Source organism: Pantherophis guttatus, chromosome 4 (assembly GCF_059756535.1).
Source record: "Pantherophis guttatus breed Tessera chromosome 4, ASM5975653v1, whole genome shotgun sequence".
NCBI classification, from domain to species: domain Eukaryota; kingdom Metazoa; phylum Chordata; class Lepidosauria; order Squamata; family Colubridae; genus Pantherophis; species Pantherophis guttatus.
In genome coordinates this window covers 82,410,361-82,554,539 of record NC_142066.1, presented here as the reverse complement: position 1 = coordinate 82,554,539, position 144,179 = coordinate 82,410,361, and the positions used below count along the sequence as shown (strand labels likewise).

Genomic DNA, 144,179 nt, shown 5'->3' with positions numbered 1-144,179 from the left:
AAATAAAAACGGAGGAATTTGCGATGGGGTGGAAAAATGGGGACGTGCAAATAGGCCTCGGTTAAGTCAACCGAGGCAAGGAAGTCACTCTGACGAATGCACTCCAAAATGGTTTGCAGGGAGTGCATCTTGAACCTGCGGTAGGTTATGAAGCGGTTCAATGACTTCAGGTCCAAAATGGCACGCCAGCCCTCAGAGGACTTGGCGACCAGAAATAGACGGGAGTAGAAACCGGACCTGCGCTCCGAAGGAGGAACAGGCTCGATGGCCTTGATCTGAAGAAGATGGGCAACAGCAAAGGCCATACGGGCACGGGAAGAAGGGTCCTGAGATACCGAACAAGGGACAAAAACTCTAGGAGGGAAACAACTAAATTCCAAACGAAGACCCTCCCTAATGGTAGAACGAACCCAAACATCAGAGGTAGTGGCATCCCAGGCATTGGAGAAAAGGGAAAGATGGCCACCCACCAGGGAGTCTGGAGGCCGATCAACGAGGCTTGCGGAAGGGGCGACCTCTGCCGCCATGGAATGGCCTTCTAGGAGGAAATCTAGAACTGGATCTGACCTGAAAGTCTTGATTTTGCAAACCCCTGGAGGAGAAGTTGCGAGAGGAGCGGTTGAAGGAGGAGCCACTGTCAGAGGGACGAAAGGACTGGTTCCGGTAGGTTGGTTGACGAAAGTCCGACCTGCGAGACAAGACTGGAAAAACCTTCTTGTGATCTCTGGTTTCAACCAATAAAGGATCGAGAGAAGAACCAAAAAGACTATTAGTCTCATAAGGGGCAGCTGCTAGGCGCCATTTATTCCTGGCATCGGCTTGCCAGTGGCGGAGCCAGAAGAGCCTCCTGGAGGAGACAGAAGATCCAATAGCCTTGGCTGCGAAACGGGCCGTGTTCAGGGTAGCATCGGCCGAGAATTCGACCGCAGCAAGAATTTTATTAATGTCTTGGTGAGAATGTGTGTCAGAAGCTGGAATGCGATCCTGCAGCTGCTTCAGCCACAGAATGGAGGCCCTGTTGAAGAAAGAAGCCGCCGAGGCGGTCCTTACCGCCCATGCAGAAGCTTGATGTCCTTTAATTAGGGTTCGCTCAGCTCGTTTGTCCTCAGGGCGCAGGGCTTCCTCAGGAGGACCAGCAAGGTGGGTAGAAGAGGCTAAGGCTACAACTGGTGCATCCACTACTGGCACCTGTAACAAGTCAGAGAATTCATTAGTAATAGCATAAAGCTTCTTATCCTGAGAATTGGGCAAGGGGCCAGTGCCCGGGGAAGCCCATTGCCTCTTCACCACATCGAAGAAAAGTTTTGGTGCTGGTAAGGTGTCCACTCTGGCAGGCTGTTCTGCAAAAAGAGAAGCAGATGGATCATCAGAGGCTGAAGTAGTAGCCTGGGAAGCAGAAGCTGGTAACATTTTAGTAACAGAGAGAGCCTTGAAGAGTAGAGAGCGAAAAAGGTGGGGTTTGAAAAGGCCAATGAAAGCTGGCTGGTCAGGCTCAAGGCCCTCATCATCAGACCACTCCTGGTCTAGGGCAAGGTCTTCAGCAGAAAGAGAGACCTGGCTAGCAGGGTTGGAGAGGAAGGTCTATCCAGATGGGGCGAATCCTCACTCCTGTGCGACAAATGGCTGACATGACTGGCACAATCCGACACCACCGACTCTGCACGCTGGTTGAGGCCTTCCGATATCCCCTGGCGAATCGCTGTTGCAATGAGGGAAGCCAGGGCAGGTGAAATTGTGGCTAGCAGAGAATCAGAACTAGCAGAGGGGGGAGGGGGGAGGAGGAGGAGGAGGAGGGGGGAGAGGGTGGGGGAGGGGGAGAAGAAGGGGGTTGACAGTCAGATTGAACTGAATCCCCTCATGCCTGTGAGACGGTGGCCATCTTGGGGCAGCATGGCAAACAAAATGGCTGCTGTGCTGGAAGAGGGAGAAGCCCTCGAGTCAATTCGATCCGGAGAAAGTGATTCCCTGTGGGAGGCCTGGGGCTGGGCATGGCAGTGAGAGGCCTCAGAAACAGGCTCCTGAAGGGATGCCTGAGGAGGAGGAGGAGCCATGGCCTCCTTGGAGGCCTGAAGCTGTGCCTTGTGGACGGCCCTTTCTAAGGCCCTATGCCTGCGTTGCTCATCTTTTGAGGCCTGCGCTGCTTTAGGTTGAGGGACAGAGGCCACCTTGGTCTTTTTGTGGCTGCGCTGCTGCCCTGAAGTCCCCTCCCCAGGATCGCTATTGTGGTGTTTCCTGGAATTTTGGGAAGCAGCCCCACGCCCAGCTTTGGAGGAACGAGAATCCGCCATCTTGGCAATCAGGCTTTTGGGATAGAATGGAGGTAGGCCCCGTAGTACTCACTGTGCTCCTCGCACCAGGAGAAGAATTCGAACCAGCAGAATGAGCAGATCAAGGCCAGCAAAGGATCTGCGAAGAGCTGCTAAGCAAAGGCTTTTAGATTGCAGCCAAGCCTCGCCCGAAGCAGCAACGGGGCAAGCGCGGTGCAGGACAGGGCTACGGAGCGAACTCGTGGGCCCAGCCTGATGGACTGCTCGCCCGCAGTCAGAAGCCTCGTTCGGCCGTCTGGAAGGCCGGAAGAATCCTCCCAGCCGAGAGGCTCAGCCTGATTGCCCTGTTAGTTCTTAAAAAAACTGTTGGTGTAAAAGGATTTTTTTTTTTTTTGCAAGAAAAGGCAGGAGACTAAACTGTCCAAGTCGACTGAGTCGATAAACTGGAGAGAGCAGCAGGAAGGGCGGGGCTAAGCTTCATTGCAGACCCGGTCCTGATTGGTCTACTAACTGAGCCTACCCAGCGCTGCCTGCCTTCCCAACCAGGGAGGAGAATTATATATTCACTGTAGGAATTTCCTCATTTTTCCAGTGTTATGCAAATACAATTCTCACTACTGTCAAAACATGTAATATTAAATATACATTCTGTTTGTCATGTTTTTCTGGCAATATACCTAATAAAAATATTTCTGTCTTTAAATCTATGTGTTGCTTTATCATTTTCTTTAATCATGTATGTATTTTTGTCCAAAAAATGTTTGCCTTTGGACATGTCCACCACATATGGTAATACAAGCCTGGTATCTGATTGCATTTCCAACATTTGGCGGACATGTTTTTAAACCTCTTTGCAAGCCTTGCCGGAAAGGAGAATTGGGACTTCTTGATGATGCTATCCATTCAATCATGTCTTATTCTCAGCAATTCTATGGGCCAACTCTTTCTACATTTTCCAATCTTCTACATCCTCTTTCAGTTGTTTTATATTGTAACTTTTGTCAGCTTCAATGGTGTGTAGCCACTAGGTATTTTGACAGTCTCATTAACCATGGGTAATTTTTTAATCAGAGAATTTAGGGATAGAGAAAAACAATGGGTTTCTTCAAAAGGAAAAGTGATATATCAACTACCTCAATCAGTTTTTTAAAAATAACTCGGTGGCTATCGGTTTGCACAGGACCAATTGAAATAAATGATTCTGAACATTGAGAAATACCATATATATGCAACAGCATAAAATATGGATACTTTTAAAACCCTCAGACCTGTATTTGTAAAATCCCAAACATAGTTCTAGTGGAAACTGAAGCTATAGAGAATGGATTGGTAAAGCTCAGGAACCAGAAAGTAGGCAGACTACAATTTTATGAAGCCTATAGCGGAAAACCAAATCAAGTATTTAGTTGAAAGTTAAACACACCACCGTGGTGCAAGTGATGAGAAGGAAAACAAGTTAGTAGAATAAAAAAATTGGATTTTCAAGGTCTGGGAAGGAGAGGGTATGAAAATAGCAATTGAAAAAGAAGGTTCTGGGACTTCTGGCAGTGACGTGGAGCCAAGGCGGCATGGGAATAATCGCTCCGTTCCCAGTGCCAATTTTCCAGTGTTTTTGGAGCTCTTTAAGGGCGAAGATCGGTCCTGGTGGGACTGGCGAGAAAGAGGGAAATCTTTGGAGGAGGCGTGGAGAGGTGCGGTCTCCCGCCACACCAAGAAGGACCCTCAATCCAGACGTGGAAGAAGACAGCCGGAATGGCTGACCCAAAGGCTTGATGCCCCGATCAAGAACAACGGGAAGCAGAGAGTGAGCATGGTGCGAGAACTGGTGGTGAGAGCAGAAATACGAAGGCTTTAAAAAAAATTTTTGTTTGAAAATTGGAGGAGAAGAAGAACTTGGATTTCGGAGGGGCAGCGGGCTGGAAAGAGAGACTCAGAGCTTGAACGAGCGACAAACAAAGAGGAGAATAAAAGTGAGGAGGACGAATTTCAGACCAGCAGAAAAACACCAGAGGAGTCAAACAGAGATCGTGGAAAGTGGGTGTTCTAAAAAGCTGGGAAAGAGAAGTGAACTGGATATAAGGTTCTATTTCTATCCCCATTTTAGCTGCCCTAACGGAAGGAGAAAGGTGGATTGGCAAAAAGTATAAGACGCATAGGAGTGACAGAGCTGATTAGAGATCACCATATTGGATTATTTCCTTTTCTTTTTGACCGGAAGCTGAAAGTGAAAGTGTGAGAGGAAAAAAGACTATATTTGAATTACATCTGACTTTTTAAATCATACAAAATTTGGAAACATAGTGAATTCTTGGCTGCATAACTTATTTACTGATATATTTGTTTATTTACTGTTAGAGAAACTTGTATTTTGGTATTTATAATTAATTAGTAGTAAATTTATTTATATATATCTATATATTCCTTTATATCTACATTTACTTACATATTGATAGATTTAAGTACTGATAGATAGAGAAATTTTGTAAAATTAATTACTAGCAAAATACCATTAATTGTTTTTTAAGTACTGATCAACTCTTCATTGTTGTGATATTCTTTTTTTTCTTTTCCCTCTTCTTGTTTTCTCTCCTTTCGCTCCTTTTCTCTTTTTATATCTTTTTTTTTTATTATCTATTAATGATTTAAAGTAAATAGTAAAAGTGGATTAATTCCTTTTAATTAATTCATTGATTAATTGGTAATTGGTAATAATATAGGAATTTTAGTAATTAGAGTATTTAGCAAGATTTTAATGATTTTTTTCTTAATAGAATTTTAGTAATTAAGCAATTAAGTTAGTATTGTATTATATTAAGACGATAGAGGATAGAGAGAAGGGAGGAAAGAAAAAGAAGTTGTATAATAAAGTGGATGGTGATTTGGGAGAAGATAGATAAAATTTTTGGAGAACAGTATAAAATATTAAAAAAGATGACTAGCACTTGAAAACAGGAAAGAAAAACACTTCAACATTGATTGTATCATCGGCCTCCCCTACGGCACAGAGGACAATAGAAGGAATGTTCCCATCAGAGAAACAACCTCCCACTTTAAGCATGCCAACTATGCAGGCTACACTTATAACAATACAAGAGACTATGATTAAAATGCAGGAATGCATGACCAAGAACCATGAAGAAACAAGGAGGGATATAGATGAGGTCAAAAGAGAAGTAAAAAGTGATATTCAGAAGATAGATGAAAAGATGGACTCAATACAAGAAATTATACAAAAAAATAATCAACGAATAATAGCCATAGAAAAGAAAACAGAGCAGACAGAAGAAAGACTGGAGTTTTTGGATCAAAAAATGATAGGACTTAATAAAGAATTATAAAATACCGTGGCACATTTGGAGATGGAGAGGGCTGCATTTTACTTGCGCTTTCAAAACGTAGTTGAAGATAGGAGGATTTAACAATAGTAATGGCGGAAGTGATTGCGGAGGCCCTCCAAAGAGATAAAGATGAAATAATAAATGAATTGGACGAAGTTTACAGAGTCCATACAAATTACGCCAGACAAAACAAATTGCCAAGGGAGGTCCATGTAAGATTTGTGAGGCAGAAAGTAAGAGATATTGTCTATAAAATAACAAAAAATGACCCCACGTTTTATAGAAGTAAAGAAATAACAATGTTGAAGCAAGTCCCAAAGAGAATAAGGGAGTTGAGAAAAGAATATTGGTCCCTTGCCACACTATTAAATAAGCGGCATATACTGTTTAGATGGATAACACCAGAAGGAATGTTGGTGACATGGCAGGGGAAAAAAATAAAAGTGGACTCACAAAATAAAGCACAGAATTTGCATGATCAAGTGATAGGTATAGAAGGAGCAAACAGTAGCAGGGAGGAGTCGGAACAGAGAACCAAAGAAAAACAGAGACAAGAGGAACAGGGAAAAGTACTAGAAGAGGGAGAAAAGGAAGAAGAAGGAGAAATCCAAGAAGAAGAAGGAGTGAGAACAAGAGCCAAGAGAAAGGACAAGAAGTAACAGGAAGAAAACACAGGATAATCATCAAAAAATGGAACAAAATCTAAAAATGTTATCAGTGAATGTAAACGGTCTTAACTCTCCAGGCAAAAGACATCAATTTTTTTAAAAAGCTGTGAAACAAAGAATGGATATTGTGTGCCTCCAAGAGGTACACATAGGAAAACAAGATGAGAAATATTTACAGTACAAAAAATTAGGTAAATCATTTGTGACTTTAGCAGACGAAAAGAAGAGAAGAATAGTGGTGTATGTTAAAGAAGGAATAGAAAGTAATTTGATATATGCAGACGCAATAGGAAGAATATTGATGATAGAGGTAAAATTTGAATACAGAAGTATATTATTGGTGGTTATATATGCTCCAAATAGTGAATTAACAGAATTTTACAAAAAAATACACGAAAAAATAATAGAACAAAAAATGGAGAATGTATACTTGATTGGCAATTTCAACGCAATTGTAGATGTAAGAAAGGATTATAAAAGTGATCAGAAAAATAAAAAAAAGAAAAAAGTATTGCTGAAAACTTTTATAGATTTAGTAGAAGAATTAAATTTGGTTGATAGCTGGAGATTTTACAACCCAGAGATAAAGAACTTTACGTACTATTCTAATCCTCATAAATCCTGATGTAGATATAGCATGGGTATCCGAAATATTGATACAAGAAGTACAAAAAGTAGACTTAAAGTCAAATAATTGGGTGTACCACAACCCAGTACTGTTGACATGAAAAGGACACCAGAGGAAAAAAGGTAGATGGATGATGAACTCACAGATATTGAAAGAAAAGCAATATACAGATCAAATAGAAAAGGAATTAAAATTGTTTTTAAAGATAATACAAAACATCACACCTCCCTCCAGAATCTATGGGACACAACAAAGGCTTACGTAAGAGGACTAACGATAGCTTACAATGCAAAAAGAAAAAAGGAGAGGGGAAAAAATATAATAAGGTCAAGAAGAGATTTAAAAATGGGAGGAAAAATTACAAGAAAAACCTGGGGATGAGCAAATTAGAAGTAATTGGATAGCAGCTAAACATAATTTGAACATATTAGAACAGGGAAAATATGTAATGGCATTGAAATACATAAAACAGAATTATTTTGAGCATGCGAACAAACCAGGGAGGTGGTTGGCTTACAGATTGAGAAAAGAAAGGGAGAAAAGAATAATTCAACAATTGCAGGACAGAAAGGGTAAATTGCAACAGAGCTCAGAAAAGAAAAAAGAAATAGTAACCCAATTTTTTCAAGAACTGTACAAGCAAGACAAAGTAACAGCTGAAGAAATAAAACAATATCTGAACGGGGAGGGAATGCCAGTATTAAGGGAAGATGAAAAAGAGACATTAAATAGGGACATTACCATGAGGAGCTAAAAGAAGCAATGAGGAAGCAAAAAAATAACAAAACCCCGGGGACTGATGGTATACCAATTGAATTCTATAAAGGATTGGGAGATACATTGAACTGGATTTTGTTAGAAACATTTAATGAGGCACAGACAGAGGCAAAGCTACCAGACTCATGGAGGGAAGCATACATCTCGCTGATACCAAAGGAGGGAGTAGATATAACTCAAATAAAAAATTATAGACTGATCTCCTTATTAAACACTGATTATAAAATCTCCATGAATATAATGGCAAACAGGATGAAAAAAATATTGAATAGTAGAATACACTCAGATCAAAATGGGTTTTTACCCACGAGACAAATTAAAAATAATATAAGAACAGTAATCAGTATAATGGAATATTATGAGGTGCATCCAGAGAAGCAGGTGGCACTGGTATTTCTGGATGCACAAAAAGCATTTGATCAGGTTAATTTGCAATTTATGATTCATCAAATTAAAAAATATGAAATTTGGAGAGAAATTTGAAAAAATGATAACCTCTATTTATACGAGACAGAAAGCAAATATATTAGTAAACAGAGATTCTACTAAATATTTTGAAATAAATAACGGAGTACGGCAGGGATGTCCACTTTCACCGTTACTCTTTATTTTAACACTGGAAAATTTGCTCATAAGAATTAGGTCAAATAAAGAAATAAAAGGATTAAATGTTAAAAGAGAAGAATACAAGGTCCAAGCATTTGCGGATGACCTTGTATTCTTCATAGAGGATCCATTAAAAACACCACCAATATTAATAAAAGAGATAGAGGAATTCGGAAAAGTGGCGGGTTTAAAAATTAACAAGAAAAGACCAAAATGATAACGAAAAATATGACAGTAAAACAAGTAGAAGAATTAGCGAATGAATCAGGACTACAGGCAGTAAAAAAGGTGACGTATTTAGGGATAAATCTGACAGCGAGAAGCGCAACTATAAAAGACAATAACTATGGAACTTTAGTCCAAATAAAAGAGGACTTAGAAAAATGGGGGAAATTGAAATTATCACTATTAAGGAATATCAATCAATATAGACTGGTGGCCCTACTTACAAATAAAATTAAGATATAAAAAAGATCAAGAGGAAGGAGGAATACACCCAAAACCGAATCGATTAGATAAATTATTAGAAACTAAGGAAGAAAAATTAATTTAAAAATTTATAAATATTTATTAGAATTCGATCTAGCAGAAGAACTGGTTAAAGGACAAATGAGAGCATGGGCGAGAAACATTGGACATAGTATACAATTAGAAGAATGGGAAAGGGTATGGGAAACCAATTATATCATGACAAAATCAGTAGCTTATAGGGAGAATCAGTATAAAATGTGGTATAGATGGTATCTGGCCCCTTCGAGATTAGTGAAGATGTATCCAAATTTAAACCCAACCTGCTGGAAATGTAAGCAGGCACAGGGTTCTTTTTTCCACATCTGGTGGCTTTGCCCAAAAATCAGGAAATACTGGGAAAAAATAAAAATTTAGTTAACAGAAATAACAGAAGAGGAAATAGAGTTTAAACCAGAAATCTTTTTATTAGGCATGATTAATGAAAACATTAGGAGAGAAATAAAATACTTAATCTTACACATAATAACGGCAGCTAGATTGGCTCTAGCGCAACTTTGGAAAACAGATCAATTGCCAACGGATCAATTAGTAATCCAGAAAATATACAATTGCATGGAAATGGACAAATTAAGTTTCGAGTTAAAAGATAAGGTAAACTCAAAGTACTATTTGGTATGGAACAGATGGTATGACTGGATAAGTAAAAAAAAAAGAGCAAATGTAAAAGCTCATGAAAATAAAATTAACAAACAGGCACCATCAACAAGACAAATGATATAATAAGCTACTTTGTATATAAATATACAAAGTACATATTCTGTATATACAAATATACAGAATATGAACAGATGAGACGATGCCTCTAGGTTATCAAATATTTGGGGACCTGCACTGACAGAAACTCGAGTGTTAACATCAGAAGAGAGGCAGAGATTCCAACAAGCAACCAGTGGTGTTGTAAGGCCTGCCAGAATTCTTCCTTCTTTGCAGAGGGTGGCTAACAATAGGGAGAGAGAGAGGATCAAGCCAGAAGATAGGCTGAGATCTCAACTAACAATCAAGGGTGCTGTGATGCCTACCAGAATCCTTTCCCCTCTACAGCAGACAGATAATAATAGAGAATCTGAGAAAGCTGGGCCTGTAACACGAAGCCAAGCAGCTAGGAGGAGGAAGCAGGAAGAAAAACTGTTGTCCTCCAATCGGAACACAGAGTTGCAGGCTAGCCAGCATACGTCAGCAGCAGCAAATATAGATAAGCGACAGCTCCGGCCTCGCAACAGAGAACCCATAGCTTCTACATGAAACAGAGCCTGAAGATGACAGGGTTGTGAGCCTGTCGAAATGTTGCTTTAAGAAAAACTTTTAAAGTCACTGGTAGGATTTTAGCTGAGGTTTTAAGGGACCTTGCAGAGTGCTCTGTAAGGATTTTTAGAAGATTTTAAGCTGGGATTTTAACCAGGATTTTAAATATTTTAACCAACTTATTTATAATGACGCGGGAAAACACCCGAGATTTTAATTTTTTGTATGTGCACACCCGCGAAAACTTAAGAAGACAAATATATATAGTTATATATATTTAATCTGTTCGTTTGGTTTTGTATTTTTTTTACTGTTTTATTGTTTTGTATATAAATGTATGTTGTATGATTTTATCTTTTTATGTTTAATAAAGTTTGTTTTAATAAGAAAAAAAAAGAAAAAGAAGGTTCTGAAAGCTCCCTCTCCTCCTTTCTCCCCCATATCCAAAATTTTTCATTACTAATCTCTTGCCACTTTGAATTACTGTCTACACAATGATGAACTTTCTATTTGCTATGCACTGCACTCATGACTATTTTGGCTGCAACTGTAGGGAAGCACAAAAAGCTGCTGTTGCAAAGATATCTGCCTGCATAATGACTTTCATTATGAAATAATGAAATATGATTTCAAAACGCTTGTCAAATCTCACATTGGCTGCTTAGTTAGATAGTTTAGCATCTTTTTAACCAGACTTCTCTTTAAGACAGATTTACAGAGTTCTAGTTTGTGTTGCACTAAAGGTCAATTTTAAACTGAAGAAGAGAACCAGGCTGGGGGAACCTTTCATATCTTTAAACGATTGCTAAGTGACCAGTCTTAAGTCAAGGAGATTGGATGTGACCATAATTTTCTTGCTTTTATTTGGTGTGAAAATGGCTTATTCTGATTATGGTATGAATTATAACTACTTGCTACCATCACTGTCATTCTCTTGCAGCAATATTTGAGATTGGAATATGCTCAGTATCAGTTGCTACGTCCTATTTCATTTTGAAACTTTCCTTCATATCTGTGATCTGTCAGCTAGGTGATTTTTGATATTTCAAAAGAGTGATGAACCTTTGTTCAGAAATAATTTGATCCAAAGGTCACAGGTCTGGAGATTTTTCAGTTAAACAATTTCATTTGGCTAAGCTGGGTGCCGGCAACCCACAGCTCCAGAAGCACATGTGGATCTTTGGGCCCTCAGCTGCGGCTCCCTGTCCCATCACTGGCTGGCCCCGCCCCTCAGCCTCCCCTCACAGTCACTCCTCGCCTGGCCTGAGAAGGTAAGGGCGACGGTGGGAGATGGAGAAGCGCCGGGATTGACTCTCCAGCACCTCACTCTTGCTGGAGCTTCTTCTGGCCCTTTTGGTGCTGGGCATGCCTCAGTCGCTTGGGGAGATGCGTAACCTGCTCTCCGCCATGAGACACTGGCACGACCCAGCCATGACCGATGCCGGCCTCGGTAACACAAGGGCTGGTGGGGTGGGAATGGGATCTGGGAAGCGGGGATGACGGAAAGTAGGATGGGCCTGCAGTGCACAGCAGCGGCTTTAAGAAACTCAGAGTAGCAGGAAAAGGGCTGGCTCTGCCAAACCTCGCATGCCCAGCCTGGGGTCAGGCTTGGAGAAAGCTGGAGGACCCTCGCCAAAGATGCTCACCCGTTACCCAGTCTCCCCCTCTCTCTGTATCTCTCTGTGTGTGTCATGCGCACCCTCCTGGCCCTGCAACAGGTAACCAGGGAGTTGCAAGAGGTGGAGGGTCGCTGGAGACTTAGTGCAGGAAGGAAGTGGTCCTGTAATTGCCTTCATGCCACATTTGTGCTCAAGGCAGCTCTCTGCTCCCTCCACTTCAGGCTGGAGCTCATGGCCACAGCGCTCAACCGAAAAGATGTGGGGGGGTGGGGGTCGACATGGCAAGGAGCCTTAGTGCAGGAGTGAAGCGCTCCTGTGCTTGCCTTTCTGCTACATTTGTGCTCAAGGCAGCCCTCGCCTCCTGCCACTTTGTTATGAAGTGGGGTTGAGGGGTACCCCGGACCGTGAACCAGCTCATGAGCAAACACACTAGGACTGAAATAAATCTGACAGAGGCGTCTAGTGTAAAAATATAATTTACTTTAAAACATTTAAAAAGCACTATGTCTTTAAAAAAGCACATTAGTAACAACATCTTATCTTGGTTATGTGAAGCCAAGCTATCTCCCTAGATTCCTCTCCACAATACCGAAACAGTTCACAAGAGAAAAAGGTTAACATGACAATAAGCAGCTTCGGTGTCGATACATCATCGAGGTAGTAGAAGGGCGGCAGCATAAACTTCACAGCTAAAAAAGTCACCTGAAGAAAAAACAATTTCAATCAGCAAACATAGCTTGAAGCTTGTGGGAGGAAGAATGTCTAGCAGCAGCAGTTCTGATGATGGCTTGCGTGCTTCAAAACAGCAAAAGGCAAGCATCTGTAGGAGTATCTCTGCAACAGCGTCTGGAGTCCTTTTCTGTGTTCTCCTCCCTTCTGTAACGTTGCACTGAGCTCTCCATCCAGCTTCCAGCAGGAGCTCTGCATCTAGGCCTAAACAGCGTTTAGGCCCAAGTAGCAAGCGAAAAGGTCCTGATGTCAGCGTTCCAAGTTAGGCTCTCTTCCAACGCTGACATGAATGAAATGAAACAGAGCGCAGAAGTGGTGATTTATTGCTGAGATGAACTTTTACCTAGTTTTCTGCATGCAACAGATAGTGTTACCTGGGTGACAGAGGGTGGGGGCAAATTCCTGTGAAAAGAATGTGCCGAGACGGAGAGATGGATCTGCATGATGCCCAATGGGATATTGGGGTTGGAGAGCGGAAGGGGAGGTTGTTGGAAGGAGGGGCCAGTTTGGCTGCAACCAGAGTTTAGGCATGTCGTGTTTTTCTATTCTTAAATAAAAGAATTTCATTAGAGACTTTGCATTTGAGAATGAAGTTTATTTAAGATAGCACCGAAGCCTGACAGACAGCCAAACTGCCTCAAAGCCAGGCTGGCTGAGTTTAAATCATCCCGTTCCCTCCCAGACGTATAGTTGGACTGGAGGTTGTCCCCCGATGTTATGGCTGAAGCGAAGCTCTCGGAGGAAAGCCTGCTTCAAGCAACGAGTGGAGGAGAAACGGTCGTGATCCCAGCCAGTTTGGAAAGTATGAAGGCTCAACTCTCCCCGCCTTCTCCCTCGGCAAAACTTCAAACAACGAAGCATGAGCCAGATAAGTACCCGGGGACTGTGCCAAAAGTCTCCGAGGCTGAATTTCCCTTTCTGAACGTAAAAGACAAGGGAAAACCCCTAAGTGAATTGGGCAGGGCATCCTGGCTATGGGAATGGGAACAAGCCAGAAAACAAACTAAGTGCCAAGAAATTCTAAGGAAGCCACTCGAAAGCCCCATAGATGAGTTGAAAGAGGAATTTGACCATGCCACCCTTCAGGGGGAGGGGCCATCTTGCAGACCAAAGAAAAGAGAGAACCAGTCTGGGCAGTTGACCCGAGAGGCCGTAGGCCAAGGCTCAGCCTTTCCCCCCTCCACAGCAGGAGAAGGAGGAGCCCAACGATGCATCCATGGGTCCCCCCCTCCCAGCAAGCAGCAAAACCTAGATAAGGCAGCACCGCCCTACCCCAGGATGAGAGACGAGGCAGAGGACTATCAACACCAAGATCTTGCAGAGGTATTCAGCGAAGCCGAGTGTGACATTCTGCACCCCCCCCCACCGCGAGACCGATTGTGCCATCGAGATTATCCCGGGAGCTAAACTACCCAAACCTAAAATGTATGCCATGACGCCCCGGGAAATGCAGGAAATGTGGGACTACATAGACAAAAACTTACAAAGGGGATTTATTGAGCCAGTAAAACCAAGGGTAGCGGTGCCGATCATGTTTAAAGAGAAAAAGGACGGCTCCATGAGACTAGTGGTCGACTTTCGAAGTATCAACGCTGTTTGCGTACACAACTTGTACCCCCTCCCCCTCATGAAAGACATGCCAGCCCACCTAGCTAAAGGGAAGATTTTCACCAAACTAGACCTTCAAGAAGCTTATTACCGAGTTCGCATAAAGGCAGGAGATGAATGGAAAACAGCATTCAACTGCCCCCTCGGTAGTTTCCAGTTTAAAGTAATGCCCTTTGGATTGCAAGGAGCCCCAGCAGTGTTCATGCAGTTAATAAATGAAGTCTTACATGAACACCTTTACAAAGGGGTCCTCGTCTACCTGGACGATATTCTTATCTATACGGAGACCATAGATGAACATATACCCCTCGTCCGCCAAGTACTGAAAAAACTGCTAAGCGCAAACCTATATGTCAAACTGTCAAAATGCGATTTCCACCAACCACGGCTAGACTACCTGGACTACCGAGTATCAAACGAGGGGATAGAGATGGACCCAGCCAAGGTCCAATCAGTTCTACAATGGCAGCCCCCTCGCACCCGCAGACAACTGCAAAGTTTTCTAGGCTTTGCGAACTACAGACAATTCATACCCGCGTTCGCGAAGATTACCAAACCTTTGACGGACCTCCTAAAGACAGGAAGCCCAGCGATGAAACCTCGCCCGGGACAACCCCTACAGTGGGACCTGACCTGCTAACAGGCATTCGAGACGCTGAAAGGGATGTTTGCGAAAGAACCCGTCTTAAAACACCCGGATCCGGAACAGCCTTTTGTCATCCAAGCAGACGCAAGTGATGTGGCAGTAGGAGCCGTGTTACTCCAAAAGAACAACCAAGGTGATCTACAACCTTGCACCTACACCTCCCGCAAACTCACTGATACAGAAAGGCGATGGGCGGCGTGGGAGAAGGAAGCGTTCGCAGTAAGATGGGCCTTGTTGACCTGGTGGCACCTACTAGAGGGAGGACAGAAACCATTTGAAGTCTGGACTGATCATAAAAACCTAGAGGCCCTAAAAACCCCACGGAAACTGTTGCCCAGGCAAATACGGTGGGCACAATACTTCAATCGTTTCAACTTTGAGCTTAAGCACATCCCAGGAGGGAGAAATTTCCTGGCTGACGCCCTCTCCCGGATGCCCCAATACAACAGTGAGTGGGAGCAGGTAGTGAATGCCATCATCCCCTCCACCCAAGCTGTGGCTCAAGTGATCACCAGACAGCAACAACATGACCAGCAAGGCTGACTTGCAAGTGACTTAACTGCAAAATTAAAAAATGAAACGCTGACAGACCCCTGGTATCGGGACAATCAACATCTCTTGACAAAAAGAGATGACCTAGCATGGAAGGGGACAAAGCTCTATGTCCCACAGACTTTACGCATCCTGATTCTCAAAAGGAGCCACGACGTTAAACCAGCGGGACACTTCGGGTTCCTAAAGACTCTGCACCTAGTACGAAGGCAGTTCTGGTGGCCCCACATGAGAAAGGACGTAGACAATTATGTAAAAAGCTGCACTATTTGTGCCACGATGAAGACAAGACCAGGGTGCCCACCTGGACTGTTGCAACCAGTAGCTGAGCCAACAAGACCATGGGAGGAGATTGCAATGGACTTCATAGTAGACCTACCGAGGAGCAGTGGAAATACAGTGATCTGGACTGTAATAGACTTATTCTCCAAACAGGCACACTTCATTCCTTGTAGTGGACTGCCTTCAGCCCGCCAGTTATCCAAACTGTTCCTGAAACACATCTACCGCCTACATGGAGTCCCCAGGAGAATCATCTCCGACCGAGGGGTCCAGTTCACAGCAAAGTTCTGGAGGGAGTTTCTACGATCCATAGGGTCATCCCAAGGCCTCAGCTCAGCATTTCACCCAAGCACCAATGGGGGGGCAGAAAACTGAACGCTATGATAGAACAGAACTTAAGATGCTACGTCGACTACCCGCAGTCCAATTGGGCAGATCTCCTATCTTTTGCAGAGGTTGCATATAATAATGCTGTCCATAGCAGCACGGGACTAACCCCGTTCAAAGTAGTGAGTGGCATGGATTTTGTCCCCATGCCAGAGTATCCGAGGGAGCCCCCTTCCTCAGTCAGTTTGACCGACTGGATGGCAATGTTGAGAAAAACTTGGGAGAATGTTAAGAGGGCGCTGGCAAAGGCGGCTCAATCTTATAAGGAACAAGCAGACAAGCACCGAACTCCCCAAAGACCATTTCAGTTGGGAGAGAAAGTTTACCTTTCCACCAAGTACTTGAGACTTAGACTCCCGAGCAAGAAATTGGGCCCAAAATTTATAGGACCATTTCCTATAATAAAAATAATCAACCCCATTACAGTGCAATTGCAGTTGCCACAGCTTTTGGGAAAAATTCACCCCGTTTTTCACAGTAGCCTTCTAAAACCTGTAGTGGGGTCTACTTTAAGGCCGACGCCACGTGAACCCCCTGGGTCCCTGGTTGTGGGGGCCAAACACACTATGAAGTGCAGTGAATTCTTGATTCAATATGGCACAGGGGCGCCTCCAGTACTTAATTAAATGGAAGGGCTACCCATTGTCAGAGGCTTCCTGGGTGAAGAGCACAAACATCCAAGCTGACCGCCTTATAGCAAAATTCCACGCAGACCACCCGGGAAAGCCGGGAGGGGGGGTGCGCAGCCAAGGAGGGGCTAATGATACTTATCTTGTTGTGCTTTTCTCTATGGGGTAGGTTATGTCGCAGAAGTGAAGGGAGAGGGGCCGGATGTCAGTGTTCCAAGTTAGGCTCTCTTCCAACGCTGACATGAATGAAATGAAACAGAGAGCAGAAGCGGTGATTTATTGCTGAGATGAACTTTTACCTAGTTTTCTGCATGCAACAGATAGTGTTATCTGGGTGACAGAGGGTGGGGGCAAATTCCTGTGAAAAGAATGTGCCGAGACGGAGAGATGGATCTGCATGATGCCCAATGGGACATTGGGGTTGGAGAGCGGAAGGGGAGGTTGTTGGAAGGAGGGGCCAGTTTGGCTGCAACCAGAGTTTAGGCATGTCGTGTTTTTCTATTCTTAAATAAAAGAATTTCATTAGAGACTTTGCGTTTGAGAATGAAGTTTATTTAAGATAGCACCGAAGCCTGACATCTTGCTTATATGGGGAGTCAACCTGCAATTAACTAGGGCGGGGAAGGCTTGCAGGTAGTTGCAAACAGGAGATGGCTTGATTGAAACCATACTGTTTGTGACTGATCAAGTAGCCACAGCAATCCTGCTGCATCATATGATGATGCAGCAGCTTTAACTTTAACAAGTGATTGGTTTGGAAGTAAAAAGGCTGGAATATTGAATGCAGAAAGTTTTGATCTTGAATTTGGATGGCATGCTTATCTATTTTATGATGACAAAGTTGATAAAGTATTTAAAAGTCATATACTTAGAGACTCTTTGATGAGAGTTTGGAAGAAGCACCGACTCAAATGGGATTATAAAATACCGCTATGGCTGGATCTTGGTCATACCTTGTGGAATACAAATATAATGTCACTCGGGGGGTTTTTATACAAAGAGGTTCTTTTTACAGATGCGGGCAGATGGCAGCTGAAGACATTGCAGACACTGTTGGACGAAGGGATTAATTTAACCTGGTTACAATATAATCAATTACAATTGAGATGGAAAGAGGACCAAAAAACTGGTATTATGTTGCATGAGGAAGAATTGGTTAGACATATAAGAGAGAAAGGTCCAATGCATATTAAAAGGCTTTATAATGTTTTGCTAGAAAGGGATTCAGAAACGGAATTAGTTAAAGATTGCATGATTAAGTGGGCACAAAATTTTGAAGAACCAGTGATGTTGGAAACATGGGAAAAAATTTGGGTTCAGAATGTTAAATTTACACAGTCGCAGAATTTGAGGGAAAATTTTTATAAAATGTTTTATAGATGGCATTTAGATCCTAAAAAGTTGTCATGTATGTACCCTAATGTTCAGCCAAAATGTTGGAGATGCGAATGTTTGGATGCTACGTATTATCATGTTTGGTGGACCTGTAGGAAAGTTAAGGCTTTTTGGATAAAAATATGGTGGGTCATGCAGAATGTTTTGAAGAAAAAAATTCAATTTTCTCCACAATTGTTTTTATTGGGTATAGTTAAGGGTTTCACACGGGGTGAAACAAAATTAATATTGCATATGATAACAGCAGCAAGATTGTTGATAGGTAAATATTGGAAGAATGAAGCTTTGCCTACAATCGAGGAATGGACTTTGAAGATGGCCAGTTTTGCAGAGATGGCGAAGATTTCAGCATATTTAAAAGATTGTTCACAAGAGACTTATGAATGGGAATGGAAAAGGTGGATAGAATATGTTCAGAACAAATACCAAACTAGAAAGTACCAAATAGCTTTTATTTGAAAACAATGTATTAGAAATATCTTAATGTGAAGAGATAAAGAGGGAAAATTATATAGGGGGAGGGATGGGTTCAGGTATATATATCAGTGTTATTAGTTATGAGTACATAATAGGGAAGTCTGGGGGGGAGGGTTAGGGAGGGTTAGGGAGGACGGGAAGTTTGGGGAGGGAGGTGGGGGGGTGAAAAAAGGGGTGAAAATGTAATTGTAAAACTTTTGCAATAAAAAAAAAAAAAAAAAAGTAGCCACAGCAATCCTGAAAACACTCGTGACAATCCCCTTCTCTGCGGCTATTTGATTTGTTAACAAAACATACATTCATCATTGGGTACATGTACACATCAATGGTAAGTACATTCACATAGCCATCGATATTTTACCCAGGAAATAGTGGTGTTGGTCACGGGGCAGCGGTTTGGTAAACACATCCGCTACCTGTTTCTTAGTTTCACAATATACAGTTTTAATGAAACCTGTTTTCACCAAGTGCCTCACATGTTTGTTTTTGATATCAATATGACGTGATTTCTGGCCTACAGCATCGGCTTCCGATATGTTAATGGCAGCCATGTTGTCATCATAGATATTTATAGGATGCATGGGCTGCCTCCATACGCTTACCAAAAGATCGTCAAACCAAACTAGGTTATTGGAAGCTTTGGACAAACTCACATACTCAGCTTCCGCTGTGGAAGTTGCAATTAGCTTCTGCTTCCCAGTATACCAATACACGGCGCTACCATTCAGGTATACGATGTACCCCGAGGTACTTTTTCTAGATCTAACATCCCCTGCCCAATCGGCATCCGAAAAATAACTCAATCTTAGTTCTCTAGTTGTTTCTGGTTCCAACAACAATGAATAGTTCACAGTACCCTTTAAGTATCTCAGGAGTCATTTGATTCCACTCCAATGGTACTGTGTGGGATGTTCTGAATGTCTAGATAACACATTTACACTTAGACTGATATCCGGTCTAGTCCAATTTGCAATGTACAACAGTGACCCAATCACGGACTTGTAAAGGGTCTTATCCTCAAACTCCGTGCTCTCAGTGTACATATTCTTAAGGAAGTCTGTTGCTATAGGGGTATCACATGGTTTCGCCTCTACCATGTTACATTTTTTAAGCAATTCCAGAATCTTATCTTCCTGAGAGAGGCTTCAAGGCTTCCTCTGTTGAAAGTCTTGATCCTCATCATCTAGTTCTAACTGTGATTCATTGTTACTACCAGATGAGATAGTATAATTGCTAGCACTAAATGTCTCAGCATTCGTATTGGGGAAATAATAAGGCAAACCACCTATCTTCAAAACCTCCCCAATCACACATTCGTTATTTTTGATCACAGCTGTTCCTCCTGAGAACAGAATCTCCATTCTGGAGTTCTCACATATCCTCATTAAGCTTAGCAAATTATGATCTATCTCAGGTACATACAATGCTCCATTAATCTCTCCTATCCCAGGGATATAAACATCTCCAATGCCAACAACATTCACCTTTTTACCGTTTGCAACTTTGACCATGGATTGATGCCTTCTCATATTAACAAACAAACTTCGGTCACTGACAACATGGTTACTGGCCCCACTATCCATTAACCATAGTTGGTCTCACTGTTCCTTCATAAGCTCTGACCCAGTAGTTTCCGCTATGCCTACAGAATCATCATTAAACTTAAGATTGTTCCCTTTGTTGCCTCTATTTGGCTTTTTACCCCTTCTGTGGTTAGGAACATCTCCACTTGGCTTTCTACCTTGGGGGAATGACCTCCTTTTACATTTACTATCAGAAGGTATCTTTAAACTTGCCCTAGCGTTCATGTTTTGTGGGCAATCCCTTCAATAATGTTCTCTTGAACCACAATTGAAGCATTCTCCGATAGTATATGCTCTATCTGAACTCTCGGGCCTTCTTAAAGGTTTTTCCTTTTTGTGGAAAGCCGCCCTGCATTTTCGCAAGTTATCTTCTGCTATTAATTTGCCAGATAACACTTCTAAAGATAAGTTATTACAATCAACATTATCCAGTCGCGATACAAAATTATCCCAGCTAGAATCAAGGGAATTGAGTATAACAGTAATGAGGGTTTGTTCAGACACTGTTTCCCCCCTCAACATCACTTCCTGCCTTAACCTTAACTTATGTGTTTAACTCACATAAGTGTTCATTAATATCTACTCCCGCCTTCAACCTTGCGGAATAGAACTCCCTATAAACTCTGTTTGTAGCATGGGAGCTTTTAGAATAAAATAGCTTATGCAGTTTTACCCAGACTTCCGTTACGGTCAGGTTACCAGGTATACTGGGATATAGTGCAGGGTTAATGGACATCAATAAGATACAAAAGGCCTTATGATGTAAAAGGTCAACTTCCAAAGACCATGGTCTAGGTCGGGGTTTTAACAACAACGATAAAACGTTCTCTTTCATTAAAATTACTTGAATACTCTTAACCCATTCCTTAAAATTTCCTCCACTCACACTTAAACTTTTAAAATTAGGAGGAAGAACCTGTACATTATTAAACATGGAAACAGACATTAATTGATGTTCAGGGTGTGGTCCGTCCTGGAACGGGCAATAAGGCATTGGAATGGAAGCACACAACACAGTGTCTTCCATCTGGCATTCTGATGGTTGTTCCTCCCCAATGGGAGGGATTAAAACCTCACGTTGTGCAGATGCAAAGCTTGTCCTGGTTTGACTACAAGAGTTCGAGGGTCCTCTCTGGTGCACATCTCTAGGAATTTTCGGACGCTCTCCTAAATTCCTATCTTCAGTTGAGGCAGCCTCTGGAACTGCCCTGGATGTCAATATAGTCACGGATGGATATGTCCCACTCGTGGCGTGCGCTGAATTAATCGCAGACATCAGGGGTACTTTGATATGTGCAGCTACTATTCGTTGAGCCGATGGCGCCTGCAAACCATCATCCAAAATGGTTCCTAAAGTTTCTATCACATTTGCAACCTTACACTCAACATAAGAATTTCTTAAGTTTTTAGCAGAAGTCATTGACGTCATCAAGGGAGCTAAAGTTTTTATGGCCTGATCTATAATGGCTTCGACAGCAGGTGGTGCAGTATCAACTTGGCCATGTTGGTTTAACAAAGAAGCAGGAACATTCGAATCAGACAGTCTATTATCCCCCATTCTCCACATATCATCTGAAATAGGGGTTTTAGGAAAGGATTGAAAGTCTCTTACCGATCAAGTGTTTTCTAAGGCTTCGATCTTCTTTCCTTTAGCTGTCGTTATGACTGGATTCTTTAATGATTCGCTAAAGTTGGCAATCGGATTCTGACTTGTTATGGGCAATCCTAAAAATTGAAGGATTGCCTTCCTAAATTCATCATCCACCTCTAATTTTGTTTTCGAGACCCGAAGTGGCGTTCTTCCAGTCTCTACTTCTTTTGGTGATGATGGTTTACTCACTGCCTTAGGCACTTCAGAAGTTAAAGCTTCTGCTTCAAAACCTACAGCTCCACTACACTCTAAATCGATTAAGATTTGGGGTTTTTCAGCCAAAGCATTTTTGGCCTGAGCCTCAGATAGTCCAGTTTGTGGCTTCATGCTTTTTGCTGCTGCTGCCCTAGTCAACATCTATTCAACTGCAGACATTTCAGTCTAGCGCATTACCACGAGTGTAGGTTCGTTAAACCATCCTCTGCTACCAACTATTATGAAGTGGGGTTGAGGGGTACCCCGGACCGTGAACCAGCTCATGAGCAAATGGGAATGGGATCTGGGAAGCGGGGACGACGGAAAGTAGGATGGGCCTGCAGTGCACAGCAGCGGCTTTAAGAAACTCAGAGTAGCAGGAAAAGGGCTGGCTCTGCCGAACCTCGCATGCCCAGCCTGGGGTCAGGCTTGGAGAAAGCTGGAGGACCCTCACCAAAGACGCTCACCCGTTACCCAGTCTCCCCCTCTCTCTGTATCTCTGTGTGTGTGTCATGCGCACCCTCCTGGCCCTGCAACAGGTAACCAGGGAGTTGCAAGAGGTGGAGGGTCGCTGGAGACTTAGTGCAGGAAGGAAGTGGCCCTGTAATTGCCTTCGTGCCACATTTGTGCTCAAGGCAGCTCTCTGCTCCCACAGCCACAGCGCTCAATCGAAAAGATGTGGGGGGGTGGGGGTCGACATGGCAAGGAGCCTTGTGCAGGAGTGAAGCGCTCCTGTGCTTGCCTTTCTGCTACATTTGTGCTCAAGGCAGCCCTCGCCTCCTGCCACTTTGTTATGAAGTGGGGTTGAGGGGTACCCCGGATCGTGAACCAGCTCATGAGCAAACACACTAGGACTGAAATAAATCTGACAGAGGCGTCTAATGTAAAAATATAATTTACTTTAAAACACTTAAAAAGCACTATATCTTTAAAAAAGCACATTAGTAACAACATCTTATCTTGGTTATGTGAAGCCAAGCTATCTCCCTAGATTCCTCTCCACAATACCGAAACAGTTCACAAGAGAAAAAGGTTAACATGACAATAAGCAGCTTCGGTGTCGATACATCATCGAGGTAGTAGAAGGGCGGCAGCATAAACTTCACAGCTAAAAAAGTCACCAGAAGAAAAAACAATTTCAATCAGCAAACGTAGCTTGAAGCTTGTGGGAGGAAGAATGTCTAGCAGCAGCAGTTCTGATGATGGCTTGCGTGCTTCAAAACAGCAAAAGGCAAGCATCCATAGGAGTATCTCTGCAACAGCATCTGGAGTCCTTATCTGTGTTCTCCTCCCTTCTGTAACGTTGCACTGAGCTCTGCATCCAGCTTCCAGCAGGAGCTCTGCATCTAGGCCTAAACAGCGTTTAGGCCCAAGTAGCAAGCGAAAAGGTCCTTGCTTATATGGGGAGTCAACCTGCAATTAACTAGGGCGGGGAAGGCTTGCAGGTAATTGCAAACAGGAGATGGCTTGATTGAAACCATACTGTTTGTGACTGATCAAGTAGCCACAGCAATCCTGAAAACACTCATGACACACTTCAGGCTCGGAGCTGTAAGCCATGTCCTGTTGCTAGGGGTGAGTGGAGCATTGTGGCTCCCCATCATAATGGGTTCCAGGAAGAAGAGGAAGGACCCCATTTCCCCCATTGTGAAGTGCCCTGAAGTTCATTGTGCTGCGCAAGGCACTGCGAAATGGCCTCATGGCCAGCCTGACACCTCATCAGAGAGAGATAGACACAGAGATACAGAGAGGGAGGGGGGAGATAGGAGGAGAGAGATGGAGGAAGGGGGGAGAGAGATGTCAAAAGGGTTTTGTAGCTCCTGGTATTTTTTAATAAGGGTTTTCTACCCTAATGTCCGGCTGGGTAGGTATGGCTAGGGGGTGTCATGTGGCTGAGTGGGAGTCAGTGACGTTGAGTTGACTATCACCCAGGTTTTGTGGCTCCTGGTATTTAAGGTTGCAGACCCCAGGGCTAAGCCAATCATTCTAAGCACCTGCCCACAGATGCTAACCTCACTTCACAAATTAAAAATAGTGGTGATAGTCATTTATCTTGCTCATAGGCAATATTCAAGAAGGGGAAGAAGTAAAATCAGAGGAATCTACCAATAGTTTTCTGTAATTTGAGCCGATTTAAGGAGAGCACCGCCTCTGACCTCATTAATGAAACAGAAAAGGAAATCAGCAATAAAGGCAGCACACTTTATGCTAACGTATTTTTGTGCAGTTTCATGGACTGGATGATAACATTTTGATGCAACTATCAAGTTATAGCCACTGGTGAAAGATAATGAGTATTATGTAAGACCTGTAGAAGCCTAGTTTTGTTTCACTTACCTACGTATTTCCTTAGGTTCATCACTATATAGACATAGAATTCTGAATTAGCAAAACTTTTGTTATGATTCAAGATAGCCACTGTACCTTTGCATTTTATTGAATGTCCTTTCATTTTAATAAAGTTGCTTATATTAAGTGGTTGAAGTCTATACCCTCAAATTCAGCTACACGATTTCAGTGGAATAGCAATGCCACCTTGTGGCTAATTTTAATAAAAGCTGCTGATTGAAGAGCAACAGTAAAATAATTTTGTTTTCATCTTTAAAAGCTAAATAAAATGCATGACTGAGAGCACATTTCAATTAAGAGCTTTAAAAAAAGCATTAATTTTGCTTGCCAGTATTTTTGAACAGTTTCATACACACATACATACATACATACATACATACACACATACACACATACATCTTTAAACCCTCTAAATCCCCCACACATATGCTACATATTGATATTGGTTAGTATCAGTTTTGATGGTTGTGGGTTTATGTACAAAACATTTTTCTTGTCTCCACCGAAAATTATTGACCAATTTTTTTATAAATCAAATATTTCTTAACTTTCTTATGTGCATTGCCTGTTAACAAGTCATATCTTGTTTTATGTTTTTCAAATAATGAAATACCTTTTATTTATTGGGAGGAACATTTGCCCCATTTTTATTCCATGTTATGCATTTAAAATCCATGTTTATGCTGTGAATTTAGTAAAGTCTATAGTTGTAATACCCAATGTAGTAGTCTCTTCCTCATCGCTGCACTTGCTGCATGTAGATTAACATGCATCTCCTTTGATGCCTCTTTAAATCTTTCAAAGAAGTTCTTTTCCTTTTGGATTGAATTAAGTCAGAACTTCTGTTGTTCAAAAGTTAAAATGTCTCCTTTCATCAGTTAAACAAGGACCTCAGTGACCATGACTTCTGATTTCCTGCCAGCTTCTCCATTGACTTTGCTTTGGAAAGCCAGCAGGGAACATTGGAATTCTGCACATCTTAATGTTGCTGAAGTTCAGAATACTGCTGTAAGGAATGTTAATGAAATTGTGGAATTTATGAATGATTTTACCCATTGACCTTTCTTGAATTCTCTATTTAAATAGCTTTAAAAGAAAATTATAAATATCAATGAATCACGATACTACCTCATGAAACAACTCTTGTTTTTTAAAAAAATAAAATAAAATGGAGGAGGAAACAGTAAAAGAGACAATAACCTGGGCCAAAAATTTCAGATATAATATTGATTTGGAACATTGGGAAAAAATATGGGAGAAAAACTAAACGATGTCGGCATCATATAAGGAAAACATCTATAAAATGTTTTATCGTTGGCATTTACCACCGGCAAGGCTGGCCAAAATATAGCCCAATAGATTGCCCAATTGTTGGAGATGCAACCACGAGCAAGGAACATTCTATCACATGTGGTGCACTTGCCCGAAAGTCCAGAACTATTAGATGAAAATCAAAAAATGATTAGAAGAAATTACAGAACAAAAAATTGAGATGAAGCCAGATTTGTTTTTATTGGGTATTATAAAAGGAAATATAAGTAAAAAGATTCAATATATTATACTTCATATTACAATAGCAGCAAGAATTACATTTGCCCAGAATTGGAAACAGGAAAACATGCCATCAAACACAATGATAATAAAAAAGGTGCTCAATTGTGCAGAAATGGATAAATTAACTATGAAGTTAAAAGATAAAGAGGAAACAGGTATTACAAAAGTTGGAATATGTCGTATTACTGGCTAGAAACTAGATGTAAAATTAATGCATAAAGACTATATAGAAAGTATGTTAAATTGAAAATTCTATATATTTATGAATATGATAAAACATGTTAAAGGGTAAAAGGAATATGTAAGTACACACACACACACACACACACACACATATATATATGTCTTCTTAAGTTTTTGCATTATTTTTTGCATATATATATATATAACTAAATTGATGTTAAAGAAGAACAAATGTAGAGCATAGTAAAAGATAAGTATTTAAAGGTGGATATAATGTATAGAATTATAGGCCATAACTTGGAATTATGAAATTTGAATTGATACCGATAATTGAAAACTGTACAAATGGAAATGTACTTTTAAAACTAAAAAAGACTATTTTAAAACTTAAAGACTATTTTAAAAAAAGAAAAGAAACAACTCTTACTTCCTTATTCCAATGGGGTTTTTTTTCCATCCTGTAGAATGTGGGCACTATAAAATGTGCAGTAAACCATTTATAAGCATTTTTAATTATAGCTGTCCTCACCAAAAACAATGCACCATAGACATCAAATATTCATGGGTATACAGAAGGTGTGAATATTCAGGAATATGAAGAATAAGCTCACTAGCTAAACAGCGAAGTCAAAAACTGCATTTTTAGTAGCCTGCAGGGCCTCAGCTTGTAGTAGTAATAATGTAAAGTTCCTGGAAATGCTTTTGAAGGTTTAGAGGCAAATTAAATTAAATATGTATTTAAATCTGTTTGGATTCAACTATTTTTTCTTACTTACAGAAATACAAAAAATAATAACTTCTAGGGAAGCACTGGGAGGGAGTGACGAAGGAGAAGTACAAGCAGGGGTGAAATCCATCAGGTTCTAACAGGTTCTGGAGAACTGGTAGTGGAAATTTTGAGTAGTTTGGGGAACCAGCAAATACTCTCTCTGGCTGGCCCCAGAGAGGGGTGGGAATGGAGATTTTGCAATATCCTTCCCTCAGGAGGGGAGGGAATGGAGATTTTGCAGTATCCTTCACCCTGGAGTGGGGTGGGAATGGAGATTTTGCAATATCCTTCCCCTGCCACGCCCACCAAGCCACGTGCTCAGAACCAGTAGGGAAAAATTTTGGATTTCACCCCTGGGTACAAGTCTTATATCTTGCAAATAATTTAAACCCTAATCATGAAGTGCAAAGTTTAAATAAAATATACATATGTAGGAAGTTAAAACCCACCGCTCTCCTAGAAAATGAAATATTTTAGGAAATATTAAAAGGGTAGAATATTTCCCCTAAAAGGGAGGCAGAAATTCAGCTCCCCTCCTTTGTCAATGGGCCATTAAGGCCTGAGCCAGCTCATCTGCCACACAAAAGGCCAGGACATAATAGAACCCATCTAGCAACAAACTCACCACATGGTACCTGGGAAGACTACATCATCCAGCAAACCTACAAAGTTAGCTAAGACCCCCGCCCCCTGGGAGTCTGACAGCCAATGGGATACATTTCTTGTACAGGAACAGGAAACTCTAAGGTGGGGCCCAACAGAGGGCATAAAACCAGGGCACTCTCAGCATCTCTGCCCTTTTCTTTCTTTACCCAACAACAAGGCATGTGATCCTGTCCACCATTAAAACCATCTTTCCGAACAGCCACCATGTTTCCAGTGTCTTTTCCCCCACTTGGACCCGAACCCAGAAGGATATTTCTTCCAACACATATTATACTTTAAAATCCCAATGTTTTAATGAAAGAAAATGAATATCCACACATTCACACATATACAATTTTATGATATATAATTATTTTAAGATGTTTATAAATTGTTTTAAGGTGTTTACAAATCACTTTAGTAATTCAAATAACAGATAGTGTTGACATATTTTGACAGAAATAAATATATTGCACTTAAAAATAAATGTTTTTGTTGGGTGTTGCTTTCTAATTTACATATTTGACTCCTTTTTCATAAAACAATTGCTATTACCTTCAATATACATATGGACACACATCATTATATGGTGAATGTGCTCACATATGGTGAATGTTAATTAAAACAATTTAACACAGCAATCAATAATACATTCTGCTAAGATAGACCATCTCCAGTTTCCATACACAAAGTCTTTTCTCATATTTCTGGTGCTATAATAAGAAACTAGATGATAATTTAAAATATGACAGAGATAAAATACAATGATCTGTATTTTGTGTCTAAATTCCTTTAAATGAAGTTATGAATAAACACATTTATTGATTTCACTCATTGCTTAATATAAAAAAGCCAAACCCTGACAATTTTAACCAAACCTGAAAATAATTTTATTACTATTAAAATACATATAATCCCCATTAAGACATGGGAAAATATCAAAATTATATTTCCTGCTACAAATGAGTAACAAAAACCAAAGAATTTGATTTCACTATAAAAGCACACTGAAATAATTTAAACAAAACTGTTTTTAAACCTATTAATCCAACATTTTCAGTGCCTATACAGATCCTGGTTCAGCAATGGATTCTAACTGGGATTAATTTGGGAAAATATTCAGCTCACAGAGTATGAGGAAAACATAGATCATCAGGTAACAAAAAGGCAGTTCATCTCTACATTCCAAAACTGCAAAATTGCTTAAAATAAATTTGAACAATATTTATTTTTTTATCTAGCTTAAAATTAGCATAAATTAAGTACAATACCATTTCCACAGATTTCCAAACACCTCAAACACCGCAATGTTCAATCCACAGCAAAACCATTTAATTCACCACTTTTACAGCAGCCAGAGAGCAATAGTTGGACAAAAACTTTGTAAGAATGGAGTCAATCTATGAGATGCTGATCTTAATCAGTCAAAACTCAAACCTTTTTAAAATTATTTATTCTTCCAAAGATAAGGGGGAAAGCATTTTTAAAATTATTAGTGTAATTAGAATTGAAACTTATTCGAAAGCCAGTAACTCCTCATGGACAAGATGGCTAAAAGTCATAAGGTGCATAAGATATCACTGAAGAGATGAGAAAAATTTTAGACGACTTTTGTTATTTTGAAGAAGTTTAATTAAATAGGGAGAAGTTAAATCTAACATAATGTACATATTTTTCAATTTTTGTCACCAGACAATTGTGCTGGCATGAATCAGTGTTTTGCATGTGAATTTCAGAGACATTATCTTTGCACTCTCAAAATGGAGCTTGGAAGTATAGGCTGCCCATTCTTCCTATATTAAAGATTTCAGAAAAAAATATAATAGAAGTATGAGTCAGGAATTCCATTCCTATCAGTTTGAGTTCCCACCAAAACTGCTTTTTGGGCTAGAAGATTGGCGGGGGAAAAATGGAACATCAAACGCCTGATGGGAAGAAAGCTTTTATTTAAGAGACTGTTGACCTTCGATACTCTTCAATTTAAAACTTTAAAATTCTGATATAAAGGAATATAAAGGAAAGCTAACACAATGATCTCAATTTCGTGCTTCTATAAAACCATTTTCTAGAAATATCTAGCAGTGAGAAAGAGACCTACTATTCTATTAAATTGGGAATAATGGGTCTAATTGGGGATAATCTCTTGTGAGTTTTTTTTTTAAGAAAAACAAAAAAAAATCTTTGTTTTTCTATTTGATAGGGCTCTTTCATTCTTACCTTAATATTCTTGTTTGCATTTTAAACAGATCCAGAATTGCAGTTGGATGCTAGCAATCTTTTTTCAGAATATAACATCAAAATGAGCAGGTGACTTCTCACTTAAAATAAGAACTGGCCTCAAAGGGTGCTTCAAAATTTCTGTCTAAATTTGTGGGCAAGGAAATTGGGCGGACAATTTATTCAGCAGAAGGAGAAATGTTTGAACCACTTTCTCCAATCATTATCATCCCTAAGTTGTATATTTGTTACATTTCAAACTTGTTGGGTGGATAGCTGACATCAAAAGAGAACAAACATGTCTTCTGATTTTGCCAGACACTTCTACAGGATTAGTTTATAATTTGTCTGTTGAGAGAGGCACGGTGGTAAGTCAGGCTTCTAGCCAAAACAAAAGAAATGAAACAAAAATGAAAAAGAATGTTCCTCACAAAATGAACAGAAAATTTCTTTCAAAGTACTTGAAGTTTGGGCTGTTTGCTGTGAGTTGTTTCCAGATAGTAGGCAATGACATCAGGTGCAGGCTATTTTGCACCAGAAACAGAATAGCCCCCATGTATAATAGCCCTCAGGAGCACCCCTGTTGCAAAAGCTCAATGGGAAGAATTATTCCTAAAGGCTTCCTTTATGCTTTAATTAAAGACTGAGAAGTGAAGAAGACTGCAGACCATCAAAAAGATAATTTTGATTTTATCAGGTTCGCCTGATCCGCCAGTTGCAGCTCTTTCTTGATCGGGATTCCTTGTGCACAGTCACTCATGCCCTCGTAACCTCTCACCTTGATTACTGCAATGCTCTCTACATGGGGCTCCCCTTGAAGAGCACCCGGAGGCTCCAACTGGTCCAGAACACAGCAGCGCGGGTAGTGACGGGAGCAGCGTGGCGCTCCCATGTAACACCGCTCCTGCGTGAACTGCACTGGCTCCCGGTGGTCTTCCGGGTGCGCTTCAAGGTGTTGGTTATCACCTTTAAAGCGCTCCATGGCATAGGGCCTAGCTATCTTCGAGACCGCCTACTGCCACCGACGACCTCCCACCGACCCGTGCGCTCCCACAGAGAGGGCCTCCTCGGGGTGCCATCAGCCAAACAATGCAGGCTGGTGACCCCCAGGGGGAGGGCCTTCTCTGTGGGGGCACCCACCCTCTGGAATCAGTTGCCCCCTGAGATAAGGAGAATCCATGACCTCAGTGCCTTCCGCCGTGCCCTTAAAACTTTCTTTTTTCAACAAGCCAGGCTGGCTTAATTTCTTTTTAAGGGTTTTTTAATTGTTTTGTTTTGTTTATCGTTTTAATTAATGGGGCCAAATCTATATATATTTTTTAAATGCGTTTTAATATTTGTATTTGATGTTTTTATTTGGCTGTTCACCCCCTGAGTCCTCAGGGAGAAGGGCGGTATACAAATTCAAAAATAAAATAAAATAAAATAATACAGTATGAAGTCAAGATATTCATACATTTTCCATTTGTTTATAACTAAGAGCAATTCTCAAGTTGCTGGTATCTGATTGATTGCAATGAATTGGTAATGGGGCCTAGCTAGTGTTCACCTGGACTATGATCACCACTAACATCTGATTATTTGTTCCCCTGCTTTCCATCATTAAAAGGACACCAAGTTTGCAGAGACTGGGCTATGAATGTCTGCTTTTTATCCCCTCTTTACTAATTTTTGTGCCATTATTTTCCTCTCCAGATATTTATACACATGAATGTTTTCATTTCCACTTCCAACATCATCTCTTGTTTGATATTGAATTTTCTCTTTTTTCCCCTTTTCCCTTGTTTTATTTTAATCTGATACTACAATAATCAAAGCAATAGGAACAAGATTTTCTTTTGTTCATACACTCCTCTGTAGGTCAATGGAAACTTTGCTAATTGTTCATTTTACAAAAAAAAAAAGATTCTTATATTGCAACTTTAAGATGTTAAAAAATAAGCAAGGGAAAACTTTGCAAGGATTGTAAAGCAAGGAGAACAGAAATCAAAAGGGCACCTACCTGATAAGGATTGAATGGAACATGACTAAGATTCAGAATGGTTCATGGCTTTATCAGGCCATTATTGGATTAATTGCAAGATTATTTTTTTAAAAGTCGAGAACATAACAGCCCAGCAGAAAACTGCTGCCCAGGTAAGTGACTAGATACTGAAGAGGAGGGAACATGCCAGGCACTGCATCCAATTGAAGTTGGGTCTGCTACTAGAATGGAATAAAGCATTAAAGACCATGCTTCTAAAGAGCTTAAGTCAAGTCAGAAAAGTTTTAATCAAAGCTGGAAAAGTTTGGTGCAGAGTATATTTATAATAGGTTGGGAATGGAAATACTATCTATTCCTGCACTCAGAAAGCAATGATTGCCCAAACTGTTGATGACAAGTGCACATCTACTCTAAGTAACTACAAGAACTACCCATGAACGTTTCAGTGTATTTTTATTCTTTGAAAGAAACTTTGGGGAGTTCATTGAACTGAATGAGTGCAGTATAGGTAAAAAAAAAATCAGAACTGTAAGATTAATCTTGTCTATACCAGTTAAAATATTGTTAGAAGTCTTGCTTCTAGATTTGCCTATCCCATTTTACAATTTCTTTGCACTGCTATAATTTTTTGATTAAAAATTTAACAGTATGTAATGTTTTGATTTGCTAGATAAGTGAAAAAATTCAGGGTAAGATACAAAGTTATTTTATGTTCACATTTTATTTAAGAGATTTAAATCTTGTTCCATTCCCAGAAGTCAATGTTTAGATTGCTTCATTCCAAGATTTCCTAATGAATGTTTCTCAGCTAAGTATTTTATGTACATATGTATGTACAATATTTATGTTGATACACTTCAGCAATGCTGAATTTGAACTAAAATAATATTTAACTTTGTGATTTTTTGTTTTAGCTTTGTCACTGAATTATATTTAGTGTCTGGAGCACTGATCGGGCATAATCCACTGGAGAAAAATTCTGTACAAATCTTTCAATTTTAAAAAGATTAATACATGCATGCATGCTCTACTTTCACAAGTGTGTGTGCTGACTTGCACAACTTTCATTCACTGCACTCAATAAAACAGAGAGAGAAGGAATTCCAGTGATTTGTGGTTCCCATCTAATTAGGGATTGATATTTTAAGGAATTAAAAGGAAGGGAGAGGATAATGTTGAATAACATTTCCTTCTATTTTTTTCTAGGCAGAACTGCAATGGCTAAATATGTTCATTCCCCCCAATGAAATCACTACACCAATATTGCCTCTTTTGCTTTTGTTGAGAAGGAAATCTAGAAACAGCACTGCTATATACCATTGCATGAACATAGTCTTTTATCTAGTGGTTATGATGCACCTTCGCATAATCTGACAATTAATTGGAAACCTTGCTACATTCAGAACCCATTTGGCAACATTAGGTTTAGATTTCCCAGCCACAATGATTAGTACATTTTTCATGTAACTTTGATTCCTTCACCATCTCATGCAAGCTAGTTTTCCTCTTCAATTCTTACAATGTTTCTTCTCAGCTCTTTACAATATGTCCATCATTCTTTCTGTGCCTAACTTTGCCTTTCCTTGACTTTGGGTCAGTTATACAAAAGGTGTCATCACTGTAGAAGAATGGCGTAGTCCCTGAATTGCTGCATAAGGCCCTTGCTGAAAATAATGGTGATATCTCGGCATATGGAAAGATGGGAATGTGGGGCCACTTCCCTGAATTGAACTAGCAATGGCAGAAGGTGTCAAAGGCATTCCCAGGCGGCTAAATGGAGGCAGTGATCCTTGAATTGGATGAGGAATTGGAGTGGCTATTGAGGCACTGTTGGAACCAAGAGTAGTCAAGGACTGTGGATGTTGAAATCCAGGAAAATTTGAAGAGGATGAGACCCAGGAACTGAGGGATAAATTATCAGATGTAAAAGCTGATCCTGCAAACAAGAAGAAGCAATATACATCTTTAGGGAATTCAAAGAAGTTGTGTGATGTTTATAACACAGCTATGATAGCAATTCTAAGTAAGTTTTGAGAACAAATTGCCAGATGACAGCATACAGAGCTGAAGTAGCCACTGCATATCAGGAAGATCACAAAAGATAACGTTAATATAATAGCATAATCAGTAACCCCAGGAGATTAATTCACAGGTCTATTCTTAACTATACAGAATCAAAGCCAGTGCAATTACTCTAGACAACACTCATTTGAACAGGTACCAAAGAATCTGTTTAATATTACCAATAGCCACATTTAAAAGTGTTTAGAAATATAAATTATCTGATTTTTGAGAGGGGGGAGTGTCATCTGAGAATTCTAGGTACTGTTGTGTCCTTGTGCACCTTTATATAACAGCACCCGAAGATTTATCTGCAACACATACCGTACATCCCAGTAGAGTATGTGTAGAAAACAGAAAATACAATGCTGCTATGTTAGAAGAGGCTTTAATCATGAAATATGCATAAATATATGACAGTTTCGAACCCATATTGCCCCCTGCAATTCTAGAGTCATATAGGTCATTTTTCCCAGAATGCTTTCAGACATAAGTGAAAATAAGACTTGATTATGCTGGAGAATCAGGGTTATATTTAGGAAAACATATGGAAATCCAAAAAGGAAACAAATAGACTTGCGGATAAGTTCAGACAAAGAGATCTGTTTCCTCTGCATCTAGAAATCAAAATATATTTTCACAGATCATCATTTTCTGCAACCTTCAACGAAGCTAGCAAATATTCTGGCTTTCTAATAACTATTTTGGGCTTGCTTACCAAGCAAATATGTTCACTAACAATATAATGGATTAACCAAAAACAAATTAAGAGGAGGGAGGGAGGGAGGGAGGGAGGGAGGGAGGGAGGAAGGAAGGAAGGAAGGAAGGAAGGAAGGAAGGAAGGAAGGAAGGAAGGAAGGAAGGAAGGAAGGAAAGAAAGAAAGGTTAAAAAGACAATTAACATTCACAGCACATTGCTAAATATAGTCAATAATACGACAGGCAGTTAAAGTTACCAAGGGAAAAAAATAATCAGCTATTCTACAAGCTACTTTGGAAAAGTCAAGCACTTCAAACATTGCTGCTGATTCATAGAGAGAAAAATGGACATAAATTTATCTAGTCTACAAATACAAATTTAATAAAAATTAAATAAATAAATAAATAAATAAATAAATAAATAAATTTAGTCATCCATGGAAAAATTTTAAGGAGAAAAACTATTGTATTTTTTGGAGTATAAGACACACCTTTTCCCCCCAAAAAAGAGTGTGAAAATCTGGGTGGGTCTTATACTCCCAATGTAGCCCCTCCCAGCTTCTCAAACAGGTTTCAGAGGCTGAAAAAAGCATCAGAGGCTGAAAAAAGCATCAGAAATGAAGCTTCAAAAAAAAAAGCCTCCAAATAGAGGTTCAGAAAAAAAGCCTCAGAAACAGAGCTTCAGAGGCTTTTTTCTAAAGCTCTGTTCCGGAGGCTTTCAGAGGCAGTAAAAAAAAGTTTTTGCTGAAACTGAGTTTCAGAAGTTTCAGAGGCAGAAAAAAAAGCAAGGCACAGAGCTCACAACCAACGAACCTGTTGCTAAAATACACCTCTGGGAACAGCTGATTGGGGGTATTCGGGGAGGCTAAACTACCCGCCAATCAGCTTTTTTTCTTATTTTCCTCCCCAAAAACTAAGGTGCGTTTTATACTCCGGTGGTCTTATACTCCGAAAAATACGGTATTAACCAGATACAAGATTCTCTGCAAAATCAGAGAGAACAGATTCTCCTAGAATAAGGAATCTTTCTGAATCTACCATTGATCTGCAGATGGTAGAATGCAGGGGTGAAATCTAAAATTTTTCTCTACCGGTTCTGTGGGTGTGGCTTGGTAGGGGGGTGTCCTGTGACTGAGTGGGTGTGGCCAACTCGATGTCACTCACAGCCACGCCCACTCAGTCACAAGACCCCCTTCCACCAAGCCACGCCCACAGAACCCAGTAGGAAAACTTTTTAAATTTCTTTCTCCTGCGGCTCTGCCCATTCGCCCCATTCCCCGGACTCCTATTGCTCACCTTTCTCCTGCAGCTGGCTGTCAGGGAAGGCAAGCGCCCAAAAGGTACCAGAGTTGCTCACTCTCCTTCTTGAATGAGCCGCTCTGGTCCACGCGCCGGCTGCACAAGTGCACATCGTTTATTTAATTCAGTGGCAGTTTGGGTGTGCACTTGTGTAGCCGGCGCGTGGACCAGAGCGGCTCATTCAAGAAGGAGAGTGAGTGACTCCGCTACCTTTCGGGTGCTTGGCTTCCCTGACAGCCAGCCACGGGAGAAAGGTGAGCAGTAGGAGTCAGAGAATGCACCATTCCTCAACTCTGGCCTTGCCGCAGAGCCGCTGCCTGCTCGCCCTTTGCCACGCGGCTCCGCCCACCTGCTCCATTCCCCGGAGTCGGGGAATGCCCCATTCCTGGACTCCTACTGCTCACCTTTCTCCCACGGCTGGCTGTCAGGGAAGGCAAGCGCCCGAAAGGTAGCGGAGTTGCTCACTCTCCTTCTTGAATGAGCCGCTCTGGTCCACGCACCGGCTGCACAAGTGCACACCCAAACTGCCACTGAATTAAATAAACGATGTGCACTTGCGCAGCCAGCGGCTTATTCAAGAAGGAGAGTGAGTGACTCTGGTACCTTTCGGGCACTTGCCTTCCCTAACAGCCAGCCACGGGAGAAAGGTGAGCAGTAGGAGTCCGGGAATGGGGCATTCCCCGAGTCCGGGGAATGGGGCGGGTGGGCGAAGCCTCCAGCTGCCATTGCTACCGGTTCTCGAACCACCGGCCATCATCGCTATTTACTCGCCCAAGCCAGTCTGAACCGGGAGCATTTCAGCCCTGGTAGAATGCCATAGATATAGTATTACAGAGTATAGAATGCCATAGGCAAAATATTACAAAGATTCTGCAGTATTGTAAGTACAATCAGATGGGAAATTATCTTTATTGCAGAAGCTTATAGTGCAATTCCTCATATCAAAGAAGATTAAGGTTAGACCCTACCTTTTGAACTAAATTGTAAATTTTAAGTAAGTATTAAAATGGTAATCTGTTTCCCTTGGTTGGGACAAGACACACCATTTGAAATAGCTTTCTCTAAAATGCATATTTAAGAATGTTAAATATATAGCTGTATAAAAAGTTAAGGCTTTTTGGATAAAAATTTGGTGGGTCATGCAGAATGTGTTGAAGAAAAAAATTCAATTCTCTCCACAATTGTTTTTATTGGGTATAGTTAAGGGTTTTACATCGGGTGAAACAAAACTGATACTGTATATGATAACAGCAGCAAGATTGTTGATAGGTAAATACTGGAAAAATGAAGCTTTGCCCACTATTGAGGAATGGACTTTGAAGATGGCCAGTTTTGCAGAGATGGCGAAGATTTCAGCATACTTAAAAGATTGTTCACAAGAGACTTATGAATGGGAATGGAAAAGATGGATAGAATATGTTCAGAACAAATATCAAACTAGAAAGTATCAAATAGCCTTTACTTGAAAATAATGTTTTAGAAATATTTTAATGTAATGAGGTAAAAAGAAAAATCATACAGGGGAGGGAGGGGTTCAAGTTTATACATAAGTGTCATATTAAGGGTTTTTTTTTTTACGAGTTATGAGTATATTATAGGGAAGTCTGGGGGGAGGGGAGGGTTAGGGAGGGTTAGGGAGGTTGGGAAGTTTGGGGGTGGTGGTGGTGGGGGGAAAAGGGGTGAAAATGTAATTGTAAAACTTTTGCAATTAAAAAAAAAAAAGAATGTTAAATATATAAAATTCAATGCCCAAGCTTAATTGAACCTTTCTGAGGCACTGTACTTTTGAGCGCTTGTCTCAAACAGCTTAATAGCTGCTGGAACATATTTACATCCTCTTAACTGAACAAAGACAGTTAACCAATATGCTCCTTACAGTTTGGGGGAAGCATAAGATGAAAAGGGAAATATTTATTTAAATATTTAAAACACATCATCTGTTGATATTTGAAAAACAGTGTTGATGTGTTTCAAATAGCTGCACATATCTCATATCTATGAACCAATCTTGCATTTTTTTTTACTTTTGTGCAAACATAAGTATGAATATTCATTTTATTGAAGTTAAGGTGCAGTAATAAAGGCTTACAAAAGGCTCTCATCATCTTCATCTTCTAAATTGTGTCATCTGCCTATATGAGAATTGATGCTGAGCTTGTTGATTGAAAGGTCGGCAGTTCAGCGGTTCGAATCCCTAGTGCCATGTAATGGGGTGAACTCCCATTACTTGTCCCAGCTTCTGCCAACCTAGCAGTTCGAAGGCACGTAAAAAATGCAAGTAGAAAAATAGGGGCCACCTTTGGTGGGAAGATAACAGTGTTCCGTGTTCCTTTGGCATTTAGTCATGCCAGCCACATGACCACGGAGACGTTTTCGGACAGCGCTGGCTCTTCAGCTTTGAAACAGAGATGAGCACCGCCACTAGAGTCGGGAACAACTAGCACATATGTGCAAGGGGAAGCTTTACCTTTACCTTTATGCGTTATTTGATAGCTTATAGGTATAATGTTTGACTCTGTCTAAATAGTAGACTATTGAATTGATATAAAAATTAGATAGTGGTAGGACATGAATGCAAATAAATGACTAAGTTACATTACATTTAAAGAGATTCTAAAGATAAAGGTTCCTGACGGAGCTTGGGCCGTTTCCTGAGACTCTGACACACGACTCGACTGAAGAGCTGGTGGCCGCCTGGGAGAGTGCGGCCGCCGGAGCTTTGGATCGTGTCATGCCTTTGCGGCCTCTGACCCGATGCCGATCTCAATTGGCTCCTTGGTTCTCTGAGGAGCTGAGAGAGATGAAGCGTCGGAAAAGACGCCTAGAGAGTATTTGGAGGACTAGTCATTCTGATTCCGACCGGACACAGGTGACGTCTTATATCAAGACCTACCTAGTGGCGATAAAAGCGGCAAAATCTAACCATTTTTCCGCTCTTATCGCATCTGCAGAGAACCGCCCAGCCGCCCTGTTTAGGGTGACCCACTCCCTTCTTCGGGGGGGAGTGCGGGAGGATCCCTTGCAGGGTCGAGCTGAGGATTTTGTGCAATTCCTGCACGATAAAGTCGCTCGGATTCGGGAAGGCTTGGACTCCAACTGGGTGAGTCCGGGGGAGGAGACGAGGGTAGGTCTTGAGAATATTATCTGGGAGGAGTTTGATCCTGTGGCTCCCGAGGATGTGGACAGGGTTCTGGGTAGGATTAGTGCCACCACATGTTTATTGGACCCGTGTCCCTCCTGGTTGGTACTGGCCTCCCGGGAAGTTACACGAGGCTGGCTCCAGGGGATTATAACTGCTTCTCTGAGTGAGGGTGCCTTTCCCGCCGCCTTGAAAGAGGCGGTGGTGAGGCCCCTCCTCAAGAAGCCTTCCCTGGACCCGGCTGAATTAGTTAACTATCGTCCGGTCTCCAACCTTCATTTTGTGGCGAAGGTTGTTGAGAGTGTGGTGGCACGACAACTGCCCAGGCACCTGGATGAAGCTATCTATCTAGACCCGTACCAGTTGGGCTTCAGGCAGGGGCACAGCACAGAAACGGCATTGGTCGCGTTGGTGGATGATCTCTGGAGGGCCCGGGACAGGGGTTGCTCCTCTGTCCTAGTCCTATTAGATCTCTAAGCGGCTTTTGATACCATCGACCATGGTATCATGCTGCAGCGGTTGAGGGGGTTAGGAGTAGGGGGCACCGTTTTGCGGTGGTTCTCTTCCTTCCTCTCCGGCCACTCGCAGTTCGTGTTGGCAGGGGGGCAGAGGTCGACCTCGAGGCATCTCGCATGGGGAGTGCCACAAGGGTCGGTCCTCTCGCCTCTTCTGTTCAACATTTATGTGAAGCCGCTGGGTGAGATCATCCGTGGTTTTGGGGTGAAGTGTCACCTGTACGCTGATGATACTCAGCTGTACATCTCCACCCCAGACCACCCCAACGATGCCCTTGATGTGATGTCTCGCTGCCTGGAGGCCGTGCGGGTCTGGATGGGGAGGAACAGGCTCAGACTCAACCCTTCCAAGACCGAGTGGCTGTGGCTTCCGGCGCCCCGATATAGTCAGCAGGTGCCATCGCTGACTATTGGGGGTGAATCTTTGCCCCCCACAGAGAGGGCTCGCAATCTGGGTGTCCTCCTGGATGCACGGCTGTCTTTAGAAGAGCATATGACGGCCGTGGCCAGGGGGGCCTTTTATCAGGTTCACCTGATCAGCCAGTTGCAGCCCTTTCTGGACCAGGACGCCTTGCGCACGGTCACTCATGCCCTTGTCACCTCCCGGCTGGACTACTGCAATGCTCTCTACATGGGGCTCCCCTTGAAGAGCACTCGGAGGCTCCAGCTGGTCCAGAATGTGGCCGCGTGGGTGGTTATGGGTGCACCTCGTTGTGCCCGCGTGACACCCCTCCTGCGCGAGCTGCACTGGCTCCCAGTGGTCTTCTGGGTGCGATTCAAGGTGTTGGTTACCACCTTTAAAGCGCTCCATGGCACAGGACCCGGATACCTTCGAGACCGTCTTCTGCCACCAAGAGCCTCCCACCAACCAGTCCGTTCCCACAGAGAGGGTCTCCTCAGGGTGCCATCAGCCAAGTTATGTCGGCTGGCGACACCCAGGGGGAGGGCCTTCTCTGTGGGAGCCCCAACCCTGTGGAATGAACTGCCCCCGGAAATACGTAAGATCTCCGACCTCCGGGTGTTCCGCTGCGCACTGAAGACCCTGTTGTTCTGCCAGGCAGGGCTGTCAATATAATAATTTTAAATTGGGGTATTTTAATTTTTAGGGTTTTAAATCGGCCAAATCTATTTAATTATTTTAATTTTTAATTATTGTTGTGTCTTGTGTTTTTAAATTGGCTGTACACCGCCCTGAGTCCTTCGGGAGAAGGGCGGTATAGAAATAAAATTATTATTATTATTATTATTATTATTATTATTATTATTATTATTATTATTATTATTATTATTATATACAATATTACCACGTGGAGGTGGAGGTGGAGATGTGCCTCTATTTTCCAAATGCAATTTCTTCACATTCTGAATTAGCCTATCTCAGACTGAGTCCCATAGATCAAGGGTCACCAACCTTTCAGACCTCAGAGACCACTAAATTCATAATTTTAAATCCTGTGGACCACTAATATGATCTGCCTAATGACCGGCTGGGTGGGCGTGGCTGGGTGGGCATGTTACTGGGTGGGCATGGCCAACTCGATGTCAATCACATCGAGGGGCACCTCACCAGCCTCTACTCGCCACTCCCCTCCCAGCCACTCCTTGCCTGCCCACCCGGGCTCCTTAGGGCCCCAACAGGAAGCAGTTATTGGAGCTAAGCAGCCACCAAGAGAAAGAGCTGGCAAAACAGCTGGCTCAATTCAAATTGGATCTGGCCGAGAAGGAGTCTCAGCAGAAGCATCTCACTGAGGACTACAAGCATAGGGAAGATCTGCAGGAGTGCAAGGCCAGGAACCTGCAGATTCAGCGGGCTGAGATGGTCAGCCAGTTCTAGGCCATGAGACAGTCCCACTGGAACAAGGCCATCCAGCTCTTCACCACCAGCAGTGTTTCCCTCCAGCCTTCGCCCAAAGCCCTGCACCAGAAGGCTGAAGCAGACCCCAAGTCAGGATTTCTGCTCCCCTCTGTCCCACACAAAAAGACTCTGAAAGGGGAAATTCTCTGCAGCAACACAAACATTCATTGCACGTATCCGGCCCAGAGCCTGTAGTTTGAGCATCCCTGATTTAGTGCAATATAAAAAATGCAAATAATTTTTCTGCGGACCACCAAAATTTTCTCGCAGACCACTAGTGGTCCACGGACCACCAATTGGTGACTGCTGCTATAGACTGCCTTTCTTTGAAGAGTACTTCAGGCTTACTTCCTCTTACCTCGGCTTTGTGTTGTTTGGTTATCATCTCCCAGAATTTCATCTTCTCCTCCATAGGTTCTGATGGGGGATCGAGCATAGGAATGCTTTTGTATAAGACTCTCTACACTTTCTCTGTAAAAAACAAAACACCATGCTATACACCAACTGAAAATTTATCTTTGCACTTAACCAGTTACATGCTCAAATAATCATGTTATTGGAATCCAGCTGTGTATTGCATGTATGTAATTAACATGACAATAAAATTAAAGAATATTATTCTATACTCCTATTAAGGGCACTTTTAAAATATCTTTCTGAATTTACTATTTTATCATTTCACCAACCTCTACTAAAATGTTCATAATAGCTATTCTTCTGATCTAGGAAAACAATGAAGTTTGTACATGTGATCAGTGTCTCAAAGCAAAGATCATATTTTGCTGAAGTTGTCTGGGCCTGCTAGTCAAAAGTTTTCTTTTCACTATTTTTTAAAATATTAGTCATTGTGGTTGCAAAACAAAAATATGTGCATTGTAGAACAAACACCAGTCTTCTGGCTGGAACTAAATTTAAACCTAACTACTGCCACAAATCACTAATCAACCATTGGCAATTCCTCTTTGTCTCTATCTCTATGTGTCTCTCTCATTCTTTTTACCTCAGTTATTCTATCTAATACAGGATTATAATGATGACATACAGTATCCTCTGATTTATTATGTGAAACTCTCTGAATGCCTGACAGTTCTACTTGTTGTTGTGGTTAGTTACAAAGTCGTGTCTGACCCATCACCACCCCATGGACAACGTTCCTCCAGGCCTTCCTGTCCTGTACCATCCTCTGGAGTTCATTTAAGCTCACGCCTACTGCTTCAGTGACTCCATTCAGCCACCTCATTCTCTGTCGTCCCTTTCTTTTGCCCTCAATCTTTCCCAGCATTAGGCTTTTCTCCAATGAGTCCTTCCTTCTCATTAGGTGGCCAATCAGGGGTGGGTTCTAAAATTTTTTACTACTGGTTCTGTGGGCGTGGCTTATTTTGTGGGCGTGGCTTGATGGTCATGTGACAATTATTTAGGATTTAGCAGAAGTACTGGTCTACCAGGCTTTTAACTGCTTGCAGAGCTGTACCAATCTACCCATTTATTTTTGCAGGCACTGGTTTATCCATTTATTTTTGCAGGCACTGGTCTACTCATTTGTTTTCTTTTAACACTGATCAGCTGTAAGGCAGCCCTTTGAAGCCCCGTGGCAAGAGTTTAAACAGTTTTTTCCCCTCTAGCCATCAGCTAGAATCAGGAGGCAACAATAGATTGGGGGTGGGGCCAAATAAAAGGTAAGAATAACGCAGGGGGTAGGGGGAGGCAGAACCGGTTCGGTGACGTCATATTGTCACCGCTATCGGCTCGGCGGAATCAGGTGGAACTGGGAGGAACCCACCACTGTGGCCAATGTATTTAAGTTTCATCTTCAGGATCTGGCCTTCTAAAGAGGTTGATCTCCTCTAGGACTGACCGGTTTGATCGTCTTGCAGTCCAAGGGACTCGCAGGAGTCTTCTCCAGCACCATAGTTCAAAGGCCTCAATTCTTTGGCGCTCAGCCTTCCTTATGTTCCAACTTTCACAGCCATACATTGCAACTGGGAAAATGAAAGCCTTGACTATATGCACTTTTGTTGGCAGGGTGATGTCTCTGCTTTTTAGTATGCTGTCTAGATTTGCCATAGCTTTCCTCCCCAGGAGCAAGCGGCTTTTAATTTCTTGGCTGCGGTGATCTTGGAGCTCAGGAAAATAAAATCTGTCACTACCTCCATTTCTTCTCCATCTATTTTCCAGGAATTGAGAGGGGCTGGATGCCATGATCTTAGTTTTCTTAATATTGAGTTTTAAGCCAACCTTTGCACTCTCCTTTTTTATTCGCATCAAGAGGCTTTTTAGTTCCTCTTCACTTTCTGCCATTAGAGTGCTATCATTTGCACATCTGAGGTTGTTGATATTTCTCCTGGCAATCTTAATTCCAATTTTTGATTCATCTAGCCCCGCCTTTCTCATGATGTGCTCTGCATATAAGTTAAATTGGCAGGGCAACAGTATACAGCCTTGCCGGATTCCTTTCCTAGTTTTGTTCTAGTACAACTACAAAATATTATAATTGCTTTATTTCTCTGCTTTATTTCTCTGCTTTGTTAAGATAAGATCATCAACTATACTGTTGGTTCATAAATTTTGCATTCATTATATGATTTTATTCATTAATTCACTATATGATTTTATGTTGAGTATTCACTCATCAAAAAGCTTTTCTTTTTTAAAATGATTATTTAAAGAAAGTCTTTATTAAAACACACAGATGCTTTATTTAAACTAAATTTGTATATCATCGATTGCATGATCTCTTTGTATGCCATATGCTAAATAAAATAGCTCAGAAAACAGCATCATATGAATCAATAACTTAATGTTCCAGTTTATGCATTAAGTTCACATTAACATGTGATACTAAATCTTCCTGAAAAAGCTATCAGATCTGTGCTATATAAAACCAGACAGCTAGCTACTAGATGACAGCAAGAAATACAATATGAAGATTTACATCATCAAATACTTTGAAAAGTTTACATCTAAACTTTCATCAGGGAATGGCAGCAAAATGTTAGTTATCTAATACATTATTAGTATCAACTTTCTATGAGGAGGAATAGTAAAGGGATTTTACTGTTTAATTGATTTATAAAAGACATTTCTAGGAATTACTGACTCCAAAATAAATATGGGTGGCCTACAGTGAGACAGATATACATCTAAAAAGACCATACTGACCTAGAGGAACAACAAAAACCATCTTTCCAATCCTATGTCTAATTTAAAAGGCCCAGTAATTATCTTGGCGCAGCATCTGGGAGGAACACCATGTTTTTGGTGGCAGGCAGAGTTAGAACAGTTCAAATCTCCACAGAGATGATGTTCTACAGTGCTGCCGTAGAGAAGGCATACTTCCAAGACCTTAGTAGGTGACCTATTTAATTGATGAGATCCACAGTATAGCAATTTTGTCAGATTGTATAAGCTGGACAAAAACCAATGGAAGTGGACAATTACAGATGCAACTAGACTATATGGCCTCTAGGGCTTTATAAGTGCTAAGCAGCACTTTGAATTTGTTCCTGGAAACCTCAAGATGATCACAGCAGTTTATAGAGCAGGGGGCTATTACATAAGCATATATAATAATATATGCTTATGTGATATATATAAACATGCTCATAATTACATGTGTTTTTGGTACTTGGTACCACTGTTTTATTGGACTTGGATAACTGCAAATTGAATTAGACCTGAAAGTATTGTATTTTGCTTTGCCTTAGATATGAAAACTCTCATAATTTAGTTGTAACTAGGTACTGCTGAACTCAAATGCCTGCATAATGCTGCAGCCTTGTGGCATAAGGCAGGCCTTGAGATGCATATTTACTTAAGAGTAAGAATTATATGAGGAAGAACTTAGTCCTGATAAATATGGGAGAATTAACTTCTGAATAAATATGCCTAAAGAAGCCCTATTTGTACATCAATCATGAAGTGAGTTTTTGCTGTAGTGCAGGGGTGAAATGCTACCGGTTCAGCCGAACCAGTAGCAATGGCAGCAGATGGTTCGGAGAACCGGTAGTGATGGTAGTGCAAGGCTCCGCCCACCCATCCAGTCGTTGTTACTTCCTGGTTTTAACTAGAAAGTAACCTGTTTTTTATCCTCTGTGGATGCACAGAAAGGTTTGCGCATGCACAGAGGGTCTGCATGTGCATGTGTGGTGCATGCACTTCCGAACCGGTAGGGAAGGTAAGTAGATTTCACCCCTGCTGTAGTGCCTCTCATCCTTGCATTTGCAGGCTGCTGAGATTTGAGGTGCAACAGCTAAAAGATCACAGATTTCTGTCCATCTTGAATTAGACTAAAGTGGTGCTTCCTATTATTTGGAAGTACATTTATTTAAAATCTGATTATTTTCATATAAACCTGAGTAGCAATAACAAACATTTCAACCTCAAGCCTCTAAAATATGAAATGTGGAGCCCAGGTCTTCAACAATTTTATAAAAAGACAACTCAAAGGAAAATAAATGCCATGGGAAACAAATTAATTTTGAATTCCTTCAAGAATCCCTTTCTTCAAGGATTGGCTTCAATAGTCAGTACCTTGAAAAAACAAAGTTTGCAGGAAAGGCTTTCACCCCTTTATAGTCTGCATTCTGATGCCTTTAGTCATTCAAAAGACTAAACATAAATTATAAATACATTAAAAAAATAAATTTAATTCTAAATAACCAAAACTAGCACTTATCTGGATTTCGAGGACAGTAACAAAGCTACCAGAATAGGCATGCAAAAATTGGAATAACCACTAGATAGCAGCAAAGACAGAAAACTAGCTGAAAATTTTTCAATCCTAGGTCAAATTGCTATAAATTCTACACTTCCTGTAATGTTAAACTCTCATAATTTAAATGTTCCTTGATTTCAGGTAAGTTCAATATAATGTAAATATACTGCTTAAGGTGACTTTTCGTTCACCAGATAATTAGTGTTACTAAACAGGTTCTAATGGTCAAAAGTATTTCTGAAACTATTAATAACTGAGAGTCAAGGAAATAAATCCAACAGGATGAGTCTCCTCTTAAGGCTGGGAGGAAAAACGGTACTTATAATGACAAGTTTTAAGAAGCAGGAAGAAGAAGCAACTCATTATTTAGAGAATTGATCTGTTTATGAACAAAACTACTTTAGCTAGCAAGATTCCCCAAAGATAAACTGAGCTGATGCACAATTAATGAAATAGTTTCCTCTATTTATATCTATTTTTTGTATCCAATCCATGTTTATACTTATTACCTAATACGTTCATGACAAATAAATAAATATATATAAATATTATAGATAGATAGATAGATAGATAGATAGATAGATAGATAGATAGATAGATATATGATCTATTTGTGCCATCCTAGATAATCCAAATAACCAATGCTATTTAAACCTGATGTTCAGCAGATATCTCAAATGCTCATTCCCATTGATAACTCAGTATGGCACAAAAATAGTGTATTCAGTATTATGTTCAGCATAAAAAAAGAAGTACAATATATCATTACAATGATACCCCCCCTCTGTTCCTAATTAAAGCACAAAATTGTTTTGTCCTTGCAATATTGCTAATATTTTATGTGCAGCCTCTGTAGAAAAAATGTGAGTAAAGAATGGAGGGAGAATCTTATTGAAGTAATTTATTTGCAGGGACTGGAACTGAACACAAAGGCAATGGCAGTTGCTATTCAGAGGATACTATAATTGAATTATTGCCTTTTTAAGTGATTAAAGACAGTGGCTGTATTGGAGTTATCTCCAGAAGATCTTATTGTAGAAAGAAAAAAAAGAAAAACTGCATTGGTTACATCATGGGTATGAATTATTGTTTCTATTGTGTCTAGTAAAAGGAGACAAGTAAAAGGAACAAGAGAAGAAGCAGCTTTAGAAAATGAATTATTAAACTTACGTTGACCAAGAATTTACAGTTCATGAATTTTAGCAGTTTACAGTCCTCACTTTAGATACATTGGCTGCTTTCATGCATCATTCTCAACATAATTATTATATTTTTCACCAACTAAGCAATTGAATTTGATTCATATCTTCTTCCAACCCATGAAGCACTGGACAAATGTTAATACTAACCATGGATATTGACAACTGCTGCTGCTAAAACTTTGCATCACATAGTTACACATGTCATATGAACAGTACCCTGTCACTAAGTCAAATACCAAGCTATCATAGAATTATATCAAGTATTTTATCAACAATTTATAACCCACCTCCTTGAGTAAGATGGTATGAGCAATGAATAAGCTTTGGGACAGTAGGATAAAAACATGAATATACATGCATAATGAATTAATATACATTATATACTTGTAGAAATATAAACACTTTGTTTTAAATATACTCTTTAAATAATATATTTAAATACAGTATCTCAATGCCCAACTTTAATATCAATTATTTGCAAATGGAAACCAAATCCCTATATAGGACTTAAATTACACAATCCTGCTGTAACAGGCACTACTACAATGGTATTTTTTATAAATAAATACAGAAAAAGTATAAATCACAATAATGTAAATATGTCTGCTGTTATAATTCTATGCCCTAAAATATGTCAATGGCACATTCTTCAAAGAGGATGCATACTGAGTCATTCTCATCATTAATGATTATACAATACTACTTCAACCTCAGAAAATCATTAATCTTCAGAATAAAGATACAATGTGTACCTAATTCTGATTTCACTCCCTGCCAGCTTTCACATGATTCCTTGGCTGGGTTTGGCTTGGAAGAAGAAACCGAGTTATTTTTTTCTTTCTTTTGATATGAGTTTCGGGGCCAGACTAGAAATGGGTGCAGTTTATAAAGCTGCTCTGAGCTTTCCAGGTATCATTGCAGCAAAAAAAATTAATTGGAACTTAATTTTATAATCACAGATATGGAAAATCAGAAATTAACATCTTTATTTCAGATTAGCAATAATAAAGTGACAAAAGATAATTTTGTCAAGACAAGAACATCTTTATTCTGAAAATCATGAATTGGTGAATCAAACTGGTCCATTCCTAGCCTAATGGACCTCTTTAACTCAGTTCTGATTATCAGTGTAAGATAAATAAATATAGAAAATTATTATACTGAACAAATGCTGCTTTTCAAAAGGCATCTGGACTTTGTTTTTTCCTTGAAAACATTTTGCTTCTCATCAAAAAAGCTTCTTCAATTCTGACTTCAAAGATGCTTTTGAAAAGCAACTTTGGGATAAACATGGCCTGGATGACTGAGAATTTCCATAGACGTACTGACCAAAAGTTTTTCTACCTGCTATATGTATTTTCACACTAATTTGAATATTTTGAACATAATTCTCCAACTTGAAAAACTATTTCAACTATGAGGGTCCTGAGCTACAAATATTCTCCTTTATATTTCAACTATGTCTCTTTAGTTTAAATATCTATAAATCGTTCTATTTGGTAAACTCTATCTGAAAGATGTGTTAAAGGCATATCAATTTAATCCAATTTTTAATGTATCTATGATTATGAGGATAAATAATTTGAATTCTTATCCCTATACAGGAGTAAAACCAGGCCATCCTATAATATCCTTTATCCTTTATCATTTATTCTGACTATGGAATTTTGTAGTGGTGAAATGTAAAATTTGTTACTACCGGTTCTGTGGGCATAGCTTGGTGGGGTGATGGTGGTAATGTGACTGGGTGGGCGTGGCCAACTTTTTTTTAAAAAAAGTTTTAAAACCATTTTTTCTACAACCTCTTCAGTGGAAGAGGTTATAAAAAATGCTTTTAAAAGCCTCTGACGATCAGGCAACTCAGTTGGGATCGTCAGAGCCTTTTAAAAGCATTTTTTCTACAACCTCTTTGGCTGAAGAGGTTGTAAAAAAAATGCCTTTAAAAGCCTCTGACGATCAGGCAATTCAGCTAGGATCGTCGGAGCCTTTTAAAAGCATTTTTTTCTACAACCTCTTCAGCTGAAGAGGTTGTAGAAACAATGTTTTTAAAAGCCTCTGATGACCTCAGCTGAGCCGCGGGATCATCAGAGGCTTTTTTTTTTTACTTTTAAAAGCATTTTTTCGGCCGAAGAGGTTATAGAAAAATGCTTTTTTTAAAAAAAAAAGCGTCTGATGATTGTGCGGCTCAGCTGGGCATGGGGGGGGCAGGGATGTTTGCTACCGATTCTCCAAACCACCCACTGCCATCGCTACCAAATCAGGCTATCCGATTCGAACCGGGAGCATTTCACCCCTGGAACTTTGGGTGCAGATCATGGATTAAATAAAAGAATAAGGAGGAGAAGGCTGTTGTTTCAAGCTAAAGAAACTTGGTTGAATTTATATTGTGAATAATATGATGTTTATTTACTATCAAATCCATTGAAAACAGAATCCTGAAAATATATATTATGTTTACTGAGAATGGAATATATAGTATTACAGAAGTTATAAAAAATAGAAGTAATAAATAATGTTTCTCGCCCTTTGTTTCTTTGCTTTGCTTGTTATTTACTATTGTGAGTTTTTATTTTGGATCAAATTCATAAATTAAATAATTTCTTTAAATAAAGTTTGCAGTTATTATCAAGTACTTTTTAAGCATTCTCATGAAGTAGTTCTGCTGAAAGCCCACTGAGACAAGAACCACCTGAACTAGGCAAAATGCTACCTAGCACTGAATAGAAATCTGTATTTTATCTGACTTTCCAATTAAAACAAAAATTCTATATTGTATATTGTGAGCAGATCCCCTTTGTTACCAATCCTATAGGAGCTTATCTTAATCTGTTAAATATATCATATTAAGTAATAAAGAGGAAGGTTTCTGGGGATATTGAAGAGCACTTTCTTTTTTTATCATTATTTGAAGCAGTCCATAATTAAGCTCTGATATTGACAATATGGCTCAAAAATTCCAAAGTGGAGCCTTACTTTAAATTAAGTTCTTAATGAGACTGTACATTTGAAACGAGACAGTTGAAATTGTTAAAGTCATGTATTTATAAAACCATATTCAATTAAGCTGGAAAAGTACAATGTCTGTCATCATGTCATAAAAAGATGTGTTTTTTTCTCAGATTTGTTGTAAGGAAGTCCAGCCTATATTGCTGCAGATGGAAGCTGTTTTCAATCAGTTACAAGGAGCAATCCAATTACTAGATGGTTTAGTGCAGTAACCGACTCCAGCCTAATTTAATTTCTTTGGGTCTCTAAAGATCAATTGATCTGATTTGCTTCCCTCCCTAAAGGCTAGTTAGGGGGGGAAAAGCAGACTTAAATATCTGGAAATGAAATACGAAGCTTTGTCCCACGTTCACACAATTTATGTCAACCCAAAGTCTTAGTACACATGATGAATGAGAGTTCTGCAGAATGTTTTGCATAGCAAAGAAAACAAGCTAATGTCGCCCCAAAATGATAATATAAAAAGGTGTTTGCCTTAGGAAACCTATTCATGAGTTTTTTTAAAAATTACAAAGGTAACATAAACATCTACTTTTCAAGGTGAAAAGTGAAAAATCAATCTACTAACAATCCTTGCCAAATCATATAAATGAAATTGATAATATTGCTTGTTTCCAAAAATAGCATTTGAGACCATATTAACTCTGCAAGTTGTCCTCAAGGTCCATCATTCAAAGAATGTATTGAAGTTGTAATCCATTGCTTTTACTGCATATAATATATGCATAGAAAAGACCTTTCCTACTGTGCCCTAATAGTTAATTTTATGGATCATTTTTCAGTAAAATCTACTTTAGCTGAATTTTAAAATTAAGTATGATGAACTCCACTCATAACAGGGAGATTGAAGTATTAAATAATCAATACCTAGGTATTTTGAAGCCAATAGCATTTTTTATTTATAGCTTTAGCTTATAGAATTTGATACTTTCAGTGAAAATTTAACTTTATAAGGTTTCTTCCTTTTACTTATCTACTGTACGGGTATTAATGGCAAGCAGTATTTTTAATTCTGTGACTTGGACTGCAAATAAATTAAATAAACTATGTTAGATTTATTTCAAAGTAGTTACTGGGAATTTATTTATTTGTGGTCTGCATTTAAAAAAATTCTTATGCTACTGCTGCCTCTAAAATTATATACTCATTGAAGATTTTGGAAAAGTTTGCAAAGGCTTCTAAGTTAGTAGTTTATCATTAGAAGGTAAAGGAGGTAGGTGAAATCAGTTCTATTTGTGTAGTTACTGAAATAAGGATCTTGGCTGTTCTATTTCTGTAAAGCAGTAACAAGTGTTTGAAACAATCTGAAACTACTATCTGATGATCCAAAAATGTGGTTAATAAAAAGATTATATTTTAAATATAGATTTTATAGAATGTTCCTATACGATTCTCTAATACCTTTGGATGCAACTGAGAATATTACCTTATAAGATTTGGATTTGTCATGTTTTAGTCTAAAATCTATACAATAAAAAGGACAACCACTGCTTTTTAGCTAATTCTGGAATCAATTAAGACATCAAGAATTATGAACTTTTTATGAATGTGCATGCTGCAGAAAGATTCAACAATATTTTTAAAGTTTATCTAAACACATATTCAAAGCTGCTGCATGAATTCACCCCTTTTATTCTTAAAGAAAACTACTATATTTTCTTCAAGACAACTTCTGGAAGTTCAGTAGCTTAATATTTTGGGGTAAGTGCTATGCATATAAAGCATCTTCTTCCAATGCTTCTAGTTTGTTACCCAAAAAAGTTTTTACATGAGTACAATACATGAGTGGAAGATAGGAACCTCTTCCAGCTCTTGAAGTGGCTAGAAGACATAAAATAGCAAACTGACTTGTTGACTTCCTACCTCAGTCAGGAAAACTGTTTTCTCAATGACATCAAACATTTGAATCAAAGCCAAGCAATCTTACATAGTACCACAAATTGGCAGTCATGTCACCTAAAATATGTTGATTAGCTTGCCCTCACTTGTCCTTTATTCACACATACAGATAAACAAATTACATAAAAATAAGTAAGATGCATCAGTGAACACATTCTTATTGCTTTGATATAACCATGGAGAATCCCTTTACAGAGAACACATACTGTCTATGCTGCTTAGAAGCAATTTTCTATCACAACTTATTGAGCACATTCATTATGTCATTTCTTTGAAAATGTTTCCTGAGAAAACTTGGAAGATTTATATTTATAGCCAAGGCCAGAAATGATACATGGGGACAATTTAGAATTCTCTTTAGAATCTATCCATATATACAACAGATCCTCATTACCTCTCAATATCTGTGAGTCTGGAAGAATCCCTGAATCCTTTAGCAAAAGGGTTGCTGTCAATTTTCAGCTTGGTTATCTAAAAACAGAAAGAGATGACAAAATCTTACAGCATATAGCAATGTTACTTAAAGAAACCCATCTCTGATTGAATTGTGGCATGTTTCATCACAGAAATTGATTAACAAATTATGTCTTCATGCTGGAATTATAAGGAAACTTGCTCATTTCATTCACCATCTTGTAGCTAGAATAGTTGCTAGAGAAACAGTTTATTCTTATTTAATCTTGCATAGAGTTAATCCCTTGAAACAATTAAGATTATTCATCCTGATTAAAGCAATCTATATTTCAGTGAGTCTATTTCTAAACTATTCAGGAAGACACTACAAACTTCTTTGTTCTTTAAGTCTTTGGAAAATAGCAGGTTGTTGCCAAGGATGTTGATTAGAAGTTGATTATTTCTGCTGAAGTTCTTTTGATTTTAGTTGTTTTTCCAGGAATCGGGATTGAATTGTTTTGTAGTTTTGTTCTGTTTTACTTGTTTTTATCAGTTTTTATGATTGTGAATCTCTTGGAATCTTATGGAATAGGGTAATATATAGTAGCATATACAATAAATGCAGTTTTTAAAGCACATTTTGAAACAAATATTATAGATATTGCCTGGAATGCACTACCTGACTCTGTGGTTTCATCCCCAAACCCCCAAAAATTTAACTTAAGACTGTTTACGGTTGACCTCACCCCATTCCTAAGAGGTCTGTAAGGGGCGTGCATAAGAGCACCAGCGTGCCTACCATCCCTGTCCTGATGTTTCCTCTATTTGAATTTATTTTATGTATCCAATCTATGTTTATAACTATTACCTAATACATTCTTGACAAATGAAAAAAAAGATGCATTCCAAATATAAGGGGCTGTGCATAGTTGACAATTAACTGAAATATATGCTCTGGTTCTTCCATGAATGCAACTCCTCTCTGTTATTATTAAAACTAAATACAATTCCTAAAACACTGTGCTATCTTTGCATATGTTTGAAAGATTTTCCTTTAAATTATTTTAAAGAATGTACTAGCATTATGAAAAGTATTTTAGTGAAATGTTACATGTGCTTAAACTATCCAAATTACTTTTACTGAAAGTAAACATAAAAAGCAGCCTTTGTTTAGGAAAAACATTCAAGCTATTTTACAGAAACCTAAAAGTTTCATAAATTTAGCCCTCCCCAAATTTCAGTAAGGAATTGTGAAAAAGCTTAGAATATTTTTGGACCACTATAAATCAGTGTAATATAACTGAAATTCAGAACAGTTATTCAATGCCAAAATGTGCTAAAAAACAGATCAGGTTAATTGATCTGACCAACTGTACTCTTTCATGTAGAGAATGTCAACAAAATGGTGAATTGAAAAAATTATTAAATGAAAACAGAATGGAATTACCTGGAATATAATGTACTTTAAGGCCACTATACCAAGAAATAATTTCTCAGCTCCTTGGGGATAAAGAGGTAATTTTCCATAGTATCTGGTCATATAAATGCAAATAATTGGCCATGCTGTATGTTCAAAAAACCACACAGAGGTGGGGATAATATAAAAAATGGTATTGCATGATCAGTATTTATTTATTTATTTATTTATTTATTGAATTTCTATACCGCCCTTGTCAACTTGGTGTATCTGCTAAGACCTTGGCATAGAATTTAGATGTTTATGCTAGCCCTGCTTGTTGAAACAGAAAGGTCTTCAGGGCATGTCAGAAAGTGCGAAGATCTGGGATTATTCGTATTCCAGGAGGTATTTTGTTCCAAAGAGTAGGGGGCACCTACTCTGCCCCCACAGAGAAGGCTCTCTCCCTTGGAACTACTAGACGACATTGTTTTAATAATGGTACTATGAGTAGGCCTACTCTGTGAGAGCGTATTGGTTGGTGGGAGGTTATCGGTTGCAGCAGGTGGTCTCGTAAGTACTCAGGTCCTAAGCCATGGAGCACTTTAAAGGTAAGAACCAACACCTTGAAGTGCACTCAGAAGGCCACCGGAAGCCAGTGCACCTCACGTAGAAGAGGTGTTACATGTGAGCGCCATGTTGCTCCTATAATTACTCGCGCGGCCGCATTCTGGACCAGTTGGAGCTTCTGGGTGCACTTCAAGGGGAGCCCCATGTAGAGAGCATTGCAGTAGTCAAGTCAGGAAATGACGAGGGCTTGAGTGACTGTGCGTAATGAGTCCCGGTCTAGAAAGGGACGCAATTGGCGAATCAGGCGAACCTGATAGAAAGCTCCTCTGGCCACGGCTGTTATATGATCTTCTAAAGACAGTTGTGCATCCAGGAGGATGCCTAAATTGCGAGCTTTCTCTGTGGGGGTCAATGACTCGTCCCCAATAGTTAGTGATGGGACTAACTGGCTGTACCGGGACGCCGGCAGCCACAGCCACTCAGTCTTGGAAGGGTTGAGTTGAAGCCTGTTTCTCCCCATCCAGACCCATACGGCCTCAAGGCACTGGGACATCACTTCAAGGGCATCATTGGGGTGGTTTGTGATGGAGATGTACAGCTGAGTGTCATCAGCATACAGATGACATTGCACCCCAAAACCACGGATGATCTACCCCAACGGCTTCACATAAATGTTGAACAGGAGAGGCTAGTTTGTTATTTATTATTTGACAACTGCTATATAAATTAAGACTTTTCTATAAAAGAGATGATAAATAAGCTATTGCTGAATATAGATTCCTATTCACTTACTGGGGAAAATTAACAGTTTTATCTTATAGTAAAATTCAATTTGTCTTTAGAAAAGGAAGCAGTTTGGTTAATGCTGTTAGATAAAAGATTACTGGCAGGAATTGTCACCACCCCAGAAGACAAGCTTAGAATCAAAAAAGATCTTGACAAATTTGAACAATGGGCCCTATCCAACAAAATGAATTTTAATGTGGAGAAAAGCAAAGTTTTACATTTAGGCAGAAAAAAATCAAAGGTATAAGTACAGATTAGGCGAGACCTGGCTCAAAAACAATAAGAGGGACCTTGGAGTCCTAGTGGGTGATCACTTGAATATGAGCCAGTAGTGTGCAGCAGCAGCCAAAAAAGCTAATACAATGCTGGATTGTATAAACAGAGACATAGAATCAAGATCACATGAAATATTAGTACCACTTTATAAAACTCTGGTAAGACCACACCTGAAATACTGCAACCAATTTTGGTCACCATACTACAAAAAAGATGTTGAGACTTTGGAAAAAGTTCAGAGAAGAGCAACTAAGATGATCAAAGGCCTGGAGACTAAAATGTACTAAGAATGTTTGCAGGATTTGGGTTTGGCTAGTCTAAAGCAAAGAAGAATTAGGGGTGACATGATAGCAGTATTCCAGTATTTAACAGGCTGCCACAAAGAAGAGGTTTTGGTTTTGGACAAGTTATTGTCCAAAGCACCAGAGGGCAGGACCAGAAGCAATGGTTGGAAACTAATCAAAGAGAGAAACAACCTGGAATTAAGGAGAAACTTCCTAATAGTGAGGACAATTAACCAGTGGAACAGCTTGCCTGTAGAAATCATGGGTATTCTATCACTGGATGTTTTTAAGAAGAGTCAGTTATCTAAAATAGTATAGGTTCTGCTTGAGCAGGGGATTGACTAGAAGACCTCCAAGGTCTCTTCCAGCTCATACTATTCTATAATACACATACATTTTTATGAAGCCACACTTAAAAGAAAAAGAGAAAAAATCAGTTCTTATATGAATGAAGAATGCATTTCCAAGAGAGCTTGTCAAAATGAAATTTGACCTACAATTCAACTCTTACTGTAGAGTGGCTTGACTGTTTAAACAAATGTCTGGCCTTTAAATCTTAAATGTGAGATAGTTTGTTGAAAGTGTAATGTATTTAGCTCTTATCTAATAACCTGAAGAAATGTAATCATCCCTTTAAAATCAGCACTGAAAGAAATGGTAAAAAATAAGAGAGGTTCCATCTTCATTAGTCATAGATACTATAACAGAATCAATCTCCAGTATTTTCCCAATTTCCATTGAGAAATTCAACAGTATTTATGTTATGTGCTTCAGAATCAAAATAACACTTCTAAAAACTGCTATATTAATATACATGCCTAGTGTTCTACAGAACCTGTACATGCACCAGCAGTGGCTGACTAGATTGTTTTTAACTGAAGTGTGTGTATGTGTGTGTGTGCATAACATAATATTCATTAAAATATATATTTAACCTAGTCCATCCAGATAATCCAGATGTGAAAACTGGATTAATTTACGCTGCCCAGAGTCATCTTCAGTGAGGTGAAAGACCATATAAATTTGAGTAAATAAACAGACAGACAGACTTCAGGACTGAATTAGACTCCAAAATGCTATCAATAGTGTGCAGATGTTCAGGACTACCTTTCTCATTCTCCCACTTTTCAGGCATATTAATATTATAATTCCCAGAATTTCAAGCCATAGCATGACTGGTAGACTTCTGGGACTTATACTCCCATCACATCTAAAGGACAGCAGTTTGTCAAAAAGTTCCATTGTAAACTTTTATTAGGAAAGGACAGTGTACATCAGGAAAGAACATTTTTTTTCAGTATTTAATGCATTATCATTGTGTGTTTCCTAGGAGGAAGAATAAATGGATGTTACTGTTTCTTTTTTCTGTGGTATTAAAAAGATATGACTGGCTTTGGATAGCTAAACTGGAGGCAAAAGATTTTGCTTGGCCTCAAATATGAAAACATCTTAATCTTAACCTAGCTAAATACCTGAGCTTAAACACTTGTATAATGGTGTAGCCTTGTGACATAAGACAGAGCATAAAGTGCATATTTACTCAAGAGTAACAACTATGGTATCAAGCAGAGCTTGCTCCAAGTTAAATATGGGGCAACTTACTCCTGAGTATATATGTGTAATGAAGCCGTATTTGTATATCGACCAGGAGGCAAGTCCAGACTTTGCTGAATTTCAGTGCCTCTCATCCTTGCATTTCCCAGGCTGCTGAGATTTTGAGTGCAGTGACAGTTGAAGAAACATGGATTTCCATCTGCCCTGAGTTAGACTAAAATGGAGCTTCCTATTATTTAGGCAATACCTTTATTTAAAATCTGTGAATTTTTTATAACACTTATGTTTTTTTTTAAAGAAACAATAACTCAAGCATCATCTTAGAAAATGCACCTTTAATCTCTAATCTTTATAATTAGGCTACAAATTACAAGTTGAAATAATAAAGCCTGATGGGAGCAACATCACCACCCAGGCTGCCCAGGATTACTCAGAGCTTGCCCAGGAATAATCAGGGCTCGATAGCCCAGGCAGTACAGGATTAATTAAGGTTTGCTAGCTCGGACGAGGTGCAGCTGGAGCTGTGCGCTGGTTGCATGGCTGGGGGGTGGAGTCAGGGGGGAGTAGTGAGGTGGGGTACACCGAGTGCGTCCCCCGTCATTGGCTGGATGCAGGCAGTGGGACCCGAGGCGGAGGGGAAGGCAAGCGGGTGGCAGTCGCCCAAAGGTCCCATGGAAGCCAAGTGCACCAGGTCCAAAAGGCAAGCAAGCCTCGCCATGTTCTCCCAGGGCAGCTCTTTGGCCAAGCACAACGGGTCTCCCTTCCTGGCCACCAGCATCGGCCTTACATCTGCTCGCCTTTCCGGGGCTGCCCATGCACATCCCAGCAGAGCAGCAGTCTCGGCTCCAGCGGCTGCTGCGGGAGAAGGAAGAAAGTGCTCTGGGAGGGCAGGCAGCCCGGTCCATCATGGGCTGGATGCAGGCAGTAGGGAAAGTAAGTGGGTGGCAGTCGCCCAAAGGGTGCGTGAAAGCCAAGCGCGCCAGACCCAAAAGGTGAATGAGCCTCACCATGTCCCTCCGAGGAGCCAAGCACAGTGGGTCTCCCTCTCCCCCCCCATCAGCATCGGCCTTACCGTCTAAATCCTTCACTGGCATATTCAGCATGCCCATCATTCCAACGGAGCCAGTGCTGAGAGGCGCTGAGAGGGGCAGCACTGCTGCAGTGGTGCTCCAGGAGGGAAGCTGATGTCCTGGATAGTGCTGCACATGCGGTGTCCTCCTAAAGTACCACCACCACCATTTGCTTTTGTTTCGTGGCAGGAGAAGGAAGAAAGCAAACAGCAAGGCTGCCCTGGCTGAGCAATCACTGTGCCTCCCCAGCCTTGCCTGCCACCTCCATGCACTGCGCTTAGAAGGGCCCTCCCTCCTTCCGCTGCTGTTCGCTTTCATTTCAGGGCAGGAGAAGCCAAGCTCCAAGTGCACGGAGGTGGCGGGCCCCGGTGCGCCTGTTGCTGGGGAGGTGCGGCAATTGGTCAGCCAGGGCAGCCTCAGCGGGGGGGCCTCTCCGCTGGCACCATGTCTCGTTCCGGCTGGCTGTGCGACTACAAGTGCAGCGACATAGTCTTCGCCAAAATGAAGGGCTACCCGTACTGTCCTGCCCGGGTAAGCGCTGCCACCCAGGCCGAAGGGAAAGCGCCACGGGCTTTGTGGTGGCGTGGCTGGGCCTGGTCCTCTCCCCTCACAGGGGGCCTGCCACCTGACCAGCCACTGGCGGCTTCTGTGTCTCTCGCTTCGCTTCTTCACCGTTGGCAAGCGCTGTCGCAGCCGAGTCTTCTTATATAGGGTGGGCCAGAAGCACCCAGAGCCAGCTGAAAGCACTCGAGCGATTCGGAAGCACCAAGAGTGAGCCAGAAGCGGTGAGCGGGCAACCGGGCAACCAGACAGGCGGGGGAGAGGCAACCAGGCATTATTGCTACTGGTTTGGTGAACTGATGGCAATCATTGCTACTGGTTCTCCCGAACTAGTCCAAACTGGTAGCATTTCACCCCTGTGTTACATGTATTTCAACATTGTGTTCTGTAGTATCCATCAACAACTGGGCAATGTCTAAATGTGTAAGGACTGTAACTTTTCAATTTCCCTACCAGCTACTTAAGAGTCCTGAGGATTGCAGACCCAAGATCCCATTGAGGAAATGTGCTTCTCTGAGGAACTGATATATTTAAAAAATGCAGATTTCAGATTGCAATTAGAGGCACATTCTTCAATCTAGTACCTTAAAAAAAATTAGTTCTAACTAATGTATAGCAACTTGTGAGCCAAGGTAAGTTTTGGTAAGAATTGCATTATAACAAAATTAAGAGCACTACAAATTTCCATCTCTCTGTTAATGCATGTTAAAACTTTCTTTAGAAGACTTTATTTACAGCAGTGTGTTCCTATAGGAGTTACTAATCTGATATGTCTCATTTATTTTATTTAACAAATGGCATCTGCAGAGGTCATACAATCACTGATATAATAATGTAGTTTAAATAAAGCATCAGCAAACATATTATGTTTGTTTGTGTGTATGTAATATGTGGACAATAAAGTATAGCAGATAATATATTAAATTAAGATAAATTCATTATAATATGGAACCATAGAATTGATATGGGATACATTTTATGATTCAATATCTAAGGAAGCTAACTATCTAACTTAACCGCTTCTGGTGTGGCTGCAGTGAGATCATCTCAGGTGCCTTGAAATTTCCTGAGGAGACATTCTTGAGCTATATATTTTATCATTTTTTCTGGTGCATCACAGTCACATTACGGGCTCTTGGCCATTCCTCATTTAAAGAGCTTTGCCCTAGTTCTGGCATGGCCTGTCTTGATTCTATTCAGGTAGCTCCACATTTTTCAGGACAACTGCATTCCTGGAAGTCATTTTTATTGGATATGTACTGTATGATCTGTTTGATTGTGGTTATTAAAAGTCACCCATCTTAACTGCTATTCATCATCTGGATTGTAAGACTGTGATATGTTATTCAAAATTGGTTTCCCAGATTTAAGCCTGGTGAGAGATGGTCTAATATTTTATATATTAGAAGATTTTTTTAGAGCTGATGTGATGTTTAACTTATTCCACTATCAAACTATCTATTGTTTGTCATCTGAAATCAGGAGGGGGCAATGTTAGAAAGACCATGCAGCCATGAGAGCAATGTGGATTTAAGGGTTCCAGATATTATTCTCATTGTGTCCTTAAAATGAACATACATCAAACTGTATGACAACTTCTTCCATACACAGTTGCACAGTATTCAGCAATAGAGCATACTAATGATTGTACCACTATACATAATGTTTTGGCTTGTGTTCCCTCAGCCTGTTCCTGCAATTTTCCTAATCAAGTTATTCCTAGTTATCAGTTTTTGTCCAATTAATTGAGCAATCAGATACATCTCCTGACTGGAAAAGAATAATTCAAAAGGAATCCAGGAATATTACAGCAGAAATCCTAGAATTGGCAGAAATATTGTAGTTAGCATGAGCTAACTACATGTGTGTGCATACATACTTCAGAACAAAATCGTTAGGAACTCTGAGGACTGAAACATATAACCTTCTGAGGATGAGCCTACGTTGTGTTTCTCCACTGGCTTTGTTATGATCAATGTTTTGTGTTGACATCCACAATCACCTTATGTTAGTTAACTGCAATAGCAGACTGAAAAAGGATCTCAATTTTAATTCTGAAGAAAAAAACACCTAAATACCCAAATCTGATACATGCCTCAAATTTGTATAAGAGATCTGTATCAGTTGTCTAGGCAAAGATCTGTGCCCAAATATTACTGAAAATATAGAGGAGAGGGGGAATATTTTTTTATATAAGAAATTGATATGTGTTCTGATTGAAAAGTAACATATTCTGAGGTAAGGCCTTGCCAATAATAATTTTTTGAAAAACATTAATACTGTCAGTTCTGATCCTCAGAACTGAAACTCTGCACTGGCCAAGTATTTTTATGTGTTCTTTTTGTCAAGTATAACATGTAGGACCAAGAAGAGAAGGAGCGAAGCTAGAAATACTCTTAAATTACGCTGCTTTTAAAAAATTAAATTAAATCCCCCTCAGATGTTCTGCTTATATGTAATTAAAGGAAAATAGATCATTTTGTCCTTTCTATCCCATTTTGAGAATGTTTGTATCATTCAACCCCTCTTTCGATAGAATTTACAAAAGAATAACATTGACAATAGTTAGTGAATTGGGTGAAAACACTCACCAGTTGGTTTTGGTAGGCAGTGACAGCTGTAAACACTGTCTCTGGAAATATAAATGTCCTGAATTCTTCAGATTTCAAGTTAAGCAAGGAGGCTGTGTGATCCTTCTTTTTGATGATATGCACTCTAGGTTGATATTTGTGCATTGAATTCAGTATTATCTAGTGAGGATAAAAGGAGGGAAAACACAATCAGAATCATTTTCAGTCAGCAAATTATATTGTCTTATCCATCAAAACTGCTATACCAGAAGAGGACAAAAAAGACATGCCAGATTATTGGCTAGTATCAGAAGAAACCATAGATCATTTGAGTCCTGGTCTTAGTCCTAGGCTCACTTCTACTATATACCAATTGCCACAAATTAATTCCATTCCATGCGGTTCAGTAAGAGGAAGGATGCTAAATGTTTTAAAATGGAGGCAGATAAAAGTCAACATGGTTTTCCTCCTTAGTTTTTGTCACTCAATCAGATTCCCAGGAGGGTTTTGGAAGTCTCAGAGGTACTGGTGCCAGATAGCTTCAAAACAAAGGGTAAGATTATTTATACTTAAATTCCCATTTAAATAAATAACAAGGCAATTTACATTTCTTCACATACAGTCTTGATATAGCCAGACATACAATATTTATCCTAAATTTAAATATGGAGATTGACATTTTACATCAGGGATGCAAAAGGCTTTTGGCTAAGAGTCACATAAATATAAACATAAATATGGTATGCTGAGGAACTTGCTTCAATATATGGCAGAATCAAGACAACTATGGTTTAGTTTCATTAAACTGATATTATATTATTATGTAATATTATTATGTAACAATATCTCTAGACATCTAATACTTTCCTGCTTCTGTCACCCAAGAGAGTGGACTAAATGAAGGTTGCATTCTCAAGTTTTGCATAATTGCAGATTCCAACATTTAGACTTGTTTTATTGCTCTTCAAAACATATCAAACAAAAAGAAGATAGGGGAAATTTTTCAGGACAGAAATTATTAGATAATTAACAGTTAGCTGTTACAGATGTCTAAAAATGGCCTTTCAGAGCAGAAGAATAAATGCAAAATATCTTCTGTGATATAAGATACTGTTACATGCCCCATCTCCTCCTCTCAGTCCATAAAACTTCACAGTTTTTAAAGTTTTCTTAATAATCATAGGAACAATTATTATTGGGTTTTTTGGCATTTCCAGCAGGTATGGCAGAAAGAACCTGAGGGTGGAGCATTGTTTTCCCTTCTCACTGTCAGGGTTCCAAGTAACACCCCCAATGAAAGAAGACTCTAAGGCCAGAAGTTTCTCAAAGTTCCACTTTATTACAGATGTCATATTGGCACATCTGGAAAAACCCAGAAGCTTTCAGATTCCACCCAAAAGAAAGTCCAAGTCCCTTCCCCTGCACCCACATGTCCATCACATGGTCCAATCAATCCACTGTCCCAACTGGAGATGCCTCCTAGTCACGCCACTCCAGGTGCAGGCGGAACGTCCTTGACTCCCAGAGAAAAGAATGTTGTTATGGCTAAATATCTCTACAATTCCATGCAATACCCCTCCCAGTTTCCCACAGCACTAAGTGTGACAGCCCTGAAGATCCAAAGAAAAAGATGGCCTCCAGGGCTAACACTCACAGAACCAGGTACTCACATGACCATGCTGATCCAGCTCATTGTTTGTGAGTTTCACTTTTTCAAAGGATACCATCTGCTTCAGCAATTGTTCCCCAGTAAATGGAGAATCTGGATGCACATATAGCCTGGAAAGCCAAACAACAAAGCTCATCAAGGCCCAGCAAGCAGATAGAGACACAGAAAGTTAGCTAGCTAGATAGATGCTTTCCATAAAACATGAGCATTTAAACTAGTAGGCATCATTTTCAAAACTTTAATTCAGTTTGGCTAACTATATTTAGGCTCTTCTCTTAAACCTACATAAAAGGGGGAAAAAGCACCAAAGAACAGATATAAATCTAAATGATACTTAGTTTTAGATGAAAAACATGTTAGAAGTAGAGGAAAAGATTCAGTCATAAGATTTTGCAAGATATTTGCATCAAACAAATGAACTAAAAAAAACCACCTTTTTTATTATTAGAAGCTCAGTTTTCTGAAAATTAATTATTTGGGTTTTTCCATTCTAAATATTATTTTTTCTTATTCTTTTCCATTGCGACTCATCTTTCCTAGTCCTTTAACTATTTCAAGTGATGATTTGTCTAAACTGGATAGGAAATACTAGTTTCATACTTGGAATTGCAGCAGGAGGGGGCTGGATGGAGACTTAAAAAGATAAATCTTAAATAACAGTATGCTGATATTATAGCTTAGAAAGGGGGGAAGTTACCTGTGTTTGATGAAATCAAAGATATTTTCCTCCAAGTTATTTTCAACCAGGACTACAGCCATCTCTCAGTGTTAAAGCACATTCAAAAATGACTTCAGGAAACTCAGAGTAAACTCCAAGAAAGATTCCCATTATAAATCTGGAAATCTAGCAATATACATAAATCTAGCACTAAACTATAGGAACCAGTTATCTGACTGTGTTATGATCCTACTGTGTTTTCCACATTAACTTGATTATTAAGACATAGATTTTCTAGCTTTTCATGCATCAATCTCAAAAAATGATAGTAGGATAATTTCATATTAGATGATCCAAAAAGACTTCTTTTACCAGCAATCTGAGCAGTGATTGATACACCAGATTCACAATGGACTTCTGGCACTTTGCATTTAAAAATATTGATTAAAAGCCTATATAAAGTAAAACATCTACAGTAAAACATCAATGCATTATTATTCATAAAAATATTATGAAGCTAAATACCACTGCTTATTATGATCCTGATTCAAAAATGGCTTTTCTGGCATAAAGCACTTTTTTTTCCCAGACAGAAGAAATAATATAAATTGCAACAGGGTTCATGAAGTAAAAGAATATAATATTTTCTGCTTGCATAGTTTTGATCCTCTCAGGGTATAGAAAATACTTCATTCCATATTTTTGCTCTGGAAAAATTCTAGATCCATATCCCTATATGAGTAAGGACACAGCATAGTTTACTTACAAGCACACTGTTAAGCTGCAGAGCAGCAACCTCCAGTGAATTCCACTGAAATCAACAGGAAATTCTAAATAAATATGACCAACATAAAACAGACCTACCAAGTACTTCATCTACTGGTCTCACCACAAATAAATGTTTCTATTTAAGGCTATTATACCCTGGGCCTTTAGAAAGGCTCAGACATATTTTTATCTCTTCATGAATGCTTAATGATTCCGTATATGAAGTGTGGTCTCCGCTATCTTTTTGTCCAAATAAACTACACTGTTTCTCAGTGAAGCTATTCTGACCAGAGCTTGAAATAACAACACATAGGCATTTTCCATTGAGATGCAATGGCCTTCTCCAGATGCCTTCCAATTATGAACTATAGTCACCCTTGGAAAAATAGGTTGAAGAAGCATGGGTGAAGTATTGAAAAAAGACAAAACTTAGCCTATAACATTTACTTTTGCTCCGATATAGATAGGTTTTTATGAAGATCAAATTGGGGATAACCATGTTTGTGGTCTTGCATTTATTGGAAGAAAAGCTGGATATAAATGGCAGGGTGGGTGTTGAGCTAGCAAGAACCATAGGCAATATAGATAGTTCTCTTACAGCCATTCATTTAGTGACCATTCAAAGTTATAACAGCACTGAAAAAAGGGACATGAACACTTTTCATATTTATGACTCTTGCAGCATTCCCATGGTCATGTTATCAAATTCTGGTTGCTTGGCAACCACCATGTATTTACAAAATTGCAGTATCTCAAGGTCCTGGGACTATCATTTGCAACATTCTTAGGGAGCTTCTAACAAGCATAGTCAATGGGGGAAGCTAGATTTGCTTAACGACCACATGATTCACTTAACTTCAATTAGTCATATAATAATCATGGCAAAAAAGTTGTAAAATGGAGCACAATTTACTTAAAAATTGTCTTGCTTAGCAATGGAAATTTTGGGCTCAATTGTTGTAAGTCAAGGGCTACCTGTATAACCAGTGCATAAACAAGAAGTTTATGCGGGGGATGATGTCCTGGCGATTAGGGGGTCCTTAGGGCCAATTTGTCCACCTATGGCCCATGACGTGGTGAGAGGGCTGATTCACCGATCCGTTGGAAGCATTTTCGGCTCCAGAAGACCTTTTGGGAGAGCAGTTTATGGCTGGCTCTTCGGAACAGCTTGAAGTGAGACGGGCGGTGCTGGCGGGGTGTAAGATGGCGAGATAGGCCTGGAGCTCCGTGACAGCCGACCTGCATCCGTCGGAGGCTGCCGGAGGGATGGCGGTGCGCGGCTGCGGTGACCATCTGGCACCCTAGGCGAGACTCCGTTGAACCCTGGCGATGGCAGGAGTTGCCTGCGGAGGCCAGCGGTGGGCGGAGTCGGCACGGAGGAGGCCGATGGTGATGGCAGCAGTGATGACGGCGCCCAAAATGGCGGTTACCGGCAGCGGTAGTGGGAGTGGTGGAGACCAAAGAGGCCACAAGCGGGAGAGCAGGGACCTGCCTGACTATTTTCAGCGGAAACTCCTGGGCGACGGAGGGATGCTGACCCATTCATTGTTGGGCCAGCCCTGGACCATCTCCCAGAGGCCTCCCCCCTCTTTTTTCTATGTGTGGGGGGGGGAGTTAAACCTTTATGCATGGAAGACCTGAAGGTGGCTAAGGAGATGGGAAGGGGATTGTAGTGTCTACCATGGGGGCTTTGCTTCTGCAAAATGACTGCCTTACTCCATCTCCCCCCCTTCCTGTATTCTCATCTCCCGTGCCCCTTTTGTGGCCGGATATTCGGCCTTTTGTTATCATTTGCTATCCAGGTTTGTCGTTTCCTGTATGTCAGGATGAGAGTTTCCCTACTTTTATGTTATCTGAGTCTCCCTGGATTCGCCTACTACATATTTCCCACAGACTATCCATGTCTCTGAACTCAAGGATTGGCTATTCCATCTGTGCCTAGGTACAACATTGAAAGAACCGGACTAAAGCAGCTGTTTTTCTCCCTTATATCTGGTTACCATGAGAGGGTGACCGATGTTTACATCCGAGTTCAAAATGGCTTAAGTTTTCTACCGCTGATGTGAGAGGTCAGTGGGACTAAAATGACTTGTACCTCTGATTGATACTCTCTCCACGGGACCCTGGATAGCTAGGACATGCCTACCAGCTATGGACTATCTATCTACAAAATGTACTCGTTGGGAGAACTCCTCAAACTGTGAGATTCCCCCCTCTCGCAGGTCTGGCCCTCTGCTTTATCGAGGGCCTATCTCGATGACGGACTTTGGAGTCCGGAGAGATGGCATACAGCAAAAAGAGGGTTATGGGTTTTTTTAGGGAAATTTTTTAATAGGATTTTAAGGGATTCTGGGAGGGGGGTAGGTTACGTGGGTTTGGGGGAACACCCACGGGGGAGGGTATCTGGGCCAGCCAAGGGGCGTGGCATGGGAGGTGCGGACTCAGGGGTCAAGGAGGGGGTTAGAGCTTATGATACAGATGGCCATGACATCAATACTGTAGGTGGGAGGGGCAGATATGGCGGGAGCAGGGGCCACATCATCTTGCGGGAGTGCGTCCTCGCTGGTTGCAAGCGGTGGCACGCTCCGGCCCCCAAAGCTCTTCTCGTTCCCCAGGTTGTACGGAACCTCGGGCCCCAGGCCTTCGGCTGATGCTGTGCAATGCCAGGTCCGTGGTAAATAAAGCCCCCCTCATTTGTGATCTTATTCAGGAGGCGGGTGCGGACCTGGTGGGTATTACGGAGACCTGGTTGGGCCAGGAGGGGGGAGCCCCCCTTGTTGATATGTGCCCACCCGGTTTCCGTGCATTCCATCAGCCAAGGTCACAGGGGAGGGGCGGAGAGGTGGCGGTTGTCATTAACGAGGATCTTGGACCGAGGGAGGCCACTGTTCCTCAGACGGCTGGATGTGAGTCCCTCCTTGTGAAGTGGGGTCATAGGGTGCAGTTCGGCTTGCTAGTCACGTACCTGGCTCCCTGCCACGTGGCAGCAGCCCTGCCCAAGCTGCTCGACGTTATAGCTGCGGTGGCGGTTGACACCCTCAGGCTTATGGTTATGGGGGATTTTAACCTGCCATCAATCGGCGAGATGTCTGAGATTGCTCAGGAGTTCATGGCTTCCATGATGGCTATGGACCTGACCCAGTTAATTTATGGCCCTACTCACATGGGGGGACACACACTGGACCTGGTTTTTGTCTCTGGACAGTGGTTGAGTGATCTGGAGATAGGGGATATAGTGATTGAACCCTTGTCATGGTCAGATCACTCCCTCCTTCGCCTGGACCTTCAAACTGCCACACCTTGCCGCAGGGAGGCGGAACCAACCAGGTGATTCCGCCCCAGGCGCCTGATGGATCCTGATAGGTTCCAGATGGAGCTTGGGCCACTTCCTGAGGTTCTGGCACACGACTCGGCTGAGGACTTAGTAGCCGCCTGGGATAGGGCGGCTGCTGGGGCTTTGGACCGAGTCGTGCCTTTGCGGCCTCTGACCCGGCGCCGGTCTCACCTGGCTCCTTGGTATACTGAGGAGCTGAGGGAGATGAAGCGCCGGAAAAGACGCCTAGAGAGCAGTTGGAGGGCTAGTCATTCTGAATCCGACCGGACACTGGTAAGATCTCATATTAAGAATTACCTTGTGGCGATAAAAGTAGAGAAGAGTAACTACTTTTCTGCTCTTATTGCATCATCAGATAATCGCCCAGCCGCCCTCTTTAGGGTGACCTGCTCCCTGTTCCACCAGGGGGTGCGGGAGGACCCCTTGGAGGGTAGAGCTGAGGATTTTGTACAATATCTGTATGACAAAATCGCTCAGATTCGGGAACAGCTGGACTCTGACTGGGTAGATCCAGGGGAGATGACATGGGCAGGTCCTGAGAATATTATATGGGAAGAGTTTGATCCTGTGACTCCCGAAAGCGTGGACAGGATACTGAGCAGACTGAGTGCGGCCACATGTTTATTGGACCCGTGTCCCTCCTGTTTGGTACTGGCCTCCCAGGAGGTGACGCGAGGCTGGCTCCAGGGGATTATAAATGCTTCTTTGAGTGAGGGTGTCTTTCCCACCGCCTTGAAAGAGGCGGTGGTGAGGCCCCTCCTCAAGAAGCCCTCCCTGGACACGGCTGTGTTAGCAAATTATCGTCCTGTCTCCAACCTTCGCTTTGTTACGAAGGTTGTTGAGAGTGTGGTTGCACGACAGCTGCCTCAGTACCTGGATGAATCGACTTATCTAGATCCATTCCAGTTGGGCTTCAGGCCCGGGTACAGCACAGAGACGGCATTGGTCGCATTGGTTGATGATCTCTGGAGGGCTCAGGACAGGGGCTGCTCCTCTGTCCTGGTCCTATTAGACCTCTCAGCGGCTTTTGATACCATCGACCATGGTATCATGCTGCACTGGTTGGAAGGGTTGGGGGTGGGGGGCACTGTTTTACAGTGGTTCTCCTCCTTTCTCTCCGACCGGTCGCAGTCTGTGTTGACAGGGGGGCAGAGGTCGACCCTGAGGCCCCTTGTATGTGGGGTGCCGAAAGGATCGGTCCTCTCGCCCCTTCTGTTCAACATTTATGTGAAGCCACTGGGTTTTGGGGTGAAGTACCATCAGTACGCTGATGACACCCAGCTGTACATCTCCACCCCAGACCACCCCAATGATGCCCTCGAGGTGATGTCCCGGTGCCTGGAGGCCGTACGGATCTGGATGGGGAGGAACAGATTCAGGCTCAACCCATCCAAGACCGAGTGGCTGTGGTTTCCGACGTCCCGATATAGTCAGTTGGTGCCATCTCTGACTATTGGGGGTGAGTCGTTGGCCCCCACAGATGGGGTTCGCAATTTGGGCGTCCTCCTGGATTCGTGGCTGTCTTTAGAAGAGCATATGGTGGCCATGGCCAGGAGGACTTTTTATCAGGTTCGCCTGATTCGCCAGTTGCGTCCCTTTCTGGATCGGGACTCGTTACGCACGGTCACTCATGCCCTTGTCACCTCACGCCAGGATTATTGCAATGCTCTCTACATGGGGCTCCCCTTGAGGAGCATCCGGAGGCTCCAATTGGTCCAGAATGCGGCCGCGCGGGTGGTGATGGGAGCGATGTGGCGCTCCCATGTGACCCCCTCCTGCGCGAGCTGCACTGGCTCCCAGTGGTCTTCTGGGTGCGCTTCAAGGTTTTGGTTACCACCTTTAGAGCGCTCCATGGCTCAGGACCAGGGTACTTACGAGACCACCTTCTGCCACCAGTAGCCTCTCACCGACCAGTTCGCTCCCATAGAGAGGGGCTCCTCAGGGTGCTGTCAGCCAAACAATGTTGACTGGCAGCCCCCAGGGGAGAGCCTTCTCTGTGGGGGCACCTGCCATCTGGAACGAGCTCCCCCCGGAGATACGGAGGATCCAAGACTTACGCATCTTCTGCCGTGCCCTAAAAACGTTTTTATTCCAACAGGCTGGTCTGGCCTAACTCTCCCTTTTAAATTGGGTTTTAAATGTTTTTTAGATAAATTGGATGTTTTAATTTGTTTTCTGAGCCTAAATTATTTAATCTGTTTTTAATAGTTTTTTAACTTTTGTATGTCTTTGTATTTTATCTTGGCTGTTCACCGCCCTGAGTCCTTTGGGAGTAGGGTGGCATACAAATATGATAAATAAATAAATAAAGTAGAGTAAGGTATCGTGACTGTTCTCCTCCCCACCCCACCCCCATTGACTAGTAATTGTTTGTTAGAGCAATAACTCAATTTGTACAGTTTGTACAAGTCAATTTTTACCATGGATTGAAAAGAGCAAAGGATTGTTTCTTTCATTCAAGGAAAAAGTAAACACTCTGAATTTGCATTCAGTAACACAAAACCTCAGAAAAGATAGAAGAGATATCAGCAAGCTAGAACTCATAAGGATAAGGTACCTCTTTCAGACTTTTGGTTGGGTTAATAAAGCTATTTAAACAATGACTCACAATAGATTTGTTTTTTCTGAAAGAATTTTAACCTCATGCCTGCACAGCATACTGTACCCACAGACAAAGTTGTTTCACATGTTGACAGCAGGAAAAGAAGGATTTAATGGTCATCTGTGATGAAATGTTATGAATGAGAATGCTTTCAAATGATGCTGGATAATCCTTCTCCATTACAGAGTTGGCAGTTGTTGTGCTGAAAGTTATTTCTGTATAGATGTTGCAGAGAATGCTTGAGTGTATGAATGTTACCAAAGCTCAGCTACATCGCTGACTTTTTCTTTCTTTCTGAGTGCCCCTTATAGAAGAAATGAATATACAAGTCCTTCCGAGATCAACAAATAAATTTAATTTCACCAACTTGCTAACCACAATTACTACTGTTTCAAAAAATACATTTGGAAGTAAGAGCTTTAGAACCAAAGTTTCAGAGCACAGATGGTGATCATGAAAAGGCAAATTCGAGAGACTTCCAGTGGCACTGTAGGCGGGAAAAGGGGAGGAAGAGAGCAGACGGGTGCAGGTAGAGCTCCCCAAGAAGCCCCAGGAACAATTCTGGGGCTCGAAGGGTGAGAGCTCCCTGGAAGCCCGACAGAGCTCCAGATCCGGGACGTTTCTGCTTTAAGCAGAAGAAGACGCCACGACCACCCCTGCAAACAATGCTTTGAATAAACATTGGATTTGGAAGCAAGCTGAGCAAAGCCAGGAGACATCAGATTTGCAAGTACTAAACTTTAACTCCAAATGTGTATTACTTCCTTCTGACTAACTAAGGGGAGAAAGTGAAACCAAGATGGCAATTGAGTCTTAATGGGGTGTGAAAGTGAAAGTTAAAAAGGAAAGTTTCGTTTAGCACTGGCAGCTCCTGTCTAAAATTAGAGATCTTTGCTTTGAAAAAAAGAAGATTAAAAGGCTAAAAAACTATAGCAGTGCTTTTAAAAAAAGGATTGATATTATTTAAAGACTGGAAATTTTTGGATTTGGCTGATTTGTTGTTCTGGTTGCTGAATAAATTCAAATTGAAAACTAAAAATGGCTTCAAAACGAATAAAGACTATTGTTCCTAAAAGTGCTGGGAGCTTGCCAGCTCAAACGTCCAAATTGCAATCTCTCTCTGTTCCAACAGAACCACCAGTATTAACACTTGAAATGTTGCAGGAAGCCCTTAAAACACAAGCCTCTGTTACAGAAAAAAAATTACTTCTGTGTTTGAGGATAAAATTCAAGATGGAAACTAAAATTCAAACTAAAATTCAAATTGGAAACTAAAAATGGCTTCAAAACAAATAAAGACTATTGTTCCTAAAAGTGCTGGGAGCTCGCCAGCTCAAACGTCCAAATTGCAATCTCTCTCTGTTCCAACAGAACCACCAGTATTAACACTTGAAATGTTGCAGGAAGCCCTTAAAACACAAGCCTCAGTTACAGAAAAAAAATTACTTTGGTGTTTGAGGATAAAATTCAAAATGTTGCTGAGGAGATGGTTCAAATTAAAGAGTTCATTCAAAAACAAAATCAGAAAATTAGAGAAGATATTATCATGGCAGTCCAAGATCTGGCAGGCCATATTGAAACAATAGATGAAAAAGTGGAAGAAATTAAGCAGTCTAATGAGAACTTGGAAAATAAAATGGGAGAGGTCCAGAATAAGATGGAAAGAGCAGAGGCCGATGTGATAATGATACAATACAGAGATATGGAATTTGCTTTGAGAATAAGAGGTCTCAGAGAAAATAAGCAAGAGAATTTGAGAGAGATTTTTTCAGAAGCATTTGCACAGATAATGGGAGATCAAAAAGCAAATCTGGAATGGCAAATTGACCAAATTTACCTTGTCAACTCATGGGTTGCCAGACAGAAACATCTACCAAGAGATATTGTAGTCTATTTTACAACAAGGAGAATATGCAATGAAATCCTACAAGTCACTTTTAAAAATAAACTTCAAGTGCAGGGGCAGGAGGTTTTAATACTGAAAGAAATCCCCCCCCAAAATGTTGAGAGCCAGAAGGGATTATGGTTTTCTGGTGGAAGAACTGAGAAACCGTCAGATACAGTACAGATGGGAGGTTCCAGCTGGACTAGTGGTGAACTATTCAGGAGAAAGATATTGTCTTAACTCAGTGTGGAAGGCACGAGATTTCTACACCAATGTACTAAAGGCTGGATGCCCACAGTCCCCAGAAGCTAGAAGGAAGACAGAAGCAGAGGGGGCAAGAAAGGGGGAGAAGGAAGAATTGTTGGCACAGGCCCAAAGGGGAGCTTTGATTACTCAAGAAGATTTAATATAACTTTCGACTACTGCTCAAGCTTTGGAGGTACTCAAAAAAATAGAAGAACCTAAGGATCAAAGACAGACCCGAGCGGCAGCCAAGCGTCAGGAAGAATTAAGAGTGCAGCAACTCCAGATGATTCAAGAAACTACAAAAACAAAAGCAGTGGGAGGAGCAAGGCCAAAAAGCAAAATGCATGGAGATTTCCAACAGATGCTCCAAAAGCTTCAGGGGGCCAAGAATGGCAACTAGATTTCTGACTTGGAATGTTAGTGGCCTAAATTCACCACAAAAGAGGAGAAAAATATTTCATTATTTGAAACAGTTTAAAAATGATGTAATCTGTCTACAAGAGACTCACATTAGAATGAAAGATCAAAAATATTTAATAAATGCAAGGTTAGGTATACATTTTGTTGCATCTGCTCCCGAGAAAAAGAATGGTATAGTTATATACCTAAAAAAAGATTTAATTGCTAAATTAATTGAAGCAGATGATCAAGGAAGATTTATAGCAATTGAACTTTTAATAAAAGGAGAAAAAATACTTTTAATTGGAGTATATGCACCAAACTAACAACAGGAAAAATTTTACAAGCTTTTACATTCCAAGTTACTACCATGGGATTATAAATCATGCATTTTATTAGGCTATTGGAATGGAGTTTTGGACACTAAAAAAGATAAGAAGGGGCTCTTGCACGTGCTAGATTGCAAAAATCGTTTTTTGAAATGATGGAAGATATCTGGTGAGAGAGGAACTCTGAAGAAAATGACCTTCTTTTTTTTCTGATAGACATCAATCTTTCTCTAGAATTGATTTCATATTAATTACTAATGATCTTTTTTCTAGGGTGAAGAAGACGAAGATCTGCCCAAGAGTTTTAACGGATCATAGTCCAGTTTGGATGGAATTAGAGTATGGAATGGGATTTAAGAGGTCTTGGAGGTTAAATGAAAATCTGTTTAGATATGAGGAAAATGTAAAAGAATGTAAAAAATTTATGAAAGAATTTTTCATTATAAATATGCATAAGGGTACGTCTATGGAAATGGTTTGGGATGCAAGTAAAGCATATATGAGAGGTATCTTGATATATTTGAATAAGAAACATAGACGTAAGCAGGGGGAAAAAAGGGAAGGACTTAAAAGAGGAAATTAAAAAAAAAAGAACAAGCTTTGATATTGAACCCAGCAGACAAGAAAATAAAAGAGGCAATTAACTTACTGCGAGGGCAATTTAATATGCTAATGGCAGATCAGGTCGCAACTACAGTAATTTGCAATATGCTAAACATAATACTTTTTGCAATGCTAAACCTGGGAGATGGTTAACATATCTGTTAAGGAAAAAACAAAAGTCACAGATCATAGAGAAAATAGAATATAAAGGTAAAGAGGTTTATCAGCAAAATATGATTAAAAAAGCATTTTTAGAATTTTATACGAGGTTGTACGCTAGTGATAAAATTCGAAGTATAGATGTAGATAGATACTTACAGAAAGAGAATATTCCTATAATTACAAGAGAGCAAAGGGAGGGTTTAAATCAACCAATAACTTCCGAAGAGATTATGTTTGCAATTAAGCAGTTGAAAGTGGGTAAAGCCCCTGGGACGGATGGTTTGACAGCTGCTTATTATAAACACTTGCAGTTAGATATAGTGGGACCACTCAAAGAGTTATTTACCAAAATACAATCTGGAGATGTACCCCCATCCTGGAGGACAGCTTTTATTTCTCTGATTCCAAAGGAGGAGCAAGACCACACTCAGCCAAAAAATTATAGGCCTATATCACTTTTAAATACAGATTACAAAATTTTTGCTAAAATACTAGCAAATAGGTTAATGACAGTCATGCAACAAATGATTCAAAATGATCAAACTGGTTTTATAAATGGTAGACAAATGAAGAGTAATGTAAGGCAAGTGGTTAACCTATTAGAGTATCTGGGGAAGAACAACCAAATCCCTGCGGTGCTAATATTTCTTGATGTGGAGAAAGCATTTGATCGATTGAATTGGCATTTCTTATTGAAAATAATAGAAAAGATGCAGTTTGGAGAATATTTTACACAATCTATTAAGGCAATATATCAAAAACAAACAGGGCAAATAATAATTAATGGTAGTTTAACAGATACTTTTAATATAGAAAAAGGAACAAGACAAGGATGTCCCTTGTCTCCATTATTGTTCATCTTGACTTTGGAATTTTTGTTGAGTAATATACGTGGGTCGGACAAAATAAATGGAATTAAAATTAGGCAGTATGATTACAGAGTACGAGCATTCGCAGACGACTTTGTTGTTACTTTAACCCAACCATTACAGTCGGTTGTAGGTTTAATGGATATAATTAAGCAATATGGACAAGTATCTGGATTTAAAATAAATGCACGGAAAACGAAGATAATAACTAAAAACATGACTACAAATCAAAAAGATGAATTAGAAAGATTAACAGGATTTGAAATAGTAAAAAAAGTTAAGTATTTGGGGGTTTATATTATGACATCAAATGTGAAATTATTTAAGCATAATTATGATCCGTTGTGGCAAAAAATACAGAGAGAGATGGAAAATTGGAAAAAATTACAATTATCCTTGTTAGGAAGAATAGCAGCAGTAAAAATGAATGTTTTGCCTAAGCTTTTGTTTCTTTTTCAAATGATACCAATACTTAAAAAAGATGAAAATTTGAAGATATGGCAGAAGGGTATTAATAATTTTGGGCAGGGAAGAGACCGAGAATAAAACAAAAATAATGCAGGCTATATGTGAAAGAGGAGGTCTCAAAATGCCCAATTTAAGATTATATTATGAGGCAGTTGTTCTGTCAGCAATTAGTGACTGGATGAATTCAACGAAAGAAAGAATATTGAATATTGAGTGATATGATTTGGTTTACGATTGGCATGCTTATGTATTATATGATAAGAAAGTGGATAAGACTTTTAAAAGTCATATATTAAGAAATGCTTTACTGCGTGTCTGGAAAAAGTATCAGTATAAATTAAACGACAAGTTACCAATGTGGGCAATACCCAGACACGTGATAGAGAATATAAGTGTAGAGCAAAACAAAGATGTTATTATTTATAAAGAGCTTCTTAATAAGGAAGGAGGTATATTACAACTAAAATCTTTGAATCAATTAAGAGAAGAAAGGACAATTCAAACATGGTTTCAGTATGGACAGCTGCAAGCTAGATGGAGAGAAGATCAGAAAATTGGCATCTTGCAAAATGAGGAGAACTTGGTAAAACAAATTAGAGACCAAAGTCAAATGCATATAAAAAGGTTGTATAATGCATTGGTAGAAATAGATTCAGAAACAAAGCTACTTAAGGATTGTATGATAAAATGGGCACAAAACATTGAAGAACCAATAATGATGGAAATGTGGGAAAAATATGGGTTAGAAATGTAAAGTTTACGCAAGCCCAAAACTTGAGAGAATTTTTATAAAATGTTTTATAGATGGCATCTAGATCCTAAAAAGCTACCCTGTATGTATCCAAGTTCGCAACCTAAGTGTTGGAGATGCGAATGTGATGATGCCACGTATTATCATATATGGTGGATGTTAGAGTGGCGCAGGGAAAGAATACACGAGCAGCGAGTGGTCCGTTCAGCACTTTATTACCGAGAATCAGAACAGCCGACTGTGCTGCCGGGCTCGCCTTATAAAGGGAGCCGGCAGGCAAGCCGGCCAATGACAGATCTTCAAATCTCCCGCCGGTGGACTAGCCAATCCGGCGGGGATGCCTATATACAGACATAACACCCCTCAACTCCTAGTTCTTAGTCCGTCTCTCTAGTGGTCCATACATGACGTAGTCACGCAGGTAGGCGGGGCGCTTCCCCATCCTAACTGACTTACGCAGATCACTTCTTGCCTCACTGTTGACCCGTGCAGACGAGGCTCTTATCTCTCCCGGTTCCCTCCTTGGAACTGGAACTCGGCCGTCGAGTGTGCGGACTCTGGCCCAGTACCTCCGGCTGGGTTCTCAGAACTCCTCGGCGGCCCCGGGGAACGATGCTTCGGCCGCTGCAACTCGCCGCTGATCAGCAGCGGACGCCTGGAACTCGGTAAGTTGATGGTTCTTTTCCCTTCCTTCTGTGGCTGGTTTTCGGTGCTCAAGGCATCCGCTGTCATCCAGGTCCTTGGTCTCGGTTGTCGCTACAGCCGATGTGATTGTCATTGGGGGTTCTCGCAATTCCGGTGGTGGTAGTTGGCCTGCTCTGCCGGTTTGGAGCAGCCCGACCTTCCTGGGGTGTCGGAGGCCTCCCTCGCCTGGGTGTTGTAGGCCTACCTCATCAGACTGGTTTTCACCGTTTCCTCTGCTTTCCCTCCACCTTTTCCGGAGCTGGTTGACATGGCGTTTGACGATTTGTCCTTCTCCCAGCTCCACTTGGTACGACCTCGGGCCCGTTGTTCTGCTGATTACTCCCTTCAGCCACTTCGGAGGCTCGCGGAAGTTGAGAGCATAGACCGGGTCTCCCTCGGTGAAGGTGCGCAGCGGCCAGGTTGCACTCGCTGGTTCTTGGTGGTTGTACTGGGAGTGTAGCCGGTCCAGCTTCCTCCCCATGAGTAATTCGGCTGGACTTCTGCATGTGGTGGCGTGTGGGGTGATATGCTCTGTGAAGAGGAATTTATCGATCCTCTCCTGCCAATCCCCGGCGTCCATCTTGGTGAGAGCTTCCTTGGTGAGCCTCACCATCCTCTCAACTTGCCCATTTCCAGCCGGCCTGTATGGGGCAGTGAGGGCATGGCGGATGCCCAACTCGGCCAGGAATGATTCCCTCGGCTTGGCGGTGAGCTGTGGCCCGTTGTCCGACACCAGGACGTCCGGAATGCCGTGGGTGGCGAAGAGTCTGCGCAGGGCCCAAACAGTTGCCTCAGTGGTGATGGTGGCATTTGGATGACCTCCAGTCATTTGGAGAAGGCATCCACCACGATGAGGAGGTAGTTGATAGAGCCTTGATAGTACAGTGGTTTAGTGCACCCTGTTATTAACACAGCTGCCTGCAATTTCTGCTGGTTCGAATCTCTCCAAGGCTCAAGGTTGACTCAGCCTTACATCCTTTCTAAGGTAGGTGAAATGAGGACCCAGTTTGTGGGGGCAATAAGATGACTTTGTATAAAATATACAAAAGAATGAAGGCTATTGCTTAACGCATTGTAAGCCGCCCTGAGTCTCCGGAGAAGGGCGGCATATAAATCAAATTAAAAAAAAAATTGCCTGCCATAGGCCCCACAAAGTCGATGTGAACGCGGGACCAGGGGGCACTAGGCATCTCCCATTCTGCGGATTGGGCTTGTGCTGGTGCTGGTCTGACCTCCTGGCACAGGGCGCATCTGGAGACCCATTGCTCAATGTCCTTGTCCAGGGTGGGCCACCAGACGTAGCTTCTGGCCAGTGCCTTCATCTTCACAATGCCCGGGTGCCCATTGTGAAGGATCTCCAGGGTCCTCTTCTGCAGCGGTCGCGGTATCACTACTCTGTCACCCCAGAGTAGGCAGCCCTTCATCGTTGAGAGTTCGTGCTGCTTTCTTAAGAAAGCGCTGAACTCTTCGCCCACTTTTTCTGTTGGCCAACCCCTCAGGACCCAGGACATGACTTGCCTGAGGGTCTTTTCCTTCTTCGTGTGGGCTGCCACGTCCGTGGAAGATACTGGACACTGCAGGTCTCCGTCGATATGGAAAAGGTCGAGGGTGAGTGAGGGGTCTTCCACCAGTTCCTGCTTTGGGCACCTACTGAGGCATCTGCGTTACTGATGGTTTTGCCGGGTCTGTGTGTGAGAGTGTATGCAGCCAACTTCTGCAGTGCTGCCACGAAGTCCTTTATGGATTCGCCCTCCTGTTGATTCCGTTGGCTGAAGGTGAATCTGTTCACCATCGGTGTGCCAGTCGGGGCGTAGTGTTCCTGGAGAACGTCTTGGAGGTCGCTCCACACCATGGTCTCGATGTCCTGGGGTGTCACGAGGTCGATGGCCATCTCCAGGACTGCCGATCCGCAATGTGCCAGGAACAAGGCTCATTTGCGGTTGTCCTCCAGGTCTTCATAGCCGTTGCTGGTCAGGAATTGGAGGAACCTAATCATATAGGCTTTCCATTTCTCCTGATCAGGGTTGAATGGTGCCAGCGAGATTTGTGGCACTGCCATGGTTCTCGTGCTATCAGCTCTAAGTGACTCCAGCTCAGTGATTTGCTCTGTTGAATCGGGCTGGGTGGCAATCGTGCCACGAGGTTCTTGAAATCCTTTGTCGCCAGTGTTAGATTGGCACAGGGAAAGAATACGCGAGCAGCGAGTGGTCCGTTCAGCACTTTATTAGCGAGAATCAGAACAGCCAACTGTGCTGCTGGGCTCGCCTTATAAAGGGAGCCGGCAGGCAAGCCGGCCAATCACAGATCTTCAAATCTCCCGCCGGTGGACTAGCCAATCTGGCGGGGATGCCCATATACGGACATAACAATGAACATCTAAAAAAATTAAGGCATTTTGGATAAAAAATATGGTGGATTATTCAAAATATTCTCAAAAAGAAGATAAAATTTACTCCACAGTTCTTTTTGTTAGGTATAATTACAGATTGTACGGTTATAGAGACTAAATTGATTTTAAATTTAATAACAGCAGCCAGACTTTTGGTGGTGCAGTATTGGAAGAAGGAAGACTTACCTACTATTGAAGAATGGATATTAAAAGTAGTGAATTTAGCAGAGATGGCAAAAATTTTGGCATATTTGAAGGACCACTCAAACGAAAGATATATATCGGAATGGAGAAGATGGATTGACTATATTCAAAACAAATATCCGACTAAAAAGCTTCAAATAGCTTATGAATGAAACCAACTTTTTCTTTTTGAATTATGTTTTGTTAGTGGACAGGGGAGTTAAAAAGCAAGACAGAGTTTGGAGCCTATAGAAAGTTAGCATATTTTAGTTTATGTTTCGTAAATGCTATACCCTGTATTTGCTCTGGAAAGTCCGGGGTGGGGGGAGGGGGTTGGAGGGAGAGGGGGGAATGAGTAAGGTGATCAGATGTCCCGCTTTTGGCGGGACAGTCTCGATTTTCAGCAATTTGTCCCGCGTCCCGCGGCGTTTTAAAAAAGTCCCAATTTTTCATTCTGCCTCCTGAGCCCCAGCTGATGGCTAGAGGGAAAAAAAACTGTTTAAACTCTTGCCATGGGGCTTCAAAGGGCCGCCCTACAGGTGATCAGTGTAAAGAGTTCCTGGAGCAGATTTTTTTTCCCCTAGCTATGCTGAAAAAGTGAAAGCGAAAGCAGGGTCTTTGGTGCAACGTGACAAAATGAGGCAGAGAGAGATTTCTTTTTCTTTTTCCTCACCAAAACAGGTAGGTGCAACACTGCAAACAATGGGAAATTTAGGAGGAGAGTTCAAGATTTTAAAACACAAAAGAAAAAAAGCTCTATTTAACTAGGGAATTGTAATAATTGAGATATTAATTGTATATTGTGTTGAAAGCAGAAATGGTTAACTTGTGGTTTGGAGGAATATATGGGGGAAATTATTTGGTTTATTATTATTGGTAAATATAATTAATTGATTTGTAAGAAATTGGATTGCATGGAAATAATTGGAATATTCATGTTCATATTGATATACAAAAAAGATAGTTATATAACTAATTGATTTATATTAAAATGTTGAATTTGTATTAAACAACTGTATTACATAATTACATAATTAACCAATGTGGGGATGGATATAAAAATAGATGACAATGGGAAGGGGTATAATATAGAATAGAAGGGAAAAATTGAATTTGATTAAGATTAGAGATGAAGATGAAGGCTAATATTGTTTTTTTTTAAAAAATAGATGAGGAATAAATATGGCAAAAAGGAAATATAGAAATCGTAAATTTAATTGAAATGACTAAACACTGTTTAAATTTGTGAACCAGCCAAATATTCTGTCCAAAGAAAATACATTGTATGTTTGTATGTGTGTTTCTAATTATTGTTATTTATTCATATTTGTTCTCTTTTATTCTTTAAAGTTTAACAATTCATTCTTTATCTTAATATCTTTATATTTGTTTGGGGTTGGCTTTCTTCCCTTTCATCTTTTTTATTGTACAGCAATTTTTCTCCTCAAACCTACCACCTCTCTCTTTTCTTTCCTTCTTACTTTCTCTTCCCCCCCTCTTCTTCTCCTTCCTACTTCCTCTTCCTTTCTCCTTCTCCTCTCTTCCTCCCTCTCTTACCCTCACTCCTACTCTAATTTCCCTTCCCTTCCTTCATCCTCTCTATTGCTGTATCCTTTTATGCATATGGACTACTCAGAGGGCTGAAAAAGTTATTTTTGACTAGTCCTCACACTTTTGACCAGTCCTCGAACTTACGACTGTCCTCACATTTTACGTTTTTTGCCCTATCTTATCACCATGGTGAAGAGAAGCAGTTGTGAAATGAGTGACATGGTTGTTAAGAATGCTGCACAGGCATAAATGTGAGGATGGTCATAAGTGTGAGGACCAGTCAAAAGTGTGAGGACCTGTCAGAAATGACTTTTTTCAGCCCTCTGAGTAGTCCCTATACACATAGCCATGGCCACCCGGTCACATGACCAGCTAGCCACGCCCACCCAGTCACATGACCAGCTAGCCACACCCACAAAATAAGCCACACCCACAATGGTGTCCCTCTTTACCAATGTTAAAATCTGGTCACCTTAGGGATGAGGGATGGGGGGTGGGTGGAGGAGGGAAGAGGGGTGAGGAGGGATGGGGAAAAAATTGTTGTAATAAAACTTTTTAATAAAAAAAAAAAAGGCAAATTCAGAACTGCCAAGGCTTAGTGCTAGAATCTAACTTATTCTTTCAATTTAAACCACTGAGATTTTTAGTTTAATCTGCAATAAGCTCAAATTGGAAAATGGACAAATGCATCACACTAAAAATGGTCAAGGCTAATGCAATCAGAGGATAATCCAAAAGCACTATTTCTAAGAATTTTTTTCCCCAAAGCATACATATGAAAACAAACTTCTTTCCGAAATGGTTACGATGGAACCTGTAATACATGCAACTTCAATGGCTGGAAGTTAACAGTTTCTTAAAATTTCAATATTTGTGAAATACATTTTGTTCCTTGCAATTTTCTTCACAATGGATCTTGCCTTGTTCAATAAAGGTTATTCCATAGTAAATGGACATAAGTAACAACCTCTCAGTTGTGCTTATCAGCTGAGATTAAAAAATAATAGAAAAGGATAACTAAAACATGTGATCTGAAAGATATCTAAAAAAAGGACAGCATTATTTTTCCTCCTGAAAAATAAGTCACTTATTTTAATACAACAAAAATATTAAGAAAAGGACTGAATAGTTGAATAATAGGTTACATCACTTTGCATATTAGACATAGGTCTTTTGTACCTTTTGTTAATTTATGCCTAGAAATTTTAAGCATTTCAATGAATGAAGAGTAACAGAAAAAAAAATATACTGCTTCTGTGTCAGTAGAAACACATTTTGTACCCATTTTGTACTCCTTTTCTGCTTATTCAGCTCCTGCTGTAATTTTTTTTGAAACCAAAGAAACTATTAACAGTAGAGTTGTGTATGTGTGATCAAGTGTCTGCATGCATGTACATTATTTTCAGGTGAACTAACCTTGCAGGCAGAGGGGGGTCTGCTTTGCCAGCAACCAGCCAGGAAGATCTATGGTAGGCATATCTGTATCTCTTATTGTCCACTGGAACTATATCCATGAGCACAATGAACTTGGCTTCTGGATCCATGCCAGAAAAGGAAACCCTAATGGTTGGAAACATTCTTCTGAAACAGAAAGAATGAAATGAGAAAAAGAATATGTAAAGAGAATAATCCCTCACAACTGATTTAAGAAAAAATGGCCTTGCAGCATGAGAGGAAGGGAGGGGGGAGGGGGAGGGAGGGAGGGAGGGAAGGAGGGGAGGGAGAGGGAGGGAGGGAGGGGAGAGAGAGAGAGAGAGAGAGAGAGAGAGAGAGAGAGAGAGAGAGAGAGAGAGAATGTAATCTTTGTATGTTGGGGATTTTAAAAATAAGCCATTTCGCCTTATTCATTATAAGGACAATGGGCTCAGACTGTGTTATAATTGACACATATGTCTGCCTTTCTTTCTTCTGGAAGAAATACTGGCATACTAATTTCACAAAAGGAAGGGAGGCAGGTAAGCATCTCAGAAGGCAATGGAGATTCATTCTCAAGAATTACAGCCATTTTCAAAAGAGGAATAATATACCATAGTAATCAACTAAATAGAGACTGTGCAAACACAGAGGGTACTTTTGTTGACAGACAATTTATGGGCATAGAACCTAACACTGACATCAGATGCATTTTTCTACACATCTAATTTTACAATATAGAAATAGTTGTAACTCTGGACCTTCTCAATGTTGAAGAAAATCACAGATTTAATATGACTGAATAGCTGAATTCAAACAGGAAAGTGGAAGCAAAATAAGTTTTTATTGATCTGATTAACTGGTTTGGATTTATATTTTGCTAATTTTCCAATAATTGCATAGGGGAAGCTCCTTCTTGGTATGTATTTTGGTCTGCTATTTTTAAAAATATTCAGCATTATAAGGGGTGGGTGGGTTTGCTGAAAAAGTGCCATATTCCACCTTTACAGGTACAAATTCTGAAAAAAATATCTGATTTTCATATATCTATTGTGCAATAATTCAGTTACCAATTATCAGTTACTGGTAATTATCAGCTCCTGCCCACCTAACAGTTCTAAAACATGCAAATACATGCAAATGCCAATAGATTAATAGGTACCATTTCGGTGGGAAAGTAACAGCATTCCGTATAGCCAGGCTGGCCATGTGATCATGGAAAATGTCTTCAAATAACACTGGCTCCCTTGATCAAGAAATGGAGATGAGCACAGCGCCCTAGAGTAGGTCACAACTGGACAGGGAAACCTTTATCTTTACCTAACTACCTATGTCTGCAATTTCTTCATTTTTAACAGTATTTAAAAATGTTGGAATGGACTTTGTAGGTCTTCTAGTCCAACCCCCTGCCAAGCAGGAGATCCTACACCATTCTTGACAAATGGCAGTCCAATCTCTTCTTGAAATTTTCAAGTGATGAAGCTCCCACAACTTCCGAAGGCAAACTGTTCTATTAGTGTTTTCTGATTGTTCTATCAGAAAATTTATCCTTCTCTCCTTGTTCAGTTTCAATCCATTATTCCTTGTCTGGCCTACAGGTGCCTGGGAAAATAGCTTGACCCTTTCCTCTCTGTGGCAGCCACTCAAATATTGGAACACTGCTATCATGTCTCCTCTGGTCCTTCTCTTCACTAGACTAGCCATGCCCAATTTGTGTAACCGTCCTTCATATGTTGTAGTCTCTAGTCCCCTAATCATCCTGGTTGCTCTTTTCTGCACTTTTTCTAGAGTCTCAACATCTTCTTTATAGTGTAGTGACCAAAATTCGATGCAGTACTCTAGGTGTGGTCCTACTAAGGCTTTATAGACTGGTATTACTATCTCACTTGATCTTGATTGTATCCCTCTATTAATGCAATTTAGGATTGCATTGGCTTTTTTGGCTGCCGCCACACACTGCTGGCTCATATTTAGCAGTTGTTCACTAAGACTCCAAGATCCCTCTCACAGTTACTGATATTAAGCCTGGTTTCACCCAGTCTATATATCTACTTTTGGTTTTTCTTGCCTAAGTGTAGGACTTTACTTTTCTCTACATTGAATTTCATTTTGTTAGATAGTGCTCAGTGTTCAAGTCTGTCAAGATCCATCTGGATCTTGAGCCTATCTTCTAGGGTGTTAGCTATTCCTGCCAGCTTAGTACCATCTGCAAATTTGTAAGTTCCCCTTTTATTCCCTCATCTAAGTTGTTTATGAAGATATTGAAGAGTACTGGGCCTAAGACAGAACCTTGTGGCACCCCACTGTTTACTTCCCTTCATGTAGACATAGACTCATTAAGGACTACTCATTGAGTACGGTTTGTCAGCCCATTGCGAATCCATCTGGTGGTAAAGCTATCTCCCACTTTTTTCTAGCTTACCAAGAAGTAGATTGTGGTCTACTTTGTCAAATGCCTTGCTGAAATCTAAGTATATTATGTCCATAGTATTTTGCTGGTCTATTAATTTAGTCACTATGTTGAAGAATGAAATAAGATTGGTTTGGCATGATTTGTTTTTAACAAACCCATGCTGATTGCTAGTTATTATATTACTTGATTCTAGATGCTGGCAGATCTGGTTTTTTATTATCTTTTCCAGTATCTTCCCAGGTATTAATGTTATAGTATTAATGTATATTGACCCATATGCATTCTAGGAGGTTTTCGTCTTTGGTTTCATGCATTTCTGTAGCAATATAGTGGTCCTTTACATAAAGTGCAACTGCAGCTCCTCTTTTATGAAGTCTGAGGGTTTTTTTTGTAAGGTTTGTATCCTTCTATGAGTGTGTTCCAGTCATGGGTTGCATCCCATCAAGTTTCTGTTATTCCCAATTATATCATATCTACCTTCATGTATCAGTAGTTTGAGTTCATCCTTTTTGTTCCCCAGACTTTGTGCATTTGTATATAGGCACTTGAGATCTTTATGTCTGATGCTGGGTATGCTTCCTGTGTCTCTTATTTAGTGTTTGAGTTTTCTTCCAATTTGATGTCGCTAAATACAATTCTCTGTTCCACACATTGCATCACTCAATGCATTGATGAAGTGGAATCCAAACTATTAAAGCTTATGTCATAACAATAAAGTCCAATTATGTTAATGATTAAGGTGACAATTCAATACACCCCATTTCTTTACCTTCCTTTTTCATTAATTTTTAGGCTTCCTTGAGTTCTTACATCTGTTATGAATTATGCCTTTATAGTTGGCAGTGCCAACTATAACTCTTGCAGACCAAAAAAATGTCTGCCAAACATTTCTGTGAAAAACATTCATAATTAGTATCTAAATTAGGGGCATTTGTCTCAAACAACTTGTGACCAAGTTGGATGTCATGCCAAAATATTTTACAAGAATCTTTCAAGCAACGTCCTCCCAAGATTTTTTTTTAAAAGCAAGTAAATATTTTCCATCTGCATCTAATTTATACCTTTAATTTAATGTGGCTTAATAACTACTATAAATGTTTTTAAAAACAGTTTTCAATAGTTTTCCCCTACCAGTATTAAACATCAGGAAACTGACTTACAAGAGGCTCATTGTGAGAATAAAATGACAAGGAAATAATTAATTATTATTCTGAGCCCATGAAGGAAAATAATGGGATATTAATAAGATCAGGTAAAGTACTTTGATTGCCTTCCTTTGGTCAGTACCATTGATTTGCAAGGATGACTGTACTGTAAATCAGCATGAAAATAAGAGCCAAGATTCAAGATGTTCTCCCATACTACCCTCTAATTTAGCCTGGATTGTTTGTTTGGTTTTTCTTGAAGGCCACTATAACAAAAGTATAGTTTTTATCATACTTAGGACCATGAGTAGTATTTAGCTACTCAGCAGGATTACAGAGTAAACTGATACAGACAATCCAGTGAGAAATAAACAAATACATTAAATTGTCCTGCAAATTTCTTTTAGCTCCGGATGGAACTCCTATTTGAAGCAGATACTAATGGCAGAAATAAGAAAACAATCTAACAAAACTAGTGATCATTCCTTTTATAATGTTATACATTTTGTCCTAAACAATGTCATAACTCTTCCATTTATGTGCAGATTGGAGTGTGGGAGCAGGGAACAACAAAAGTATTGGCACAGTAGAAGTAATGTTGCAGAGTCTCTGGTATGCACCAATATTTAATGAACATTTTGGATATGATTCTGTGCAGAGTAGAAAGGCTTCTAGACTCTGATGAATTAATTTTTCCAAAGTGTAATACTGGCTTTACTTTCCTAGTTGTAAATACAGTGTGTATTGAATTCCTATCATCCACAAATAACATATTTATTTAATCTAAATCTAATCTAATCTATTATTATCAACTCACCAGTTGGGGCTGAGCAGACTGGTTAACATGTCTAAGGTCTGGGATGGCTGTTTTGATCTTCAAAATTGTCTCAATTCTCTTTGTTGTTTAGATTGCAAGAAACTAAAAATAGCTACTTCTGTGGAAATTGTTTCTGGTAGAATTCTCTCTATATCACCTTCCTCATTTTACAAGGGTTCAATCTAATTCATAAATTAGATTTGTTTCATTAAAATTATGGCATGTTTTACAAAGATTTCCAGTTTAGTCACTCTAATGCTTTCACCTAAACATGCTTTTCTATTTCAAATGTCTTATTTTTATTTTACCCCAAATAAAAATTCCACTGAAGATTTGCAGTACATATTAATATACCAATGCAGTATATCTCCTCAAATTGAAACAAAGTAGTGGGAGACAATTTCTGATGGCTTACATTATATATAAATGAGAGATAGTAACTTTTCAGAGTCTGCTGTGAGTTATAAGGGCAAATGTCCAATGTATGTTTATCTCTGTGAGACTTTGACATCAACTGACTATTAGTGTTTGTGTGAAACAGCCATCACAGATCAAAAACAGACCAAAAACACTCCACGGTATCTGACAACACTTCAAATGCAACACTTTTCTGTGGTGGTAATTATTCATTCAGCTGTGTGTCACACAGTGCTGTGGTATAATAAAGCAATGATACAGTGAACAAATCAGCACCACTTTATTGTCTGACAAGATTTCTAGCACAGACTGGATGTTTAAATAATGGGAAGGATACATCTGGCTTCCCTTCCAGGCCTGTTCCTAGACAATTTACCCATTTTAAAGTAACTAAGCAAATGTTTTCTTCCATAAAGTCAAGTCAATCCATTTTTCATTAAAAGTCAACTCAAAGCTGACTTCCTGTAGCCATGTGCCTGGTGGTGATTTCCATGGAGCTGATACATATCTGAGTATGCTGCCCCTGGGAACTAGATAATAATGCTTTTTAAAAAATTCCTATATTTTTACTACTTCAAATATATGACTCCATGCAGCATACAGACCAAGGTCATTATAAAAACAATTGAGCTGCTCAATACTATTAGAGGCCTAATTACCCCCCCCCCCAAAAAGCAGTGCTCTTCTGAATGCTAGGAGGAAGGAGGTTAACCATAGCTCTGGGGCAGCTCTGAGGTGTCAGGGCAAATAGAGAATTGAACAGAACACAGTGTTTATTGTATATTAGCCTGACCTAGCTGAAGCTGTGCTAAAACTACAAATTCCAGAAATCCCAGCAATTATCAATTTTGCTAGATAATTCCAGAAAATTATCACACATCTGAATGGTATCAGCTGTGGGCAAGATGCCCTAAACCCTGCCAAGCAATATTCCAGTCTTACCTTCCTGATTTTGTGATTATCATCTCAGTCCCTAGTTCGTGGAATTTGTCCCAAAGCTCTTTGGTTTCCAAATTGCAGGAGATCTTAGCCATCTCCTCACTAGGGATAACTGGGGTGGTGGGGATTAGTGGCTCTGTGCAGAGAGAGGAAGGGCTGCTACTGCTGGTGAAATCCCCATGGGTATCCAAGTTTGGCAAATCACTCAGAGGCTGAGAACAAGATGATTTCTCCACGAATTGCTCTGAAAAGAGGACAAAAAGAAAAGCAAGAGGCTGGTGAGAAGATCCACCATGGTTTTGTGTGTGGGATGGCTGCAAGAAGCTGATATATGCTAACCTTCTCCAGAAAATGAAACAAAAGGGCCCGGATTGATCAATTTTATGCAATAAATTTGCTCCAATGTCTGATAATCACAGCAGCTTTTGTGAACTCAGCTTTTAATAAAAATTGTTAGTTGGAAAATATACTGCCAGACTCCTGATATTTTTCCCCTAACACAGCTTTCTTCTTACAATGGGAATCAACATGTGGGAAAGGGGTGGGAAAGGGAGAAAAAGAAAGAAAGATGTCATCTAGTGGGGTTCTGCTTCTGTTTTTCAATCTTGTTGATTCTGCAAAATTTTAATTCAGAAAAAATAAGCCTATTCTCCAAATATATTTGCAGTTATGTTATAAAGAATTCTGCCCATTTCTCCAGAACAGACCAATTTACAGTATTCCCCTGAGTGGCAAAGTGCCAATGCCAGTGAATAGAAGGATTCATAATGATCTCTATCTCTACCCTCCAGTTGAAAAGTTCAAAAGCAAAATCTGGTAGAAAACACAGGAACTAACTGTTTAGGTAGAAGCATTCACGGGTATATGCAATTCCTAGTTGATTTTTATCCTTGCATACAAAAAGCTAGACTATCAGAGCAGCTACTATATCCAGTACACTTATAGAGATACTTGCTAGTTAAACAGAGAAGCATTTACTTGGGTCAGCATTCAGTAACAAAATTCTAGAGCAATTTGAGCATCTCACAAAATATTGGGAAGTCAGAATCATTCCAACAGGGAGGGTGGCTTTTATATGTCTTTACTTTCAATTATTTTGAGGGGAAAAAAGATTTTCCTACATGAATTGCCCAGAAGAATTTTAGATCACACATAGCTAGTTGCAGTGTGCATCCACTTCTCTTGTGGGAAACAACTGAAAAGTGAAAATAAGCCATAACTGATCCATCATTGATGGACAATAGGACTACTGCTGGTGTTAAATAATACTTTGGGAATTCCCAGAATCTTGATCAGAAATCCCATTGATTTAATTGGGGGTTGTCTTTAGGAAACTTGTTGGATATATGTTACATATCTGGTTTACAGATTTGTAACATATATCTCTGGTGACAGCCCTGTCACCAGGCCCCACTTCAACAACCTTTAGATTTCAGAAGTATATTTATTCATTTTAAATTTTCTAGAGGTCAGTGAGCATAATGACATTTAATTTCAATGTGTGATGCAGATTAAATATGTGGTCACTTCCCTCCAAAAGTGGCTGCTTGTAGAAGAGGCTTACTCACTTAACCATAACTTAACCATACTTGATTCACTTCATGCCAGTTTTCTGGAAACACTGCTCAACATAAATGAATCAAGGTAGGTAGGTTCATACAACCCACTAGCTGCTGACATTGCACAAATCTGCTTGCAAGATTGTTAGAAGAAAAGCAGAATGGAAAACCCTGCCCAGTACTTTGAATTGTTAAAGAAAAATCTATAATTAATATAGATGAACTTTGTGCAAAATAATTGCAGACACACAATCTTTCAGTCAAAATGAACTCTTGAAACCTTTACTTCATTTTACTCTGATCTGACTTTCCCTTCATTAGGAAGATGAGGCTGTATGAAGTAGTGGTTAAAGTGGAGGATCAAGTTTAAAGAAACTAGATTCAAATCCTGGTTTCTGCCAGAAGCTGATTTGGAAGTTTTTAGCTCAAACTTTCAGAATTGTCAAGATAAAAAGGAAACAGAGACAACCTTAAGCTCCCTGAAGGAAGGACAGGCTACACATTCAATTAAAAGACAAAAATAGAAAAAGAATTGAGGAGATGGTTTACTAGGTGTGGTGATGGAGTGGAGAGAGCCAAAAAACATGGTCACTCCAACAATTGTCAAGATACCCAGAAGGCAGTCCACCTAGTTCAAAGCTTCCAGAAACCATTTAGTCGTCAGGTGAACATCATTTTAAAACTAGAAATCGCTCCCAATCTCCCCAAGGACAGCAAGGATCTGAAAAGAGGATGCTGCAGGATAAGGGAGGGGGACTGGCTCCTGGACTAATGGGATCCACATCACGTAAATACATTACATTGGTTACATTATGTTGGTTTCCAAATCATGGGAATCAGAGAAACAAATGAGTGAAATGTGCAGGACAATCTTCGGCATTTTCTCATGAGTGATTTACAACTTCAGCTGGTTGCAATGGTTGGGTGATGCTAGAAATCACAATCAGCTTTCAGCACTCTACAAATTTAGCCGAGGTTACTTTTTCCTAAGTAGATGCACACCAGACAGCAGTTTGGAAATGTCCAGTGCCTGCAAAATATTAGGCCCGCTATAAAGGGCTTCTAGAGAATTGTGACATTGATTAAACAGACCAATGACTAACGAAGACTGACTGATTTTCCTGGAATCCCTAAGACTGAAGACAATCCCAGTCCGGATTTTCCCAGGGCCAGGCTCCTGGGAAATAAACAGCTCACAACAATTCCAGCTGTTTGAAATGTGCCTTATTGGCCAAGTCCATGTAAAAGCTGAATTCGCCTACTTTTGACAGCCCGAAATCAGCATGTCTGAATCAGTCCAGCATGAAATTATATTCCTTTCATACTGTTATTTACCAAGAACAAAAAATAATACTCTTGTCCAAGAAATTAATGGTAATAAAGGAATGGTAATAAAGGAAAAGAGTTCATTTTTCTGCAACTCTGCCGAACTAACCTGGCCGAAAATAACATTGTTCACCAATCCCACCTCTAACTCAGCCAACAATAGAACCTTCCTGATCTCAAGCCTGCATCTCAGCCTTAATTGCAAATCTTTCTTAATTAAGACTGCGGTGGAATCTGAAAAGCAGAAATCCATTTCTAACCCAGAAGTTACACTAGAAAACTTCCTCACTTAATCAAGCAATTGTAAATTTAAATAAAATCTAGCAGCATTGGGTCAGCATCTGCATAGGTGTGCTGCCTAGAAGATATTCAGCAGTTAGAACTCCTGATAATAATAGAAGGAATTGGATTGGGCCACTGAACCACTTAGCCCAGATCTAAAGGACAGAAATCCCTTGTTGCCCTTTAGAGAAATGTGGCAAATAACTTACTTCATGCTCATCAAATAAATGTAGCAAAGCTTGGAAGGTTTATTTGGCTTGATGGGATAGGAGAAGCTTGGGTGGATCTAAGCGAGCATCCCACTGATGTCAACAGAATTGGTATATCTGCTTTTGAATGAATAAAATTCCCTGGACAAATTCCAGATTTGGAAACAGGTCAAACACAACAGTGTGGAACCTAATACTTTCAAAGACTTCATACACAGAGATCAACAGGGACAGGACAATGTTTGGGCTTAACAAATAAAGCAGAATATCCCCTATCTCTCCCACAGCTCATTTCCCATCCTCTGGTATGAAGTCTAGTATTAGAACTTAAAGCATCTCTGTATAATTTGGTTCTAATGAGTATTTGAGAGTTGATTCTGAAGTTCTTTTTATTTTTCTTTTGAAAATTGAAATGAAAGGAAGAAACTCACATTTTTAGGACCCCAGCTTGGAGAAAGACAGATATGCGATCACACTCTTTTTTATAGCTAAAAACAACAGCAACTATTTTCTGTCTTTCCTACACTTATCAGAGCTCAAACCTAAAAAAAACTTTCCCAAAACTTCATCTCCAAGAAGATAAAAGAAAGCAGTTTAGGGCATTTTTTAATTCTCTAATGTTAATTAAAAAGGAATTTTTTTCCATACAGAGGTTTCATTTATATGGTCGCTTTTTAACATAAGACATAAGTCTGAATGTCCATCAAGAGCTTACACCGGCCCAATGTCTGATTTTTTCAACATAGACCAAATGGCTGGGTGGACGGAGATTAACATTTGAACTACTATAAATCCATGTATTTGCCATAAGCTAAATAAATAAAACATAAGACTGAGTTTTTTTCTATTTCTCTTTGAAAAACGTGTTTAACTTTTCTAAAATTAATTCTCTAGTAGTTAGGAAGGCAGCTAACAAAGCAGAAAAGAGAAGCATTTGTTTTTTTGCTCAACAATGTTTGTAAAGAAAGTGCTATGTCAGCAAAACAGAAAATTGTGGAAAAAATGTTTAAAGGAAATAACTTGAGGAAATTTTACTTTTCTTTAGGAAATCCATCGAGGCAGGGATCTATTAAAATTTGTGAAAAGTACTGCCAACTCATTCAGCTTCAGTCATTTTTTAAAGTTCGTGCCCTTAAGTTTGTACATCGTTTCAAGACTGACAACAATTTCTCTTAAAAATCATGGGGACATTTCCAATTGGAAATCTTAAGGATCTGGCAATTAACTGGCGAATTTAAAGCTCCAATCGAGAATTGTTTATTAGGTAAAAAAAAATCCCCTTAAATTCAGCCAGGATTTTTGGTAAATACAGCAATTCGTTCTATGTGATTGCGTTTCTCTATCACCAATATAGTGCGCAAAGAGTTCCAGCAATTATCTGGAAATCGGTCCTGCTTGAAACTAAGGATATTTGTTGTCACTGCATTGATTGGGGGCAGATCTTGTTTATTCAAATTATGGTCTGATCCTGTGTCTTCGTATTTGGAAACAAGACCCACTAATTTAAATGGGACTTTCAGTGTCATTATATGTTCCCACATCACCAGTATTCCAGATAAGTATGAGTTCCATTATATCATGTTTATGGTGGAAATGGGAATGTGTCACCGATCCCACTTATTGTAGCCTTGTACATTTCTATCGAATGCCCAACAATTATATCTTAGGAGGCTGTGTGGATCCTTGCACTTTAAAAATCAGTCATGTCTCAGTGGGGCAGAACTTTGGTTAATTTTATAAGGCAAGAATTTCAAATAAGGTGGACAAAGAAAACGGACTTTCGTCCTATTTTCTTTGGCTGCTGAACCATGGTGATTTTGTGGGCTTGGGAGTCCCTTGCATAGGGTAATTAAAGCTTATTTCCCCATCAATTCGACTCTTAGGAAGGGTTACCCCCAAGGGCTTTTCTGTTTTGGAATTCGGTTGGGTTTTGAAAGGTAAAAGCTTTGCTTTGATTTAATAAGCTCAAACAAACATAGTCACCTTTGAATGCGTCCTTTAAATATGAAATTTGAATAGCACAATTTAAAATCCAGGGCAGGTTAATTCAATACATTCACTCTAAAGGGCAGTTTTTCTCAGAAACAGATTTCCTGTATCTCTTGGATGTTACTTAGTAAAGTTTGTACTAGGATCAATAGATACTCGTTAAAATTCTGCTTGTTGGGGGGGGGGATCTGAAATTTTAAATTGTGTGAATTACTTCGGTTTCATCCCCTATCATTCTCAATCATTAGGTCAAATAAGAGTGAATTCAAGATCGTATTTCAGAGTCACAGGTTCGCTAGCTCTGCAAACATACCTAGGAAAGAATAAGTTCTGACCATCCCCCTTTGAAAGCTAAACTATCAACCAAATCCAGTTGACCTCTACTCAGTCAAACCTCTCTAGATCCCACAGAAATCCCCCGCACATCACTTCCTCCCAGAACGCCGGCCGATCCCGAAACTAGACTTACCCAGAGGCTTAAGGGTGTTTTCGGGGCTTTCTTTCTCTTTGGGGTTTCCGCTTGACATGAGCGCTGCGATGGAGAAGGCGTTCGCACGGGAGGAGAGCTGAGGTTTGGGTGACATGGTGTACTCCATGACTCCGAGACCGCAGTGCCTAAAATCGCAAAACCTAGTCACCTCTGAGTACTTTTCCTTTTTTCTGCACCGGTCCCGGCGTCAGCCCAGGCAAAAGGGAAGAGACCAAAGCCGACCCGCGGAAATGGCAGCACTGGAAGAGAGCCGGGCAGTTATGCGGTGCTCATCTTTTCCCCGAACCCAGAGCATGGGTTCGAGTTGGCGGCAATGAGCGCTAGAGATAACTCAGTGGAGCAGCCCCTAGCTCCTCCGCATTAATTTGTTGGCCGCCTAGATCCTATCGGCTGCCAGCCAATCAGCGCCTGGCTACGTCAGGACTCCCTGATCCCACCAGAGGGGAGAGAAAGGGGAGGGGAGGGGGGAGGGGAAGGACAGGGGACAGGAGCGCTCTAAGCTCGGCTCTGGTTGAAACAAAACTGGCTCGTGGAGCAAGATATTTTGGATCCGAATTAACTCAGCCGGGCAACTGAAGACACGAAATGGGTCTGGTTTTTCGGAGCTGCTTTGCGGGAAATCAAGTACAATTGAAGTATCCCTTTGGATCGGTCAAACCGACTAAGCAACCAACTACTTCATGCAAAGTAGCTCCACCCGCTTGCTCAGACCAAACGCATCTGGGCTCGGGGTTTGCAGTCAGTGTCAACTTCTCAGTAATTCTTGCTATGCCTAAAGCAGAGATCACGTAGGCAAGATTTAAAATACATCTTCTTCCCATGGAAATCAACAATGCCCCAGTCCCGCCTAAGAAGTAACTCAGATTTCAGTCTGAAGATCTCATTTCTGGAGGGTTTCTTCCTACCTTGTCCTACCCTTTACATCAAACACACATGCTACTCGTTTATGGAACTAACCAATGCACATATTAGGCCAACAGAACAACTATGAATAGGTTGTAAGAAGCTAGCTATGGAGGAAAATGGAGTCAGTCTTACAGATGTCTGGTTAGTGTTCCTTAGTTAACCACTGTTAAGTTAGCTGCAGCTCCTATAAATAGAACGTGTCCCAACTTCTATTCAAATCGGAACGAAAGCTTTTCCTGAAGTATGTTTACAACTTTGCTTCAAATGAGAAAAAAATGGATTCAATTGTCTCATGTAGAAGATTCTTTTTTGGGGGAAGAAGTATTATATGATTTCATGAACCTGCATGAGTCAGTAAATACTCCGGTCTTTCTGATGGATCCCCACCACCAACTGCTTGGCCATCATATCCCGCACACTCAGAAGTAATATTTAAGATACAATTGAACTATAGTTTTCACTTAATAAGGGAAAAAATGCAAGGATTGTTGGAGGCTGTTGTTCCTCACCATCTTTTTATTTTTAATGATCTCATAAAACAAAATAAGGCTTCTTGGATGATTAACACACATGTTCTGGAAAGGAACTATAGTAAATAAAATGTGATTTTTCTGCTGCACTACCAGGCAGTTTTTTTAAAAAAATTTGATTTATATGCCGCCCTTCGCCGGAGACTCAGGGCGGCTTACAATGCGTTAAGCAATAGCCTTCATACTTTTGTACAATTATACAAAGTCAGTTTATTGCCCCCATAATCTGGGTCCTCTGGGTTTATGGATCTTTATTTTATAGAAGGTTCTTATTCCTAAATAAATTTCTTGAAGATATTTTTCCGATTTCTAAGATAGCTGAACGTATTATACCTAGTATAATTTTTAAAAAATTAAACCATCTTGGTATTTTAAGTTTCAAAGTTGTAGATAATTCCAGTCCTAGATTCCAAGTTGTTTAAATTGCAACCCTTTGCACATTTATTCGAATTAGCAACCTAATTCGGCAGACTTGCTTTCAAGGAGAGAGCAGAAAAATACTCTTTAAATTCTAAGGGAATCGTGTGCATGCGGTTTGGAAAGAATTCATGATACCCTGAATCTCAAATGAACACATCGCTATTTTTACCATCGATATGTTACAAACGGCCGATATATCTTACAAACGCAGAAAATGAGCCGAGTAAACGACAGTTGAATTAATCGTGAGTTAGAGTCCAGCCAATGGATTCCCCTTCCATAAATTTCGCTGGGTTGGTCCTCTGCCCGTTTTAGAATAACGGCGTTGCTTGAAAGTACAAGGGTTACCGAGATAATTTCTCTGCTTGGGTTGTCCCTATGCTAACTTTGAGGCTATTGCCAACTGACTCGAATGCTTCTCTTGCTAATGAGCCCGATGCTTTCAACGGAAGAAATGAAAGTGCCCTCTCTTTTCTTTCAACAGCCCTTTCCCTGGGCCACTTTTAACGAATAGCAGCGCTCCTGCCTTTCCTGAATTGCGCGTCTCGGAATGTACAGTATCTGGGAAACGTAGATAACTTTCTTTTGCCCCAAAAAACCAATGAGCTGCAACTCTCCGAGTTTTTCTTTGTTAAAGGGGTCCACGCAGCAATTAAGCTTCATGTTTAATTCAAAGAATTTAAAACTGTTTGCAACTGATATGCATCTGTCCTCCCCGCTTCGTATTTCCATTCTGATCCAAAGATGGTTTTCAAAATGCAATTGGACTTTGTTTTTCTTACCTTGAAAACGTTTTGCTTCTCACCCAAGAAGCTGCTTCAGTTCGCTTCTTTGGATGAAAAGAGAAACTTTTTCAAGGAAAAACCCAAGAACGTCTAGTTGCCTTTTGAAAAGTACCTTTGAGACAACCACGACATGGCTGATTGGGAAATGACTATGGAGGTTCTCAGTTTGACTTTTCAAGGCAAGAATTAGCTAGTCTTGCGCTAAATTACTAAGTAATTCAGCATTAAAAGATTATGAAGATTACTTCCTAAATCAGCACTTTTAATGGGACTTCAGCCACAAGTTGAGTACTCGAAATCTTTCCATCTTCCGTAACAGGTCTTTAGCCCTTGGAAGATAGAAAAGGAGATGAGGGCTGAAATGGACTTGTTCTACCTTTCTCTTTGGAGGAATCTGCAGTTTCCAGCAAATGAAACGTCTGCAAGAAAACAACCAAGCTCAGTGGCCAGGTTTTACACAAGAGAGCCAATTCCAGGCAGAATTCTAGGTCAAAAAACCTTCGGTCTCAAATTTTTGCTGTTTTGACTTCCACAAAAATTAATCCCTCAAACTGATACTTCCAGTGGGCCCAATCTCAAGTGCTTGGATTGAAAGACCTAGCAAGAAAATGTAAAGATTTTGGAGCCATGCTTCCTCATCAGTAAGAAAAACCCACCCTTGCAAACTATAATTTTTTGGTGACACCTGAGTGTCACCTAGGGACACTGGCTTCCATCAACAGCCTTAATGAATCTATTTCAGTTAAAGCAGTTTTTAAAGTAATATTTATTTAAATATGAAGAGTGTGTTTTATGATAAAGCCATGGACTGTATTCACACATCAATGTAACCAATTATTTCCTTTAACCCTGATTTGTTTACTAAACATTTGACTAGGTTGAGATAGTTAGGTTAGGTTAGATAAGGTTAGATAAGCCCTAAAACTATGTCTGAGTGAAATACAATGGCTGACTTTAACCAGGACACTATATCAAAACCTGCTGAATCACATTATACAGATGCGACCCCACCAATGATGGGTTGTTGTTGTTGTTTGGCTAGTGTTAAGGCTAAAATTCTGCAAATCTCACCCACTGAAATGAGTGGGCCATATTTTTGATAGTACAAGGCAGCTGCCTTATGTGCAATGAAAGGCACATCTGCCAAGCAAGAGGCAGAATTCACTTGTCAGAATAATGCCAGCCTTACTGGCTTTAAGAAACAGATCACCAAAAATTGTATTCTTGACTGAAGCAGAATCTCCAGATCTCCCCTTTCAGGCACTGCTGACTTTCCTTACATAGACAGACCCCTGGAAAAGGAACACAAGGATAAAGCCGCTCTTGCCCCCCTAGGAAGAATTGCAGGCAGCTAGTATCTTGCATTTCATCCGGAATCTTTTGAAGAACTCAAGATGGCAGAAACCGAACATGTTTAGCAAATTGTACTTGTCCATGCCTTCAGCTCAGCTAGTTGAAGGTGTCAGTTCATCTGGGTTGCATGAGTTATCCAGGGTTACTTGGTATTCCCAGTTTGGTGGGTGAGAATCACATTTCCAGTGCAGTTTAGTTCTTATCAATATTGTGAAAGTCTGTAAACATCAAATTATTGTGTCCCAAATGGAGATGTTTCTGGACTTGCATTTAATCTGATTACATGGACAGAAATAGATGGAAATGCCACCTTTATTATTCTAAAAACATTACAGTTTGGGCAGGATCATCCAATGCCACTGAGTAGTGGGCTTCTAACAGGTGTGCAAAAGATACCTTTCTTTCCCAAGTGTTTGGACTACATGGGGATTCCCAGGATCCCTAGGCAGCAACTGGTCATATTGCATTGATTAACTATCATTGTATCCAAATATCCAACAGTTTGGATATCAGTTTGGGTATAACTTGAAATGGTTTACCTCTGCTGAGCTTTCCACCTTCCCATCCATTGTTTTTGCATCTGATTCTACACATTATGCAGAATTCTTAATTGTTTTGACCTTATACACTTTCATTAATATTTTTTATATATCTGCAATCTTCAAGGCATTGTTCGATTTTTTATAATGTACTGCACAACAAATTGTCACTTTAACATAGGATGTTATGAAAACTCAGACAGTCCCATGATTGCTTTTGGTTCAATGGAAACACAAAAGATCAGATTAAATAAACCAGATAAAAATGCATTTAAAAAAAAAAACATGGATAGCAAGGAAGAGATACAAAGTAAAACAAAAATTGGGGGCAATAATGATCCTCCTTTTCCTGTGTTAAATGTTTTTCCTGTTTTACTATTCTGAACTTCACAGAATCTGATTATTTGGTTTATTGACTGGATAATTATCCCACTTTTTCATTATTGTTAACCATCCAGTTTGCCTCCACTTAGTCAATCATAACTGTTTTGTGTCTAATGATGTTCCTTATCACAGAATGAAAGCGAAGAAACAGGATTAAGGGGAATCTGCTGAATGTGTCTGAAATTCTATTTTCTTGTCAAGATGTTAAATTTTGGGATTTGAAAAATTAAAAAAAGGTTAGAGAGATTTTTTTTAAAAAAGGTTAGATATATTTTTGTGAACTGCTTCAAATCATAACCACCTCCTCCTTTTCTGGAACTTAAGCAAATGCATGACTCAATCAATCTTTATTATGGTTATAGACCAGCAAAACAAATACATGAAAAATATCTTCCATTTTTTTCTCCTTCCATTCTAGACAGAAAGTCTAGGAGCTGAAGTCCACTTCATCCAAGCTTTACTAGAGGTAGCTGAACAAGTTCCATCAACCCCAGTATTTGGCAATACTGGTCAGGGATCATGAAAATTGAGCTTTCTGTGTTCTTTAAGTGAGATTTTGCCAAATGTTCCATTCAAATAGATTTATTATGCTGACACCTTTCAGGGAGAGAAAAAAATGAGGGTAGGATCTGACTAAAATTTCCTCCTACCTATGTGTTGATTCCTGGATAACCATCTTCAGGACAAGGGCAGAGCTCAGTCTCAAGACTTTTTCTGCAGCACCTTTTCAAGCAGGATACAAAGAGGGACAACCAAGAAGGGCAATTTGAGTGAAGACTAACCTCCACAGTCCCTTGGCTGCAAATGCAACTGGCCAGTCACAAAGGAAAATCTGCCCCATAAGGAAGAGCATTGGCATATGATCAGCATTAGGTTTCACTAGACAGCAGCTTCCACATCCTCAAGTGTGCTCAGCTAGGTAAAAGTTGTTGGCTGATACAGCTGACTGCATTAGCAGAAGAAAACAAGGCTGTCTTTGAAATATTTTTCTTTCCATCATTTGGAAATAAGTTGCCTCTTTTAGGGTTTCCTAGCACTCTATCCTCCAATTCTGTTATCTGTCCTGTCTCAGCACCCAGGGGAAACAAGGGCGCCTGCCTTCTAGCCTCCCTCCCTCTTTTCACCTTGCTCCTGCCCTAAGCTTGTATTGAAAAAGAAAGAGAAGAGAAACAGCCCTTATATCTGCATACACTATCAGTTGCAAACAGATGTTTTATTTCAATTTCAATGAAAGACAACACACATATAGTGTAAATGCAGGGCTTTCATTTTGGGGAATTTTCTTTGTTTTTTAAAATTTGGCTAACAGTTAAGAGGCTAACAAAATTATTATAAATGGAAATAAGGATGTTGCTTAACCATTAAATTAGTAGTTAATGCAAAAAAGAAAGGATTGCCATGCTTAGTATTCAAAGGATTTTGAGAGATAGTTTGAAGATGACAATCACTGTGGAAGAGGCTAAAGTCTCTTCCTGGAGGAAGGCATGGCCAGCTGTCTGACACCCAGAAAAGGGAGACTCCTACAAGGAGGTTGACGTATATGCCAGGTCCACTTATTATACTGCCTGTAGATCTCCAATTTAGGGCAAAGACCTGGATGACAAACTATTGAAAGATATGCATGTTGAAAATTATATTTGCTCATTCCCTGGAGAGAGACCTGTAATCTCTCCAACTGCAATGTAGCAGTAACTTTCCAGCAAAGCCTTCATTGCTTTCAATGGGATTTTTCAGAAGCATCTCTCTTGTCTGATATATTCTCTGGACTCTCCAAGAGATTTGGACTCCCTGGTTCTGTAAGATTGTGGATAGAGGATCCTATCCAGTTTCACTTTCAACCTATTTCAAATTTCATTTCCCCTTGCATCAAAAAGAGAAACATTCTCTTAAGCATGTTATGTAAATGTAAATCTTATGATGGGAAAAGGAAAAAACTTGATTAAGACTTGAAGATTGACAATTAGATTGTGGCAGTTATGTGCTAAAAGCTTCTGTGGAATATTCTGCAGAGTAATGCGGAATACACTTTGCTAATTTCTGGGGACTCTTGTCAGCCAGAAAAACCAGGCTGGGAAGATGAAGTGGGAACTCTGCAGCCCGTGGGGGTTTTTTCAAGTTCACTTGCCTAGCTTGTTTTTGTAGAGAAAAGAAGTGTGGGGAAGTGGCTTTTTGTGTGCTTTGCTTCCTCTGGTTTGAAATCCTACATTGTTTGTATTTGTTTTCCCCCAGACTTAGAACCTGTTCTGTTGGAATGAGGAATGGGTAGGGTATGGTTGCATGGGACAGTTTTTAAAATTCACTACTCATAAGGAAGAGTTCAGGATGATTCCTTCCTGAATATCTTGCTTCCCCCACTTTCAATTTCCCAAGTTACTTTTTTGATTCTTTTTTCCGAGTTTGCTGGCATGGAATTAAATTCAAATCACCTAATGGATTTCTTTCTCTTATTCCTTGGGATAGGAGAGAAGATGGGGAGGGGAAAAGAGAGGGGGATTGTCTTCATTTTCCAATGGTTGAATTTGTGTGTGTTGTGTGTGTTAGTTTGTGAATTTGTATATGTGCATTTTGCATCACTAATTTATACCTGGTTTTGGAGGAGTTAATGGCTGACTTCTCAATTGATTTTTGGATGGCTATGCCCTGCTTGGCTCCTGGGTGGCTTTTTTCAAATTTACTTATTGAGTTCTGCACTGCAACCTATGAAGAAGACACTGTCCTGCAAATTGTATTAGGGGAGCCATCTTTTAAATGAGGGGCTATATGAGAAATCCTGAACAGAACATTATGTATCTTGACAGCAGTATATAATTACAGGTTGCCAAGAACTATAAAAGCTTTAATTCATCTTGGCCTCCATCATTTCATGTGAAGCTTGTGGCATGGATCCCTCTGGAAATGATTAGATCCTTTTTGAGTTTGGAATTAATGCTGGCATTGGCATATATATTAATCCACATGGAGCTTTGGGATCTTCAAGCAGGTGGTTCAGGATCTGATATTTGAGCAGCCAATAACATGATTGGTTTCTCTATTCTTGCTGATGCAATGGTCACCATCTCAGGAAGAGAGCAACTGTTATTGCATGTGCATTTGGAGAAAATTTTGTTATTTATTTTTTACTATGTTTTATGCTACTAGTTCAAAGATAATGTAAGTTGAGCCTGCTTCTCTACATATTCTCACATCCTTCCCCATCAAACAGATTGCTTTTCAGCAATCTAATTTGAAGAGCAAATTTTCCATTTAGATGGCCTGTAGGTTTTTAAGGAAGGCGCAACCGATGCTATAGTTATTTGGAAGCAAAATACATTGGCATTTGCTTTTGTCAAATTGAACTGTCAACCCATCTAGCCTATCTCAGTTGGGAATTGATGAAATTTACAACCTAATATTTCTGAAAGCCACTAGGTTGGGAAAAGCAAGATTATAAAGGGAAAATGATAATTTGTAGCAACTTCTTACTATATTGGAGGTTTTCTTTTTAAAGGCAGATAATTCACTAACATGGGTTGTTGCCTGTTCTTCCCACATTTAATATTTACAAGTCTGAAGAAAGGAGTAAAAGGCTGAGATAAAAATTTTAAAACACATGGACCAACAATACCATTTCAAAGGGTGTCCATACCTTAAATCTATTCCAAGGTGACAACACGGTTTTTAAAGCAACAGGCCCTTCGTCTAGCAAAGGGGAGATCGCAGAAACGTTTATTCTCACGCAAAGCAGCTGTCGCAATTTTTGGTTGTTCTCAATTGGAAGTCAGACGACAAGCTTTTTTTTTTTTTTTTTTAAACACTCGCAGTTCAAAGGATTTGGGGATGGAAAATGGAGCTTTGTGCCCTTTGATTTCTGTTTAAATCTGAAATTCGTAGGGAAAAAGTACTGAGGGGGATATCGGCTTCTCTCCCCTTCTCATTCTTCGAAATAAAATCCTTTGGGCATAGCCCCAAAATGCCTCCCCCTCCCACAAATTCTAATTCATGTCCTTACGATTGCAAGCTCAGTTCCACCCGGAAGCCCTTAATTTTCACTGTATTGAGAGAGGAGAGGGGAGCATTTCATTTGGTCGCGCAGCTGCAGGAGCGTTCGGAGTTCTTGTTTGGCTTGTTGACAAGGGCAGCCGCGATGTCGGCTTGGGGGAGCGCCTATTTCCTCCCTCCTCCCACCTTCTTCCTTCCCATTGACTGTGTTGTTTAATCATTATTATCAGGAGGGCTTGAAGGATGGCGCCAGAGGAGCTTTACCCCCATTAGGAAGTCCGAACCCAGGGCCCAAAACAGGCAGACAGTTTTTCTCAGCTTGTTCCCTTGTAGCCTCCGAAAGTAACCGCTGCTCAGCCCGTGTGGCCAGTTGGATTGCCATAAAACTAAGGCTTCTATTTCTGGGCTGCATAAACGGCAAGTAGATGGCAGCAAAGGAACTTGTCTGTGTCGCTTTCCTGCATCCAGTGATTGTCCGAGTTTTTGCAACCAGCCACTATAGGGCAGGGTTTTATGTGAGACCTGCCCAGCCCATAAGCTAGATACCCTTAAAAACTCCAGAGATTCAACTCTAGAAACTTCTATCTGGAGAAAAATGCTAATTGAACTTAAAATCTGGTGAATTAATGAATGTGTTTTAAGGAGGTGCCTGGCAGATAGAGAACATGATTTGCGGTTTTTTAATATTCTCAATCCATTCTACAATAATTGATATTTCCCACTTTTCTACTAATCACAATTGACCATGTTTGAGTTTACAAGCACAGTCAATATTGGCTAGATGCTGACTAGCTGTCTGTTTTATCTTGTTTGAGCTGCTAATTTTTACTCAAATCATCTAGCTGAGCACACCAAACTTAGTCATGATCAATCTCTGAATATGTGGAATTGGATTATACTTCCATTTTTTCCAGCTAGTGGCTTACTGATGCATGTGATTGTAATTAGAGTCCAATGGAGAAGGTTAGTCTACGCATGATTTTAACCAGGCTCTTCTCTGCTTGAAGATAAGAAGGATTAAATCTAGAGCATTTGTTTTCTGAGTGTGTCCTCTGATACTGACTTATGGTCATACATCATGGTTATATATATCCTTGATTTTGCAGTAATTTTAGATAATTTAAGTGTGCAGGACTACTACATTGAATAAGATATTGGCAGTTATTGTCATTGAGTATAATGAAGATAAAAATACATAGGAAATGCACATTTATTATGTTAGCATACAATATAAAATACTTTTATTATTTAGTAAACTAAAATGAACAAGTTTTAAAATTGTAGAAACGTAAATGAGCAAGAGAGAAGACATTTCAGATCTTATACCTCCATTTCCATAATCTTATAGGGTAAACATTTTTAATTAATCTATTTTGCAATTAAGACAATCAATGAAAATTTCAGTCAATTGATGATCTGGCTTTTCAAAGAATAATTTATTGAGTGAGTTACACATGGCAAAATCTTGAGTTAAAGCAAAGCTCCCATAAGAGCCTTGATAGTACAGTGGTTTAGTGCATCCTGTTATTAACACAGCTGCCTGCAATTTCTGCTGGTTCGAATCTCTCCAAGGCTCAAGGTTGACTCAGCCTTCCATCCTTTCTAAGGTAGGTGAAATGAGGACCCAGTTTGTGGGGGCAATAAGCTGACTTTGTATAAAATATACAAAAGAATGAAGGCTATTGCTTAACGCATTGTAAGCCGCCCTGAGTCTCCGGAGAAGGGCGGCATATAAATCAAATTAAAAAAAAAAAAAAAGACAATTTCTCCTCTGTGAGAGTTGTAAGTAAGAATTTGGTGAAACAGTTATAATATCTGAAGTGGAATGAAACCAATATCTTTACCCCAGATTTGGGCACATGACCAGTTCTTCATTATTCCTTCAAGTATGCAAATAAATTTATTTTGAAATTAAGTCCAAGCTCCACAAGTACCAAAATAAATCTGTTTGTGTCAGGGGTGAAATCCAGCAGATTCTGACAGGTTCTGGACAACCGGTAGTGGAAATTTTGAGTAGTTCAGAGAACCGGCAAAATTTAGATTTCACCACTGGTTTGTGTGTTTTTAAAGTGTGTATCACATCCATCCCACCACAGTAAAATTGATCAAGCTTAACAAGAATCATAGGCAAGGGCAACCTTGCATTTCTTAAAAATTGTGTTAATTAATACAGTAACTGCTCATAATTAAAATAGACTAATGGAACCAACAGGAATGAGTTAATATTTGGCGGGTTTTTTGTAGTTGCATCCTTTGACAGCATTTCATTTAAGTTAAGTTCATTTAAGTTTCATTATCTGCAATGGGAACTGATTGCTCACAGTTAATATTGGCAACATAAACCTTTCCAAAATTAGGGGAATCCTCCCCCCCTTTTTTTCAAAGTGTAGGATAATCCACACTGCTATAGTTAATGTTTCTAGCTTAAAAACTTCCCATATTGAACAAGAAATGGAAAATGTCTATAGCTTTGCTCAGATAAATTATGTGGATTTATGAAATCCATGGTAAAAGTGAAGCAAACATTTTAAAAGCTAGATAACAATATTTTTATCCCAAGAGTCCCCAAAATAGGCAGAACATCAGTTGTGAGCAATTAACACTAGAAAATTGTAAGGTAAAGAAAGGGGGAAATGCAGTGCTAGACTAACAGGATTTGATAGTAAATCTCAGTGATAAGCAATTGTTTCTTGCACAAACTCCATTTCCACTTAATTTATTTCACTCAAAAATCCAAACTAAACAAGATGAATAACAAATGTAATCACAGCAATTTCCTTGGGTTTAATATCACATTGAGCAATATTTCATTTAGAATGCAGGCTTCCCATCTGAATTTACTCTGTCAACTTAGTTTTGGGATGTGACAATTTCATGTATGCTTGTTTTTCTCGTACTTTTCTTCCTGTTTTATTGATTTACCGTATTTTCCGGTGTATAAGACGACTGGGCGTATAAGACGACCCCCAACCTTTCCTGTTAAAATATAGGGTTTGGGCTATACTCGCCATATAAGACTGCCCCTCTTCCAATGCACACCAAATAAAAATTAAAAAACATCAACTGGCTCACCTACAATGTAAAAGCAGCTGTGCTAGACCCAGAATGGCCCCTGTAACAAGCAGGAACCTCACACAGCCACAAAAAGCCCCCCCAAAAAACTTTCACACTCTAAACACACACAACACAACACAACTGGCTCACCCACAATGTAAAAGCAGCTGTGCTAGACCCAAAATGGCCCCTGCAACAAGCAGGAACCTCACACAGCCACAAAAAGTCCAAAAAACCAACTTTCACACTTTACACACACAAAATTCCACATACAGCTTTGTGAGATTTTGTGTGTTTGTGTAGTTGGAGTGAAACACTACAGAAACACACTAAATCTCAGAAAGCTGCACAAATATTGTTTTATTTTATTTTATTTTTATTTTTATATGAAAGCTAAATTTAAAACTTCCTAAACTTTAAATGGCTAGGTCTAAAAAAGAACAACTAAAAAAACCCCAATTGACTATTTTTTTTAAAGCTCCCAAAGGGGAAAAAAACTTACCCAATAGAACAGGGGTCTCCAACCTTGGCAACTTTAAGACTTGTAGACTTCAACTCCCAGAATTCCTCAGCCAGCTTTGCTTTGATGGCTGAGGAATTCTGGGAGTTGAAGTCCACAACTAACTCCTTGCTTGATTGCAGGCAGGGAGTTGCTTGCAGGCAAGCAAAGCAAGGCAAGCGTTGCGACTAGCAGCTGAGGTAAGCAAGCTGGAGGGGGAAAACTTGTTCCCTTTTACATGCTTGCCTGCAAAGCAAGGCAAGCGTTGCGACTAGCAGCTGAGGTAAGCAAGCTGGAGGGGGAAAACTTGTTCCCTTTTACATGGCTCTGGCCATCCCAGCTGAGTTGCAGGGAACTCAGCTGGGATGGGATCGACCATCAGAACTGGGACCGTCAGAGCCATTTAAGGCTCGTCAGAGCCTTTCGGGCTGGTCTGCCTGGTTACAGGAGAACTACACCCGGCGTATAAGACGACCCCCGACTTTTGAGAAGATTTTCATGTGTTAAAAAGTCGTCTTATACGCCGGAAAATACGGTAGTTAATATATGGCTGCCCTTCCTATCAATATTATGATCCATATTTTACTTACTATATATACCATACCTCCTCCTGATGCAATATTGATGTTACAGTTTTATGTAAGTTATATTATTATGGGTCTGAAATATAATTAAACAGAAATGACAATGTCTAGATCAACTTTTTCCCATAGACTCCTCCCGGTCATTAAGTAATCATGCCAATATTGAGAGTTCTGGGAACTGAAATCTACAAATGTGAAAGACTGTTATTTATTATAGCAAAACAAAGTTTTTGTGACATTTTAAAAGAATTTTTTTTTCTTCTTTACCACTGTAGATTATTCACCAGACTAATCTTTCATGGACCAGAGTCTAAGCCAAGGAATTCTAGTGTAAAAATCTCAAAACATAAGGAAGGTATCAAACTGGGAAAGATTATTTTACATTCATGAAATGGTAAATTTGGTGAATAAGTACATCTTTTATACCAGAGGTAGGGCTATCCTTGCAATCCAGATATGATAATTCTATCAAAAATAGCAAGTACTTCAGAGATGATTCTTCCTCATTCTCTTTAGAATAAAGAAAGGGGAGGGGGAGAGAAGCACATTTAGAGTCACAAGATTCAGTTATTGTACTCATATAATAAAAGTATTCATAATTTTAAGATTCAAGTTTGGCCTATCTCAAAAGGCTAACACCTCCAACTTTGAGCCTAATTCACCATAACTTAATCATGTGCTTTTGTAATTGTATATAAGTGTAACAAAGTATGCATATCCACATAGAAGGTACATACGTACATACATGCATGTGTGTACATGCATATAAGTTTCATACATATGTATACATGCATACAAGATCCAAACATTTACTATGTTTTATATGGCAGTCTCTTTTTATAGTGGGATTAATGCTACATATTGTCTAATTTTTATAAAATTTTAATAAATTTTTATAATTTTATATTTTTTATAAAATTTTTATAAAAAATTACTTTGATGCTTGTTGGGATCTTGGATGTCTATGGAAGATGGGGGAAGTGACAATACTGGGAAAATGATACAAATGAGAATGTAACTGATATAAATTATATAATTTGCATAATGACAATATGACACATATCAATGCGGCTTTTATTGTATAACTATAATTCAGACTGCTAAGTACTATATATTCTCTGAACTTTTTGTAGAAAATCTAGAGGGAAAAGTTCCATTAACAATCTATCATTTATAGATAGTAACATTGGTACTGATCAGAACAATGGACACCAATAAGTTCCTTATTGAAGTTCTTCCTCAATAATCAATAGGTTATATTATATCCAAAGTATCTCCATAAATCTCCATAAATCTTTATATCACTCAATTACTCTTGGTCTTTCATTCTACTTTAATTCACTCCATATATAACTACTAATATCCACAACTGCCTCTGCTTTGCTTTGAACTGCTGATGCTGCCAGAAAACAGCAGTGTCTTCCAAACCACATAAGTATTGAAATAAGGCATCCTTATCATCATTTGTAAGCCTGGATCCTAGACAGGTACAAAATTAGTGATAATTTAGGCAGTTTTTTTTTCAGCAGCAAATTTGCTAGGAATGTCATTCCTTGCTGAGGGTTATATAGAGGGTTCTTTTTCTAGTTAATCAAGCAACGTGAATGGATAATGGAACTGATTATTTACTTTTTCCATTGAAAACTTATTATTAGGATACATATTCCAATGCCATTGTGAAGGATAAATTCTGATTGTGCTTATATTTCTTCATTATTTATATTTCCATTTGATATATTATCCACTGGAACATTTTCAGTTAGTATACATATTGAAATTACAGATGGGTATGATACTCATACAGTAAACTGTTCATGGGGAGCAATTTTAATAGGCTCAGATTATTTTTTGCTGTATCAGTGCAAATTTTTAAATTACTTATTTTATACCTATGTACAAAGAAAACAATTTTTCCAGATTAATTGCAATTTAAAGCAGTAAGACATTTTTCATGTATTTCATTTTTTTTAATGGATTAGAGCACAAATCCCATAGTTCTTAGAAGACTGATTTAATATTACTTAAGAATTTACTTTTGCCATAAGAATCACCACAAATAGCTGTTGCTTAGCAGGGAAGTAATTGTCAACTGCTTGTTGACTGAATAGAATATCATACTTTAGCAATGCTCACCCTAGACTGTCAACTGCTATTTCCCCCCTGTTAAAAATCACAATATATAATAAATACACATTAGACAGTATCAAAAACAGCAGTAATGAGGCTAAACATGATGCTGAACATCAGGGACATCAGGGATAATTTCATTCCATGTGATAAAATCATGCTTTACTTTAAACTGGATGCTTTGAAACAATCTTTAGAAATTTATGATTTGGATCACAGATTTCTTTATACTCTGCCAAGATGATGATAATTTTATTTGAATGTATTAGCTGTCCTTCTTAAATAGCTTCATAAATTATATCTCAGTTTTGGGCAGATGCATGGAATGTATATTCAATGAGTAGAATTGTCCAATGAGTAAAATTGCCGAGGTGATTAGCTGTCCAACTCCAATAATTTATAAATCCATGTCTCATTTTTGTGCAAATGCATGGAATCTGCATCCAAATAATGATTTAAAGATGCCAAGCATCTCTAGGAGTACTGGGTTGTTGCATTTATCACTGAAACCAATGGCTTCTTAAATAATCCACACAATATCTGTACCTCTCCAGTTATGCTATTGTTTGTAGCCAAGCCTTTAGTCTGAATTTGTAAATTTGTAAAGTGTGATCTCCATTTTACAATCATAAATGGAAATTTTTGAAGTATAGAAAAATGTATTATTTATTCCTACTATCATGTGAATCTTGATCTCTTTTTCCCTCTCAAAAAATAAATTTAATACATTTTTGAACTCAGATGGAAGTTATTTGATCTGGTGCAACTTTCATCTTTAATAATTTATATATTGCTTTTGTCCATTATTTATTTGTTCAATTTGTATGCTGCCTTTCTCCGAAGATTAATACATAAAGGGCTACATAGTGAAGATATAAGAAGAATGCTTATAAAGCAAGGATGAGGAAGTGAATAAAACAAATTTTATGCTAAACAAAACTTTAATGAAATTCTTTAACAAGCATTACCTGTTCTCAGCCTCCCTTGGTCTTATGGGAGAAAGCAGTCTCTACCGTATAAGATCTGACAGGCATGCACTCATTGAGGAAGTGGAGGGGAAGCTTTCCGTTCATATGACTAATTAGACAGACTTCATGCTGGGCTGCTCTTTTTTGATGCTGATTCTTGTGCTAATTGTCAGTTGTGTTCCTCTGGGAAGCAAGGTTGAGATCCAATCTTGTAGCGCCTTGTTCCCTATTAGTTTCCTTGACCTTAAACTGATGTGAATTGACAAGGAACAGACTGGAAGAGAAAGGGAGGGAAGGAGGGATGTTCACTTAGCAAGTGTGTATTTGGAAGATGAAAAACAGCAGTATAATTAAAACACTTGTTACAGTATCACATCTAGATAAAATAGCCAAACTATATAGCCCAGGGGCAATTGGAAAAAGAAGTTTACATATAAAAGATTGATGTCTTGATTAATGTACGCATAAAACTGTTCCCAGGTGCCAGTTTAACTATGAAATACTCTTGAATTGTTAATAATGAAACCAGCTTCTAAACAAAAAGTCATAAAAATGTATCATATTATATTGACCAAAAGCCCATCTACTTCATCTACCTTGATGCCTAAGGGGGTTCACAAGAGGACATGAGGGCAATTCCTACCCAATTCTCTAGCAATTAATATTCAGAATTATATATATTATAGTCCCTCTTTTGTATAAATTATAGCCACACTTCTATTTCATTGTACAGTATATGAAATATATATTATATGTGCTTGTGTATATATGTATAAATATATATGTACACATACATATGCAAATCATAGACCATAGACTTATAGAGTACACCTTTTTCTTATATTATGCTCAGATTGTTTTAAGAAGTGCTTTATTGTCTTTTGTTTTAAAATCTATGAAAACAAAAGGATGGAAAAGAAACAACTATTTTTCTTATGACAAAAACAGGAAAAACAATTATATTAGGGTTTTTCAAATATCAAAAGAGATAATTTGTTTATTGCTATGAGACACTTCCTAATTTAATATGAGAGTACAATATGAAAACTGTATATAGGTAAAATATATGAGGAAGAATCTTGCTGGATCACACCAATGGTCTGTGTGCATATACTTGCCAAATATAAGCCCTTAGCTAAAAAGCATCAACTTCTAATGACTATGTGAAAAAAGCTTGCTATTTTTCAATCTCTAGTAATGTGGCTCATCCAAGGACAATGCTGTAATTTATTTTATCCTGTTCATCTATTTACATTGATGAAAACCATCTATTGTATTCATTTCCCCACTTCTTTTCAATCCTGTGAAACACGGTCACTTTTTCTAGTGCATCTATTTGTATCAGATGTCCAAGTATGAGAATTTCTGGTATGAATATTCACTCAAGTTTTTATTATTAAAGGCTAGCAGCCTTCATTTTGTCAAAGATTGAATGGTTGATTTTGTGTGTGTGTGTGTGAACTATGGTATAACTCTCCCACAGATCCATAATTTAGAAATATTCTTCTCCCCCACTTTCTTTTTGTCCCACTTTTACAGCTCATGTACTGTATTTCTGCTAGAAAAATTGCTTTAAATATTTTGATTTTTCTTCACCTTGATCCTTCACATACTTTTTAAACTTTATAATTGCTTTCTCCTTTAGGATTAATCTAGTCCAGATAGCCTAGATTTTTCATTTTCTTATTTTCATTAAAAAAGAGTCTTCAAATAACAAAGCAAAATCTGATGTTTTCTTGTTTTCTCCTTTACTGAATTTTATATTAGCTATTTGGGCTGTGCAACATTTGGAAATAGTTAAGAAAAATTGCTTTGAAGCACACAGGGAATGAACATAGTAACCATTCACTGCTCAGAATAATTTTGAATGGGCAGGCAACAAAAATATTTAATACTATATTATTTCTATAATATACTTTAAATATATTTCTTTAAATAAGCTGCATCTTTTCCTCAAAACCTGCAGCTTTAAATATATCAGTGAGAGTTTCATCTATGCCTGGTGCTTTCCTGTCTGACAAATAACCTATTCCTATATCTTTTACTTTCTAATGGAGTTGGTTTCTGAATACCTTGTTTTTCTGCAAATGCTTCTGTCATTCTATAATCTTATTTGAAAAGGTTTCAATATTTTTTCTATCTTTAATATAATTTGCCTCTATTAGTTCTCTTCCACAGATCTTGAATATCGCTATCTTAAGTGATTTTACATGTTATTTGTCTGACCTTCATAAAAATATCTCTAATTTCCTGTTATTTTTCTTTATTGATATTGATATTCTTGATTGATATATCTTCCTTTATCCTTTCTTATTTTACAAGCAAGTTTGTTCTTATTAATCTGGTATTCATTCTCTATGTTTATCTAATTATTATGATAACGTGTTCTAAAACAGATCTTTTTCATTGGGTTTGCATTTTGGTTTTATTTTTTTTATAGTTCCTCGGGTTCATTTTCATATTAGTTAAGCACATTTTATTCTTTATATTGCTTTTATTTTGTATGTGCTCCAAATCAAATCTTGTTGGTACAATTTTGTATTGGCACTCACTGATTATCCAGTAATTCTAATAAATAATAACAGGTTGCTTATTGAGCTGTTACCACATATATGAGCAATATCCTATGGCACTTGACTCCTTTGTTCTATGCTCTAAGTAGTAAATCAATAGATTTAAAATGGCCCATTCCAGTCTTAAATCTGTTATTCCTAACATATCCAATTTTATACATTTCATTTTACACTTCATTTCAAGTTTTCCTTGGTTCATGCTGCCCACATACCAGGTTTCCAGTTATTTGTGTCTTTGTTAAACAAGGAGTTGATTTTTTAAGTATTCACAAAATATATGACCAGAGTTTTTTTAAACTTTGGACTGACCAGTTCATTATTTCTGGATCTCCTTGTGACTGTTTAGTATTTTTCCAAAGTAGAAAGTGTCTCTCAAACCAGTGTCTCATCATTGGTTAAACTTGTATAAATGTTTCAAGATTTAGGATTTCTTTTGTGTTTGATTTTGATGTGCTGTCTCATAAATAGATTGGGATTCCTCATGCCTATAGACTCCCATATGCTCTTATTCATGTTTTGGATTGCTCTTGGTTACACTTTTTTGACTTCATAGGCAAAGACAACTCTACCAGGAGTTCATGGTCTTGACAGCATTATTTCCAGGATCACAGAAGTTACTGAGCCTTTCCATTATGTCAAGGTGATAATCCTCTGGAAAGGACAAGGGTCTTAGTGAGGTACAAAGACATCTATTTTTTCTAGAATAGCTCTTTTATGCAAATATATTCAGTGATAAATGGGATTTGAACTTACATTAGTACTCTCAGCTTGCACAATGAACATGCTTTGAGTAAAACTCAAGTTTGGTTGTGCTCATGGCATAGTTGCCAAAGTGTGACGACTGACTGGAACCAATTGAATGAAGATGATAGAGTGGAATTGATGAATACATGCAAGGATATAGTTAGTGAAAATATAGGTTTAATTTTATCAATGAAAACTCTCAAATATAAAGAGAAAGCATAAATTGCTGTTATCTAGATTGCTGTGGAAAATAGAAATCCATGGGTTGGTGATCATTGCAAGTTACTTTCCAATATATGGTAATGAAATAAACAGGTGTAAGCTTGGAAGGAAATTGTGCAATATTCTGAATGAGAATGATATCCAAATGGAGAAAGTTATTCAGTTTAGTGAAATGAAATGGGTGGAAACAAGATGAGAAATAACATAAAAAATGACTGGGCCATTTGGAAAGACAAGAATGTGTGAAATTGATAAGTATCTGCTTTAGAAATAATTGTTTCTTTTGAGCACATGGTTTATGCATAAATATAACATACACATGAGAAAGGAATGCAAATAAATGTAAAAACTTAGAATCCTTATGATGAAGGTGAGAGAATTAGTGAAGGATACATGACTAATAAGAGATCCCAAATGTGAACCGACTATAATTAGATATAACTTGGGGGAAAAACGGATATGAGAAAAACAAGTGAAAGAAAATAGAGAATGAAAACAGGAAGAGAAAATATTAGCTTTAAAAACATTGAAGTTAAATTAATCTCCCAGCAGAATGACTGGAAAGTGGATGTAAAGAAAAGGATGTGGAAGATGCTTGAAACAGAGTGAAAAAAATTGTTTTTTAAAAATTAAATTTTTTATTAGAGTATAAATATTAAAAAAAAACATAACATGACATACACACAACAAACATTTATACAACATATAAACAAAAAGAAATTATGTTTCCTTCTTAAGCATTGTTTCAAAGTGACATTCTGCTTGTTATATATTTCTTCCCCTCTCCTTAGTCTAATGACATTTTCTATACCGGTAATATTTCCCTTCTAGATTTTTTGTTTATTTCTAATTTTTAACCAATTATACCATTTATTCCATATTTTGTACTAGTCTGATTCTTCTCTTTCTTGTATTTCTTTGGTTAACCTGTCCATTTCAGCGCATTCTAGAATTTTTTCTATTAAATCTGTTTTGTTTGGTGTTTTTTCTTGTTTCCAATTTTTTGCATATATTATTCTTGCAGCTGTTAGTATGTGAATTGTGAGATATTTAATATCTTTAGGGTATGATTTATTAAAAATTCCTAGTAAAAATGTTTCTGGTTCTTTATCTATCTTTGTTTCTGTTATTTATTCCAACCATTTTTTGATATTAGACCAAAATTTCTTTGCTGCCGGGCATGTCCACCATAAATGATAGAAGGTTCCTTGTGTCTTCTTACACTTCCAGCAGATCGGGCTATTTTTGGGCTGTATTTTTGCCAGTCTGGTTGGTGACATGTACCACCTATAAAACATTTTCAGTTGGTTTTCATTGTACGCCACTGCTCTTGTTAATTTTATATTTACTTGCCAAAATTTTTCCCATTTTTCCAAATTTATTGTATGTTTGAGCCCTTTGACGTTTTGAGCTTCTTTGACGTTTTGAGCCCCTTTAATCATCGTTTCCTTGACTGTCTCTTCTTCCATTTTATAGCATAAAAGATATTTGTAGATTCTGCTGATTAGTTTGTTTTCTGAATCTAATATAATTTTGTCAATTTCTTGTTTTTGTTTATGAATTTCGTGTATTTTTATGTGTTCTCTATATTTAGATTGTATTTGAGTATAAATCCACCAATCTATTTCCCTATCTAAGTCTGTCTCCAATTGTTGTTTTGTCTTCAATTTACCTTGATAGTCAATTAAATCTTTATATCTAATTATTTTTGTCTTATCTGTTAGATTTGGGTGTCTAATTAATTCTACCAGTGATAACCAACTTGGTATTTTCATATACCAATTGGTTATCACTGGTAGAATTAATTATATTTTCATATAGTGTTGTTTTTTAATTTTAAGCCAAATTTGTAGTAATGAGTTTCTTATTGTATGTCTTTTGAAGTATGAATGTGTTTTGTATCTTTCATCCCACATAAAAGAGTGCCAGCCAGTTTGAAGTTCGTGTCCCTCAATTGTTAAAATTCTAGAATTTTTTAATTCTATCCAGTCTTTGACCCAAGACCATACTGCTGCTTGATAGTATATCTCCCAATCTGGAAGTGCAGCTCCTCCTCTATCTTTTGTGTCCTGAAGCAGCTTAAATTTTATTTGTGGCCTTTTCCCTTGCCATATGAATTTATATGTCATTTTATTCAAATTTTCAAAGAATGATTTATCTATTTTTATCGGAATAACCTGAAACAGGTATAAAAATTTAGGCAGTATAGTCATTTTAATGGCCGAAATTCTTCCTAGGAGTGAAATGTGTAAATTTTTCCATTTTTCTAAATCCTTCCTTGTTTGTTCAATTAGTTTATCATAATTATTTTCTTTTATTGCTGAAGTTCTTGTGGACAACCAGATTCCTAAGTATTTTATTTTTTTCATTGTTTGGATTTGTATACTATCTGTTAATTCTTTTTCTTGATTTTTCATGAGATTTTTTTACAATTAATTTCGATTTGTTTTTATTGATTTTTAGTCCGGCCACTTCTCCGAATTCTTCTATTTTTTGAAACAAATTTGGTATAGATTCCATAGGGTTTTCTGTTATAAACACTAGGTCATCAGCAAAGACCTGAACTTTGTATTCTTCTTTATTAATCTTTAAACCTTGATCTTCTCTAATTTTTTCCAGAAGAGTTTCCAATGATAAGATGTACAGTAAAGGAGAGAGTGTGCAACCTTGTCTAACTCCTTTTGTTATGTTAAATTTATCTGTTATATCGTCATTCATAATTATCCTTGCTGATTGGTTAGTATAAATTTCTTCTATGATTTTTCCAAATTTTTCTCCAATTTGCATATTTTGTAATTGTCTAATAATAAATTTCCAATTTGGTTGTCAAATGCTTTTTGAGCGTCAAGGAAAACCAACGAAGCCTGTTTCTCTGAGTGTAATTCATAATATTCTAAAGTATTAAGTATTATTCTCATATTATTTTTTATTTGGCGTCCCGGCAGAAATCCAGTTTGGTCTGCATGTATATATGTATTTAGTACTAATTTAATTCTTTCAGCCAGAATTACTACAAATATTTTGTAATCGGTGTTCAGTAATGAGATAGATCTATAATTTTGAATTTGCTGAAGAACTGTATCTTCTTTTGGTATAATTGTGATTATCGCTTCTGTCCATGTCTTTGGAATTTTGGCTTTCTCCATGGCTTCATTATATAATATCAACATATTTTCTCCCAGTACTTCTTGCATTGTTTTTTATACTTCCACCGGTATCCCATCGGGTCCCGGACTTTTATTATTTTTTTGCTTTTTCAGTACTTCCTCTAATTCTAATTTAGTTATTGGCCTATTGAGCATTTCTCTTTGATCTTCTGTGATTTTTGGCATTTCAGATTTTTCTATATATTGTTTTATCTTCTACTTCTGTATACTGTTTTATCTTCTTCTGTATTTCTTCTACTTCTTCTTGTTTATATAAATTCGCATAAAATTTCTTAATGATTTCTTTTTTGGCCTCTCTATTAGATTGGATTTCTCCTTTATCATCTCTCAATTGGTGTATCATTCTTTTATTCCTTTCTTTCTTCAATTTATAGGCTAACCATCTGCCTGTTTTGTTTGCATATTCAAAATAATTTTGTTTTGTCATTTTTATTTTTTGGGCTAATTCCTTTTGGTTTATCAGATTCAGTTTATGTTTAATTATTTTCCATTCTTCTTTTATTATTTTATCCTGGGGTTCTTTCTGCAATTTTTGTTCTATTTGTTTTAGGTCTTTTTCTAATTTGTCTAGTTGTTGTTTCTTCTCTTTGTTTTTCTTCCCCATATATGCAATTACCAGGCCCCTTATATATGCTTTTAGAGTATCCCATGTATTTTGTAAGGAAGTTTCCTCTTTTTTATTTATCTGAAAGAATATCTTTATTTTCTTTTCTAACATCAAATTAAATTCTTTTTCTTTACATATTCTTTGATTCATCATCCATCTCCTGAACTGCCTTTCCCCTTTCAGGTTATGAATAGTGGATTATGATCTGCCCATTGGTTTATGCCTATCTCGATTTTTTCTGCCGCTGTTTTGATATTTGGGGTCATCCAGGCCATGTCCAGTCTTGACCACGAATTATGTGGGTGAGAGTAAAAAGTGTATTGGGCCTCATCTTCATGTGTTTCCCTCCATATATCTCTCAAGTTTAATTCTTCAGTCATATTAAAAAATTCTTTTGGAAGTATATCCTTTTTCTTTTGTTTTTTTTTTTGCCCGTTTTATAATCCTTGTTTGCATTTACTATTGCATTATAATCCCCAATTAAATAGATATCTTCATATTCTAATTCTGCTAGTTTTGTATGTAGATCCTTAAAGAATTCCTGTTTTTTTTGATTAGGTGCATATATCACTATTATTAACATTTTTTCCTTTCCTATTCATAATTCTACCATCACCACTCTACCTTCCTCATCAACATAGACTAATTTAGATTGTATTCTTTCTTTTACGTAAATCGCTACTCCTTTTTTCTTTTTTCGGATCAGGGATGTGTATAATCTTCCTAGCTTGGGGTTTTCTAGGATTTTCTGATGCTCTTTTTGGATATGTACTTCTTGCAGACATATCTCATCTGCTTCTAGTTTTCGTAATTTTGTAAATATTTGATTCCTTTTCTTTGGAGCATTTAATCCATTAATATTTACCGAGAAGAGTTTGATTGGTTCATCCATTGCCTATTGTATCTGTTTTTTTGTATGTCTTGTTTTCATCCATGTCTTTGCCTTTGTACCTTCTCTTTCCTCCCTTTCTTTTTCTTGCCTCTTTCTTATTTCTTTTTCTTGGTTTGTTTCTGTTTGGTCTTCTTCTTGACTTCTACTATCAGTTTCCTCCTTACTTTCCTGCTCTTCCTCCAACCTAAAATATGTGCTATGAATTCCCTTGCCTTCTCTAGTGTGTCTATTTTGTATTTTTTATCTTTCCACGTAATTAAGATCCCCTCTATTGACAACCATCTGTACATTATTTTATATTTGATCAATAATGATGTTAAGAACTGGTATTGTTGCCGTTGGTTTCTTATTCTTCGGGGTATCTGTTTTAAGATTATGATTTCTTTATCTTTGTAAGTCACTGTTTCTTCTCTGGATTTCCTGTAGACTTCATCCCTAGTAGATCTTTTTGAAAATTTAACGTGGACTTCTCTCGCCAATCTATGCCTCCTTATATAATTTGTTTGTACACGATAGGTTTCCTCCAATTGTCTTTTAATTTCCTTTGGTCTTTTTGAGTCATTCCTGAGATGATCTCCACCACTTTTCCTTCTAAATCCTCATCTTTTTCCTCTGGTATGTTTTGAAAGCGCAAAAAATATGAAGCCTTTTCCATTTCGAGCATGGCTAATGAATCTGACATTTCTTTATTTGGTTGTAAAGTTTTTTGCTCCATTGCTTCTACTTTTAGTTCTATGTGATCTATTTTCGTTTCCGCTTTCCTAATTTTCTGTTCATTTTCTACTATAGATTGTTGTATACCCCGATTTTTTCATTCATGGTCTTGATGTCCTCCTTAACTTCTCCTATTTCATTTCTAAACTCTGCATGGAATGTTCTCATTTCTTCCTGATTTTCCGCTATTTTTTCTTGTGTTCTGAATAGTGATTCCTGAATCATTTGAAACATATTCTGTATTACACTTGGTGACATTTCCAATTTTTCTTTTTCTTTTCCTACCATGCTATCTATTGTTTTTTGTTGTAGTGGGGGGGGGAGTCATTATTGTCGTGTTTATTGTAGGTTTTTTCCCTGTTTTTGTTATGGTGGATGTTGTAGACATTTTCAATATTCGTGTAAAGTTTTCCCACCTTAACATAAAATTTTAGATTATTTCTTAATATTTTCTTTTCTCCTGCAAAACCACTTATTCCCCACACGACTTATTTATATTGTTTCCCAATTTCCCCACTTAGTCAGTTAATCTCTATTCACAATACAAATCAATTTACATATACTTATTTCATCAATCACAGTTTTTAGTTTTACTAATTTTCCAATTACCAATCTATTCAATCACTCAATTTATCAGTCGATCTGTCCCAAGAATATAATCAGCTCATTCACTTTTTCATATCAAAATTCCAGTCAATCACTCTAACAGTAATTCATTATCTTTCTCTTACCACCGCTTATAATTTCACAATATAATTTACATTTATAAATATATTATTACTTATATATAATTCTTTTAAATATTAAACGTATTAGTTTTTAAGTATTAGCTCTTTTTTAAATATTTCAAGAATAATATTCACTTCCCTCTTAGATTAATTTTATATTTCTTTGTTTCTTTACTTTCCTTCTTCTTTTTCCTCCCTTCTTCAATTTCTTTTCAGTTATTAAATCATGATCTATGTCCATCTATGTCATTTTTACTAGTTCCGATATTTCAATCTCTGCGTTCAATTTTCAAGTCTTTTTAAGTTTAAATCATTATAAATCCAAAGTCCAAACAAATCTTCTATGCTCACAAATTCCGTGACCTGTTTCTTCCACTCAGGTTCCACTACCTTCATCTTCTTCGAGTGCTCCTTCTCCATGTCCTATGTTTGCTTAGTCATTCTATGGGTTCCTTCTCTTCTGCACTGTATTATTTCCTCCACTTTCCTTTCTCCTTTATACCGCCACTGTTATAGCTCCAATTTTCCTCCTCCACTTCGGTCGCGTGTCTCCTGCTTACCGCCTTTGTTATAGGGGATCTTTCTGCCTGTCACTTGAAATTGCTTTCCACTCTTTGCTTCAGTCTAGGCGGGCACCATCACTCCTGTCCACCAGAAAGGCCGACTTCTTCTCCATCAATTTAAGAGGTTGGTTGCTCGGCCTCCCTGATGACAGCGCAATGCCAGGAGGCTTCGCGGCTTCCTCTTTTGTTTCCCGATCCCTCCAAGTTCAGGAATGCCCTTAAAGAGCAACTAATGAAGAATTTTGGGTTTCAGAAACGGCACCTCCATTGCTTCGCCCTTTCGCGATGATGTGGAAGATGCTTGAAACAGAGTGAAAAAATTGTTAGAAGATACCACAGAACTATGTTGAGTCAATTAATGAAAGCCTAAACAAGGATATTTACTGTATAGGGGAAAAGGCTGTGCAGAAAAAAAAACGCATAGAAGTGTATAATATTCAGAGTCATGATGGTGAATCTATGGCACACATGCCAGAAGTGCCACGCAGAGCCATTTCTCTGGGCATGTGGAGCCATCGCCCGTTGTTCTTCCGGGTTCTGGTGTGCTGGCCATCTGGTTTTCATAAGCACAGGCATGCTGGAAACTGGAAGAACTGATGTGCTTCCCATTGCACATATGTGCTCCAGGAAGGTGATCTTCCTGTTTCCAGAGTGTGCATGCGCACCGGCCAGCTGGTTTGGTTTCTGGCGCACATGCACACACAAAGACCAGCAACAGATGTGCATGCCAAAAGATGCAGAGAGGGGATCCCGGTGGTCACTTCCTAAGGCAGCAGAACAAGGTAAGCTGGGGCTTCCCTCCCTCTCTGCCCGCATGGGCTTCTTGTGCGGTCCCAAGTGGTCCAGAGCACCGGTGGACCAGCAGCCAGTGAGGAAGGAATGGTGGTGGGCTGCCTGCACAGATGACTTCGTGGCTGCCGTCAAAGTGGGGCCGAGATGCCCCCCCTTGGCTCACTCCACCAGCTGTGTGGATCACCTGGGCTGCATTCCTCCTGCACAGTTGCACCACCCCAGAAGAGCAGCAGCAGTGGCAGGTGCAGGGGGAAGAAAAGAGTGACCATGCCAGCTCAGGTACACGGAACAGCATTTGCTGGCAGGGCAGACAGCTGTCCAGCTCACAGCTCCTTCCACGGCATATGGCCTGAGAGCTCAGCTCAGCTAGCAGCACAGTGGCGGGGGTCGGTGGGGGTGCTGTGCTGCCTGTAGCTGGGCCCATTGCGGCAGCATTGCAATCCCCTCCCCAAATCCAAAAGCAGGGTGTGCAGAAAAGTGCATTGCATTTCAGGCAGCAGATCTAGCCAGGAGGAAAGAGAAAGTGACTCTGCGAAGGAGGAGGAGATGGGCACATGATTCTGCAATGTGCATTTCCAGGGAGGAAAGCGTTTTTGGGTGGCAGAGTGGATTTGGGGAGGAGATCGCAGCAATGCTGCCTGAAAATGCTTGCTAAGACCACGGCAATTGTGTTTTCGGGTGGCAGCACTTTGCCTTATGCCCCTGTGCAGGACCCGCTTTGCCAACCAAGTCCCGACCTCTGCACTTCCCTGGCTGCTTCCAGAATCAGGCTCTGACCAAGGCAGCAAGGGCACAGGGGGCTTGCCGGGAAGCCTGGCACACAGAGGGGAGGAGCCCAGGCAAGAGATTGGGGTTGCAGCAGAATGAGAAACCAAAGCCCGTCTCCACCGGCATGCCTGCCTCTGCCCCCACTTCTTGGAAGAAGAACCACTTGTCGGCCCTGGGCGCCCAAGGGAAGAGCCCAGTGGATATTTTGAAAGGGACAGGAGCAATTTATGCAAGCCTGGGATACAGCCTGAGCCTCCTCAATTGGGACTCCTCCCTGGGAATTGCTGCCCGGCCTGGCCTGGGTGTTTGGAAAAACAGTACACTGCTGGAATGGGAAGGGGAGAGGAGGAGGAGGAGGGGCCTTACCCTGAGGCCAGTTGGCAGATAAAAGCTGCAAGGCTCTGCCATAGTTCTTTCAGATGAGCTCTCAGGTCCCTGACCAAATTGGCCTGGAAGTGGTGCATCACTTTGCACCCACAAGCGAGGCAGTGGCTGCTCTCGCTGGTAACTGAGCCCGCAAATTGGCATGGTGGGCTCAGTTACTGGTGAGAGCAGCTGCCGCCTTGCTCATGCCTTCTCATCCAAACTGCTGGGTGTCGCTCCGGTTCTTTCCGCCAAAGCCGTGCAGTCTTTTCTTCCAATTCTAGCTATGTCTTGGCACTCACAGCCATGGCAGCCCAGCACTGCAGTTACCCTCACTCCAACCAGCAGCCTCTGCTCGCATCAAGGAGCCAGTGGCCAGGCAGGAGAAGGACAAGAACAGGCGCAAAGTGATCCACCGCTTTTAGACCAGTCTGGCCAGCGGGTGGGTGAGCAGGCAGCCCTCAGGGAAGAGTGCTGCACTGGGTGACACATCTCCCAGTCGTGGGCTGCATGTGGGGCCCGAGGCAGAGGGGTGAGCTTCCCCGGCAGGTGCATGGCACTGCCGAGGTGGTGGGGCCGAGAGCGCTGCTGCCGGCCAGGGAACAGCTGTCTTGCCAGGGAACAGATTGGTAACTGGTTGTTCCCCTCTTGGAAAAAGTGGGGGCACATGCGTGGAGGTTGTGCACATGCGCAGTGCGGGGTGCATGTGTCCATGCACAGTGCAGGGCACATGCGCATGGGGAGCATGGTGGGTCATGCACGCATGTGCAAATGGATCCGCCCATTGCATTATGGGTGCTGGCACACAAGAGCGCACTCGCGCTCTCGCGCTCGGACTTTTGGCATACAATGCCAAAAAGGTTCGCCATCACTGGTCTAGAAGTTAAGGCATCTGGTTAGAAACAAAGAGACTGTGTCTCTAATACTGTCTTAAGTATGAAAGCCAGCAGGGTACTTTGGGCCAGTCACTCTCTCTCTCAGGCCGTTTCAGGCTCTGGGAATACGAGAATCAAGTCCTGTTGCAATCAATAGATCAACACTCAGTTAATATGGAAAAATTGGACTCTGTACTTTTGGAATAATGCTGAGATTACTTTCCTGTACAAAAGAAAAGTAGCAAAGGTATATGCAAGTATTTGCTAAATGTCGGGAACAATTCAGCAGAATTCTGATTGAAAGCATATATTATTTTATGATGAGCAACATTTGGCAAATTTTGTGTAGTTTTATGTCAGGCGGAGTGGGTGGGTGGGTTGCAATTCAGATTTCTGCTTTTCAGTAGGACCCTGAGAAATGAATGTGAGGAAGTATATTAGATGTTTGCAGATTTGGAGAAAGCTTTTGATAAAGTGAGCAGGCTTGAATTAATGGAAAGTTTTGTTTGAATGTGGAACTGAAGTTTATTTGTTGAATGCAAATAGAGTGGGATATTAATGAAGTAAAGCAAGAGACTCCCAGGACACTGTATGGAAAAAGCTTGGGTAATAAAGAATTGGAATAGGAAGAATATTGCCACTTTTGACAATGTGCCCAATTTGGGCCTGAAAAGGCCCATTTTGTTTATTTGTTGCCATGTATTTAGAGAGCCAGGAGTTCTACAAAGATGTCTGGCTGCCAACTGTCATTAACTGCATATGATAACATGTCGAAGAAGGGTCTACTTTACAAACTGAGTCACATCATCTCCTGTAAAATCCTCTATCGCCTAATAAACAACATGCTCAGCAATAGATCCATTCAGATCATTATGGGGGACAACATTAGCAAGTTAAGGCCTTCCACAAGGTTCTGTCCTAGCACCCACTCTGTTCAATCTTTATATCTCAGATATGCCAGTTACAAGGGGTCATAAATTTGGATATGCAGATGACCTGGCCCTAACTCCACAAGATAAAAACTTGGAAGTTTTGGACTGCCTCCTCTCTGAGGACCTGAAGTCCCTGGGTAAATTCTTTGCTGACTGAAGAGTCATACCCAGTGTCAGCAAAACAGTGACTACCTGTTTCCATCTCAACAACAAACTTGCCAATTCCACCCCAAAGGCCTACCTGAATAGCAACCTACTCCCTTATGATTCCCATCCCCAAATACCTCAGAGTAACTTTGGATCAGACTTTCTCCTATAAGAAACACCTAAAGATTCTTGCCTGATTTTTAATAGTAGCAGCTCTAGGGTTAAAATGAATAATAAGGGCAATAGGGGACATCCTTGTCTTACCCCCTTAGAGATATCAAATTTTTCTGTGGTATCTCCATTTATTATTACTTTTGCCATTTGAATTGTGTATATTTTTTCCACCATTTTCACAAATTTCTCCCCAAAGTTCATATTTTTCAATTGTAAAATGATGAACCACCAGTTCAAATTGTCAAAAGCCTTTTGGGCATCCAAAAAGACCAATGTGGCTTGTTTTCTGGGATGAGCTTCATAATATTCTAGGACTGTGATGGTGAACCTATGGCACCCATGCCAGAGGTGGCACACAGAGCCCTCTCTGTGGGCACGCGCCTTGTTGCCAGCTGCTCTTCCAGGTTCCGGCACGCGCCTGCCAAAGTGCCGAAACTAGAGCGCATGCGCTGGAACCCAAAAGAGATCAGCTGGCTGGTGCGCATGCACACTTGACCAGCTATCTAGTGTGCATGCATGCTGGAACCCGGAAGAGCAGCTGGCTGCCGTGCACATGCACACCGGCCAGCTGCTCTCTTCTAGGTTCTGGCCTCGCACACATGCACTCCAGTTTCAGCATTCAGTGCCAAAAAGGTTAGCCATCACTGTTCTAGGGTATTTAGAATTGTTCTTATATAAGTTTTCATTTGTCTTTTCGGTAGAAATCCATTTTGGTCTGGGTGTATAAACTTGTTTAGGACTTTTTTTTTCTCTTTCAATTATTATGGATGCAAATATTTTGTAGTCTGCGTTTAATAATGAGATGGGTCTGTAATTTTTAACCTGTTGGTGGACTGTATCTTCTTTTGGTATGAGTGTGATGTATGCTTCAGTCCATGATTTAGGAGTTTAGCCTCTGCAATTACTTCATTGAATAATTCCAGCATTAATGCCTCTAATGGTTCCTGTATAATCTTATACAGCTCTGTGGGAAGTCCATCTGGGCCCGGTATTTTACTGTTTTTTTACTGCTTCACTGCCTCAAATAGTTCCATCATGGTTATTGTTCAGTTTAAGATCTTTCTTTTCATCTCTGCAATTTTGATTAAGCTCATCCTATCTATTGATATTATCTTCTGGTATATTTTCTTGAAGATATAAATTTTTGAAGAATTCCTGTATTATGTTCTTTTTTTTCTTCTCTCCTATGGTGTATAACTCCCTTCTCGTCTTGCAATTGATGTATTATTTTTTTCTCCTTTTCTTTTTTTAGTTTGTAAGCTAACCATCACCCTGGCTTGTTTGCGTGCTCAAAAAAAAAATGTTTTGCCATTTTGACTTTTTGTGCCATTTCTTCTTGTGTGGTCAAGTTGAGTTTATGTTTTATTAAGTCTCTTTTTTCTTTTCTTTTATTGTTTTGGGGTTCTTTCTGCAAGTCTAATTCCAATCTTTTGAGTTCTTCCTGTAGTGTATTTTGTTTTTGTTTTCTTTTCTTATTTCTTCTTGCCACATATGCTATTGTCAATCCTCGGATATATGTTTTTGTTGTATCCCACAAGTTTTGCAGTGACGTTTCTTCTTTTCTGTTTACCTTGAAGAAGTGTTGGGTTGTGGTCTGCCCAAGTATTGGTCATTATGTCTATCTCTTCAATCTCTCTTCTTAATCCTGGGGTCATCCATACCATATCAATCCTTGACCATGATTGGTGTGGGTTTGAATAGAATGTGTATTGATCATTTTAAAATTTATTTCTCTCCATGTGTCTTGTAAGTTCAATTCTTGTGTCATCTCAAAGAATGAATTTGGTAATGTTCTTTTCTTTTTCTTATTTCTTTTATTTCTTTTATAATCCTTATTGATATCCACTATCGCATTGAAATCTCCTATTAACAGAAATATTCTGTTTCTGTTATTTTATTGTGTACTTTTCTATAGAATTCATTTTGATTATTGTTTGGTGCGTATATTGTGGTAAGCAGTATTTGCTTTTGATCTGTTTCTATCTCTATCATTAGAATTCTTCCCTCCTTGTCTGCATATACTTGTTTAGATTTTAATCTTTCCTTAATATATATTGCAATTCCTCTTTTTTTTTTTGTGCTAATGTTACGTAAATTTCCCTATTTTGGGTTTTCTAGTAGTTTGCCATATTATTTCTTGATGTGTACTTCCTGCAAACAAGCAATGTCCATGTCCAATCTTTGTAATTTTGTGAGAGTTTGTGTTCTTTTCACAGGTGAGTTTAGTCCGTTTATGTTTATTGAAAGCATCTTAATTTCCTCCTCCATTTCATTACTTATATACCATTCTTAATTTTCTTGTATTTCTTATCTGTCTATATTTTTTCTCTTGTATCCTCTCATTCTACTCGTTCTTTTTCCTATTTCCTTCTTTCTTCTTGTTCTACCTCATTGTCCTCTACTTGATGTTCCTCCTGATTCCTGCTCTCTACCTCTTCTCTACTCTCCTGTTCTTCCTCGGCTGTGAAATGATGCTTGAAGAACTCATGTGCCTTATCAAGGGTATCAATTTTTTATTTCTTCTCCTGCCAGGAATTCAAAATGCTTTCCGGAACAAGCCATATGAACATCACATTATATCTAATTAATTGTGTAGTTAAAAATTGGTAGTGTCTTGTCTGGTTTCTGACTCTCCTAGGTATTTGTCTCAAGGTTTGTATTTCTTTTCCCTTATGTTCTCTTACATGTTCACCTAGAGAACATGTTTGCTAAAATCAATACCAGGAACAACTTACTTCAGAAACTAAAAGGATCAAGATGGGGAGCCTCAGCCTCTACTCTCAGAATATCAGCACTAGGGTTGGTCTACTCCACAGCTGAATACTGCACCCCTGTTTGGCTTAATAGCTGCCACACTAGCAAGATCGATGCTAGACTAAATGATACAATGAGGATCATAAGCAGTTGCAGAAACTCTACTCCTACTTGCTAGCTCCCCGTCTTGAGTCACATTGCACCACCAGCCCTAAGATGGCAAAAAGCCTTAGTGAAGGAGTACAACAAAATTATGAGAAACCACTTCTTTCTGTGCATGCTGATCTCCCTCATCTATCAATTGGCAGACTTAAATCCAGGAAGCCCTCTCTAGCACTTGCTCAACACTTGTCTAACAACTTTGACATCATCACACAGTGGAACGCTGCTGAACGCCCAGATACAGGCAGTTACATAGGTGCCACAGCTACACAAAAGGTGCCAGGTTTTGATCTTCCTCGCCAGCATTGGTCAACTCTGAACAGGATCCGTATCCAACATGGTGTCTGCCAGGACTCATTGTTTAAGTGGGGTCCTGTCTCTACCCCTCAGTGTGCCTGTGGTGCTCCTCGACAAAATATCTACCATATTGTGTCCGAATGTCCATCAAGAGTTTACACTGGCCCAATGTCTGATTTTTTTTCAACATAGACCACCGTGTCCTTGAATGGCTGGGTGGACTGGACATTAATATTTGAACTACAATAAGTTCATGTATTTGCCATACACTAAATAAATAAATAAATTGCCAGTTTTGAACTTTGATGTTAGATAGACTCCTGAGAACACTGTGGGCAGCCAAGAAAACAAATCAGTGAATCATTGAACAACACAACTCAGAGTTCTCATCTGTGGCACAAATGACTAGGCTCAAACTATCCTATTTTGGACACATTACTTGAAGACTTAGCTCTCTGGAGAAGACTCTGATGCTGGGAAAGGCGGAAAGAAAGAGATGAAAAGGATGATCAGTAACCAGATAGATGTACTCAGTTACAGTAGGGATAAGTGCAACACTGGGAGAAGTGAAAGAGCAGATTAGGGATTGATCAATCAATCAGCATGGAGAAATATATTTATGTGATTGCTAGAAGTCAATATGAGTTGTATGATAGCAGTCTCTTGTATGTCTAGTAATGAAAAAAAACCACCCTAGTTTCATGGAGTTTTCTAATGGTCCAGACCTAGTGGGAAGATAGACTTCTGCCTGATTTTGAATAAATCCCTAATTCTCATGCCATTCTAATTTCATGGATTGGTATTAGACCTGCATGAAAGTAAGCAATGTTTAATGAAAATTTATGTGTAAAACATTTCTCATGAAATAGATAATCATAACATTAGAACAAATATTCATATGGCTGTTGTGTGTGTCTAAGAAGTCAACTATCTCATATGGAATGAATAATGGGAAGAAGCACATCATCTTCCATCCAATATTTCAACTAAAAAAGTAGCATTAAACTCAGCAAATGATCCATATTAGAAATGAGATAACATGCTTCAATTTCTCTTCAATGAACTTTCTTGGCATATATTTACCAAATATTTGCCAGGTATCTGATTATTCAGTGAATATAAACACTTGACATATAATTTGTCAGAATGCACACACTGTGACTATTTTGAGACAACCCAGGAGCAAAATACAGTAAACAGAGGTTTGTCTTTCAAATAGTGGTTTATCTACAAGGAATATATACCTACACATACTAGGCAAAGTCAGACAATCAGTCATCAACTACAGCACAGAAGCAACATATGGAGAGAGAGAGAGAGATGCCCCAACAAGGCCTCTTTTATGATACAGTCTCTTAAAGTGGTAAAGAGTCAACTAACCCTGCTGACTCATTACTACCATTACAGCATTACAGCAGCTGGTCAGCTATTAAATCATCATTACCCTGACATAATTATATTTGATATGGAGCTGAATATGTAATATTAATTGGCAATTGTGATTGGGTAGTTTCTGACTTTTGCAGTAGCAGTTAACTTAAAACAATCTCAGATTGCTGGCTTGAAATAGCCGTTAGTATACTTGTGATAATCATTTTTTTTTAATAGAGAGAAAGAATACAAAACCATTTTAATCAGAACTTAAGAATCAAATGTCTGGGATTTGTGGTTTATGAAGGTTTCAGACAAAATGGGACAAATGCAAACAAGTGAAACAAGGGGCAGTAGATGATCTGGAGACTGAAATCAAATCTTGTTATAAGGACAGACTGCTTAGCCATGAAAAAAATAATTTTTAACCATGAATACATTAATTGACCAGAGGATCAAATGATAACATTTTCAAGAATTTGAGGATTGGGTTAGGGTTAGGGTTAAATTTTAAATTTAAAGTTAAATTCAGTCATTTTGCCATTGAATTTCAGTGATGAGATGGGGTTAGATAGGGACATTGGCTCTTAAAATCCTCCCACTCCCATTCCCTACATTAAAGAGCATGCATTAATAATGCATAATTATTGCATAATATTGCATATTATTATTATGCATAATAATATGCATACTATTATTACCTACTCTTAATAATATGCATAATAATAATATGCATACTATTATTACCTACTCTTTAAGAAATGAAGGTCTGAGAAAGACTAGGCCTGTTCTTTATCATTCCAGAATGATAAACAGATTTGATTTCCATCTTCGTATGTGTTCAAGCAATAGATAGGCATTTGTTGGGGATGTTTTGACCTGAATTTCTGAACTAAATAAGGGTTAGAGTCACTTGACCAAATTACCCTTTTCAAGTTTGATTCTATGACCCTAAGTAATATTTCAAAGAACACAGAGAGAAAAAAAAGCAATCATGATTCTTGATCCTGTATAGCTATTGAAATTTGATATGGTAAAATTTTAATGTCATCTATCATATATTTTTAGATTGCTATTTTTGTAACTGTTTTATCTTTTTCCCTTTTTCTCTTCTGTTTTGTTTGAAAAGGCCTTCGGGCTATTCAATAAACTATACTGATCCTGTATGTACATGATAGGAAAGGGAAATTTTAAGTATTAAAATAAAATGGGTTCTTCATAAAATTGAGCTATTCCTCTTTGATAGACTGATCTCATCTGGAACAAAAAGGAGTCCCAGTGAGGACTGAAAAACTAGCAAGAACTTTTGTTTCCCTTTGTCTCCTTCCCTTCCCTGCTGACACCCCCCACTCCTGCCCTCAGCCTACCTCAGCTATAATTTCAGTAACGTTAGAGCATTTATCAGTAACATACTAGCTGCTGATATGAAGCTAAAGGCAAGCAGGAAGCAAAAGTGGTTTCCCTTAATTGCACCCCTTATGTAGATGGAGTAAAAATAATCAGCCAGGACATTATTCTTCATTAAGTAAGACTCCTTTCCAAGTCTTTATTTTCCTTGATTTCTTCTCCCATCCTAGGCTTTTATCACCAGTAAGTGTTGATAAAAATCCTGTTTAGCTGTGTGACATTGCAAAAAGGGTTTCTACACATAAGAACATTCTCACAATCACCAAAGTATTCAAGTTTTGTCTCACATCTCCTGCAAAATTCCTGTCCCAAGGGTATTCTTATTCCACCCAAGTGTTACAACTTTGTGACAATCTCGTCTAAATTTTTAATAAATATTGAATCACTTTGAAAAGCATTTAATCTAGTTCCCCAATCCCATATACGATTAGAAAATGCATAGGGCTGAAGAGATGGAAATTATTTACAAGCAAAATGTGTGGTACTTATTGATCAACATCATGTTTTGACAGGTACACCTGCTGATGATGATTTAGGGTATCTTACTAGGGTTGCCAGGTCTGCTTCCAAAAAATAGCGGACAAGCGGGGGGGGGGGGTTTAAGTAATAATAATAAAAAAAATTTTTTACAATTAAATTATATATTTTCTTACAAACATTTTAACACGTATTAAAATAATCACTTCAAAACTTTACTTAAAATTCAAAACATCAAATATATTATAATATGTAAAATATTAAATTACATTTTACTTTGCTGTCGTGTGTATTTTTTATTTGACTGCGCAACTTTGATCAATTCTTTGTGTTTAAGGAATAATTCTTTAATTTCAGTACAACGTTGAGAAATATTAAAAAATATACAAAGTTCACTTCGAACTGATGGTACAAGCAGTCAGTTACGTTCGTCAGTCCACAAATTTCTCATGACGCTGAAAATTCGTTCAACGTTTGCATTTGATACCGGAATTGATGCACAATACTGGAACAGTTTCAGTAAACTCGGAGCTGGCTCTTTCTTGAAAAAGTACGTCCACTTATCAAGGGATGAATCGCCCTGCAGATGAACATAAACTTCTTCTAAGGAAGAAATTTCATCGAAGAGAGTGTTGGGTGGAAGTTCTTCTAGCCATGGGGATAATAACCAGATGTTCGTCATTTCTTCTAAAGTTGGAGGATTATTGCGATCAATTAGATTGAAACGACTTAGCGTCTCAAATACTGAATCGGTGAAATTATACCACTTTTCTAGGTACGCAATGGCTCTTTGATACACGTTGGTGGTTTCTTTCTTGAACTTTTGCACGGCATTCTCAGGCAAATGTTTTTTACGTAAGGCAAATAAAACTTTCATTCCAAAAAACTGCTCATCGTATTTTTTTTGCAAAGAATCACACAGCTTACACATGATAATGTGAAGATCACATGCAAGAATTTTCTTGCTTTCCAGCTTCAGTAGGGTGTCTTGCATTATTGACATGAAGAAGTGCGTGAAATATAAATACAATTCTGAAATTGTTGGTTCATCGTCCTTTGCGAGTTCATTTTCCTGATCCGAAATAAGGTTCCAGATAACCTTATGGCACTCATCAGATCCAAGAGAAATAAAATACAATTTTAGAGTTATCCAGTTTAAAAGAAGTCTTTCGACCGCTTTAAACAAACTTAATCAACGTGTTGGAACATGGCGCAAAACTTCATGGAATTCTGACTTGCAAAACTCAAAAAATGATTTCAACTCTTCTCGTTTCTTTGCAGAATTCGAAAATTCGGCAAAAACTTTCAGCATTACATTTTCGATATCAAAAGATAACTGCTTTAATGCATTTTTTTGCACTGTTGTGTAAAATGTGATTATTGCAATTAGCAGCTACAATATTGTCATTTTCCAGCAATAATTTTTGGTAAACAGATTTGTTTACTCCATAACTGACTGATGCATTATCTGCTGAGTAAGCTGAAACATTATTTATTTCCAATTCGTTATCACTAAGAACTCGACACAGCTGATTTTTTATTGATGTAGAATCTTCGAAAGAATCCTCATAAAAGTCTAAAATTTTCACACACAGTCCTTCTTCACAAGTAAAATATTGTGCAACAATGGGATACATTTTGCGATTTCCCTTGTTTGATGCGTCAGTGGAGAGAGAAAATGAAATTCCAGTTTTAAGATCATTGAGAACCAACTCAATAGAAAAAGGATACAAAACCTCATTGACAATAGCTGATGACTTGGTTCTTCCACAAGACATCTTTTTTACAATTTCTGAATCATCAAAAATTTGCTTCATTAACTTAATATCGCAATCTTGAGCCAGGAAAGAAATATGGTGTTTGATCCCATGGTAAGTTTCAGCCATTTCAGCTACAGTCACTTTCTCACTGAAAGAGGAGTCTTTAACAATGAAAAACGAATTGATTCGCTTGTTGCTGGAAGCTATTTTCTCCTTATCTAAATGATTTTTTGTGCTTGCATGCTGTGTGACAGCTTTTATACCATTATATTCAATTGTGAATGATTTCTGACACAAGTTACAGTAGGCCGTCGTATTTGTTCTGTCAATTTCGTTGTTGGTAATCCATGCAAAAATAGCTTCCCAGTCTTTGGTGTATTTGCACACTCCTCTCTTTCGCTTTAAAGAATTCGAAATCTCGCCACTGTCACTTTCATCACTCGACGCCATTTTAGGTCAGTCGACACAAGCTACAATACATTTTAAAAATGTGAACTGTACATAATTTTATAATATATTTTTATTTTAATCTCATCATTAATTTTTTCAGAGAATCGAGTTCAATGGATATTCGATCTTTGTCTCATTCTAACTTATGAAAAAAAAGACAAAACACAATTCTTCTATCCTTATTCTCTTAAACTGTACAGCTTTAGATTACGTACCATTTCATCATAAAGCTTTTGAATAAAAAAATGTCCACTATTTTGTGAAAAAAAATAGTGAACATAATGTGAAAAAAGTGGACTTTCCACTCAAATAGTGGACACCTGGCAAGGGTATATCTTACATAAGCATGGCCATTGATTTTTAAATATGTACATGCTATCTCTTCAACAATTACAGTGCATTCAGTAATATTCAAACTCCTTCACTTTTGTCAGTTTTGTTATGCTGCAGCTTGATTCTATACTAGTTGAAATTCATTTTTTTCCTCATTAATCTACACTCAGTACTCCATAATGACAAAATTTTCTTTTAATACAAACATTTCATCTTTCATTAAACAGTATGTCATCTGGATACAGTTTTTTTGTGCAATAACCATTAAAATTTACAGGCATGTTCATTATTTATATCTATTCTTGGATTAATATTAATACATAACATATCTACTGTTGCAACATTTCTCTTCTTAGCTTATTTGACTTTGTAATACATTTTCGAAGTTTCACTCCTCCACTTTTATTTCTAATTTTCATATTTATTCTCTAACCATTGATAAAATAACTATTATAAATTTTACTATAATAGTCAGATTCTTCCTTTCCTTTAATTGCAAGTGTTAATCTATTCATTTCTGCACATTCTAATATTTTCTTAAACACATTTTCATCTGTAGGCATCTCTTTACTTTTCCAATTTTGTGCAAATACAATTCTAGCTGCAGTTATTACATGAATAATCAAATATACATTTTCTTTACTATAAGTGTCTGGCAAAATCCCCAACAAGAATAATTCAGGTTAAAATCAATATGTTGTTGTGTCATCTTCTCCAACCACATACAAATTTTTGCCCAGTATTTTTTTGCTTCTACATATGTCCACCACATATGATAATATGACCCATTATCTGATGGCATTTCCAACATCTAGCTGATTTATCTTTAAACATTTTTGACAATCTTTCCAGTGGCAAATGCCATCTATAAAACATCTTGTACAAATTTTCCAGTTGACATTGTCAATTTATAATTTCTATCCCACAATTGCTGCCATTTATCTAACTAGTATAACCAAAGTTTTTGCCCATGCTATCATTGTTTCTTTCACTTGTTCTTCTTCTAACTTAATATGCAATAAATAACTATACAATTTTTTTTATCGCCCTTTTTTCTGTTCCTGTTAGTATCTTATTCAGTTCTGTCAATTCAGTATAGAAACCATATAATTTAGCACAGTGGTGAAATCCAATTTTTTTTACTACCGGTTCTGTGGGCATGGCTTAGTGGGCGTGGGGAAGAATACTGCAAAATCCCCATTCCCACCCCACCCTGGTGCCAGCCAGAGGTGGTATTTGACGGTTCTCCGAACTAGTCAAAATTTTGGCTACCGGTTCTCCGAACTGCTCAAAATTTCTGCTACCGGTTCTCCAGAACCTGTCAGAACCTGCTGGATTTCCCCCTGATTTAACATCTTTTTCATGTCTAGATTGTATTTGCAGTTGTGTATACTATACCATATCAATTCCCTGTTTTTTCAATTCTTGTTTTGTTTTAAGTTCCCCCCTTTCAGTCAAAATATATTTATATCTAACAATATTTCCCATATTAATACTATTTGGATGTATAAGTGCTTCCATAGCCGAAAGCCAAACTGGTATCTTCAAATAGTGCTGTTCTCTAATTTTCTCCCATACTAACAATAACACATTTCTTTTATAATGTCTTTGAAAATAACCATGTATCTTACTTTTCCCATACCACAAGAAGGCATGTCAACCCAAGAATGGCTGTGGCCATTTGCTTGCACTGCAGCTATCTGACCTGGATGCCCCATCGCTGTGAGAGAGTGAGAGGCTCCAGTTTTGCCCAGATCCAACCGTATTGCTATCTCGCACCTCTAGGACCATCGCTGACACCCAGAGTTACTCTCCCTTACCTCGTCATACTTATATGGCTTACACCTCAGCGGATCTGCTCGTGCTGCGAGATGCCCCCCTCTCGCGACGATGGTCTTCCACATTATCGAAGGCCTATTTTAAGGATGGGCTTTGGAGCCCTGAGATGTGGCATGTTTTAAAGTGGGGATTGAGGGTTTTTTTAATTAGGGCTTTTAATAATTTTTTAAGGGGAACTGGGAGGGCGACCAAGGGGTATGAGGGGGGTAATCCACCAAGGTCAGGGCCGAGCCCGGCACGGGGTAACGGTTTGGAGGGTGCAGGACGAGGGATTGGGGAGGGGAAGGCAGGCTATCTTAATGAGGGATGTACCATCAGCACGGTGGATGGGAGGGGCAGATATGGCGGGAGCAGGACCATATCATGTGTCAGGGGTGCACACTCACTACTTGAGAGCAATTGCGCACCCCGGTCCCCAAGGCTCTTCTCGGATACTAGGTGGCACAGTTACTCAGGACCTGGGCCTCCAGCTGATGCTGTGCAATGCCAGGTCCGTGGTAAATAAGGCCCCCCTCATTTACGATCTTATTCAAGAGGGGGGAGCGGACCTGGCGGGTATTACAGAGACCTGGTTGGGCCAGGAGGGAGGGGTCCCTCTGGTTGAGATGTGCCCACCAGGCTTCAGAGCATTCCATCAGCCGAGGGCCCAGGGGAGGGGAGGGGGTAGGTGGCGGTTATTATTAAAGAAGGTCTTGGTCCGAGGGAAACCACTGTGTCACAGATTGCCGGATGTGAGTCCTTCTTTGTGAGATGGGGTCATGGGGTTCAGATGGGCCTGCTGCTTACGTACCTGGCTCACTGCCACGTGGCAACAGCCCTGCCCGAGCTATTTGAGGTGATAGCCACAGTGGCAGTTGATACACCCATGCTTATGGTCATGGGTGATTTCAACTTGCCGTCCGTTGGTGAAACGTCAGAGATGGCTCGGGAGTTCATGGCTTCCATGAGGGCCATGGACCTGACCCAGTTAGTTCATGGCCCCACTCACAGGGGGGGACACACTCTGGACTTGATTTTTGTCTCTGACAGGGGTTGAGTGGTCTTATTATAGGGGATATAGACATGAAACCCTTGTCATGGTCAGATCACTCACTCCTTCATCTGGACCTCGAACCGCTACACCCCGCAGCAGGGAGGTGGAGCCAATTAGGTGGGTCCGCCCCAGGCGCCTAATGGATCCTGATAGGTTCCAGATGGAGCTTGGGCCATTTCCTGAAGATCTGGCACACGACTCGGCCGAGGACCTGGTGGCTGCCTGGGATCGGGCAGCTGGTGGGGGCTTGGATCGAGTCGTGCCTTTGCGGCCTCTGACCCGGTGTCGATTCCTCGTGGCTCCTTGGTTCACCGAGGAGCTGAGGGAGATGAAACACTGGAAAAGACGCCTAGAGAGCAGTTGGAGGGCCAGTCTCGCTGAATCTGACTGAACACTGGTAAGGTCGCATATTAAGACCTACTTAGTGGCGATAAAAGCAGCAAAGTTTAATTACTTTTCCGCTCTTATTGCATCATCAGAGAATCGTCCGGCCGCCCTGTTCAGGGTGACCCGCTCCCTGCTCCACCCGGGAGTATGGGAGGACCCGTACGGCCACATGTTTACTGGATCCGTGTCCCTCCTGGTTAGTACTGGCTTCCCGGGAGGTTACACGAGGGTGGCTCCAGGGAATTATTAACGCTTCATTGAGTGAGGGTTACTTCCCCATGGCCTTGAAAGAGACGGTGGTGAGGCCTCTCCTCAACAAGCCTTCCCTGGACCCGGCAGTATTAGCCAATTATCGTCCTGTCTCCAACCTTCGCTTTGTGGCAAAGGTTGTCGAGTGTGGTCGCACGAAAGTTTCCGCAGTACCTGGAGGAAACGTCTTATCTAGATCTGTTCCAGTCTGGTTTCAGGCCCGGGCACAGCACAGAAACGGCATTGGTCGCGTTGGTAGATGATCTCTGGAGGGCTTGGGACAGGGGTTACTCCTCTGTTCTGGCCCTGTTAGACCTATCAGCGGCTTTTGATACCATCGACCATGGTATCATGCTGCACTGGTTGGAAGAGTTGGGGATGGGGGGGCACCGTGTTATGGTGGTTCTCCTCCTTTCTCTCAGACCGGTCGCAGTTTGTGTTGGCAGGGGGGCAGAGGTCGACCTCAAGGCCTCTTATATATGGAGTGCCTCAGGGGTCAGTCCTCTCGCCCCTTCTGTTCAACATTTATGTGAAGCCGCTGGGCGAGATCATCCATGGCTTTGGGTGAAGTACCATCAGTATGCTGATGACACCCAGCTGTACATCTCCACCCCAGGCCACCCCAACGATGCCCTTGAAGTGATGTCCCGGTGCCTGGAGGCTGTGCGGATCTGGATGGGGAGACACAGGCTCAAGCCCAACCCTTCCAAGACTGAGTGGCTGTGGTTCCCGGCATCCCAATATAGTCAGTTGACTCCATCACTGACTATTGGGGCAAGTCTTTGGCCCCCTCAGAGAGGGCTCGCAATCTGGGAGTCCTCCTGGATATGCAGCTGTCCTTGGAGGAACATCTGACGGCTGTCGCCAGGAGGACTTTTGGTCAGGTTCACCTGATCTGCCACTTGCGGCCCTTTCTTGATCGGGATTCCCTGTGCACAGTCACTCATGCCCTTGTCACCTCTCGCCTGAACTACTGCAACGCTCTCTACATGGGGCTCCCCTTGAAGAGCACCTGGAGGCTCCAACTGGTCCAGAATGCGGCCGTGCGGGTAGTCACGGGAGCCACATGGCGCTCCCATACAACAGCTCTCCTGCGTGAGCTACACTGGCTCCCAGTGGTCTTCCGGGTGAGCTTCAAAGTGTTGGTTATCACCTTTAAAGCGCTCCATGGCATAGGACCTAGTTATCTTCGAGACTGCCTGCTGCTACCAACAGCCTCCCATCGACCTGTGCGCTCCCACAGAGAGGGCCTCCTCGGAGTGCCATCAGCCAAACAATGTAGGCTGGTGACACCCAGGGGGAGGGCCTTCTCTGTGGGGGCACCTATCCTCTGGAATCAGCTACCCCCAGAGATAAGACCTCGGTGCCTTCCGCCATGCCCTTAAAACCTTCTTTTTCCAGCAAGCCGGGCTGGCCTAACACTTTTTAAAATGTTTTTAATTGTTTGTTATTGTTTTTAATCATGGGGCCAAATGTATATATATATATATATTTAATTGTATTTTAATGTTTGTAGTTTATGCTTTTACTTGGCTGTCACCACCCTGAGTCCTCAGGGAGAAGGGCAGTATACAAATTTAAAAATAAATAAATAAATAAATAAAATTGCAGGTCATGTCCCTCCAATTTCGTTCTTCTTTTTTCTTTTCTTTTTTTTATTGAAAAAGTTTTCAAATACAAATTTCCCCCCTTTTTTTTCCCCTCTCCCTCCCCCTCCCTAACCCCCCCTCCCCACCCATCCCCCCTGTGACTTCTTCATAACAAAAAAAAAACCTAATTCATAACAGATTACTTACTCCCTCCTCTAGATATTGACCTTTACTTACTAAAAATATTATTAATATTATAACATCCCCCTTTATCCATACATATCAAAAAAGAGAAAAGAAAGGAAAAAAAAAGACATTATACTATGACATTATAAAATAACTTCTCCACTTTAAAACTATACGATAAGTCCTACTTTAACATTTAATCTTCTATATATATTACTATAACATTCCAAAGCGGCCTTCCCCATAAAATCTAGTTTAACATTTATTCCACTCTATCCATTTCGTCCACTCCCCTAAATATAACACTTAAAAATCCCTTTTCTTAGACTAATCAATCTACTAAATAGCTTATTCACCCACTATCATACAAAATTGCCATAGACAACATTTCTTAACATCTTTGATTCACTGCCCACACTTCTTAAAAATATATGTCTATATTTTCCATTATATCTAAATAAAAAAAAAGAAAAGACAATGACTTTAAATTTATAATCCATATAGTATCTTCTTTGAGGTCTTTCCACTGGATTGGTAGAACCAACATCCATAATCGGGTAACATAGCTTACTAGTGCAACAGTTTATTCAGGATCTTCAATCATATCTGCCCCCATCAGTAGTAAATATCTTCTTATATGTATAAAAGTAAAAACAACCACCCGAGTGATATTATAATTATATTCCATATAGTAATAATTGTGGGTTTCATCAGGATTATTAATTCCCATCATCGTAGTGGGTAACAACCCGATCTTCTGCATGCCCCAGCATAATTCTCTTGCCTTGTGATTCAAGATAATATAATATGTTTATCAACACAAAAAGAAATTCCAAAATGGATAATTCAAATCCATCAGTTTAAGGCTCGTTTCACGTCCCCAGATTACGGCCATGCAGAGATCTGCCACAAACCTCAGGATGATATTAACCAATACGTCGCCTCTTCTGTGTTTACACATAATCGTTCATATTTTAAAATCACTGGCTTCACTGTTGCCTGATTAGAAATTTCTGTTTTTATGCCACCTATTTCTTTTTTTCTTTTCTTTTTGTGGGTTTGGTTTCCATCCTGGTTCCCTTTCTATAAAGTGTGTATCATCTGGTCGGTTTTTATTCTGCTTTGTAGATTGGTCTTGTTGGTTTTGCTTTTGTATCTCATATTTCTTTTTTATCCCTTGTATATCCCCTAATTGGTTTCCATGTTTATCCTTGCCTTGATAAGTCATCACATTAAGATTAGATGCCTCTTCTCTCAAATTTGTAGATAGTCCAGCTGGGGTATCCAATAAATCCAAAGGCAATTCATCTGGTACAGTCTCTGTAATTCGATATTTTACCTTTATTTCCGGCTCCTTCTGCTTATCCTGTATTATACCTGGAGATGTTAAGTTCATTTTCAACCTATTTTGATAAAATTCTTCCGCTCTTTCAACAGTACTTAGCTGATATCTTTCTCCTTGGTATCTAAATATAATACCAACTGGGGCGTCCCACCTGAATAGGATATTTCTCTTTTTTAACTCATTCACCAGAAAACCAAATTTCTTCCTTTCCATCAATATCTTAGGTGGGAGTTCCTTGTAAATCCAAATCTTTCTTCCATACAATTGCAAATTAGAATTGAAGGAGTTTTGAACGATATTATTCCTAATCTCCTTATCTGTAAAATAAATCACCACATCTCTAGGCCATTGCCTTTGCTTAGCAATCCAGGAGTTGATTCGATAAACTCTGTCGATCCTACAAAACACTTCGTCAGGTTGAACCTTTAGAATCCCAGCTAGAAATTCAGAAGATATTTTCCTTAAATCATCTCTATTATTTTCCTGCAAACCTCTTAATCTTATCGCATATTCTGTAAAATTATATTGTACCATTAACATCTCTTTTTCAATCTTCTGTTGCAGATTTTCTGCATTACCATACTTTTGATCAGCATCCATTTTAGGTTTTTCTTCTAAGCTATTATCCTGAGTTTGTCAAATCATTTTCAATTTTTTGAATTCTATTGTCCAATTTATCTTGAATTTCTTCCATTTTAGACTCTAGTACAATAGTATTTGTGTCCAACTGTTTCATAAATCCTGTAAAACCATTAACCACTTTTGAGAGTTTTTTCTCCAAAAAATCAAACTTAGATTTCACCAATTCTTTAATTTCCTGCTTAAATTTTTCAAATTGCTGATTCACAATCTCCTCCCTTCTTTCAATCTCCTCTATAAAAAATTCTATTATATTAAAGTCAGGTTTCTGAGACTGAAGAATTAAGACTTGTTCCTTTAAGTTGTTGGTGGGGGGATCCCCCCCCTTCTTGTTTATCTGACTTTATGAGTCTCAGTGCCATGTTTCCGCCCAGGCAGGCTTTGTTAAAAAAAAAGCAAGAAAAAAAAAAAGGGACTTCTTTCCAATCAACAACAATATCAGGTCTCCAAGGGAAAAAAAAAGAGAAAAAGACACAGGAGCAAAGTTTTGTCTACAAATGTAGCCAGTGGTATTTATTCCGCTACATTGTAGTAATAGAAAACGGAAAGACTTCCCTTTCAGCCTCTCCTCCAGCCAACGCCATTTTAAAAGGCTTCTTTTTTTTCCCCCTCTTTCTTTTCCTCCTCTCTCTTAAGTAATTTAAAAAAAAAAAAATCAGTAAAATACTTGCAGTTCAATATTACAGGTCCAGCTCACATTTTCTTTGAGTAGTCTGTTAAATTTGCAGGCTTGCTTTTGTCGCCTGGCTCTGCATCAGCAGAGGTCTCCCAAAGCCCGGAGCGGCGGCTGGGGATACGGGGCATCTCATCCGCTCCGTCCCAAAAGTAAAAAAAAAACTTTTGGGACTCCGCAGAGAGTTCTACCCACCCCTGCCGGCTCTATCTCCGTTTCCTCATGGAAACGGAGTTTTTTCGAGCCGCCATTCCGTTGTGAAGGCGGCTCTAACAGGCGATGGAAGCTGACGATCCCAAAGGAACGTCTGGCAGCAGCAAACAGCAACCCGGAAGTCTGTCCCTCCAATTTCAATAACCATGTATTACTCAATACAATCCATTCTTTCATCCATGTTAATGCTGCTGCCTGGTAATATAATTCCCAATTTGGTAATCGAAACCCTCCTCTATTCTTGCATCTTGCAGCATTTTTAGATTAATTCTTGCTTTTTTCCCCTGCCAAATGTATTTCATTATTATTTTATTAAGATCTCCAAAATATTTTTTCTCCAATTTTATCGTGATTGTTTGGAACAAGAACAATAACCTTCGTAGTATGTTCATCTTAATTGTAGCTATTCTTCCTATTAATGATAATTGTAAGTTTTTCCATTTCTCCAAATCTACCTTTATTTATTTTATTTTATTTTATTTTATTTATATACCACCCTTCTCCCAAAGGATTCAAGGCAGTGAACAGCCATAATAAAACAGTGTACAAAATAGAATTTAAAAGCAGATTAAAATAATTAAATCATAGGCCGAATTTAAAACTCTTATTTAAACCAATTTTAAAACCCCATTAAAACCAAATTAAAACAATTTATCCCATCAGAGCGGCTTGCTGGAATAACAGGGTCTTCACTGCACGACGGAAGGAGCAGAGGTCGGGGATCCTTCGTATGTCTGGGGGAAATTCATTCCAGAGGGCAGGGGCCCCCACAGAGAAGGCTCTCCCCCTGGGGATCGCCAGTCTACATTGTTTGGCTGACGGCACCCTGAGGAGGCCCTCTCTGTGGGAGTGTACCGGTCGGTGGGAGGCAATCGGTAGCAGAATGCGGTCTTGTAGATAGCCAGGTTCTAAGCCATGGAGCGCTTTAAAGGTGGGAACCAACACCTTGAAGCGCACCCAGAAGACCACCGGGAGCCAGTGCAGCTCACTGAGAGAGATGTTACCTGGGAGTGACAGGTCACCCCCATTATTACTCGCGCGGCCGCATTCTGGACCAGTTGGAGCCTCCGGGTGCTCCTCAAGGGGAGCCCCATGTAGGGAGCGTTACAATAGTCCAGACGGGAAGTGACGGGAGGGCGTGAGTGACTGTGCGCAAGGTGTCCCGTTCCAGAAAGGGGCACAACTGGGAAATCAGGCGAACTTGATAAAAAGCCCCCCTGGCCACGGCCGTCATATGATCATCCAAAGACAGCCGTGAGTCCAGGAGGACACCCCAAGTTGCGAGCCCTCTCTGAGGGGGGTAAGATCTCATCCCCAATAGTCAGCGATGGTGTAAGCTGGCTATATCGGGACGCCAGAAACCACAGCCACTCAGTCTTGGAAGGGTTGAGTCTGAGCCTGTTCCTCCCCATCCAGTTCCAGGCAACGGGACATCACATCAAGGGCATCATTGGGGTGGCCTGGGGTTGAAATGTACAACTGCGTATCATCGGCATACAGTTGACACTTCACCCCAAAGCCACGTATGATCTCGCCCAGCGGCTTCACATAAATGTTAAACAGGAGGGTCAAGAGAACCGATCCCTGTGGCACCCCACAAGTGAGGGACCTCGAGGTCGACCTCTGCCCTCCAATCAACACAGACTGCGTACGGTCAGAGAGGAAGGAGGAGAACCACCATAAAACAGTGCCCCCCACTCCCAATCCCTCTAGCCGACGCAGCATGATATTTGTTTTATCAGCTTATAGTAATTATCTTCCTTAATTGTTACACATCTTGCTGTTAATTGAATCCCTAAATATTTTACTTTCTTTGTAATCTGAATATCTAATCTCTTCATTAACTCCTTTTTTCTGTTTCTCTGTAATATTTTTCACTAGTATCTTGGTTTTTTCCTTATTAATTTTCAATCCTGCCACCTCACCATATTCTTCTATTCTTTTTAACAATTTTGGCCCTGTTTCTTGCAGATCTTCTAAAATAAACACCAAATCATCTGCAAATGCCTGTAATTTATATTCTTCCTTTTTTATTTCCATACCTTTTATCTTCTTATCCTGTCTTATATTTCTGTTTAATACCTCCAATGTCAACACAAAAAGTAACGGGGACAGAAGACATCCCTGCCTTTTGCCTTTCATCTCCATTTACCATCACCTTTGCCAATTGTTTATAATATATTGTCTTAATCATATTAATAAATCTCTCTCCAAAACCCATAGTTTTTAATTGCATCAGCATAAACTGCCAGTTCACATTGTCAAACGCCTTCTGTGCATCAAGGAAGATCAACACCATTTGTTTCTCTGGATGTGCTTCATAATATTCTAATGTGTTCAGAATTATTCTCATATTATCTTCCTGGTTTATTTGCATTTTCAAAAAAGTTTTGTTTAGAACTTTTAATTTTTTGTGCTAAAGCTTCTTTTTCTATTAAAGTCAGCTTATGTTTTTTCAAGTCCATTTGATTTTTTATACTTTTTTTGTGAGTCTTTTTGTAGTTCCATCTCTTAACTTCTTATACTCCTCTTCTAATTTCTTTTGAGCTTGTCTCTTTTTTTGTTTCTCTTTCCCATATATGCTATAGCCAGTCCTCTAATAAATGACTTTGCTGTGTTTCATACATTCTGTAGTGAAGTTTCTTCTTTTCTATTCTCTTTGAAGAAAAAAGCCAACTCTCTTTCCATAAATTGTATAAATTCCTTTTCTTTTAATAT

At 39.6% G+C, this 144,179-nt stretch overlaps 1 protein-coding gene across 1 annotated transcript; it reads right to left on the bottom strand.

Moving 5' to 3' along the window:
- Window positions 1-33,011: 33,011 nt before the first annotated feature.
- On the bottom strand, window positions 33,012-94,221 carry TBX20 (T-box transcription factor 20). Its single transcript, XM_034409747.3, has 8 exons — window positions 93,889-94,221; window positions 88,058-88,298; window positions 82,327-82,491; window positions 63,031-63,139; window positions 61,382-61,540; window positions 52,295-52,371; window positions 41,438-41,550; window positions 33,012-33,447 (listed from the first exon to the last, which is right to left on the bottom strand). Exons 1-8 carry the CDS (start codon window positions 94,013-94,015, stop codon window positions 33,110-33,112), a joined length of 1,329 nt encoding a protein of 442 aa, XP_034265638.1. The 5' UTR covers window positions 94,016-94,221; the 3' UTR covers window positions 33,012-33,109.
- Between the last annotated feature and the right edge of the window lie 49,958 nt (window positions 94,222-144,179).

Excerpts from the sequence above, each read along its gene's own strand:
- TBX20 (XM_034409747.3), bottom strand. The coding sequence starts at position 94,015 with ATGGAGTACACCATGTCACCCAAACCTCAGCTCTCCTCCCGTGCGAAC. Across the intron at positions 88,299-93,888 it reads AAACACCCTTAAGCCTCTGG|AGCAATTCGTGGAGAAATCA; the intron begins GTAAGTCTAGTT and ends TCCTCTTTTCAG. Across the intron at positions 61,541-63,030 it reads AGCTGGATCAGCATGGTCAT|ATAATACTGAATTCAATGCA; the intron begins GTGAGTACCTGG and ends TATCCTCACTAG.